The sequence below is a fragment of the Lynx canadensis genome, chromosome D2, assembly GCF_007474595.2.
Source record: "Lynx canadensis isolate LIC74 chromosome D2, mLynCan4.pri.v2, whole genome shotgun sequence".
Lineage (NCBI taxonomy): Eukaryota > Metazoa > Chordata > Mammalia > Carnivora > Felidae > Lynx > Lynx canadensis.
Window position 1 is genome coordinate 76,791,438 of NC_044313.2, and position 144,179 is coordinate 76,935,616.

At 36.0% G+C, this 144,179-nt stretch overlaps 1 pseudogene; it reads right to left on the reverse strand.

Moving 5' to 3' along the window:
• Positions 1 to 7,834: 7,834 nt before the first annotated feature.
• On the reverse strand, positions 7,835 to 108,258 carry LOC115526941 (annotated as a pseudogene).
• Between the last annotated feature and the right edge of the window lie 35,921 nt (positions 108,259 to 144,179).

The window sequence follows — 144,179 nt, forward strand, 5'->3', positions numbered from 1 at the left end:
TCTTCAGAGTCACTGCATTTTAATATATATTCGCATGTTAATTATTTTACAGTATGCCACAATCAATCAATACAAGCATAATTTTTACTTTATTTATTATTAAATCTAAATGTTCTTAGATAGAGAAATGCACATAAGTGGCTACAAATGTTGACCATAATTATAATGATTATAATGTTATAGGCATCTGGGTGGCTCAGTCATATCTTTAAATTCAATTAAACATCATCCAATATTTTAAGCAGATCGTGCTTTCTTATTGTTTTTTATTATTATAAATGTACTCACAAGAAGACATCAAGTCCTTTATAATTTCAGAAGCATTCACGTTTTACTTCTTCCTTACCATTTTTGTTGCCTTTTGTTTCTTTTTACTGTATGATTACTGAGGCTAGGACTTCCAGTATTATATTCATTAAAAGTGGTGAAACAGATATCCTTGTTCTGTTCCTGATCTTAGAGGAAAAACTCTTGTTTTTTACCATTATGATGTTAGCTGTGGGTTTTTCATATATTTTCATATTCTTTATTATGTGGAGGTATATTCCCTCTAAACCTACTTTGTTGGGGGGGGGATTATCATGAATGGATGTTCTCTGTTATATATTTTCTTTGCATCTGTGGAAGTCATCATATGGTTTTTATTCTTCCTCTTATCGTGATGTATCGTATTGATTTGTGACTATTGCACAACCCTTGCCTCCTTGCAATATATCCCACCTGACCAATATGAATGATTTTTTAAATGTGTTGTTTGATTTTGTTTGCTAACATTTTGTTGAGGATTTTTGTCTTTAGGTTCATCAGAGATATTTTCTTTTTTTGTGGTGTCTTTATCTGGTTTTGGTATCAGGGTAATGCTGGCCTCATAGAATGAATTTGTAAGTTTCCCTTCCTCTTCTAGTTTTTGTAATAGTTTGAGAAGAGTAAGTATTAACTCTTCTTTAAAATGTTTGGGGGGCTCCTGGGTGGCTCAGTCAGTTGAGCATCCGACTTCGGCTCAGGTCATGATCTCGCGGTCCGTGAGTTCAAGCCCCGCATCGGGCTCTGTGCTGACAGCTCAGAGCCTGGAGCCTGTTTCAGATTCTGTGTCTCCCTCTCTCTCTGCCCCTTCCCTGCTCATGCTCTGTCTCTCTCTCCCTTTGTCAAAAATAAACATAAAAGATTTTTTTTTTAATAAAATGTTTGGTAGAAGTCACTTGTCAGCTGTCTGGTCCTGGACTTTTGTTTTCTTGCGGGTTTTTTGATCACTGATTCAATTTCCTTGTTGGTAATCTGTCTATTTAAATTTTTTTCTTCCTGATTCGGTTTTGGGATGTATGTGTTTCTAGAAATTTATCCATTTCTTCTGGTTTGTTGGCATATAATTTTTCATAATATTCTCTTATAATCCTTTGTACTTCTTTCCTTTTTTAAAAGATTTTTTAAAGTTTCTTTTCATTTATTTTTGAGAGAGAGAAAGAGCACAGCGGGGAAGGGGTAGGGAGAGAGAATTAGTATAATTTATTTTTAATGTATTGTAGTATTCGCTGATGAACTTGGTGCTTTTTATTTTGGAAGGTTTAATCATTGTTTAAATTTCTTCTGTTTTTATTAAATTTTTTTTAATGTTTATTTATTTTTGAGAGAGAGAGAAAGAGAGAGAGAGAGAGCACAAGAAGGGGAGGGGCAGAGAAAGGAAGACACAGAATCTGAAGCAGGCTCCAGGCTCTGAGCTGTCAGCACAGAGCCCAACACAGGGCTCAAAACTACAGACCCGTGAGATCATGACCTGAGCCAAAGTCGGGTGCTTAACTGAGCCACCCAGGTGCTTCAATCCTTTGTATTTCTGAGGTCTCAGTTGTAATTTCTCCTCTTTTATTTCTGATTTTATTAATTTGAATACTCTTCTTTTTCTTTCTTTCTGATGTGTCTGGCTAAAGGTTTGTCAATTTTGTTGATCTTTTCAAAGAAACAGCTCCTGCTTTTATTGATCTGTTTTTTGTTTTTTTTTTATTCTCGATTTCATTTTCTGCTCTAATCTTTATCATTTCCTTCCTTCTAGTTGCTTTGGGTTTTGTTTGTTTTAGTTTTTCTAGCTGTTTTAGGTGTAAATTTAGGTTGTTTACTTGAGATTTTTCTTGCTTCTTGATATAAGCCTATATTGCTATAACCTTCCTTCTTAGGACAGCTTTTAATACATCCCACAGATTTTGAACCATTGTGTTTTCATTTTCATTTGTCTCCGTGCATTTTTTGATTTCCTCTTTGGTTCCCTGGTTGATTCATTCATTGTTTAATAGCATCTTATTTAACCTCTACGTATGTGTGTTCTTTCCAGATTTTTTCTTGTGATTGATTTCTAGTTTCATACCATTGAGGTCAGAAAAGATGCATAATATGATTCCAATCTTTTTGAATTTGTTGAGACTTGTTTTGTGGCTTAACAGTGGTCTATTCTGAAGAATGTTCCAAGTGCACTTGAAAAGAGTGTGTATTATGTTGGTTTGGGATGGAATATTCTGAATATGTCTATTAGCTCCACCTGGATCAGTGTCTGTTTCCTTGTTAATTTTTTGTGTGGATGATCTATTCCTTGTTGTAAGTGAGGTGATAAAGTCCCCTCTTATTATGGTTTTACTGTTAATTCCTTCCTTTATGTGTGTTAATAGTTGCTTTATGTATTTAGGTGCTCCTTTGCTGAGTGCATAAATATTTACAATTGTTGTATCTTCTTGTTGGATTGTTCCATTTATCATTAGGTAGTGTCTCTTCTTTGTCTGTTTGTCCCTCTTTGTCTCTCAGTTGTAGCCTTTGTTTTAAAGTCTATTTTGTCTGGTATTAGCATTGCTACCCCAGGTTTATTTTCACTTCCATTTGCATGATAAATATTCTTGTTTTTTTGTTTTTTTGTTTTTTTGTTTTTTTTTTGCCCCGTCTGTTCACTTTTGATCTGAATGTGACTTTAGGTCTGCAATGAGTCTCTTGAAGGCAATATATAGATGGGCCTTGTTTTTTTAATCCACTCTATGTCTTTTGATTGGAGCATTTAGTCCATTTACATTCAAAGCAATTATTGACAGGTATATATGCTTTGCTATTTTGTTACTTGTTTTACAGTTGTTCTTGTTCTATTCTGTTCCTTCTTTCTCTTGTTTTATTCCCGTGTAGTTTGATGGCTTTCCTTAGTGGTATGCTTCGATTCCTTCCTCTTTATTTTTTGCATATCTATTCTGGTTTTATTTTATCTGTGGTTACCATTAGGTTAGTATATAACATCCTATGCACACAGCAGTCTACTTAGGATGATGGTCACTTAAGTTTGAACCCATTCTCAATGCACTAAATTTTTACTCCTCCCCCCTACATTTCATGTATCTCATGTCATGGTTTACAACCTCTTATTTTGTGAATACCTTGACATACAAGATAATATTTTTCCCTTTCACTTATAACTCGTGATCTTTTCAGAGATTCCCCACCAGCTTTGTACTTATAAACATTCTCAAATGGAATGCAGCAAATAGAATGTTCACTTGTTCTTGTGAAAGGGTGTTATGACTGGAATTACTGTAACCAGGAACTGCTATTCTAAAATATTCCAAAAGCTCACTCTATTCATGGATCTAAAATAAATATTGAGGATTTGCTCTTTGTGTGGTACTCTGTCTGGCAATATGCAGAATAAAATAATGAGCATTAAGATTTTTACCTTTACCACCCAAAGGTAGAAAATTATACCCAACTAGTAACAGCACAATGTAGAACGTGGTTAAGTTATAAGTAGTGAAAATTAGAAATTCTAGCACAAACAAAATGTGATTAAGCAAGGGAAAAATAATCAATTCTTAACATGAATGAGACATAGAACAATTCACTTAATACTAAAACCCTTCCATGCATACTTTGATACCTTTCAGATTTATAAGGCTATTAAATGTCTTGTAATAATGTACGTTTATCATACTAAATTTCAATTATAATTATGCCACATAAATACAAGACTAAGCTTTGGGATTAATTTTGATTTTTTATTTACTTATCAATTGTGTGAACTGTTGCAGGTGAATCATTTTAAAGGTTAATTTTTAAAGACTGAAAAATGTAGACTATGTATGTTATAGTGATGTTGTGAGAATTAAAATAAATAATGCCTATAAATCCCTCATCACACTGTCTGGGCCAGACTAACCACTCAGGAAATTATATATTGTTATTATTATTCCTGTTACGAGTGATAATTAAACATAATGAGATTTCAGACTACAGAAGTTTGGAGAAAAGAGAGTTTGCCTGCATAGCTCAAAGCACAAGAATGCGAATTTTTTATTAACATTGATTATATACGACTATACATTGCTGACACATTTTAATTCCCAAGAAGGAAGTAACTTTTATATGCTTCATAAAATACATGATTAGTCTTTTGAAATATGTTCATATTTTCTGTCACTTCCTATTTTGAAATATTGGCAGGCTGACTTTATTTTTAGTTTTGAACCTCAAAATAGCAATATATTTTCAAAATATACAGTTTCCAGAAACAACTTAGCTTTATACACGTACACTTGATAATTACCCAGAACCATGTAAATTATATTGTCTGGCTCGGCCAATGCCAATGAGAGGGTCTTATTTAAGGGATAACAACTTTCCCTCCCCTCACTTCATTCGCCACCAACCAGGAGTCTCTAGATGGGCGATTTGGCAAGCTGACTTTAAATTTACCTCTCAGGGCACCTGGGTAGCTCAGTCGGTTAGGCGTCTGATTTTGGCTCAGGTCATGATCTCATGGTTCATGAGTTCAAGCCCAGCGTGGGACCCTGTGCTCACAGCTCAGAGCCTGGAGCCTGCTTCCGATTCTCTCTCCTCCTCTCTTTGCCCCTCCCCCGCTCGTGTGCTGGCTCCCTCTCTCAAAAATAAGTTAACATTAAAATAAGAATAATAATAAATAAATTTACCTCTCCTATATATTCTCAGACCTTTCCTCACCTCTTCATGGATGTTTCTATCTCATATTGGGGAAAAGAAACTATCATATTCTTCCGTTTTATGTTCTGCCTTTATTAACAATGCTACTCAGTATCATTGAGAGACACTATTTTTCCAAAACTGGCAAAGTTAATTAATTAGTGGTCAGGTAAAATTAATGATAGCTCTATACAGCTCTTCCTCACAGCCCTTCTTTTTTTCCCCTGAAAGACTGCAGTGAGCTAAAAAATGGTGGTTTTAAATATTCAGTCTTAATTTTTCAGATTTCTGCCGAAGAAGAAGTGTGTTTCTGAAGGTAATAAACAAATATTACATGGAATATATGTAATCTGCATATAAAGCATCCTGTCTTTCCAAGACAAGGAAAATAAGAGACAGCACGGAAGGAGGGGCAGGGAGAATGGAGAGTGGCTATTGATCACCTGATCTTAACCTGGCATTTTTCCCGAAACCAAAACCAAAGTCAGGTTATTATTTAATTCACTGCCACAAATCTAAGGCATGATCCATTCTTCCTATAATTAGGCTTTCCTTACAGAATGCTTTATACCACAGCTGTAACTGACAGAAATTTATTTAAAGGAGAATTGAGTTAATATTTTAGGGAAGGAGATTAAGTATTCTTTTCTTTCATCTGAAAGGTTTGCCTTTCGGATCTATCAAGGGTGGAGGAATATTTGTCTTTAATTACCCCTGCAGAATGGTTAAAGTCACAAATTCATTTCTGTCTTGTTCTTGTTTTGTTTGTTTGTTTTGGTTTTTTTTTTTTTTTTTTTTGTCGTTGTTTTTGTTTGGTTTGATTTGGTTTAATTCTTTTTCTTTATCCCCTTTTAAAGATGCATGAAGTTGTTCTGGAGGCATTTCAAGCCTTGGATGCAATCAAATCCATCCAGGAAACTGACTTTACCTACTATGTTACACCCTTTTGCTACATCAAAAAGGCTGCCTAGTATGATAGCTGAGAAAAATGCCTTGTTCATAAAATAGTCACAGTGAAAATTTTACAATCACCTTATTTCAAGGGTAAGAATAAAAAGAGTAGTTTTCTTTCCATATACTATGATTTCTGTTCTCACAATACCTAAAAAAAGTAAAACCCACTGTTATTAGATTTTTGGTATAATGTATTATAGACTGCAGTGAATGTTATTTTTAGAAACTGTTCAATAACTGTTGTCTTCTAACAATGACAAATCATTAATGTGGACAAGGATATTCTTCTCCCTTTTGTTATTTTCCTATAACCGTTCAAAAGAGCCCTTTCATTTCCCACTGGTGAGTGAAAAGTTTCTTAAAGAAATGTCATATCGTCCCTCCCTTCTGTGGTCAAAAATATTTTTTTCTCATTAATGATGTTTTCACAGCATGCTTATTAAAGTCAGAATGTAAATCAAGTAAAATGAGAATGCATTAATTCAGTTAATCTCAGATAAGTGTGAATGAATAATTTAAAAGTCTAAATGATGGTATACATTTGAAATATATATTCTTTTACTCCCCAATTTAAAAATATTTAGTGAGCACATGTTACTGACTAATCTTGTAAAAGTCAAGGGGTCATAGCTAGGAATTAGACATAGCTCAGACTTGAAGTGGCTGACAGCCTTAGAAGGTGAGTCCAATATGAAAATCACTCAAAGTGTTACAGGTGTTATGATTGGGAATATCTAGAGTGTGCTATATTAATGAAGGGAATGGAGACCAGGAAAAATCTATGCCCCAAAGGGGACAAAAACACTTGTAAAAGCCACACCCCAGAAACACAGTCCCACTAAAGCCTGATTTAATCAAAAGCTGATAGGACACTCCATTCCCCACCATGCTGCTGGTGCTCAACAACCCTCCCATATAGAAATAGCAAATTAAAGTTGAATGATATACAAGGTACAAACTCTCTCTCTGGAGCAATAAAAGTGGAATCCACAAAGTCAAGAAGAGAAAAACTAAAGCAAGGACACTGGCAGATATTGAAGTCTGTGGCACCCATAGCTGCACTAAACTCAGCCAAACTCCTCCTAGCCAGATTATTATCAAAACTCACATTAAAGGTCTTGTTACCTGATTACCTCTGTTGGTTTATCTTTTATTAAACATTATTTTTTAGAGAAGTTTAAGGTTCATAGCAAAATTGAGCAGGTAAGACAGAGATTTCCCATGTTTACCCCTTGTCACCACACATGTAGAGCGGCTCCCATTAGTAACATTCTTTAATACAGTGACACATTTGTTATAATCAATAAATCTGCACTGACACATCAGAATCACCCGAAGTCCATAATTTAAGTTACAATTTACTCTTTGCCATCTACATTTTATGGATTTGGATAAAGGTATAATGACATGTATCCATCATAATGGCATCATGCAGAATAGTTTTACTGCCCTAAAAATCTTATATTCTCCATCTATTCATTCCTCCTTCCTCCCTCATTCCTGGTAGCCATTGAGCTTTCTATTGTCTCTATGGTTTTGCCTTTTCCAGAATACCATTTAGTTGGAATCACACAGTATGTAGCCTTTTCAGATTGGATTATTCCATTTATTAATGTTCATTTAGGGTTTCTCCATGTCTTTTCATGACTTGATAGCTCATTTGTTTTTAGTGCTGACTAATATTTCATTGGATAAATCAGAGTTTACTTGCCCATTCATCTGCTGAAGGGCATCTACATTTCTTCCGAGTTTTGGCAATTATAATTAAAGCTGCTATAAACATCCATGTGCAGACTTTATCATGGATACAAACTTTCATCTCCTTTGTGTAAATACGAAGTAAGTATTGGATCATCTGGTAACAGTATGTGTGGTTGTGTGAGAAACTGCCAAACTGTCTTCCAAGTTGGTTTATCATTTTGCATTCCCATCAGCGATGAAGTCGCACCACATCCTCTAAAAGGATCTTGAGTAGCCACAGTATCACACTAGCAGTGAGCACACCCAGCTCCCAGATCTTGGTTTCTATCACCATCCTGCAATTAAAAAAAAAAAAAAAATTAATGATCCTTAAGAAAGGATTTCTTGACTCTATGGTTGGGACAGGCATTACATAGGATAAGCTTGGAACATCTGTGCCAATAAAAAAAAAAACAGGAAAGTGTCCATAAAACAACATGATGTGATATATCAAAAAGACACAGAAACCAACCTAAAAAGGCTTCCAAAGACCAAGGCTGGAAAAACTGGAGCAAAAAATAAATAAATAAATAAACAAATAAATAAATAAATAAATAACATACTACTAGATTATAAGACAACATGACTGTGCCTTGACTGATATATTTTCTAAAAATTGAGAAGCAACAAACCAATAGGAATACAGAGAAAGATATAAACAAACAGGAAAAAGAAACACAAATGATGCTTAAACATATGAACATATGTTCACCTTATTCATAGTAAGGCAAATGCAAATTGCAATTAATGCAATTAATTGCTATCATTGGTTACAATTCTTCATTTAACATATTGGTAAACATTTGAAAATTTGAAAATACATACAGTGGTTGAAGCTGTGGATAAACAGTATTCTTATGGTTATGTAACAACCAATGCAAAATGCAACAACTTCCTTGGAAGGGAGTTTGGCATTTTCTAGAGAATTATTTAAGAATTTATCCTTTGATCAAGAAATCCCGCTTCTGGCAATCCATTCCAGCATTACTCTGGCACAAATATAAAATGATTAATGAACAAATATATTCTCTTAAACACTGCTGGTAACAGCAAAAGTCTTGAAATAACCCATGTTGCCCATAGGGAAGTGGTTGAATAGACATGACACATCCATGTAATATATTGTTATGCAGCTACCTAAAGGAATACTGCAACACATTGTTTCCACCATATATCATCAAACAAAGCAAAATAATATTCAGAAGACTGCCTATATTTTTCTAGTGTGAAAAATAAGCTGTACATAAATATGTGTTTATACATTTATGTTGTCTTAAAGGAAAAATGAAGAGAAACCAAAAACTATGCAAAATGCTTACATATATAGGATGAAGGATAAAAGAGAGATAGGAGAATCTTTTTGAATGCAATTTGTATACGTTTTATTCTAAACCATACCATCATTTTTCATAACAAAGACATAATTACACTATCCCTCCCCTATCTGCTGGACATATCCCATGTTCCAAAGACACCCACTGGATGCCTGAAACCACTTATCTTGTATTTTCTTGCCCTCAGACCTAGGAGTAGCCATTTCTGCAATTAATCCTAGTTTTTCTAAGAATAGCATTTAGAAATCAAGATCTGGACTCTGGATATGTTTGTTGCTGCTAGATGTCAAAGCCTTTAGGTGCTCTCACGAGAGAGATAGAAAATATATAAACTATTGCATCTACTTATTATATTTGTATGTATATATGTATATATATTATCCAATTGTAGAATTGGATACAATGTCTACAATACATTTTAATCTATGCAGAGTAGAGTAACACTATAATCTCCAGAAATGATCAAGACAGAAGAACTTTCCAGATAAACTCCAAGACTTCAAATGTCTTAAGAAAATTAAAAACGCTCAGCATACTTTAATTTGGACCAAAAATAAAATAGTGCTTAGGACCAGTGATTTTAAAAATAGTGCTTAGGACATACATATAAAATCAATTATTTTGATTTATTTCATTTAATTCACATGTTTGCAAATGCTGAATTGCTCAAATATAATAATACTAAAAATGATGTTGTGTGAATAATTTGACTACACTTATGAAATATGTGTATGGGAAATTATGAAATATGTCAAAGGGCTTTGTATATTCACCTCTGAGTTGATGATCGATATTTATGAAATTGTGCTGACTAGACACAGAAATTTATATTCAGAAGTACATACTCAATCAATAGCCAGAGTCACATAAAGCAGAAAAAGCCATTGTCCTTAGTGACACAATCATCAAACATAATTTATTAAAGGCTTTTCTGTGTGAGATGCTGATGAGGTGACCTGAGAGGTGTGCTTTTCAAATGCAAGGATTGCAAATTGAGGTTTGAAGCATTGATTCCCCAGATAAAATATAATGCAGTATGTATGGGACATGAACTAACAAATACTCTTAGGCATAAAATGTTGCTGAATAATTATAGATATACCTGAAATTAAAGAATTAACAATAGGACCTAATTTTTGCCAGGTAAATCTCAGCAATGAGGTGAAATGAACAAATTTGTAGGAAAAAAAAATTACCAAACAGACTCAATACTGATTCAATTTAAAAGTTAGGTGAGCCGAAAAAAGAATAAATGAGCTTCTTTTGTATTTTACTTTATTTTTTAAGTGTATTTATTTATTTCGAGAAAAGAGAGCAGGGCAGGGGTAGAAAGAGAGGGAGACAGAGACTCCCAAGCAGGCTCTGTGCTGTCAGCACAGAGCCTGACACGGATCTCAGTCCCAGGAACCGCGAGATCATGACCTGAGCCAAAACCAATAGTCAGACGTTTCAACTGACTAAGCCACCCAGGCATCCCAAGAATAGTATTTAGAAATGAAGATCTGGACTCTGTGTGTGTTGGTGGCACATGTCACGGCCCATAGGCACTCTCGGGGAAAGATAGAAAATACATATGCTATCCAATGTAGACACACAATCTCTATTTTGTAAATTAGTTTTCACTGTTGCTCACTTATAGCAAATAAGTTGGAAACAAATTTACCAACTAGGGTATAATGTGGAAGTACAGTTATCTTTATCTTCAGCATTATTGTTTCTAGTCAAAGATACAAATTTCCTGAAGTTACTTCTGTTACTTGTTCTTTTTCCACTCTTTCAGTGATCTTATGTCACACATTTATAATACAGTTGGATTCATGTGCCAGTCTGGATTACACCCTGGGATCCTCTGACATCTTATTTTTATTGTTGTTTTTGTTATTGTCATTTTGTATACAGTTAAATTTATCCTTTGTAATGTCGAGTTCTATGGGGTTGACAAATGCATAGGGATGTATCCACAAGCTTCGTATCTTACAGAACAATGTCATCACTAATAATTCCTCCGTGTGGCATGTTAATACTAAGCCCCTACCATATCTCTCACATTCTGGCCATCTGTTTTCCATCTCCACATTTCATCTTTTACAGACTGCTTTATAAATGGAATTACATATAATATAGATTTCTGGGTCTGGGCTTCACTTCTTAATATGTGTTTAAGTTTCATACATGTTCACATGTGAGGAAACATCTTGCTCCGTTTAAAAATTTCTGAGTAGAATTCCAACGTGTGGATGGTCCAGAGTTTATCTGCCCACCCACTGAAGGATATCTGGGTTGTTTCTTGATCTTGATAATGAATAAAGCTGCTATAAACATTCATACACAGATTTTCATAGGAGCATGTTCACTTGGTTAATAACTAGAAGTTTCTTTATTGATTTAGTTGAAAGTCTATGTTTAATATTATTTAAAAAACTGCCAAAGTGCCTTCCAAAATGGCTATGCCCTTTTACATTCTCACCAACAATAAATGATGTGAATAAACTATTGTGTGCTGTGCCTTATCCTTGCAATTATTTGATATTATAACTAACCCCCCATCCAGTCCAATAAGTGCGTAACAGAATCTAATGTGGGTCCTTATTTGTATTTCCCCAATGATAAACATTGAGCATAGTTGAGCATTTTTTCATAAGTGTATTTGGAACCTGCATTATTTATTTTGTGAAGTGTCTATTCATATCTTTTGTCTATTTGTAGTTTTTTTTTATTGCTCACTTTTAAGAGTGCTGTAAATATCCTGGATATTCCCTACACATATTTTGTATTTATTTGGCATGACCAGATGAAAAATGAGGGATAGTTATACAATTAATTATTATACATCCAAAACGGTTTCCTTTCATGAGTCATGTTTCCTCATGCATTTCAAAACATGATTGTTATTTCATAATTAAAACACATCATGGTGTAAAAGAAAAGGAACACTTGGTGAAGCTATGTTAAATGATTTGGACAACTTCAGGAGAAGAATATTTAATACACGCTTGGTGTTTGCCAAAATATTTTTAGTAATAAAGTTGGGTGTTGGATAAGATCTAGAATTCACATAATTCTATATTGACAATCCAATTCTTCGTGTAAACTCAATTTCCTATTTGATTTAATGAGGCTGAGATAATAAAACATGACAAACAGATAACAAGAAGGTAAAGGTAATAGGCTAATCTTATTCCAAAACACTAAAGCAAAAGTCCTTAACAAAACATCAGTAAACATAGTACAGAAACATATGAAAAAAGACAAATATTATAACTAATTTGGCTTATTTCACAAACCAAATCTAGATTTAGTATTCCAGGATTTTTCAATGTAAATTACTAAAGTGAGAAAACAAATTTTAAACATTTACTAATCACATCAATAAGATACACACACACACACACACACACACACACACACTCACACACGAAGAAATTAAGTATCTATGTGAGCTCAAAACTTTTATTTATTTTTGTTTTTATTTAAATTCCAGTTAGTTAACACAGAGTATAATATTAGTTTCGGGTGTATAAGATAGTGATTCAACACTTCATACAACACCTGGTGATCATCACAAGTGCACTCCATAAATCCCCATCACCTATATCACCCATCACCCCACCCACTTCCCTTCTGGTCACCTCAGTTTGTTCTCTACAGTTAAGAGTCTGTTTCTTGGTTCACCTCTTTTCCCCCCCACTTTGCTTGTTTATTTTGTTTCTTAAATTCCACATATGAGTGAAATATTAACAATGTTTGTCTTTCTCTGACTGATTTGTTTCACCTAGCATTATATTCTTTAGCTCCATCCACATCATGGCAAATGGCAAGATCGCATTCTTTTTGATGGTCTATATTCCATTGTGTATATATACCACTTCTTTATCTATTCATCAGTCGATGGACACTTGAGGAGTTTCCATAATTTGGCTATTGTAGATAATGCTGCTATAAACATCAGGGTGTATGTGTCCCTTCAAATTAGTATTTTTGTATTCTTTGGGTAAATACCTAGTAGGGCAATTGCTGGGTTATAGGGTAGTTCTATTTTTAACTTTTTGGGGACACTCCATAGTGTTTTCCAGAGCGGCTGCACCAGTTTGCATTCCCACCAACAGTGCAAGAGGGTTCCCCTTTCTCCACATCCTCACCATCTGTTGTTTCTTACGTTGTTGATTTTAGCCATTCTGACAGTTATGAGGTGATATCCCATAGTGGTTTGATTTCTATTTCCCTGATCAGTGATGTTGAGCACTCTTTCATGTGTCTGTTAGAAATGTATATGTCTTCTTTGGTAAAATGTCTGTTTATATCTTCTGCCCATTTTTTTGACTGGATTATTTGTTCTTTGGGTGTTGAGTTTTGTAAGTTCTTTATATATTTTCGATACTATCCCTTTATCAGACATGTCATTTACAAATATCTTCTCCCATTCCATCGGTTGCCTTTTAGTTTTATTGTTTCCTTCACTGTGCAGAAGCTTTTTATTTTGATGGAAGTCCTCATAATTTATTTTTGCTTTCGTTTCCCTTGCCTCAGGAAACACATCTAGTAAGAAGTTGCTATGGCCAATGTCAAAGGCGTTACTGTGTTCAAGGATTTTAATGGTTGTAAGTCTCACATTTAGTTCTTTGATCCATTTTGAATGTACTTTTGTGTGTGGTGTAAGAAAGTGGTCCAGTTTATTCTTTTGTATGTTGCTGTCCAGTCTTCCCAACACCATTTGTTGAAGAGACATTCATCTTTCCATCAATATTCTTTCCTTCTTTGTCAAATATTAATCGGCTGTATAGTTGTGGGTTCATTTGTGGGTTTTCTATTCTGCTCTGTTGATCTATGTGTCTGTTTTTGTGCTAACACCATACTGTCTTGATCACTACAGCTTTGCAGTATAACTTGAAGTCTGAAATTGTGATGCCTCCAGCTTCGTTTTTCTTTTTCAGGTTGCTTTGGCTATTTGGCAACTTTTGTGGTTCCATACAAATTTTAGGATTGTTTTTTCTAGCTCTGTAAAAAATGCTGTTGGTATTTTGATAGAGATTGCATTAAATATGTAGATTGCTTTCGGTAGCATAGCTATTTTAATAATATTCTTCCAATCCGTAAGCATGGAATGTCTTTCGATTTCTTAGTGCCATCTCCCATCTTTCACCAGCGTTTTATAGTTTTTGGAGTATAGATCTTTCAACTCCTTAATTTGGTTTATTCCTAGGTATCTTATTATTTGGGGCACAATTGTAAGTGGGATTACTTTATTAATTTCTCTTTCTGCTGCTTCATTATTGGTGTATAGAAATGCAACAGCTCAAAACTTTTAGAAACTTCAAAATATATTGGAAAAGAAAACTGTTTTTGGCCTTTTGATAGCCTTTCCTCTACCTTTAGAGAACTCCTTCTTCAAAAGTAACTTAAGGAATTTGTTGGACCAAAATTAAATGAAAGTCTTGATGAATTAGCTAAGTGCTGACAGAGATTGTTTGAGTGATGTCTTATTGATAAGGTGCAGCTACCCAGAAAACAGAAACGAGTAACATGCTGATGTGGGGCTATGTATTTAGCAATGAATAAAAGCTTAAGAGACTACAGATCTTATGCCTTTCCTGAGCTGAGGTGAGGTGGTTGATATCCACTCAGAGCCATCTATGTTAACAATGGGGTCTCTAAGTACAATATTGTTTGGGGACATCGGAAGCTGCACATGTGGATCAAGAATCCTCTGCTATGTTATCACTATACATCCATGTAGTTTCTCTTTACTATTTCTTAAAGCTACATTAAACTTGGTGATGAGTGAAGTCTGTAGCAGCCCATGGATTTGAGTATAAATTTAAATCCACATTTCCTATTCATTCAAGCCATGTGCAAACTGATGAAGGATGTATCCTAAATTTACTAAGAGGTCATCTTCAAAAAATAAAGTAAATGGCATCTTTAATACTGAAAAATGTAAAGCTTTCACATCTGAGTTTAATATTCAAAAAAAAAAAAAAAAGGAGACTACCATTTCTATTCAATATTTAACATTAGGTACTTACCAGTATAATGAAAAGACAAAGAAAAAAAATGTAAAGAATGAAAAGGAAGCATTAATATTGTCATTTTCACAGATAATGGAATCATATATGTAGAACAATTTTTAAACATTTTAAAGTTTATTATTTTTTTTGAGAGGGAGACAGAAGGCAAGCAGGAGAGGAGCAGAGAGAAAGTGAGACACAGAATCTGAAGCAGGTTCCAGGCTCCAAGCTGTCAGCACAGACCCTGATGAGAGGCTCAAACCCATGAACTGTGAGATCATGACCTGAGCTGAAGTCAGACACCTAACTGGCTGAGCCACGCAGGTGCCTCTGTAGAACAATTTTAAAATCTACATGTAGGGGTGCCTGGGTGGCGCAGTCGGTTAAGCGTCCGACTTCAGCCAGGTCACGATCTCGCGTTCCGTGAGTTCGTGCCCCGCGTCAGGCTCTGGGCTGATGGCTCAGAGCCTGGAGCCTGTTTCCGATTCTGTGTCTCCCTCTCTCTCTGCCCCTCGCCCGTTCATGCATTGTCTCTCTCTGTCCCAAAAATAAATAAAAACGTTGAAAAAAATTTTTTTTAAATCTACATGTAAAATATTAAATGTAAAAAATGGGTTTGGTAAGTTTACTGAAACCATATCTATATCCAGAAATAAATGCATTTCTGTTCACCATTAGGATAAATGAGGAAATGAAAAAAAAAAAGCCTTAAATATCATTTGCAGAGGCACCAAATATGAACTAAGTGGGAAGAAGTATAACAGAAACATTAAAAAAATAGTGACAAAACTAAAGTGATTCTAAATAAATAAAACAATACATTGGATGTTTCAATATTGTAGAAATATCGATTTTCCTCAAATTGATCTACAGATTCAGTATGATCCCAATCAAAATCTTAACAATATTTGTAAAAATTTATAAGCTAATTATAAATTTTTGTTATTAAAATTCAAAGGATCAAATTCAGCCTGAACTACTTCAAAGAAAATTTTAGAAGTTGAGGATCTATTTTACCAGCTGTTATGATTTATTGTAAGAGCATTAATTAGTACAGTATGATATTGGTACAAATATAGACAAATCAAACTATAGAACTTAATAGAGAATTCAAAAACACAGCTGCACATATAGACACTAGATTTTAATTTTGAAAACATGACTGTGAAGAACAGTAAGGAATTGACTTACTGTTTAATATTAATAAGTATTTTAATAAATATTTCTGGGTCAATTGGATAACCAGGTGGAAAAAAAAGAAAACCCCACTTTTGGGAAATGTTCCAGATTCAGGATCAGCAATTTTTTTTTTTTTTACAGGGCAAGATAACATATTTTATGCTTTGGAGCCAAGTCACATCCACAGATATTATATAGGTGCTTATATAAGCCACTTATAATGTAACTATTTAAATATGTAAAAAGCATTTTTAGCTCATGAGACATACATACACAAGAATCAGGCATCGGGGCGCCTGGGTGGCGCAGTCAGTTAAGCGTCTGACTTCAGCCAGGTCACGATCTCGCGGTCCGTGAGTTTGAGCCCCGCGTCGGGCTCTGGGCTGATGGCTCAGAGCCTGGAGCCTGTTTCCGATTCTGTGTCTCCCTCTCTCTCTGCCCCTCCCCCGTTCATGCTCTGTCTCTCTCTGTCCCAAAAATAAATAAAAAACGTTGAAAAAAAAATTAAAAAAAAAAAAAAGAATCAGGCATCTGGTTGGATTTGGCTCTTGAGTTTGCTGGCAAGCCAATGAGAAGGACGGACTACCTAGTATAAAAATGGGCAAAGACCTTGAACAGTCACTTCATAAAAGATGATATCTATATGCTCAAAATCAGGAATAATCAGAGAAATGCAAGTTAAGTCAAAATATATTTGATTGCAATGTCACGTGTTGAGGGAGTGGGTGTGGAAAAACTGGAAAGTTTTTGTATGAGCAAAAGTGCAAATTAATACATTTTGAGAAAATGTTTGACATTTGTATTTAACTTGATTGTGTGAACACCAAAATACTTAACAGTTTTACTCCTGGGCATGCATCCAACAAATAAGCATACATATTTGATCCAAAATACATGTACAAGGATGTTTATAGAAACATTGTTTATAATTGGCATGATCTAGAAAAGCTCAAATGTCTCCTTACAATAGAAAGGAAAAATAATTTCTGTGAAGTTCGTCTTTGCTTTTCCTTTGTGTTACGGAGGTTTCCGTATATTATCCTTCTATTACCAGTAGGAATTCCCTGTTTGTTTCTAAAAATAATTAACTTCCTTGTTTCCTTGTTTGTGATATTTTCATTATCTTATCTAGGAATTTTTTAGTATCAGATAACTACAGTAGACATAAATATTGCTTAAGTTTGTCTTTTATTGTATGGGTAGAGATTTGTTTTTCCAACTCACCGCTTTTAGCCAGTATAATGGTAAGGTACAAAAATTATTCCTTGGTTCTCATCATTTACCCTAGATGCACTATCTCTGGGTGGATGACTTATTTTGAAAATATGACTTGGTCAACTCCAGCTGAATGTGTCTAGGTCCTATTTTGAATGCCTTCACAGTATTCATTTCTGGAAAGAGAACTCTGTATTATGAATGTCTACTTCTGACATCACTTAAATGAAGCATATAATATTTTATCACCTAGATACTCATCTCTAAAGTTTCAAGCCTGGTTACATTTTTTTTTTGAAATGTTATAGTAAAATCATTAAGGATGGAAACTGAAGAACTCAACAAACTGATCCTAAACAAAAGGCATTAATGAAAAACATTTCTGGCAGAACTTTACATGGGGGTCAAATTAAGAAAAGTCATAAGAATGCTATCAAAAATTGCCAGTAGGCAGTGATTTCTCTTATAAATAGGTAGCCACTGTCAAGGGTACTCCCCTCCAAATTATTTCCTATGAGTTTAACAAGAAATCATTACAATTTGACAATTGATAAACTTTGATAAATTTTTAAAAAGTTAGCTAACACAAGTAGAATGTATCAGGGATATTAAAAAAATGTACTCTTGGGAGCTCAAATTTTGAAATAAGTATTAGTTGCTAGTTTTTAATATTTTGAAACATGAAAAGTATGAATAGCTAGGGGTGCCTGGGTGTCTCAGTCGATTAAGCCTCTGACTTCGGCTCAGGTCATGATCTCACAGTTCGTGGGTTCGAGTCCCATGTCAGGCTCTGTGCTGATGGCTCAGAGCTTGGAGCCTGCTTAAGATTCTGTGTCTCCCTCTGTCTCTGCCCCTCCCCCATTCATTCTCTCTCTCTCTCTCTCTCTCTCTGTCAAAAATAAGTAAATAAACATTAAAAGTTATTTTTAAAAGTATGAATAGCTAAAACTAAAATTTAAAACTAATTTTATAGACAGACTTTTATGATGTCTGCATGAAGGCTACTTTTGTACTTCAATAATAAGCAGTCAATTGCACGGTTGCCCAAAAGGACTTGTGTGCAAGGTTACAATATAAAAACAGTAAATAATGCTCTACCCTCTTATTCCTATATGCAAATAGAAAATGGGAGGGGGGAGGGGAAGGAACAATTGCAAGAAAATGTTTTTCATTTCCAAGTCACAGACCTCTAAGAATCTGTGACAGATGTTCCTGAGTTTTGGATCACATAGAGGCAGACTAAGAAAAGGGTTAGAGAAGAGGGTGTGTACCTAGCAGTTCATCTTGTAAAACACTATTAACGCAGTAGAGCAATTGAGGTAGGAAAGAGAAGAAAGCCAGAGAAGGCTGTGTTAGTCAAGACAGTCACAACATCTGGGCAACTCGAGTTCAATCCAAGTGACTAGCTCTGGGAGATAGTGTGCACCGTGCTTTGCAATAATCTCAACCGAGGTATGAGAAAACTGATATATCTGCCCACCAAATCCCTGTCTCTCCTTGGTTTAGCGCTGCTTCTGAAAGCATTAAGTTGCTTCCAGGTTGCCCCGTACAGATTCCATATGTCTTTCTGCTGCCAGATAAAAATTCTGCAGCAGTAATCCACATGTGATCTCACTAGGCGGCCTTTGACACGTAGGGATATAGCGGGACCCTGACAGTGTCTGTTTCGATTCATCCGGCACATAACTTGGTACATTCATGTCCCCTGTTAGAGATGTGCTGTCCTTTCTTGTTTTCCAAAGGGAGACATGTAACAACTAAAAATGGTTAATGACAGGGGCGCCCGGGTGGCTCACTGGGTTGAGCATCCGACTCTTGATTTCAGCTCAGGTCAGGATCTCACAGTTAGTGAGTTTGAGCCCCACATCAGACTCTCTGCTTTCAGTGCAGAGCCTCCTTGAGATTCTCTACCTCCCTCTCTCTTTCTGCCCCTCCTCTGCTTGTGCATGTGCGAGCACGTACCCTCTCTCCCTCTTCCTCTTTCTCTCAAAGTAAACTTTAAAAAAATTAAATTCATATTTAAAAAATTAATCACAATAGTAGGATAAGTGGAAGAAGCCAAGTTCCCTACTATTTAAGGTGATCTTGAGAATGTAATTAATATTTATAACTTCCCCCTCTACCAACTATTCCATATCTTATCCTTGGCATATCTTGGTGGTTTAAGTTGCTTATTGAATGGAGTACCCAGATCTTCTTCCCTCGCGGCCTAGATCCCTGGTTATTCTGCTTCATGGGACATGGTAATTGTCATTTCCTGTTTATGTTGTAGAGACACTTTTCTTTGTTTTATGTTTATTTATTTATTTGTTTTGAGAGGGACAGAAAGAGAGAGAGAGAGAAAGCATGAGTGAGGCAGGGGAAGAGAGAGAGGTAGAGAATCCCAAGCAGTCTCCTCACTGTCAGCATGGAGCCCTTCATGGGGCTCTAACTCATTAACTGCTTGATCATGACCTAAGTCAAAATCAAGAGTCCAATGCTCAACTGACCGAGCCACACAGGCGCCCCTAAAGACACTCTTCTTTGCTTTCAATATGTAGAAACAACAGTATGAGGGTAAAGTATAGTAATTCCTTTTTCTCCTGTCTACTGGCAGAGATAGCCTAAAATAACTACATAAGTGGTATAGTTTAGATTTAGCATTTCCCATACTCTAGCCATTGGTAAAGAGTCCCATTTGGAAATAGCAGGACCTATTACAAGTTTGGCAAGAACAACTTCCCCAAGTGTTTCACTGGGAGTTCCGGTGAAAGGGGTCTGTCTTTACTTTCTTCTTTGGATTTAGGACCCATGAAATTTTGGGAATGGTCATTAGTTCAACATACATGTCATACACTGAAGAACAATATCCTAAGCCCTCATGGTGTAATCCCCAAGCTGCTATCTTATCTGAACATTCTGATGTTGTATTCAGTTGACTGCTTTGTAGGAACAACCAGAGAATTCTATGTATATTCATTGTCACACACCTATTCTTCTGAGTCCCTTGGTAAGAGTGACATTAGGCAGGATCCAATGATTAAAAAATAGGACACTTGGGTAAACTGTGCTGGCTGAGGTATTGTAAGTAAAAAAGGAAATCCATACCAAGAATAGATATAAATCTCAAAGATTAATTACTTCCCTGTTCAGAATTAAAATTTTCTAATGAAATCAACTTTCATTCAATTGATTAATCAGACTGCTTAGAGGAAGAGTACCATTTAATGGCTCAACATTGGTCTACGCTGATGACCCTTTATTTTTCACCCTTTATTGTTATAAGTAGATGAGCTATGGGGTCATTGCGCAAGCCCTGGAATGCATAAATGGAAGCCACCTCTGTAGGTATGGTTACATATGCTGGATCAGTCACACTATTGATCTAGCTCTTCAGGTAATTCTCTCTGGTGGCTGCTCTCTGGTGAGCAGCCATATGAGACCCACCCCACAGCGTTATACACATGCCCATTTCCATAGGTAAATCCACATGCCTCTTTCCTTGATTTCTTAGTCACAAATCATTTTATCTTCTTCCTTCCAGTCCCTGATTAAACAAAAAGGTATTGAACACTACCCAGAATTCACGAATATCTTTACCAGAGCCCATTTTTTTTCCTCTACAGCAAGTTGATGAAAATGTATCTCTAGACAGAAGTGCACAGCATGGCATCTGCCTCTATGTGAGGGAGAGCAAGTTGGAATCTAGAGGCTGTTTGTAATCTAATTTTGAAAGATAGCCATCCTATCAAAGTTTCCATGTTCTATTCATTGCATTAACCCCAACTTCAAGGGGATTATATGGGGCTATGAATATCAAAAGGTAGTGGTCAAGTTGCCTACCACAACAAACTTAATCAGAAAAAACAACCTCACCTAAATGGATCTTGAGAGGTTCTGAGGGGCCAACCTATGTTGAAATTCAAGAAATTGCTGGAGAAATTTTGTGATGTTCCCTTTACTATGGCTCTTTGTACAATTAGCTAGAATGATCCAAAGTTGAGGTTTCACAGATGTAGTAAAGATGTAAGGAAAACAGGGGAAGGTCACTGACCAAACAGGCAAAAATATATATGATCAATAAGGACAGAAGAATATGTATTAGAGAAGTATTGTAAAACATTTGTTGACAGAGCAAAAACTTACTACAGGATAATTTTGCTTTCTCTCTCTTTCTTCTTTTCTTTCTTTCTTTCTTTCTTTCTACCTCTTTTCATTTCCCATGGAAGGTGTTTGATTATATATTTTTTATCTTCTTACCTAATAAGGAAATAGAAGATAAACTAATAGACATCTTGTTTTATTTACGTTGAGTTTCATTTGAAATACATAAATATAGAACCTGGTTAAAATGATTACAATAATAGGGGCGCCTGGGTGGCGCAGTCGGTTAAGCGTCCGACTTCAGCCAGGTCACGATCTCGCGGTCCGGGAGTTCGAGCCCCGCGTCGGGCTCTGGGCTGATGGCTCAGAGCCTGGAGCCTGTTTCCGATTCTGTGTCTCCCTCTCTCTCTGTCCCTCGCCCGTTCATGCTCTGTCTCTCTCTGTCCCAAAAATAAATAAACGTTGAAAAAAAAATTAAAAAAAAAATGATTACAATAATAAAACAGACCCCAAAGAGTCTCTATAATTCTTTGCTTAAAAACGTTTCTGTTTTAGACAGTTTAGTATTTACCTATTTAAAAAAAAACACTATAATGATGGATACACGTCATTATACATTTGTACAAACCCACAGAATGCACAACACCAAGAGTGAACGGTAATGTAAACCATGAGCTTTGGATGGTGATGATGTATCAGTGTAGGTTCATCATTTGTAATGAACACACCACTTTGGTGGAAGATGTTGATAATATGGAGACTGAGCATGTGTGGGGACAGGAAACAGGCAGGAAATCTCAGTTTCCTCCTTTCAATTTTGCCATAAACCTTAAACTGCTCTAGAAACTATGATCTTAAAGGAAAAGACTTCATATATAGTGTTTTTGAGATAAGCAAAAAAATTGGCACCATACATAAGCGTATGTTCACAAGTTAAAGACATCATGACTCATGTCATAAATGTTCAAACGGTATAAGTTATTTTGGGCCTCTTTTTATTATTTAAATTCAAGTTAGTTAACATACAGTGTACTCTTGGCTTCAGGAGTAGAACCCAATGATTCATCTCTTACATATGACACCCAGTGCTCATCCTGAAAAATGTCCTCCTTAATGCCCATTTAGCCCATCCCCCCACGTACCACCACCACCCCTCTCCACCAGCAACCCTTAGTTTGTTCTCTGTATTTAAGTGTCTTTTATGGTTTGGCTCCCTCTCTGTTTTTATCTTATTTTTAATTCTCTTCCCCTATATTATGATAACAGCATCTTGCTGGATATAACATAACTCTAGTATTTGATGGTTTACAGACATGGAAATGCTACATGTTCCTGTATGTTGAGTAAATGTTTCTGATTTACTGATATTAATATTTTGCCATAAATCTGAAATTTAGTTCACAGTCTTTCCCCAGAATTAAGTATTATTTTATACACTGTGAGATGGTGAATTTATAAAGGTTTGGTTCAAGTAAAGAATTAAAGCAAGAACTTATTTAAGGAGAAAGATTTATTTGGGGGAGGGAATGTCTTAAAGAATCTCATGGAAAGCTGAAGAAAGGTTGGAAGGTCAAGAGTGACTTGAGAGTCATATGTCAGAACCAGGGTATTAAGGAACCATTGCTTTATCTGTAATTAAGAAAATTTCATGATTGGGCACTTGGGTGGCTCAGTCGGTTAAGCGTCCAACTTTGGCTCAGGTCATGAGTTCGAGCCCTGAATCAGGCTCTGTGCTGACAACTCAGAGCCTGGAGCCTGCTTAGGATTCTGTCTCCCTCTCTCTCTCCTTCTCCCCAGCTCACATTCTGTCTCTCTCCTGAAAAATAAACATTAAAAATTTTTTAATTAAAAAAAAAAGAAAATTTCATGATCAGGAGGCGACTGCAGAAAAACCAAGCATATCCACAACAGTAAATATAATCAGAAATGGCAGAAAAAGCTTACCATACGTAGTGTAGGTTTCTATCAATTCTTCTAAATTATACTTATGTACTGAAGATCCAAGTGTTAGAAGTCACACATGTAGAAATGTGTATATGTAGGAGGTCTAAGAAATGTATCCTGCAGTACAGAAACACATACAGTAGGAGACTGGTGTAAATGATGTGTGCCAATGTGCCACAACCCACAATGGGAAAGTTCCCCATGTTCACTTGTACATTCCAATAACTTGGATGGTAGGGAGGTAAAGGTATGGACCTCAGTTAAATACATATCTTAAGTATCCACCATGCTTTGTGACACTCTGAAAACTATAAATCAAAAACACAAATGCTTTCTTATATGAACAAAGAAGTAAGTGCATTTTGGGGACAGTGAAGTTTAAAAGTTTGCTCTGAGAATCAACAAAATACTCTAGAACTATACTTACAAAACTTGCAAAGAGAATAAACAACACATTAATCATGTTAGCAAATCGTACACAGATGGAAAAGTTTGCAAATGCTAGAGAACCAAGTAAGTTAAGAAAAAGAGATTGAAAGAAATTAGGAATACAGTGAGGAATAAGAAAGTTAAGGATGCACATCGAAAAAACAAAATAATATAATAATTAAATTAATGTTTTTGTGTAAATTGCAGGCAACTTAATTATTGGTAACAATGAAATAATGGAATGAGTGAATCTGCAATTCAGTGAAGTGATATGTCTAGTCTATAGAAAATACACAAAATCTGATACAATTATATTCTATGTAATAATTTAATAAGAATCTTGTACCAATTAAATAATAAGAACAAATGTAATAATAATTTGGTATCCATGCTACTTTGAAAGAAGTTCTGTTTTAGTTTTTGATAATATCAGGCCAGCAATCCTTGAAAAAGTATTTCCCATCTCTCTGTGAAGACAACATGAAGACCACTATCAACTCTAGAAAATGACCAAGACTCATAAGCCCACCAAAAACCTAAAATTTACTAACCTCCCTTGTTCATAATGATAGAAGAGTCTAATAACTGCAAAGAGCTAGATAAGGCATTAAAAATAAAAACAACAACAACAACAACAACAACAACAACAACAATGAAATATACCTTGGCCAATCCATGTTTTCCTAGTGGAACAGAATAATTACACAGGAGGGCAGAAGATATGTCTCTTTGCCTCCACTTCCTGGTCTTCTCTATACCTGTTCAGGGTATGTAAAACCCTACACCAAGGAAACTAGAATTTTTTTTTCCTCTGAGATAATAAATTGTAAGGAAGACAAAATAACAATCACTAATTCCTCTTATATTTGTACATCCCTCAAGGAGGGCAACTCTCAAAAGCCAAAAAAAAAAAAAAAAAAAATGTCAAAGCAAATAAAAAGACTCTAGAGTCCGAAAACTGAAGTGTGCATTACATCACAGTGATGCTAGTTATCTGACCTTAGGCAGGTGAACTAAACTTTATAAGCCTAGGTATATTACTACATAAAATTTGGATATAATAATATCTACCTCAAAGAGTTGTTGTATAGATAGACTTCTCTTCACTTTCCATATACACAATAATTTTCTTTATTATTTTTTTTAATGTTCATTTATTTATTTTGAGAGAAACAGAGAGAAAGCACATGTGCATGTGCATGATCAAGCAGGAGAGGGGCAGAGAGAGAGGGAGAGAGAGAATCCTGAGCAGGCTCCATGTGGTCAGCACAGACCCCAATGTGGGGCTCATTCTCACAAACCGTGAGATCATGGACCTGAGCCTAAATAGAGAGTTGGGGGGTGCCTGGGTGGCGCAGTCGGTTAAGCGTCCGACTTCAGCCAGGTCACGATCTCGCGGTCCGTGAGTTCGAGCCCCGCGTCGGGCTCTGTGCTGATGGCTCAGAGCCTGGAGCCTGTTTCCGATTCTGTGTCTCCCTCTCTCTCTGCCCCTCCCCTGTTCATGCTCTGTCTCTCTCTGTCCCAAAAATAAATAAACGTTGAAAAAAAATTAAAAAAAAATAAATAGAGAGTTGGATGCTTAACCAACTGAGTCACCCAGACATGCCCACAATAATTATATTTTTGTGTCTTTTCCAAGTTATTGTTTTTTACTTATTCTCTTCATTGCCTTATTTCACTAAGACCTCAAGCACCATGATGACTTTTGTGATCCTGATCTCAGAAGGAAAGCCCTCAACTTTCCATCTCTAACTATCATGTGACTTGTAAGTATTCACAACCTTTATTAATTAAGAATGTTATATTCTACTTTTAGTTTTCTGAGGGTACTCTCCATCAACGGGTATTAAATTTTAAGAAATAGGTTTTCCTTCTGAATTTACTGAGATGATTACATGATTTCCCCTCATTTATGTTAATGTAGCAAATCCCATTGTTTGAAAGTCAAATGTTTAGACTCACAGAAGCATAAATAGGACACGACATATACATATTCTGGATTTGATATGCTAATACTTTGTTAATATTTTTGTAGCTGTATTTGTGATTGTTATAACCATGTCGAGTTTTTATTTTAAAGTTATTCTGGCTTAAAAATGATTTGACAGTGGGGCGCCCGGGTGGCGCAGTCGGTTAAGCGTCCGACTTCAGCCAGGTCACGATCTCGCGGTCTGTGAGTTCGAGCCCCGCGTCGGGCTCTGGGCTGATGGCTCGGAGCCTGGAGCCTGTTTCCGATTCTGTGTCTCCCTCTCTCTCTGCCCCTCCCCCGTTCATGCTCTGTCTCTCTCTGTCCCAAAAATAAATAAACGTTGAAAAAAAAAATTAAAAAAAAAAATGATTTGACAGTGGATTCTACCTCCTCTATTCTCTCTAATATCTAAAGATATTTCTGTAAGGTTGATTTATTATCTCTTGCTTACACATTTGACAGAAGGCATAGGCAAGAAAAGAAAAAATGCATACTAGACTCCATTAATATTTTTAAAGAATTTGTTAAAAGATACCATTAGTAGAGTTAAAAGGCAACCCACAGAATGGGGGATCATATAGCTGATAAGGGATTAATGTCCAGAAGACATAGAAAACTCTCGAAATGCAATAACAACAACAAACAACTCAATTTAAAAATGGGTGAAGAACTTGAATAGATATTTCTACAAAGAATATATACAAATGACTGGTAAGCATATGGAATAATGTCCAAATCACTTATTATTATCAGTAATAATGCAAATCAAAACTTCCAATTCCACCTCACATATATTAGGATGGCTACTGTCAAGGGACAAAAAAGACAGGGAAAAAAAAGAAAGGAAAAAAAGAAAGGAAACAAGTGACAAACGTTAGCAAGGATGTGGAGAAATTGAATCACGTTGCACTGTTGGTAGGTATGTGAGATGGCACCACTGTGGGCGAAAACAGTATGACAGGGCCTCAAAAAAATAAAAATAGAATGACAACATGATCTAGCAATTACACTGCTGAGTGTATGCCCAAAAGAAAGGAAAAGAGGGTCTTGAAGAGATGGTTATACACCCATGCTCATAACAGCATTGTTCACTCTAGCTTAAATACGGAAGCAACCTAAGCGTTCATTGGCAGATGAATGGATAAGCAACATATGGTATATTGTCCAGTTCTTCCTTAGAAAGGAAGAATACCCTGACATATGCTACAACATGGATGAAACTTGAGGATGTTATGCTAATCGAAATAAGCCAAACACAAAAAAGACAAATAATATACGATACCCTTTATATGGGGTACTTAGGGTATTCAAACTCATAAAGACAGAAAGTAAAACGGTAGTTGTCAGATGCTGGGGTGGGTGGTAAGAGGAGTTATTTTTTAATGTGTATAACATTTCAAGTTTGCAAGATTAAAAGAATTCTGGGGTTGGATGGTGGTGATGGTAGCACATTATGAATGTATTCAATACCACAGAACTGCACACTTAAGAAGTGTTAAAATGGTAGATTTTATATCTATTTTCTAACAATTAAAAAAGGATTGGAGAAAGCAATACCTACTGAAATATTTAAAAGTTTAAAGAAGGCAATGGGTTAGAAATACTACATATAAAAGTTAATGTCAAGGAAACCAGACAAACACAATAGAGGAAATCAACAAATATCAAATTCATTGATTTACTGCATATTGATAAATGTTAAAGACTGATTAAATTCATAAATAAATATATAGGATCCACAAAGGGTAACAGATTTCCATTATTAGGAATTAAAATGTGTCATCCCATCATCTCAAAGAAATTAAAATCATTGCATCTGTTAATCCAATACATTTGAAAAACTGAATGAAATGGAAAATATTATTTAAAATAATATAGCAAACCAAAAGAAAAAAAGAAAAAAAGAAAAAAAAGGAAAGAAAGAAAGAAGGAAAGGAAAGAAAAAGAAACCACAAACAGAAAGCACAGACAGTCCTATGTCAATAAAGTATAAAGTAATTTGATTCAAAAGTAAAAACCACCAGACAAACAAAACTCTTCAGTGACAAATTCTGTCAAATATGTAAGCAAAGAGATAAATGAACCTTACATAAATATCTTTGGAGAATAGAAAAGGTAGAATCCACTTGCAAATCATTTTTAAGCCAGAGAAAATCTACAATGAAAACTTGACAATGGGGCACCTAGATGGCTTGGTCCATAGAGAATGTGGCTCTTGATCTCAGGGTGGTGAGTTCAAGCTCCATGTTTGGTGTAGAGATTACTTACATAAGTAAACTTGGTTTATTTATTTTTTTGTTTCAAGTTTTTATTTAAATTCAAGTTAGTTCACATATAGTGTATTGGTTTCAGGAGTAGAATTTAATGATTCATTATTTACATATAACACCCGGTGCTCATCACAAGTGCCCTCCTTAATCCCCATCACCCATCTGGCCCATCCCCCACCCACCTCCCTTCCATCAACCCTTAGTTTGTTTTCTATAGTTAAGAGTCTCCAGGGACACCTGGGTGGCTCAGTCAGTTAAGCGTCCAACTTCAGCTCAGGTCATGATCTTGTGGTTCACAAGTTTGAGCCCCATGTCGGGCTCTGTGCTGACAGGTCAGAGCCTGGAGCCTGCTTCAGATTCTGTGTCTTTTACTCTGTCTCCACCTCTCCCCCCTCTTTATGCTCTCTCTCAAAAATAAATTAAAAAAATTTTTTTAAATTAAAAAAAAAAAAAGTCTCCAGGACACCAGGGTGGCTCAGGGTTAAGTGTCCCACTGATTTCAGCTCAGGTCATGATCTCACAATTCATGAGATCTGCACTGACAGTTTGGAGCCTGCTTGAGATTCTTTCTCTCCCTCTCTCTCTGCCCCTCCCCCACTCATGTGCTTGCTCTCTCTCAAAGTGAATAAATAAACTTAAAAAAAAGAGTCTCTCATGGTTTGCTTCTCTGTTTTCATCTTATTTTATTTTTCCTTCCCTTTCCTTATGTTCACCTGTTTCTTAAATTTCACATGAGTGAAATTACATGGTTTTTCTCTTTCTCTGAATGACTTATGTCACTTACCATAAGATACTCTAGTTCCATCCTCATCCTTGCAAATGGCAAGACTTCATTCTTTTTGATGGCTGAGTAATATTCTATTGGCATATTTACTCTAAAAAAAGTTTGACAGTGGATATACCAATAATAGATATGACTACAAAAAAATTATCATTGGGCTTTGTAAATGAATTGCAGTAAATCTGTAGGGAGGTTTGGGTATTGACATCTTAACATATTGTCTTCCCACCCATGAACATCTGATGTATTTTCATTTATTTATGTCTTGTTTAATTTTAGCAATGTTTTGTAGTTCTGACTGTACAAGTCTTTTGCCTCTTAAGTTAGTTCCTAAGTATTTTATTCTTTTTGATGCTGTTTCCTTTTCAGATTGTTCATTAGAGTATAAAAATGCAAGTGATTTTTGTGCATTGATTTTATATCCTGGTACTTTGCAGAGTATATTTATTAGTTCCAAACTGTTTGGAGAATCTTTAGGGTTTTCCACACATAAGATTATATCATCTCTGAACAGAGGTGATTTTATTTTCTCTTTTCCTACTTGAATTCCTTTATTTATTTATTTATTTATTTATTTATTTATTTACTTACTTATTTACTTATTTACTTATTTTTGCCTGACTAGAGCTATATCGCAAAGGAGTAACAAAAGTGAGCATCCATTAATTTTGTTTAAAACTCAAATGTAAGTCTTATTATAGCTCCTTTGTAGTTAGTCTGTCCTTTTCTCTGATTTCTTTTAAGTCTTATTGTTTCTTTTTCTTTGGCTCCAATTATTTTACTATGAGGCAATTAGGTGCAGTTTTCTCTTCGTTTATCCGGGAAGTGTTTGTTGAGTATCGTCAGCCCTTTAATATGTTTCATCAGTTTTAGAAACTTCCCAGCCAATATCATTTCAAATATATTGCTTTGGCCGGTTCTTTCTTTCCTCTCCTTCTGAGACTTCAATTACAAGTAATGAATTTTGTGCACATATTCTATGGCTCCTCTTTCTTTTAAGATTTCTTCATTTTCATTTTCGCCCTTCTTCAGTCTGAACATTTTCTATTGACTTACAGTTTTGAGTTTACTAGTCCTTTCTCATGCTGTGTGTAATATGCCACTAAGCCTACATTCTGAACTTTATGTCTGCGTATTTATTTTTCCATGTATAGGATTTCTGTTTGATTTTTTAAAGCATTTTTTTTTAATTTTTTTTTCAACGTTTATTTATTTTTGGGACAGAGAGAGACAGAGCATGAACGGGGGAGGGGCAGAGAGAGAGGGAGACACAGAATCGGAAACAGGCTCCAGGCTCCGAGCCATCAGCCCAGAGCCTGACGCGGGGCTCGAACTCACGGACCGCGAGATCGTGACCTGGCTGAAGTCGGACGCTTAACCGACTGCGCCACCCAGGCGCCCCTGATTTTTTAAAATATGTCCAAACCTCTGGTGATTTCCTCCAGATTTTCATATGTTTTGGAAGGTATTAATATTATTTTAAAACCCATGCCTAGTAGATATATGATATGGATCATCCCTGTGTTTGATTTTATTCTCTCTCTGTCTTTTGTTTTTGCATTCTCCATCTTTTTTTACCTTTGGTTTTTAATCATTTTGTCCTGTCCTCTGTCATTCTCCTATTTGATTTTTGACTGTATGCATGACACTGACTATAAAGAGAGGTTAAGGATACCATTATCTTATTTAAGTTACTATCCTCACCTAAGAGATTTTAACCAGTAAAATAAGATCACCTTTATTAAATGGGGTTGGGTCATCTGGGTCTAGCTTTCAGGGAGAGCTGCTGTAGTTCTGCTTCACTCTTCCTGTTAGTCCTTAGTCTTGCAACAGAAAGATGGGTAGTTTACTGTGGTTTCTTATCCATGTTAACCCCTTAGCTTCAAGATTTTACTTTAAGTTTCCCTTTTTTTAAGTAATCTCAACCCCCAATATGGGACTCAAACTCATGACACTGACATCAAGAATCACCCTCTTTTCTGACTGAGCCAGCCAGGCACACTTCAAGGTTTTACTTTAACACTTCACTGATACTGCAAAAAAATTAGGAAGAAAGATCAGACAGAAATGAGAGAGGATGGAGGGAAGAAGGAGGATTAAGATGAAAGAAACCAATCTCATTATGAATATTAATGCAAAACTTATGAATTAAACATTACCAAATGTAATTCATTAATACATAAAGGAGTACATTGTTCCTGTAGGATTAATTCCATGTATGCAAACAGAATAAGTAAAGATTAATATTTTCACTATATTAATATTAGAAGAAAAATTATCATTTCCAAACATATACTTTCAATATCTATTCCTGATAAAGTTAATGAATTTAATTAATGTAACAGGAAATATTTATTTAAAGAACGAAAACACTAGTACCATTAAGTCTTATAAAAGATTACAATCAGTCCTATAAAATCAAGAACAAGACAAATATGATCATTATCATCATTATTAAATTAAATTACTTTGGAATAATAGCCAATGCAATCAGCTGAAGTACGAAATTGTTCATTATACGTGAAAGGGAAAATACAATGTTATCTTTTTGTGGTTAAAAAAAATACATGTGACTATATACATAAACAATGCAAGAGTAAAAATAAGCAAATTCAGTAAGGATAAAATTTTAAATTTTAAATTAATAACAACAACATTATTTTAACCAGTGTGATCAATTTTAAAATACAGTGAAATAAATCTCTTTATAAGCATCACAGAACAAAACCAAAGCAACAACAAAGAGTTGCCATGAAAGAAAAAAAACTTGGTGATAAATAAGAATTCAAGATATTATAAATATGTAAATTTGACCATAATTAATCCACAGCTTTTGCATAGTAAATTAATTTGGTATAATGTACAAATTACTGTTAAATTTTATTTCTGTTGAAAGAGAGGAATTGGTAGACAGGAATACTAGGGAGATTTTTTTTTTCCAAAATATATTTTCAGTTTTGTTTGGCATTTTTAAGTATAGATGGCCTTGAATTATTTTTCCTATGCTAAAATATATCAAATAATGAATATACAAGCCTCTCAATTAATTTTCAAATGCAAATTTGTGGCAGAACTTATATATATATTCCCTTTAACTTGGTTACTACACATTTAAAAAGCCTTCTGAGGGGCACCTGGGTGGCTCAGGCGGTTGAACATCAGACTGTTGGTTTCAGCTCAGGTCATGTTCCCAAGGTCGTGTGATCCAACCTCACATAGGGGCTGAGCATTCTCTCTCTCTCTGCCTCTGTCTCTGTCTCTCTCTGTCCCTCTGCCCTCTCTCCTGATCACCCACAGTCTCTCTAGCTCTAAAAAAAATTAATTAAAAAATAAGTTTAAAAAAAGCCTTTTGGTATTATACTATTATGTTCATTCTGATCATGCCTTCAACAGTAAAAGTACTGGAAATTGGGGCGTCTGGGTGGCTCAATCGGTTAAGCGTCCTACTTCGGCTCAGGTCATGATCTCGCGGTTCGTGAGTTCAAGCCCCGCGTCAGGCTCTGTGCTGATGGCTCAGAGCCTGGAGCCTGTTTTGGATTCTGTGTCTCCCTCTCTCTGACCCTCCCCGTTCATGCTCTGTCTCTCTCTGTCTCAAAAATAAATAAACGTTAGGGGCGCCTGGGTGGCGCAGTCGGTTAAGCGTCCGACTTCAGCCAGGTCACGATCTCGCGGTCCGTGAGTTCGAGCCCCGCGTCAGGCTCTGGGCTGATGGCTCTGAGCCTGGAGCCTGTTTCCGATTCTGTGTCTCCCTCTCTCTCTGCCCCTCCCCTGTTCATGCTCTGTCTCTCTCTGTCCCAAAAATAAATAAACGTTGAAAAAAAAAAATAAAATAAATAAACGTTAAAAAAAATTTAAAAAAAAGTACTGGAAATTACCTAGATATATCTCAATATGAATTTCTTTCAAATTAGGATAAAATGTAAACAGATACTGTAAACCTAGTTAGTTTTACAGATAAGGCAGGCTATATTACAATATCCAGGGTATAAACACCATATTTGTATTACATATATTTTTAGGTATGTACTTATAAAATTATTCAAATTACCATAAGAAACATTTAACACTGAAACTTTCTGGGTATTTGAAAAAATAAGCATATGTGAACTGTATATTTTGCCCTTTTGTATTACTTTTTATTTTATCATAAGCAAACATTAAATGTATAAATAATAACAGTAAATGTCCCACTTTTGTCTTTGTTACTAAATTTGGGGTTTGATAGCATGATCCTAGTCACTCACATCTGTTTTTTTCTTTTCCTTTCTTTTCTTTTTTTTTTTTTTTCTTATTAAAGGTGGATTGTGCCTCCATATAAGATATAAATGAAAGGATGTAGCTAACTTTCCCTCTGTTTTTTAAGTTATTATTTAAACATGCTCTAAAATAAGAGCTTCTAAAAGCATTAATTTTTTCAAGGATTTTCTTACTTAATTTTTTGAAGCAGGAGGGATATAGGCAAGAAAATGTTTTGAACAAGTCAATGGAAATAAAGGGTTTCAAAGAGTACCCCAGGTGGCAAAGACACAGCTGCCATTAGTCTGTCGGAAACTATAACTACAACTTTGAAAACAGGATGAGTCATCAGGGGATTGCCTGGAAGAGAAAATTGTAGGATGCTTAATTTAGTAACTCTGATTCACTACATGGAATTAAGTAACAGGGTTGATATGATGAGGCATCCTTAGCTGCTCCCACACCATCCCACAGGTGGTAATTGAAATGTCTATTTGCAATATCTTCCTGAAAGTCCTATTCCCATTCCCCCTTTCCATACCAACTCCCATCACACACCAAAAAATGAAAGGAAAAAGAAAAGAAATAATATCTGAATGGTAGAGAGAATAATGTTACTTTTTGAGGACTTGTTATAGACTTCAGCATAAAAAACACACTTACTCCAAGTAGAAAAATGGGGAGAAAGTTATGATACAAGATACATATATGGAAAAGATATTGAGAGAAAAAACATAGTGTACATATCACTTCTATTAACTGGAAAAAGTGAAATAAACAGGTAACACTGTGTTAATTGTATTTGTGACCTGGAATACTGAGAGAGATATAAATTGATCTTTAGAAGATAAAGACAATGAACTAATAAGTTTTCACCCAATTAAATCAGGTGTTGCACAAGTTGCCATAACAACCCAGCATAGGTTAGACGACACCAGAAATGAACTTGGAAAAACTTGTCTCCAGCTAGTAGTAGGGATTATGTTTTAAGAAAAAAGTATGTTAGTTTAGGACAAAAAGATTGAAAACACAATACATACCTAGCTTCTTTGTATGTTTCTTTGAAAATGGGAATATGCATAGAGATTTAACAGAGTGCAATTGTGGAAATTCTGATAATGTGAATATAAAAACTGTAATCTGGACATATTTTTATTTTATGTAGGTATATTTATCAGTAGCCTAGAATCTTCCTAAGTCTTCTCTTCATTTGCCCATGTCTTCCCTCTCTTGAATGTTCCAACTTACCAACTTAGGTTGTATGTGCTCCAAATGCTGTTCCAACTAAATGACAATTGGTTTTAACTTTTTAATGTGGCTATGGTATATTGTTTCAATTATAAATGTCATTTATTTATGCCATTTATGCCATTATGCCATTATGTCATTTATTTATTCCATACATGCTACATATTAGGCACATACTTTTATGATACTTAGTGTATGTCAATATGTGTATGTAATGTGTTTTACTTACCAGAGTTTGCAATCTTTGATAAAAGAGGATAATGGCTCATAAAGTGCCAAATATTCCCTCCATGTACTACTGTGCTGCTAGAAGACTTATTATAAATGAGGCACTTATCAGTACTTATTAGGGATCAGTGATTATTGAAATATTAACAGACAACGTTTGTTTTGTTTTGTTTTGTTTTGTTTTGTTTTGGGGCTGTTTTGGAATGACCAAGAAATAGTTCCCACCTACAAAGTAAAAAATCAGTAAAGCATAATTTTTCCCTTTAAATAGAAGGTTAAAGAAAATACTCAGCATCTTAAAATAAAGCTATGCAAAATCATAATAAAGAAAAAAGTGAATGGATCCATGTAATTTTTTTAAAAAAAAAAAAAAAAAAAAGAGTGGAGGATTGCGTGGCATAATGCCCTTCCTTTAGATGCAATGGAGAAAAGTCTGACCCTAAATCCAAATAGTTGCCATGAGATTTCTCCTGTTTCCATTTCTTTCCAATTCTCCTTCCAATAGCCACCAGAGAATCTGCCGGAGCAGGCATATCAAGCCAAGGTAACTCAAGAAAGAGAGGAGAAAACATCTGAGAGGGGATAGCAGGTAGAGAGGAATTCTGGGAGCACCCATTTTAATACTTGCCTTATCCAAAAAAAAAAAAATACTTGCCTTATCATGAATTTCTCAAACTCTCTAAACCTTGGGCTATTACTATACTTTGCAAATATATTATATCATATGTACTACTAATTCTTGTTATATTTCCACACTCAAAGACTATACTGAGCATTGTCCATTTTTACAGAAGTCTGTCTATGCAATAATTCTCAACTTTTGGGACTGCATGGAGGCCTGTATTACATAACAAAAACATTTAAACATCTGCCAGAAAAAATATCAATGTACATATTCACAAAATCTTTTCCAGAAGATTCACGGACAATTGAAGTCTGTGTATGAACTACAGTCTAAAAACCAATGATATTCTAAAAGTAAATATGACTTTCTTACATAAGACACCATGGTTATAATTTCTCATTTTTAATTAACACATTTCATTATTATGCTGATTTTGGCTCTCACGTAGATTTTTCAGAAACAAAGAAATCTTGTGTATGTAATACATTTTGTGGCATTTATATTGATAATTTACAATAAGTTAATTCCTATATTCTCCAAGTTTTATTTTTAATATATTTTTATTTGAGTTTCAGTGGGAGTTCAAGTTGAGTTGGAAATACAAAGATAAAGAGTCCAGTCTTTGCCCTAAAGAAATATACAGTCAACTTGGATGGAGTATTGGGTGAGCCTGATGCTAGATGAGGGTATAAACAGATTTAGGATGAAAAGGAAAATATCCAAGTCTGAGAAATATAACCTTACAGTTTATAAGAAAATCAGATTTGGTGTGAGGACTTATAGAATCTTTGTTTTGTTTTGTCTTTGTTTACAAGTCATTTGTTCTTATGGGATTTTGATTTTTTGTTTCCAATGAAAGGAACGCACTAACTTTAGTTTATTAAAAGGAAAAGACAGAATGATCATTTTATGTTTCCATTATGTTAACAACTGGAGCTAATTCAAATAAAAATATATCCCCCCAACATAGTCACCTTTTGAGCCTTAAATGCATGGAATTTAATTGACCTTAAACCTCAGTTGTGGAAGGCTATCATGGTTGTCAACACAGACATACTTTTTAATGGAATGATTTTTACAAAATTGTAAATTCACATGTAAGGAATAACAGTAATAGAGCACATGCACTCTCTCCAGGCTCCCCAATAATAATACCTTGTAAAACTATAGTACAACATCATAGCCAAGATATTGACATTCAAGGTTCAGATGAATTTCATCAAGAAAATCACTCCTCATTTTGTGCTTTTATAGCTACACTCATCACCATGGCAGGTATTAGTAGTATTCCCTGAAATGGATGTACCACAGTTTATTTAACCACTGGCCCATCGAAGGTTGTTTCTGATTTTTGACCATTATGAATAAAGTCACAATGAACATTTTTGCACAGGTTTCTATGAGAACGTAAATGTTAGTTTCTCTGAGAAAATCTTCAAGAGTATACCTGCTGACTCATGATAACTGCATATATACTGTTTCAAGAAACTGCTAGTTTTTTAAAGTGCCTGCACCAATTTTCCTTCTCAACAGCAATGAATGTGTGATAGAGTTTCTCATCCTTTCCAGTATTTGCTGTTGTCATTCTCTTTTTATTTTATCCAGTATGATGAGTTGCGCAGTGATATGTATATATCCTCTTTTGTGAAGTGTCTTTCATGTCTTCTGACTTTTTCCTAATTGATTTCTTTTTCCTGCACAGTTCGGAAGTTCTTTATGTATTCTAGATACAAGTCCTTTGTTGGATATGTGGTTTCTGAATGTTTCCTCCCAGTTGTTAATTGCCTTTTCATCCTCTTCACATGGGCTTTCACAGACTAGTTTTTCATTTAATAAGGCTAAACTTACCAATTTTCCTTTTTATGGATACTTATTTGATATTAGACCTTTTGCCTAAACCTAGATCGTGGATACTTCCTTTTATGGTATGTTTGCAAAAATGGTTTGTTTTATAGTTTCCACATAAATCAGTGATCCATTTTAAGTAAATTTTTGTGTCAAGTATGAATTTAGGTTACATTTTCCTTTGTTTTTGTTGCCTATAGACGCCCACTAGCTCCAGCACCATTGTTGAAAGGTTAACCAACTCCTTTGATTTGCATCGTTGTTTAAAAAGAAATCAGTTGGGCATACATCTGTGGGTTCTTTTTCAGGCTTTTCTGTTCTGTTCCATTGATCTATTCTTTATCCCTCACCAATACCATTGTGTATTGATTGTTGTATGTATATAGAAAATCTTTTGTTTTTTTAATGTTTATCTTTTAGAGTGTGACAGAGTGTGAGGGACACAGAGAGAGGGAGACTCAGGTTCCAGGCTCTGAGCTGTCATCCCAGAGCCGGACGTGGGCTCGAACTCACAAACAGTGAGATCATGACCTGAGTCAAAGTCCGACACTTAACCGACTGAGCTACAGGTGCCCCAAGTATACAGAAGGTCTTAATATTGAGAAGAGTGATTCCTTAAATATTTTTCTTTTTCAAAATTGCTTTACCTCTTCTACAGCTTAGCTATCCATATGAGTTTCAAAACAAGCTTCTCCGTATTTACAAAAATCTGTGCTGGGATTTTGACAAGAAATTTATTAAACCTATATAACAATTTTGAAAGAATTGATCTTTATGGGAGATGTATGGAAGTTGGGTTTTCATATATAGGAGCATGGTATTGCTCTCCATTTATATAGGTCTTTATCGGTCCCATTTGTCAACATGTTATAGCTTTTAACATATAGAGCCGGCATGTATTTTGATAAGGTTATACCTAATACACCATTTTCTTTGGAATTATTGTAAGTTGTATTGTTATTAATTTTACTCTCACTAGTACATTGTTAATATATGCAAATGTAATTGATTTTTGTGTTGATCATATATTTTGTGACCTTGCTGAACTGACTTACCAGTTCTAGGTGAGGTTTGTTTAGGAGTTTATTTTGTTGGCAGATTTCTTGGGATTTTCTCCACATACAATCATGTTATCTAACAATAGGAAGTTTTATTTATTCTTTTTATTCTGTATTGCTTTTACTTCCTTTCCTTACCTTATTGCAGTGGATAGAATTTCCAATACCATGCTGAATAACACTGGTGGTAGTGGACATCTTGGTTTTGTTCCCAGGCTTGAGGGAAAGCACTTCATCTTTCAACACTGAACATAATGTTAGCTATAGATTTTCAGTAGACACCCTTTATTAGGTTAACAAAGTTCGCCTCTATTCCTAGTTTTCCGCGAGTTTTTTTTTTTTAATCATGAACGGATATTGGATTTTGTCAAATGCTTTTACAGCATCAACTGATACCATCACATAATTTTTCTACAATGGCCTGTTGAGGTGGTGGGTTACATAGATTCATTTTCCAGTGTTGTAACAGCTTTACATATTTATAACAAATGCTACTTAGTAATAGTGTATATTTTTTTATGCACTGATATCTAATTCACTATTGTTTTGTTAAGAATTTTTGTCTGTAAGTTTATGAGAGGTATTGTCTTGTCTTTTTTATATATATATATATATATATCAGGGTAGCCACAAAAAATTAGTAAGAAAGTATTCCTTCATTTTCTGTTTTCTGATAAAGATTATTTAATAGTGATGATTGTTCTTTGGATTTTTGGGTATTTACCCATTGAATCTATCTAGGCCTGAAAATTTGTGTTTTGGGTGTTTTATTTATTTATTTATTTATTTATTTATTTATTAAAAATAATTTATTGTCAGATTGGTTTCCGTACAACACCCAGTGCTCATCCCAACAGGTGCCCTCCTCAATGCCCATCACCCACTTTCCCCTCTCTCCCACCCCCCATCAACCCTCAGTTTGTTCTTAGCATTTAAGAGTCTCTTATGGTTTGCCTCCCTCCCTCTCTGTAACTTTCTTTTCCCCCTTCCCCTCCCCCATGGTCCTCTGTTAAGTTTCTCAGGATCCACATGAGTGAAAACATATGGTATCTATCTTTCTTTACCTGACTTATCTCACTTAGCATAATACCCCCCAGTTCCATCTATGTTGCTACAAATGGCCAGATTTCATTCTTTCTCATTGCCAAGTAGTATTCCATTGTATATATAAACCACATCTTCTTTACCCAATCATCAGTTGATGGAAATTTAGGCTCTTTCCATCATTTGGCTATTGTTGAAAGTGCTGTTACAAATATTGGGGTATGAGTCCCCTATGCATCAGCACTCCTGTATCCCTTGGGTAAATTCCTAGGAGTGCTATTGATGGATCATAAGTAGATCTATTTTTAATTTTTTGAGGAGTCTCCATACTGTTTTCCAGAGCGGCTGCACGAGTTTGCATTCCCACCAACAGTGCAAGAGGGTTCCCGTTTCTCCACATCCTCTCCAGCATCCTATAGTCTCCTGATTTGTTAATTTTAGCCACTCTGACCAGCGTGAGGAGGTATCTCAGTGTGGTTTTGATTTGTATTTCCTTGATGAGGAATGATGTTGAGCATCTTTTCATGTGTCTGTTGGCCATCTGGATGTCTTCTTTAGAAAAGTATCTATTCATGTCTTCTGCCAATCTCTTCACTGGATTATTATTTTTTTTTTTTTTGGATGTGGACTTTGGTGAGTTCTTTAGGTTTTGGATACTAGCCCTTTAACCAATATGTCATTTGCAAATATATTTTCTCATTGCATCGGTTGCCTTTTAGTTTTGTTGATTGTTTCCTTTGCAGTGCAGAAGCTTTTTATCTTGATGAGGTCCCAATAGTTCATTTTTGCTTTTAATTTCCTTGGCTTTGGAGATGTGTCCAGTAAGAAATTTCTGCAGCTGAGGTCAGAGAGGTCTTTTCCTGCTTTCTCCTCTAGAGTTTTGATGGTTTCCTGTCTCACATTCAGGTCCTTTATCCATTTTGAGTTTATTTTTGTGAATGGTGTAAGAAAGTGGTCTAGTTTTATTCTTCTGCATGTTGCTCCCAGCAACCATTTGTTCTCCCGGCACCATTTGTTAAAGATACTGTATTTTTTCCATTGGATATATTTTCCTTCTTTTTCAAAGATTAGTTGGCCATACATTTGTGGGTCCAATCTGGGGTCTCTATTCTATTCTGTTGGTCTGTGTGTCTGTTTTTGTGCCAATACCATGCTGTCTTGATGAATACAGCTTTATAGTAGAGGATAAAGTCGGGGATTGTGATGCTACCAGCTTTGGTTTTCTTCTTCGATATTACTTTGGCTATTCGGGGTCTTTTGTGGTTCCATACAAATCTTAGGACTGCTTGTTCTAGCTTTTTTTTTTTTTAAATTTTTTTTTTCTTCAACGTTTTTATTTATTTTTGGGACAGAGAGAGACAGAGCGTGAACGGGGGAGGGACAGAGAGAGGGAGACACAGAATCGGAAACAGGCTCCAGGCTCTGAGCAGTCAGCACAGAGCCCGATGCGGGGCTCGAACTCACGGACCGCGAGATCGTGACCTGGCTGAAGTCGGATGCTTAACCGACTGCGCCACCCAGGCGCCCTGCTTGTTCTAGCTTTGAGAAGAATGCTGATACATTTTGATTGGGATTGCATAGAATGTGTAGATTGCTTTGGGTAGTATTGACATTTTAACAATATTTATTCTTCCGATCCATGAGCAGGGAATGTTTTTCCATTTCTTTGTATTGTCTTCAATTTCCTTCATAAGCTTTCTATAGTTGTCAGCATACAGATCTTTTACATCTTTGGTTAGGTTTATTCCTAGGTATTTCATGATTCTTGGTGCAATTGTGAATGGGATCAGATTCTTTATTTCTCTTTCTGTTGCTTCATTATTGGTGTATAAAAATGCAACCAACTTCTGTACATTGATTTTGTACCCTACAACTTTGCTGAATTCATATATCAGTTCTAGAAGACTTTGGTGGAGTCTGTCGGGTTTTCTATGTAGAGTATCATGCCATCTGCGAATAGTGAAAGTTTGACTTCATCTTTGCCAATTTTGATGCCTTTGATTTCCTTTTGTTGTCTGATTGCTGATGCTAGGAATTCCAACACTATGTTAAACAACAGCAGTGAGAGTGGATATCCCTGTTGTGTTCCTTATCTCAGGGGGAAAGCTCTCAGTTTTTCCCCATTGAGGATGATATTAGCTGTGTGGGCTTTTCTCATAAATGGCTTTTATGATGTTTAAGTATGTTCCTTCTATCCCGACTTTCTTGAGGGTTTTTATTAAGAAAGAATGCTGAATTTTGTCAAATGCTTTTTCTGCATCGATTGACAGGATCATATGGTTCTTATCTCTTCTTTTATTAATGTGACGTATCACATTGATTGATTTGTGAATGTTGAACCAGCCCTGCATCCCAGGAATGAATCCCACTTGATCATGGTGAATAATTCTTTTTATATGCTGTTGAATTCGATTTGCTAGTATCTTATTGAGAATTTTTGCATCCATATTCATCAGGAATATTGGCCTGTAGTTCTCTTTTTTTACTGGGTCTCTGTCTGGTTTAGGAATCAAAGTAATACTGGCTTCATAGAATGAGTCTGGAAGTTTTCCTTCCCTTTCTATTTTTTGGAATAGCTTGAAAAGGATAGGTATCTCTGCTTTAAATGTCTGGTAGAACTCCCCTGGGAAGCCATCTGGTCCTGGACTCTTATTTGTTGGGATATTTTTGATAATTGATTCCATTTCTCCACTAGTTATGGGTCTGTTCAAATTTTCTATTTCTTCCCATTTGAGTTTTGGAATTGTGTGGGAGTTTAGGTATCTGTCTATTTCTTCAAGGTTGTCCAATTTGTTGGCATATAATTTGTCATAGTATTCCCTGATAATTTCTTGTGTTTTTGAGGTATTGGTTATAATAATTCCATTTTCATTCGTGATTTTATCTCTTTGGGTCCTCTCTCTTTTCTTTTTGAGAAGCCTGGCCAGAGGTTTGTCAATTTTGTTTATTTTTTCAAAACAACGACTCTTGGTTTCATTGATCTGCTCTACTGTTTTTTTTGGATTCTAAATAGTTTATTTCTGCTCTGATATTTATTATTTCTCTTCTTATGCTGGGTTTGGGGTCTTTGCTGTTCTGCTTCTAGTTTCTTTAGATGTGCTATTAGATTTTGTAGATGGGATTTTTCTTGTTTTTGAGATAGACCTAGAACACAATGTATTTTCCTCTCAGGACTGCCTTTGCTGCATCACAAAGTGTTTGGATTGTTGTCTTTTCATTGTCATTCGTTTCCATATATTTTTTCATTTCTTCTCTAATTGTCTGGTTGATCCATTGATTCTTTAGTAGGATGTTCTTTAACCTCCATGCTTTTGGAGGTTTTCCAGACTCTTTTCCTGTGGTTGATTTCAAGTTTCATAGCATTGTGATCTGAAAGTGTGCATGGTGTGATCTCAATTCTTTTATATTTATTAAGGGCTGTTTTGTGACCCAGTATGTGATCCATCTTGGAGAATGTTCCATGTGCACTTGAGAAGAAAGTATATTGTGTTGCTTTGGGATGTAGAGTTTTAAATATATCTGTCAAGTCCATCTGATCCAATGCATCACTCAGGGCCATTGTTTCTTAACTGATGATCTGTCTAGATGATCTATCTATTGTTTTAAGTGGAATATTAAGTCCCCTGCAATTATCACACTCTTATCAATAATGTTGGTTATGTTTGTGATTAATTGTTTTATATATTTGGGTGTCTCTGAATTCGGTGCATAGACATTTATAATTGTTAGCTCATCCTGATGGATAGACCCTGTAATTAGTATATAATGCCCTTCTTCATCTCTTGGTACAACCTTTACAATCTAGTTTGTCTGATATAAGTATGGCTACTCCAGCTTTCTTTTGACTTCCAGTAGAATGATAGATAGTTCTCCATCCCCTCACTTTTAATCTGAAGGTGTCCTCAGGTCTAAAATGAGTCTCCTGTAGACAGCAAATAGATGGGTCTTTTTTTTAATCCATTCTGATATCCTGTGTCTTTTGATTGGAGCATTTATTCCATTTACATTCAGTATTATTATTGAAAGATATGTGTTTAGAGTCATTGTGTTATCTGTAGGTTTCATATTTGTAGTGATGTCTCTGGCACTTTGTGGTCTTTGCAACATTTCACTCACAGAATCCCCCTTAGGATCTCTTGTAGGGCTGGTTTAGTGGTGATGAATTCCTTCAGTTTTTGTTTGTTTGGTAAAACCTATCTCTCCTTCTATTATGAATGACAGACTTGCTGGATAAAGGATTCTTAGCTGCATATTTTTCCTGTTCATCACATTGAAGATTACCTTCCATTTCTTTCTGGCCTGAGAAGTTTCAGTTGATAGGTCTGCTACTACCCTTATGTGTCTACCTTTGTATGTTAAGGCCTATTTATCCCTAACTGCTTTCATAACTCTCTTTATCCTTGTATTTTGAAAGTTTCACTATGATATGTTGTGCAGAAGTGTGATTCAAGTTATATCTGAAGGGAGTTCTCTGTGCCTCTTGGATTTCAATGCCTGTTCCCTTCCCCAGATCAGGGAAGTTCTCAGCTATGATTTGTTCAAGTACACCTTCAGCCCCTTTCTGTCTCTCTTCTTCTGGAATTCCTATGATACAGATATTGTTCCACTTGATTGCATCAATTAATTCTCTAATTCTCCCCTCGTACTCCTAGATTCTTTATCTTTCTTTTTCTCAGCTTCCAGTTTTTCCATAATTTTATCTTCTAATTCACCTATTCTCCCCTCTGCCTCTTCAATTATACTGTGGCTGCCTCCATTTTATTTTGTACCTCATTTATAGCTTTTTTTTAATTTATCATGACTTTTTTAATTCCTTGATCTCTGTAGCAGTAGATTTTCTGCTGTCCTCTGTGCGTTTTTTCAAGTCCAGCAATTAATTTTATAACTATTATTCTAAATTCTTGTTCAGTTACATTGTTTAAGTCGGTTTTGATCAATTCGTTAGCTATTGCTACTTCCTGGAATTTCTTGTGAGGAGAATTCTTCCGTTTCATCATTTTGGCTAGTTTTCTGTCCCTTATGCATTTAGAAGCTTGTTGTAGGCTCTGCATCTGTGAGCACTGCTATATTAAGGGAGGAGTCATACACTGTCCAGGGCCTGGCCCTTCAGGAGGTGTTTTTTTGGAGATTGTTTTGGAGATTTGTACTTTCTCTCTGTTGTTGTGACTTTAATTATTTTATTACCCTACTCATAGTGATATTTTGGGCCCTCCACCAGGTGTGCTTTGATTTGTCCCTTGGAGTAGCTCTATCTTTTCCCCAGTTGATCCATTTTCTTCTTGGTTGATTCAGTCTCTTTTCCTCCAAGACTCTGGGGTTCATAGTTTTAGCTTGAGCACTTCTTTGTTTGAGAGACATGAGAGTTATGAATCCCCTTACTTCCCCACCATGTTGGTCCTGTCTTTTGGGAGTTTTAAAATTGCTACTTCAATTATTTTATGTCAATTAGATCTGATTAGAGAGAGAGAGAGAGAGAGAGAGAGAGAGTGTGTGTGTGTGTGTGTGTGTGTTTAGTTCTTCAGTGCCTTTGCTAGTTTTCTTTCTAGTAGAGTTGGCAATCTGAGATTAGGACATTGAAATTACAACCCTAAAATTGTGTGTCTATTTCTTATTTTTGACCTATCCATTTTAAAGGATTATAGGGTCTATTGTTTGGTGCATACATACCAAACAGCACCATAAACACCAACTCTACAGGTAACAAACACAATGGCACTAAATTCATATCTTTCAATAATCACTTAGAATGTAAGTGAACTAAATGCTCCAATCAAAAGATATAGGGTAACAGGATGGATTAAAAAAAAACAAAACAACAAAATCCATGTATACACTGCCTGAAATAACTCATTTTAGAGCTAAAGAGACCTGCAGATTAAAAGTGAGGATATGGAGAACAATCTATCATGCTAATGGATGTCAAAAGAAACCTGGAATAACCATACTCATATCAAACAAAGTACATTTTTAAACAGGAACTGTATCAAGATATGAATAAGGGCATTATATCATAATTAAGGGGTCTATACATCAAGATCTAAATTTTAAGTATTTATGCTCCCAACTTGGTGGCATCCAAGTATATAGATCAATTAATTCCAAACATAAAGAAACTCATTGATAATAATACAATAATAGTAGGGGATTGTAATACACCACTTACAATGGACAGATAACCTAAGCAGAAAATCAACAAAGAAACAATGGCTTTCAATAACACACTGGACCATACCTACTTAACAGATATATTCAGAACATTTTATCCTAAAGCAGCAGCATATACATTCTTTTTGAGTGCACAGGTAACATTCTCCAGAATAGATCACATACTAGGTCACAAATCAGCCCTCAACAGGTACAAAAAACTGAGATCATACCTTACATATTTTAAGACCACAAAACTATGAAACTTGAAGTCAGCCTGAAGAAAAAGTTTGGAAAGCCCTCAAATACATGAAGGTTAAAAAACATCCTATTAAAGAATGAATGGGTTAACCAGGAAACTAAAAATAAATTTAAAAAAATACATTGAAGCAAATGAAAATTAAAATACTACAGTCCAAAACCTTTAGGATACATCAAAGGCAGTCTTAAGAGAGGAGTATATTGCAATTCAGGCCTATATAAAGATTCAAGAAAAGCTCCCAATACACAACCTAATCGTAGGTTAGGAACAGCAATTAAAAGCTAAAGCCTCCAGAAGAAAGGAAATAATAAAGATTAGAGCAGAAATAAATGATTTGGAAATAAATAAACAAAAACACACTAGAAGAGATCAGTGACTTAAAGCTGTTTTTTTACAACATTAACAAAATTGATAACCCCCCTAACCAGATTTTCAAAAGAAAAGAGAGAGGACACAAATAGATAAAATGATAAATGAAAGGAGAAATCACAGCCAACACCACAGAAATGCAAACAATGATAAGAGAATATTATGAAAAATTATATGCCAACAAACAGGGCAATTTGGAATAAATGGACAAGTTCCTAGACGCAAACTACCAAAACTAAAACAGAAAGAAATAGAAAATTAGAAACAGACTCATAACCAGGAAAGAAATTGAATCAGTAATCAAAAACCTCCTAACAAACATGAGTCCTAGGACAGACAGCTTCCCAGGGGAATTCTACCAGACATTTAAAGAGTTAATACCTATCTTCTCAAATATAGTCAAAAAAGTAGAAATAAAAGAAAAACTTTCTAACTCATTGTATGAAGCCAGCATTACCTTGATTACAAACCAAAGACCCCACTAAAAAGGAGAATTATAGGACAATATCCCTGATGAACATGGATGCAAAAATTCTTAGCAACATACTAGCAAATAAAATTCAACACTACATTAAAAGTATCTTCACCATGATCAAGTGGGATTTATACCTGGGCTGCAGGCTTGGTTCAAGATTCACAGATCAATCATCATGATATACCATTAATAAAAGAAAGGATAGGAACCATATGATTCTCTCAATAGATGAAGAAAAAACATTTGAAAAAATACAACATCCAATTTTGATGAAAATCCTCAAGAAAGTATGGATGGATGGAGCATACTTCAACATTAAAAAGGCTATATATGAAAGACCCACAGCTAGTATCTTCCTCAATGGGGAAAAACTGAAAGCCTTTCCTCTATGGTTAGGAACAAGACAAGGATGACCACTCTCACCATTACTATTTAACATAGTACTGGAAGTCTTAACCTCAGCACTCAGACAACAAAAATAAATAAAAACCATCCAAATTGGCAAGGAAAAAGTCAAACTTCCACTATTTGCAGACAACATAATACTCTATGTAGAAAACACAAAAGAATTCACCAAAATTTGCTAGAACTAATACATAAATTCAGCAAAGTCACAAGATATAAAATTAACGTGCAGAACTCTGTTACATTTTTATACACCAATAATGAAGCAGCAGAAAAAGAAATCAAGGAATTGATCCTATTTGCAATTGCACCAAAAATAATAAAGAGGTAACAATAAAGAAATAAAAGATCTATACTTTGAAAAGTATAGAACACTTATGAAAAAAAATTGAAGAGGGCACAAAGAAATAGAAAGGCATTCCATGCTCATGGGTTGGAAGAACAAACATTGTTAAACATTTTCTACCCAAAGCAATCTACACATTTAATGCAACCCCTATCAAAATACCACTAGAATTTTTTGCAGAGCTAGAAATAAACAATTCTACAATTCATATGGAACCTTAAAAGACCCAGAATAGCCACAGCAATGTTAAAGAAACAACTAAAGGCATCGTGATTCCAGATTTCAAGCTATATTACAATATAGCTTGTCATCATCAAGATAGTATGTTACTGGCACAAAAACAGACACATATATCTACGGAACAGAATAGGAAACCCAGGAATGGAACCACAATTGTATGGTTGATTAATCTTCAACAAACCAAGAAGGAATATCCGAAGGAAAAAGTATCCAATGGAAGGTGGTGGGTGGGGGATGGGCTAGTGGTGTTGGGAAAACTGGATGGCAATATGCAGAAGAATGAAACTGGACCTCTTTCTTCCACTAGACACAAAAAGAAATTCAAAATGGATGAAAGACCTAAAGAGTGAAACAGGAAACCATCAAAATCCTAGAGGAGAACACAGGCAGCAACTTCTTTAACCTTGGCCATAGCAACCTCTTACTAGACATGTTGCCAGAGGCAAGGAAACAAAAGCAAACATGAAATATTGAGACTTCATTAAGATAAAAAGCTTCTTCACAGTAAAGGAAACAATCAGCAAAGCTAAAAGACAGCCCTTGGAATGGGAGAAGATATTTGCAAATGACATATTTGAGAAAGGGTTAGTATCCAAAATCTATAAAGAACTTACCAAACTCAACAGTCAAAAAACAAATAACCCAGTTAGGAAATGGGAAGAAGACATGAAAAGAAACTTTTCCAAATAAGCCATCCAGATGGGTAACAGACACATGAAAAGATACTCATCATCAGGGAAATATAAATCAAAAGCACAATGAGATGCCACCTCACACCTGTCAGAATGGCTAAAATTAACAATTCAAGAAACAACAGGTGTTGGTGAGGATGAGGGAAAAAGGGGAATCTTCTTGCACTGTTGGTAGGAATGCCTACTGGTGCAGCCACTCTGGAGAAAAGTATGGCGGTTCCTAAAGAAACTAAAAATAGAACTACCTGGTATCCAGCAATTGCACTATTAGGTATTTACCCAAAAGATACACAAAAGTACATATTGAAAGGGTATACACACCAATGTTTATAGCAACGTTATTGACAATAGCCAAATTATAGAGAGAGCCCAAATGTCCATCAACTGATGAATGGATAAAGATGTGGTATATATATACAATGGAATATACTCAGCCATCCTAAAGAATTAAATCTTGCCCTTAGGCAAGATTGATGTGGATAGAGCTAGAATGTATCATGCTAAGAGAGTGTGTCAACCAGAGAAAGACAAATACATATGTTTTCACTCGTATGTGGAATTTAAGAAACAGAACAGATGAACGTATGAGAAGGGGAGGAAAAAAAGAGAAGAGAGGAAAATAAACCACAAAAGACTTAAAGATAGAGAACAAACTGATGGTTGATGGAGGAGGTGGGTAGGGGATGGGCTAGATGGGTGATGGGTACTAAAGAGGGAACTTTCATGATGAGCACAGGGTGTTGTGTGTAAGGGATGAATCACTGAATTCTACCTGAATTTTCAGGGGAGACGATGCAGTTTTTCTTTTGGTGTTGGCTGGACTAAAACAGGATTGACGAAAGATTTTCTGTTGTTTGGGTCAGGGGAGGTGACTTTTCTTGGAGTTTCATGTCTCTGCCTGTTGGTGGTTTTATGTTGGAGTCTATTGCAACATCCTGTCTGGGATACATGGGAGTCAATAACAAAATCCAGGAAGATCCAATAAAAATACTCAACAAGAAACGTCCCAAGCTCCCATAAGTGTTACAGTTTCTTCTCCCCACCTCTCAGAGGCTCCCTATGCTTTTTTTTTAAACACTTAACAGAGATTTGACATTTATTGTGCAATTTTATCTCCAACAGAACATGTGGCATTCTAGAGGTATATGAGGTCCTAAAATCAAGACTCCAATTAGAACACCTGAAATAATAGGCTCTAGTAAAAAATGTTTCCTATAATTAAAAATATTGAATTTTTGAAAAACTCTCATAACATTTTATGTTCCTAAGTAAATGTGCCTAAAACTTAAAAAACAACTTACCTTTCTGTATAAATTGTTTACCAAATAATCTTGCTCTTCTATATTGTACTATGCATTATAGTTTTATTTACACACCCCTAGTGTGTATTAATTCCACACAGTACAGTCCAATACAAATTATTCATAGAGAATCAACAAGACTCCAACAATAAAAGTAATAGGATCAATGGATTTGTCACAGTTTTTCCACAAGTGTTCATCATAGAAAATAAAGGCAAGTTGGCCCCAGTGTTAGGCTGCTACGTGAAGTTCCAGAGAGGATACACACAAAGGCAGTGCTTCCACTGGGCAGGGGCAGGCTGGACCAGTGACCTTGACAGTTTCAGGACCCATCGCACGGTCTGGCATGCCCCATTCCCCGGAAACACAAGCAACGCTTGCATGACCTGGACAGGCTCTTGAACTTAAACACAGCCAAAGAGATGTTAAGGCCATAAGTACAGGGAAGAATCGACAGATCACTGTATTTATGTGCTGTTTGAGTTGTAAAAGCTAAAGATGTTTTAATTGTGAAAGGTAGAACACGGTAGGGATGGGGCTCCTCCATCTTGACGTACTAGAAGTTTCCAAAACCATAGGTTTTTTTGTTGTTGTTGTTGTTAACTGTACATCGTTTCAGCTTCCCCATTTCCAATATCCCCAGTCCTATTCTTTAGCCTCCCACTGACATGCACATAAATCAACAAATTGACGTACCTCAAATATATTTTAATATTGATGGATATCCATTAAAATATATACTTGCATTTGTGTGTTTGTGTGTGTGTGTTTAAATTTACATGAATGGTAAGTGTTATGTATATCGTTGGATTTTTAGCCTACTCATTGACAATTAATTTTGAAAATATACCCCAAATTTTACAAATGGATGTACTGAAATTATTTTAATGCTGTATCACATAGCACAAGTGAAAAACGTGTTTTATTTGTACATTTAAAAATTGAGTGTTAATATGTCTTCGATTTTTGTCTGATTTGAATAATGCTGTAACAAATATCCTTATAAGTATTCCCTTGAGTATTACTCTGAGTATGTTTCTGGATATAGAAATGAAATTGCTGGGCCGTGGGGCACGTACATATGCAATTTTACAAGATACTGCTAAATTTGACTTCAAAGGAATGCTTATTTATACTCTAGTCGTGTGCTGTTGGCAGACATTTTGGTTCAGCCTTAATTTTAATAATCTAATGGCTGTGTCCTTTTTACATTTGCATTTTTCTGATTTCTAGTGGAGGAAGCAACATCTTATCCACAAATCATTAAGTTTTGTTGGTCTATGTAACCCCTTTTATATATAACTTCCCATTCTCCATTTGATGTGAGAGGCGTTTTTGTTTACTTAGTTACTGGTTTGTAGGGGTTTTTTTTTATTTAAATACCATCTGGGTACATCAATATAGTACATTTCTACTGGCCTATTATCTCCTTTATATACTTGCTTATAATATCTCCTTCCTTAAATGTGTTTGTATTTTCTTTGTAGGTTTTTATTGAAGTACAGTATATTGCATACAAATTGTAAAGTGTGCATATCTTAAGTTTATTTCTCTGTGAACTTTGCCTATGTGTGTAAGCAACATACAGATAAAGGTATAAATGTGAGCAGGCTTCAAATGCCTGGGTGTTTCATCCCAATCATTGCCTTCACCCAGCAGCCCCTATTCTCTGTGAAACACAGTTTAGTTTTACGTGTGTTTGAACATTCCATAACGTGAGTTATGCAGCATGCATTCTTTCTGTCACTAGTTTCACTCTTTACTTTTGAGATTCATGCATGCTTTTTCATACACATGTAGTTCATTATTTTTCCATTATCGTATAGTTTTATTGTACGAATACCCTGTAACTACTATGCATATTACTATTAATTGTTTGTTGAAAGTTTAGTGACTTAATATTGTTTCTACAAATTTCCTTAGGTATACTTTTCCAAAGTGACTTTATCATATACTCTACTATCAGTGTATTAGGGAGAGAGACAGAGAGACTGTGTGTGTGTGTGTGTGTGTGTGTGTGTGTGTGTGTAAATATTCCAAGTGTTCTAAGGTTCTGAGTCGCTACTATATTCTGAAATAAATCCTACCTTGTTAAAGGTATTGTTGTTGTTGTTGTTTTTATAATTTTGTTATATTTGGTTTACTAAGATTTTGTTTAGGATATCTGCATCTTTATTCATGAGAAAGATGGCCCTTTAAATTATTGTCCACTACATTTCTTGCCAGATTTTGATGTCAAGTTAATAACTTCACAAAGTATTTTATTGATCCCCTTTTTTCTAATCTATCTCTACCCCTTGGATGTTGGCAGATTTAACACATAAAATATTCTGGGACAAGTTTATATTTTGAATTATCTTGGTGAGCAATTTTAACTATTAATTCTATTTATTTAATGAATAAGAAATATTACATTTCTCTTTCCCCATATTTTTCTAGAACGTTGTCCATTTTATCTAAGTTTTTAAAATTTAAGGTATGAATCTCTTAGGGAAAAATATTAAATGGAGATATGATAGAGTCTTTAAATTGATGTTCTAGAATAGTAGAGCATTTATTTGCTTAGAGTGGAAATGTGATTATTCATAGACTAATATTGGAATTTATTAATGGATATTTGAATTTTTAATTGTCATTTACCAGTATCATTTCTAAAACACATGGTGTAGTAGCATGTGATTCATAGAGTTTGAATGTTGTGTTTCTGTAAGCTAAATATAAATTGATATTTTATCGAAGTGTGTCAGGGTCTGCAATTAGATCTATGTGGAAAATGAGAGAATTATGCAGATATAAATAAGAGCACTTCAATCTGAATAAAATTACAAAGGCATGCTTGCATTGATAAACCATCATAATTGCCAGAATTTGACATGTCGTGATCGTCTCTTAGCAGGCTGCTATCCCAGAAAGGCATTCTTACAAACGGTAAGGAATGGTTATTTCCTGCACACACACACACACACACACACACACACTTTCCTGCACACACACACACACACACACACACAGTAAAAAAGGCAGAAAGAAAAGTCAATGACCTAAGACATTATTTGACAAAAATGACATTAGAGTGTTGTGATGGAAGTTAAAATTCTGACTATTAAAAATACTGAGTAAGGAAATACTGAAAATGGGAAAATTCTTCCTCAATTAAACAAAGAAAAACCTAGACTATTTGTAACTTTGTGGTTTTTTTTCTCATTTGAAAAATAATTTATGCTAAAAGGTGTTTATTGTCATTTTTTTTTGTTTTTTTAATGTTTATTTTATTTATTCTGAGAGAGGGAGGGAGAGGGAGAGAGAGAGCAATGGAGGAGCAGAAATTGAGTGAGAAAGAAAGAACCCCAAACAGGCTCAGTGCAGAGCCTGATGCAGGGCTTGACCCATGAACTGTGACATCATGGCCTGAGCCAAAATCAAGAGTCAGACTCTCAATCAACTGAGCCACCAAGTCACCCCTGTTTTTGTGTTTTATTATTACTTTAAGTTCTGAAATTCTGTGACTGTGAAATGATATGGAATCCAAAATATTTAAAGATTAAAATATATCTGGGTTTCTATGGGACTTTGTAGAATATTTTGCATTTGTAGAAGAAAGAAATGAGTTTTAATACATAGAATTTCATGAATTAGGATCTAGGGAAACTGGCCAATAAAACGTGGAATATGATAAAACTAGGCTGCATATGTGACAACTACCATGTATCAATTTTAAACTAACTTGTCTGCCACTAATTGGCTCCCTGTTTATATTAAAAAGGTTTAAATTTTTTAACTTAAATTTTAGTTAACATATAGTCAAATATTGGTTTTAGGAGTAGAATGTAGTGATTCATCACTTATGTACAACACCCAGTGCTCATCATAACAAGTGCCCTCCTTAGTACACATCATCCATCTAGCCCATCTCCCACCATCTTTCCTCCATCAATGAAAAGGCTTTAATTTGTAACCTGGAAGCAATACCAGTTAGAAAACATTCTAGAGCATAGCTTAAAATTGCATAATGCTCACTGTTTCCTCAGTGTTCCCAACATCTATCATTCTTCCATTATGTTTCTTGACTGAATTATCAAATGCTCTGTTTTATGGTGTTGCACACCATAAGACACCATAAGCACACTATAGCTGTGAATCCAGCTATGGCCACATACAAAAATGAGCAAAGCCCCACCTCTACCATCCAGATATCCTAGCAAATTTCTTTGATGTTCAAGCTGCCCTATATCATTTCCTAATTTAACTCACCCCAATTTGTAGTCTCTAAGTTTGTTTGAAGTTTTTAAGACACCTGTTTCAGTTACATAGATAACACCCAAACCAAAAAGAAATCAGGTAGAATATGGGAGATTTGCAAACAATCTTAAATGACTTAACATAGCAGACATTTTTAGAATGCACATCAAACACTGCATAATGCATATTCTTTTCAAATGCATGTGGAACAGTCATAAAAATAAACCACATTTTGGGCTGTAAACATAATTAGAAAATATTGAAATCATTCAAGTACTTCCTCTGGCTTTATAGGAGTTAAAAGTAGAAATCAATAATGAAAAATTAACTAGGAAATGCCCAAATATGTGGAAATTAAGGAATAAGCACAAAATAATGTAAGTCTAAGAAGTAGAAAAGAAATTAGATAATATTTTATATTTATATAGCAATGGAAATATGACATAATGGAATTTTTAAGTGAAGCCAAAAGAGCTAGTGAAAGAGAAATTTATACCTACGAAAACACAAAATTAGAAAAATTTAAAGTTTAAAAATCAACCTAAGTTATAAAAATAAAGAAAAACTGTTTTAAAAGTCTGGAAAGAAGAAAAAAAAAGACACGAGTAGAAATCAATGAAATCTAATTTCTACTGCTAGCCATGTTGATAACTTTCATCATAAAGAAATAGAAAACTGGACGCTACACATGAAACAGCAATTTCAGGCATTAGTCTACATGCAGCATTGGACTATGATTACAAAATAAAATGCAAATAAAATGAAGTGATATTTATGATGCAGTTCATTTTCCTGGAAGTATATTTGGGACAGTAGAACAGGGAGACAAAACCAAGGAGAGCATTTTACTATTTCACAGTTGAATAAGGCAGATTGGAGTTTAAGGATGAGGTGTCAATCTGGAATTTATAGGGAATAATTTGAAAGAGGAGAGAAACATCTCCAGAATATACATAAAAGCCTCCTTGTATCCGTTACTAAAGAATTATCTTCAGATATGTTGTGTGGACCCAGCAGGCCAGGTGAAGTACTTCTGAGCAGCTATAAGCTGGAGAATTCCAAGAGTCTTCCAGGCCAGAAAGTGTAGTGAGTTCCAGTAAATCAGAAAGCAGAGACCTCATGAAATGCCCAGGCCATTCATTAAGGGCTCCAGATAGCTCACTCCATAGTAGAAGGGATATAATAGCCCTAGAGTAAAAGCTACTTTACACCTGCCCTAACAGCACTTAAAAACAAAGCTTACATGGGGCGCCTGGGTGGCGCAGTCGGTTAAGCGTCCGACTTCAGCCAGGTCACGATCTCGCGGTCCGTGAGTTCGAGCCCCGCGTCGGGCTCTGGGCTGATGATGGCCCAGAGCCTGGAGCCTGCTTCCGATTCTGTGTCTCCCTCTCTCTTTGCCCCTCCCCCGTTCATGCTCTGTCTCTCTCTGTCCCAAAAATAAATAAACGTTGAAAAAAAAAAACAAAAAAAAAACAAAGCTTACAAATATTGAATTGATTCATAAGTCAATTAATGTCCTACCAAAACAAATTCAATACATAAAAGCACTCAACAAAGTTATAGTTACGATCTTCATCCTCTTATCCAGATTACTAAGCATGAAAGGAAACAGGCACACTTGACCCACAGTCAAGAGAAAAATCAGCCAATAGAAATAGATACAGAGAGGATAGTGTTGATGGACTGGCAAACAACAATTCTGAAAGAATTAGTATATACATAAGGATTTAGGGAAAAAATAATATATTGGAAAGGCAAGTAGGACATTATTAAAAATCCATCACAAAGGAAAAATATTATTTCTCAACTGAAAAACTGTACTTGATAAAATTAATAGCATATTGGACATTGCATAAGAAAAAACAGATGTGTTTGAAGATGTAAAAATGGAAGATATCCAGTTGAATCAAAAAGAGTAAAAAGACTGAAAAAATTAACAGTTATCAGTGATCCTATTTCCAGGCAATTAAACATATGTAAAATTTAAGTCACAATAGGAGTGTTAAAAAAACATACTTGAAATATTAACAATTTTTTTCCAAATTTGATGAAAACTAGAAATCCACAATTCAATGACCAACAAGTGGATGAAATACAAATAAAAACAAATCAAGGTATATTTATAATCAAATTGTGAAAACAACTGAATAGCCAGTGAAAAAAGAAACATAATACATAGAGAAAAAATATATAAGAATAAGACAATATTCTTATAAGAAGCAAAGCAAGTCAGAATATTATGGAACCATAAATGTAAAGTGCTGGAAAAAACACTTGTTACCTCAAAATTCTATATGACAGAATTTATCCTTCAAAAACACAGGAGAAATAACAATATTTCTATTCAAACAAAGGTTTAGAGGAATCAGTAATAGTTCTGAACTATAAGAAATGAAATAAGAATTTCTTAGAGGAAAAGAAAATAATACCAAGAGGAAAAATATCCACAAAAACAAATGAAGAATACTAGAAATAATAAATATTTGAATAAATTAAAATATTTTTTTTCTGATTTATAAAACTCCATAAAGAAGTATTTACTGTTTGAAGAAACATAATATCATGGAAAATATATTGGAGGTTTTAACACATAGCACAAAGAATAGGGAGGGAAGAGTTCAGGTGACAGATTGATATATTGTTATATGTTGTTACATGCATTAGGGAATGATGAAGATACATATTGAGAACCTAAGATAGGAGCCTGGTTCCCTTAAAGGGCCACCTGGTAAATATTTTAGGCTTACAAGCCGTTCTTTCTCTGTTTCGTCTACTCAACTCTGACATTGCAGTGCAAAATCACCTTTGGACAGTGTGTCCATGAATGGATGGGTCTATATTCCATTACAACTTAATTTGAAAACCACATTGCCATCTCAAGACCATAACTGGTGACCTCTGCTGTAAAGTAATGAATAAAAATTCAAACAAAAGTTATAACCAATAAACCGTAGAAGAGATAAAAATAAAATAATAAATTCAATTCAGATACAAAATTCAGCAAAATAGGAAAAACAAATTAAGGAGGACAACAGAAAATAAATGGGAAGCTGATAATTGCAGTATATGTAAATGACCTAAGCACACACACACAAAGGTAGAGATTATCAAAGTAGAGATTATTAACAACCCAATCATATGCTATGTACAAGAAAGTCACTTTAATTATAAAGACAGAAGTTAAAATTGTGGAAGGGTGTCTGGATGGCTCAGTTGTTTAAGCCTCCAACTCTCGATTTCAGTTTAGGTCATGATCTCACAGTCATGAGATTGAACCCCGCATCAGGCTCCGTGTTGGGCATGGAGCCTGCTTAAGATTCTTTCTCTTCCTCTCTGTCTTCCCCTCCCTCCATCAAAATAAATAAGTAAACTTAAAAAGATACTTTTTAAAAAAGTAAAATGATGGAATAAGAAATACCATTAAAAATCATACAAAATCCAGTGTTTATATTAACTTTAGACAAAATAGTCCTTAAACAAATAGTACTGACATGAATATAAATGGCCATTTCCTAATAATAAAGGGATCAATTCATCCTGAAGACAAAAGAATTCTAAACATATATGTATGCACCTAATACCCAACCTTCAAAACACTTGAAACAATAAGAACTAAAAGAAGAACTTGGCAAATTCAAAATTAGATTAGGAAATTTTATTACACTTTACATAGAATTTGAAGGTATAACTTGAATATATAAAGTGAAACTTTTAAAGCTTATGGAAGATTTAGACAATACTTCCAATATCTTACATTTACAGGACACTACACCCAATACACATTAGAATACACATTATTTTCAATGCATATAAGATAGTCACACACAAAAAAGACCATGTGCTGGGCAATAACACAAGTCTCCATAACTCTAAAAAAAATTAAATCACAAATAGCGTGCTCTCTAACTAAGAAATTGTTAATTAGAGGCACCCAGGTGTCTCAGCTGGTTAAGCATCCGACTTTGGCCCAGGTCATGATCTCATGGTTCCTGAGTTCAGGCCCCGCCTCAGGCTCTGTGCTGAGAGCTTGGAGCCTGGAGCCTGATTCTGATTCTGTGTTTCCCTCTCTCTGCCCCTCCCCCCCACACTTGCACTCTGTCTGTCTCTCTCTCAAAAATAAATAAACAGCAAAAAAAAAATTGAAAAACAAACAGTTAATTAAAATCAATAATAGAAAAGAAACTAAAAATTGTTCAAATATCTGGAGATAGAGAATGCACATCTCGGAGCACCTGAGTGGCTCAGTACGTTGAGCACCCAACTCTTGGTTTCTGCTCAGATCATGATCTCATGTTCGTGAGTCTGAGTCCTGCATCTGGCTCCTTGCTCACAGCACAGAGTCTGCTTGAGATTCTCTCTCTCCCCCCTCTCTCAGGCCCTCCCCTTCTTGCTATCACTCTCTCAATATAAATAACTACAAACTTAAGAAAAAAAAGAAGAATGAGCATCTAAATAGTCTATGGTCAAAGAACAAGTCACAATTATAATAAAATAATTGGAATTAAAATTAAAAATAGCCAACATACCCAAATCCATGATGTCTTAGACTCTGGGTCTAAAGTTCTTTCTTGTCTAGCAAGAAAGCGAGACACATGATTATTAAATGCAAGAGATGGCTAATGTCCGGGAAAAGACAAGAGCCCTGAATAAGGGTCCTCGCCCCGTTTTTATTAGGATCAGAAGGCTCACAAACGTGGTGATGGACGTGCACAAGGAGACAATGAAACTGTGACCATTAACTCAAGGATGTAGGGAAAGGGGTCTTGAAGAAATTTGGAGTTAGGGGTTTGGGTTAATACAAAACAAAATCCTGGCACCTGGCAGCCAGGCAGAAGGTTGTTTACAGCATTCATGAGACACCACCTCTGTTGATCTTAGCTAGCCTAGGGGGTGAGACAGGTCGAGCAAGTAGCCTCAGCATAAACAAGGCACCTCTTATTTTGCTAATCAGCTCCCCTCTGGGCAGCTACATCTGCTGCACAGAGGTCTATACCCCTTTTTACCTGTTTACCTAACTTGGTCCTTCCTTCCTGTGAAAGCAGCTTCCTGCTATAGTACTAAATTGGGGGGCACTTTTGCCCTGAATACCTAATCTTGTTTACCTCATATACCTTTGTATTGGGGGCCTTTGCCCCTCCTCTCTATTATGGGGAACTTTGCCCCCCCACTCTATTCTGGGGGCCTTACCCCCCCCTTCCCTATCCTTATTTGCCTAATCTTGTTTACCTAAACTTGGGTGGGAGATCCAAAGGCTTTGTAATTCTTTATGCCTTGTTAACCCATCAGTGCAGGCTCAGGAAATTCCTAAGCTTACTCCCTACACCATGAGATAAAGCAGAACTTAGGGGAAATTTTGTAATTTTAAATTTTATATTTGACTAGAAAAAAATATCTAAAATCAATAATCTAAGTTTCTACCATAAAGAAGTAGAAAAAGTAGTAAAAATCAAACACAAAATAAGAAAGGAAATGCTAGAGATAAGAGGAGAATTAAATAAAATAGGAAATGGATGAAAATAGAGAAAACTAATAAAACCAAAAGATATTTTCCTAAAGATTAGTAAAATTGCTCCTTCATGAACAAAGAAGGAAGTCACAAACTGCCTAATATTAGAAATGAAAGACAGGATATATCTGTAGATGTTATAGATATTAAACGAATAGTAAGGAAATATTATAAATATCTTAATGACAATAATTTTAGTAAGTTAGATGAAATGGACTAATTGGAAAACAGAAAGCACAAAAACTGATTAAGACGAAATAAAAATAAAAATTTGAATAGCTTTCTATAAAATAAATTATATATAAATTTATGCATAAATTTTATATAAATGTATATAATGAATATATTGTATGTAACATATCGAAATGTATATAATGAAATGAATATTGTCAACACTTCCTTAAAAAATTTTAGCAAATCGAGTTCACCACTATATTCAGAGATATTATGTTGTGATCAAGTTGGGTTATTCCCAGAAATGAAAGTTTAACATTAGACAACCAGATTCACTGGCATTCAGAATATTGACAAAATAAGAGGGAAAAACAAAACCAACAGATATGTGAACAAAAACAAAGACCATTCCAGATGAAACTCTCAGGAAATTAGAAAGTGAAGGAAACTGTTTCAACCTTATCAAGAGCTTCTATAAAATACAACTAATATCACATTTAATGATGAAACATTGAAAACTATCTAAGAACCTTATGAGTTCAAATATCACTTCTAGTTGCAGAAGACATGATCATGTAATAAAAGTCCAAAAGCAGCTACTGCAGCTAACAAATGAATTGATCAAGGTTGTAGGATATAAGAAAATTAGACAAAAATCAATGTAGTTCTATATACTAGAAATTAACAATTGAAAATTAAATTAATACAACAATAACATTTATAATTGCATTTTATTTTTATTGAGAGAGAGAGAGAGAGAGAGAGCAGGGGATGGGCAGAGAGAGAGGAAAGAGAGAATCCCAAGCAGGTTCCACACTGTCAGTGCAGAACCCAATGTGGGGCTCGAACCCATGAAGTGTAAGATCATGACCTGACCTGAAACCAAGAGTCAGATGCTTAACCAACTGAGCCACCCAGGCACCCCTGGAACTGCATTTTAAAAAGAAATATTTAGAAATAAATTTAATGAAATTTCAAGGACTGTATCTTCTGAAAGACAAAAGGCCTTATAAAATGGAAGGTGAGGCTCATAAATCTTCTCTTAAACAGGGTTTCGAATAATCTTAAGGCTTTTAGGTTTTTAGGGAGCCCAACGTAGAGAAATAATTATTTTAATGAGATAAGAGGAATGCTTTGCAAATTATTTTATGAGGTCACCATTACCTTTTTTCTGCACGGAGTATATTTTCTGCATGCCTTTTGTCTAATGGAGTATATTTCCTTCGAGTTCTATAATGGTCTTAAGATTTTTAAATTAATGATGCCAACTTGGACTGAAACAACAATGTCAACACAAAATGAAAAGAGGCTTTAGAACCTTAAAGCACTTACTTGCAAACATGCATTTCTTCTTTTGTAAAATAAAGAATGACTCGGAATACCATACTAACAGCCAAGCTGCCAGAGCTCAGAGCTATGAGCCTTAATCAAGAAATGGCCAAGGTGTGCTTGATTTCAAAACTGCTCTGGACCAGTGGCTGCTGTTTGTAGCCCACTCCTCCGTCTCACATTCCTTTTGAAAAGATGTGTCTTTTGTCATTTTTCTGTGTCCCACCATTTTATGTTTGATAACTTCTACACTTAGTTCACAAGTTTTAAATTGGGAAGACCTGTACTCAAAGGTCTGTGTCTGATGCACCACAGTCAAGGTGCCTCATCTGCGCATGAACATGATGCAGATGACGAGAGCCTTAACTTTTCGACGATGCCATAAATGACAGGATGACCTGGGGGGTATTTTGTATATGGGAGGGATGTGAATAGTTGTGGCTAGAGAACCCTTTATTTTCCAAAGATGGCCATCTTATGAGTAAGTCTATCTGAGCTGGAATTGGCATATGATGTTGACCTTACAGGTGTAGCAGAAAACATGGAAGGGTATTCAGGTGCGGACATTACCAACTTGTGTGGGTATACACACTTTTTAAAACGCAGCATTGACAGTGCTGCTCTAGTAGTGTTTATAAGTCACTTCATCTTGAAACAGATATCACCCTTATGACTGCCTTAATCAGTCGAGTGCAGTAAATGTGATACTATAGGACTTTAGGTTACAAAAATGCCATGCACCTCAACTTTTCTAGGGATCTCCATTCTTCGAACAGAGCAGCTTCATGTAAGAAAGCCAAACAGCAAAATTAAAAGATATCCTGTTGGTGTTTTGTCAGCCCCACAGGGGTCCCTGCTGAGAGCCAGCAATTATCATCAGATATGTGAAGTGAACAGATTCCATGTGATTCTCGTCCTCAGCTGTCACGTCATGTTAGCCTCCAATTTGCCCAGGATGTTGCCATGTAGCAAAAGGAAAAAAAAAAGTTGTCCATACTGAGTTTATCCAACAGATTCATTACCAAACTAATAACTGCATTTACGTTAAGCCACTATGTTTAAGGTAGTTTAAGTACACAGCAATTAATAAGTAGAACATATAGACAATAATTGATAGGAGCAATTCTTATACCAAGTGAATTGAGAAGATACACTTATTGTGTTAAACAGTGATTCTGAAGAGTACATTTTAAAATTTGTATTGGCGGGGCGCCTGGGTGGCGCAGTCGGTTGGGCGTCCGACTTCAGCCAGGTCACGATCTCGCGGTGCGTGGGTTCGAGCCCCGCGTCAGGCTCTGGGCTGATGGCTCAGAGCCTGGAGCCTGTTTCCGATTCTGTGTCTCCCTCTCTCTCTGTCCCTCCCCCGTTCATGCTCTGTCTCTCTCTGTCTCAAAAATAAATAAACGTTAAAAAAAATTAAAAAAAAAATAAACATTAAAAAAAATACTTTAGGGGCGCCTGGGTGGCGCAGTCGGTTAAGTGTCCGACTTCAGCCAGGTCACGATCTCGCGGTCCGTGAGTTCGAGCCCCGCGTGGGGCTCTGGGCTGATGGCTCAGAGCCTGGAGCCTGTTTCCAATTCTCTGTCTCCCTCTCTCTCTGCCCCTCCCCCGTTCATGCTCTGTCTCTCTCTGTCCCAAAAATAAATAAACGTTGAAAAAAAATTTAAAAAAAATAAAATTTATATTGGCTGTGTAATACAGTAGTTACACCCTGCACTTAAAAATCACATGAAGCATCCCGTAAGGCCTGTCTAAATAGCGAGACTTCTATGTGGGAACTCAATTTCTCCTGAACACATTGACACTTCAAGACTCATCCTTTTATAATGCAATCATCAAAACCACTCTTCCTTTCAATTCACTGAAAATTATTCACTTAATCGCTTATAGGTGAATAAAGTTTCCTCACAAAGTTAAAAATAAAACTATCCATGATCCAGCAATTGCAACACTGGCTATTACCCAAACAATACGAAAACACTAATTCAAAGGAATACGTGCACCCTTATGTTTATAGCAGCATAATTTACAATAGCCAAGATATGGAAGCAGCTCAAATGTCCATCAGCTGTTGATTGGATAAAGAAGATATGCTATATACATACAATGGTATATTATGCAGCCATTAAAAAGAATGAAATCTTGTCATTGGCTATTACATGGATGGAGCTAGGGAGTACAATGCTAAGTGAAATAGGTCGGTCAGAGAAAGACAGATACCATATGATTTCACTGATATATGGATTTTAAGGGAAAAAAAATAAGCCAAGGGGGAAAGAAAGAGAGAGACAAACCAAGATACAGACTCTAACTATAGAGAACAAATTGATGGTTACCAGAGGACAGGTGGGTGGGGGCATGGGTTAGATAGGTGATAGGGACCAAGGAGTATACTTCTCTTGATGAGCACTGGGTGATGCATGGAATAATTGAATCACTATATCTTACACTTGAAACATGTTAACTAACTAGGAGTGAAATAAAAACTTAAAAAACCAAGTGTCAGCCACATGGGAGTTTCAGGCTCCAGAATTTCCTTTTCATATAACCAACTAGGAAACTAAACAAATATTAAAAAAAATACATTGGAAAACAGGAAGTAGACAACTGTGACTGCTGAGAGAAGGAAAACAAATTGCAGGAGCCTATGATCACCTTGGCTTTCTATTCAGATGAAAATAACTGTATTATGGGGGAAAAGAACAGCAGAGCCTGACAGTTTCAGTAAGTTGAGGAGGCAGAGATATGATTCAGGAATACTAACGCAGCTACACAGGGCAGGGTAAAGTACAGAAAAGAATGATCTGTGGACAGAAAGAGATCCAGAAATTTTCACAGGAATCCCATTTTGTCTTTCCTTAAGTATTAGACTCCTCAAGCATAGGATGAACCTCCATGAGGCCAAGCAGTGAAAAATTATTACTCAGATTCTGTAAACTAGTGCTAGAGGGCATTCAAGTTCATACCAGCCAGAGAGGAGACTCCTCAGTGAACACGTAGGAGAGACAGAAGCATAAAAGCGTGACTTGAACCAAAGAAAAATGAGTCAATAAAAATAGACCCAGGCACGTCAAAGATGATGGATGAGAAGAGAAATGGAAATGCACTTTATTTATTTATTTGTTTTTTTAATGTTCATTTATTTATTTTGAGAGAGAGAAAGCATGAGCAGGGGAAGGGCAGGGAGAGAGGGAGAGACAGAATCCCAAGTAGGCTCTGTGCTGATACAGGGCTCAGTCTCACCAACTGTGAGATCATGACCTGAGCCAAAATGAAGAGTCAGACACTTTAGAGACAACCACCCAGGTGCTCCTGGCAGTGCACTTATGGTAGAACAATACAATATCAGAAACAAAATAATAAACTTCATCAAATCAATAACATACAAATGCAAAAAAAGAACAATGACTTGAAGTCTTAGAAATAGTAGTTTTTAAAACTGAAACAGAGAGAAAAACTGAAAATAGAGGTACAGCCCCTGAGTAACATGGGAGACACTAGCAAGTGGCAAAATAACACAATTCTCGTATTAGAAGAGAAAGGCTGAAAAACATTTAAAGAAATAATGGTTGGACATTTTCCCAAAACCTAATTGAGAAGCTCAACTAACTCCAGGCAAGATAAAGAGGCATACAAAAAAAATCAGAACACATTACATCATAACAAATACACACACACACACACACACACACACAGCCTCTGAACTTAGAATTCTATATCCAGCAAAAAAGCTCATGCAAGAATGAAAGAAAAGCAATAACTTCTTTTTTCAAACCAATAAAAAAGGAGAATTGGTGGCCTTCAAACTTGCATTATAATAAATGTTAAAAATAGTTCTTCACACGTATCTACACAAAGGAAAGAGAAGCACTAGGAATATTAAATGTATGAGAGTCATTTTCCTCATTTTAAACAGGTACTTAACAGAGCTAAGTCAAAAATAATGGTGTAGCGGGGTTTACAACCTGAAGGACCAAAATGCACGACAATAATACCACAAGGGACAGAAAGAGGAAATGGAAAGAGTATTGTGGTAAGATGTTCATATTAGACATGAAGGTTATAACATTGTCTAAAGGGAGACTGTGCTAAACTAAAGGTGCATACTGCAAACCTAGAGAAACCATCAAGAAAATAATAAAACCAAAATTATAGCAAATAAGCCAATAGTGGCAAAAAAAAACCTCATGCACGTATTATCAATTCAAATGAATGCAAGACAAAAGGAAATAAATGACAAAGAACAGATTTAAGGGGAAAAAAATAATCACAGGATGGTAGATTTCAACAGAAACATATTGATAATCACAATAACTTAAAAGTTCTAAAAATGAAATAAAAGGTTACAAATAGACTGGATGGGAAAAAAAAAGATCCAACTATATGCTATTTACAAGCAACTTACTTTCTCAACTTATATATAAATTTATTTATTTATTTGTTTGTTTGTTTTTAACGTGTGTTCATTTTTTAAGAGAGAGAAAGAGAGACAGAGCACAAGTGGGAGAGGGGCAGAGAGAGAGGGAGGTACAGAATCCGAAGCAGGCTCCAGGCTCTGACCTGTCAGCACAGAACCCAATAGGGGAGGTTGGGGGTGCAGGGTGGTGGGTGGGCTTAAACCCATGAACTGTGAGATCATGACCCGAGCTAAAGTCGATGCTTAACTGACTGAGCCACCCAGAAACCCCTCAATTTATATATAAATTTAAATAGTATGGAAGAAGATGTACTAAGAAAATGATAATCATAAGAAAGTTGCAGTGGATGTATTAGTACCAATCAATGTAAATTCAGAATAATGAATACTATTAGAATACAATAGAACATTTCCAAACAATATAGGATAAATTCATAAGAAGACATTAAAATTTTAAATGTGAATACTCCTAACAACTGAGTTTTAAAAAATCATAGGGCAAAAACAGACAAACCTAATAGGACAAATAGATCAATATATAAATATATATGGATACTCCACCATTTATTTCTAACTAATTAGAACAATTAGACTGAAAGTCAATAAAGATATAGAAGACTCAAAATCCACCATCAACCAACTTTTCTAATTGCCACACTTGACCAGACAACAGAATATATAACTTTATTTTCATGTACATATAGAAAATTCATCAAGGTAGACCATATATTATGTCAGAAAATATACACTCAATAAACTTAAAAGAATGGAAATCATTCAGAGCAACTCACTGATTCTAAGAGAAATAAGTTGGAAATCAATTGCAGAAAGGTTTTTTGGAAAAATCCATTGATAAGTTCAGATTTAGAAAATTCACTTCTTTTTAAAAATTTTTTTAAACTTTATTTATTTTTGAGAGAGACAGACAGTGTGAGCAGGGGAGAAACAGAGAGAGAGACACACACACAGAATCCGAAGCAGACTCCAGGCTCTGAGCTGTGAGCACAGAGCCTTATGTGGCACTTGAACTCACAAACCGCAAGTTCATGACCTGAGCCAAAACTGGATGCTTAACCGACTGAGCTACCCAGGAGCTCCTTCAGTTCTAAATAACCCATGGGTCAAAGAAGAATCACTATTGTATTAGAAAATGTAAGACCTAAAAGGTAATGAAAACACAACATATCAAAACTTGTGGGATACAGCAAAAAAAAAAAAAAAAAAGTGTTTAGAGGGAAATTTGTGGCATCATGTTTGTTTACTAGAAAAGAATAAATGTCTCAAATTAGTGATCAAGTTTCCACTTTAAGAACTAGAAATAGGAGGGAAAATTAAATCTAGAATAAGAATGAGAAAGCAAAATGGTCGAGATCAGAGGAGAACCCCCCCAACACACACATAAAATAGAAAATCAGTAAACAGTAGGGAAAACCAATAAATTAGTATAAAACTTTAAATAGTGATGTATCTAATAACTTGTGGCAAAGAGCTGATCTATTTTTGTCTTGGCCAGTGGAAGTGTGGAATAGGTGATAAAAATATTCTGTATTTGATTGTGATAGCAGTTACATGGGTAAATTAATTGTAAAAGCTCATTAATATACACTTAAAATGGTTACTTTTACTGTAAATTATCTCAGGAAAGTTTTTTTAATTGTTTAAATTAAGATATGAACAAAAATATCCAAGCACAAATTATTTTCCTTAGTTTTGTGTTAAATCTGCACTTTCAAACTTCTGAATTCTCTAAAAAAATACAATTTGCACAATAAGTAACTGTATAAAAAGTGGATATTTGATAAATAAGAATGCCATGTAGAAACAGAACTTAATATTTAAAAAGATTTTCTTGCACCACTTTATATGTCAAATACATGGGAATATGACTGATTTTTGTTCTTAAATATTGTGTTGAGTTTTAGGAAAAATCCCTCTATTTTCATATTAAAGGTATTAATAGTTATTATCATTTCAATAACAGAAGACATGGGGAGTAATTAGCAAACAGCATCCAAGTTTTTTAATTGGGCTCTTGTATCTAATCCACGCTTAACGATTCAGTTATTTCGGTGAATGTATTTTATGTCTAAAACCCTTTTCTATGTATCTAGATTTAAAAAAGCCAAATCTTGCCTCTGGGAAGTTCACACTTTCACACAGGAAATAAATGAATAATTGTAATCATACAATCAAATTGACAAAATAAAATAAAAATCCAGGAAAATAGTATGAGGTGCAGAAGGCTTCAAGATGATAGAGATCTTTTGTGGGAATTGGAAATGACTGCTTATGAGAGGACTTTCTTTGAAGCATGAAGGATATATAGGATTTGGAAATCAGAGGCACAGGAGTTACGAAATGTGTGCTTTCAAATACAGTAGCCATGAGACATACGTGACTACTTACATTTAATTGTAATGAATAAAATTAACATTTCAATGCCTTGGTCACATTGGTCATTTCCGACTTGGCCACCATCTTTTCAGCTCAGATTATAGAACATTTCCATCCTTGCAGAAAATTGTATCGGAGAGCTCTTTCTAAACATAGGCACCGTCTCATCCCAAGTGCTAACGCAGCAAAGAGCAAGGTGTATTTGCGAAGCAGCAAAGATTCCGTGTTGCCCTAGAGACACATTTTAGAAGATAGGAATAAATCTTTGGATAAGTTAAAGGACTTATTTCTCATTCTTTAAATTCCACAAGGAAGTATTGAGAGTTTAAAGCAAAAATAATATCAGTAAAAATGATTTGTGAGTTTTGCAACATACACGGAAATAAAATACTGGAGAACAATGCCAAAAATGTTTGATAAAAACAGTGCAAAGAATGGAGTGGGTAACATACGGGCATAAGACCGTTACATTATACTTTGGTATGATGTTCCATGAAGGTAGACTATAATAAATTAAAGATGCATATTGAAAATCTTAGCTAGGGCTCGGCAGACTTGCTTTTAATGAGCGGGACTGCAAGTATTTTAGGCTAGCAGGCCATCCATTATGTACTACTCTGACACCGTAGTATAAAAGCAGCCTTAGATAATTACATAGATAATAAGCAAATAAATGGATGTAGCTATGTTTCACTAAAAGTGTTTATGGGATGCTTGGGTGGTTCAGTCGAGTAAGCAGCCAACTCGATTTTGGCTCAGGTCATGCTCCCAGGATCATGGGATCCAGCCCCATGTGGGTCTCAGTGCTGAGTGTGGAGCCTGCTTGGGATTCTCTCCGTCTCTCTCTGCCCTGCCCTCCACTAAAAAAAGAAAATAAAGTGTTTCACGTGAGTGCATAGGAAGACAAACAAATACCCTTTTCTTAAAATTTTTTAACATTTATTTATTTTTGAGAGACAGTATGAGACAGAGCATGAGTGGGTGAGGGGCAAAGAGAGAGGGGGAATGCAGAATCTGACACAGTCTCCAGGCTCTGAGCTGTCAGCACAGAGCTTGATCCAAGGCTCGAACCCACAGACCAGGAGATCATGACGTGAGCCAAAGTCAGACCCTTAACAGACTGAGCCACCCAGGTGTCCCGAGGACAAACAAATAGTCTTAAAAAATTGAGACATTTTCCTGAAACTTCCATGAACAATATCTTAGAGTCATTCTAGCCATTCTATCTGACAAATACTCCCCAGGCATATTTCTGGACTGAAAAGTTTGGCTATTCCTTTGTTCCTCTTTTACCTTGGTTATAAAAATCCTGTGGTGTTATTGTCAGAAACCAGAAACCAGGCTATTTCTTTTAATAAGCAAAATGTGACAAAAGGCAACAAAACATCATTGTATATCTTCAAAATTAGACAGTGGTCCCCCCTTGACCATGGGGGTACGTTCCAAAACGCCCAGTGGATGCCTGAAACTTCAGATAGTACCAAGCTGAACATATACTATGTTTTTTTTTCCCCACACATACATACCTATAATTAGGCACAGTAAGAGATTATTAGTAACAACTAATAATACAGTAGGACAAGTGTAACGATCTACTGTGATAAAAGTTATATAAACCCCTCTCTTGCTCAAACTGTCTTATTGTCTTGTGCTCATCCTTTCTCATCTGGTGATGATGTGAGATGATAAAATGCCTACATGATAAGATGACGTGAGGTGAATGATGTAGTGTTAGTCTACGACTGACCTTCTGACCATAGGTGAGGAGGAACATCACCTCCTTCTAGACTACAATTGACTACAGGTAACTGAAACCACAGAAAGCCACACTACAGGTAAGGGGGTATTACTGAATATGTAAATATATACATAAACATATTAATGTGTTTACATAAATATATACAGAAACATATACATATAAATATGCATAATATGTTTATATTAAATACATATGTACATATATCAAACTATATAATACATACAAATGTATGATATATTTAATAGATATTTGACTTTGGAATATCTGTGTTTCCATAAACAATGCAGTTCTGAACTTCTGACCGTTGGTAAAGAAGCAGCATAGTTGGTTAATAATGTTTCCCTGAAAGTGTTGCCTATTAAAAACACTTTCTCTAATTTTGAAGCCACTGGCTCGGCTACAGTAGGAGAAATTAAGAGCCACAGCATATCTGACTGGTTCTTAAAGACCATGACCTCCATAAATAAAAGCCACTGCCTAGGAAACAGAAGCAAAGTATTGAAGTATGACTATCGTGGACCAAAGAGGGTAAGACAGGAATTCAATACACTGGTTTAATTACCAACGTCTACACCAATTATTCCCCTCTGAGTCAACTCTGCCTCATTTCCTCCTGTCTACTGTGATTTTTCAGTGACATTACCTTGGGAATAGATGACACAGTGGAGGTGGTGTAGATGGTGCTGGAGATTATGGAAGAGAGTAAGCTGGATAGTGGGTCTAGGAAATACAGGTCGCTGCACTGGTGAGAGCGCTTATTCGCAGAAATGGAATCCATTCTTTAGCAGAGAGAGATTAATTAGGACAAAGAGAAAAGGGGCTGAAAAAAAGATTCCAACCTCAAGAAAGGATTAAAACCACCACACAACACGGATTCCAAAGAAGCTGATTTTTTCTACCCACACTTAGGAGACTGTCAATCGGGAAGGCACTGATTTTGCAAGCCACCTGCCAAACCTAAAACAATGCTGCCTTGGCCGGCCATGATCCACGCCAAGAAAAAAAATGGAAGCCACATGCTGTGATCTTCCAGTAGCTCAGTTTCAAATTATAGACTTGGGTTTATGCATCCCCAAAACAAATCTGGGCCCCTGGCCACAAGAGAATCGTTAGAAATCCTAATTGCAGTTTTTAGCTTTAAACTTTGGTGTTGAAAAGAAATCCTAGAAAGTGCTTGAACTCAATGTTTAATGAAGCAATTTAAAGACCTTGGAAGCTTCACCAAGGAACTCAACAATAAAAGTTAAGTTTGCAACAATTTTAGGGTCCATTTGTATATTTGTTCAGGCAGATTGCAGTAGCATAAAAAGGAAGTCGTTCCACAAAATGGAAGCTATTTTTAGATTATGTAATAGACATAGGAAGCTAAGTTTGCAACAGATATTAAGGATTACAGGGGCGCCTGGGTGGCGCAGTCGGTTAAGCGTCCGACTTCAGCCAGGTCACGATCTCGCGGTCCGTGAGTTCGAGCCCCACGTCGGGCTCTGGGCTGATGGCTCAGAGCCTGGAGCCTGTTTCCGATTCTGTGTCTCCCTCTCTCTCTGCCCCTCCCCCGTTCATGCTCTGTCTCTCTCTGTCCCAAAAATAAATAAACGTTGAAAAAAAAAATTAAAAAAAAAAAAAAAGGATTATGTGTGCATTAATTCTGGTAAAGACCTAAACGCGTTGGTCTATAAACAATAGCTCAATATAATAGTAGATTTTTTATTATAACATTAGGATTCTTCCAGATTTACAGGAGCTTAGCTATTTTCCATATGTGTGTCCTCCAGTCCCTCGTGTGTTATTTCCATCTCAGCCCAAGTGAAGAGAAAGAGATGGAGAAGCATGTGTTGGAAAGATTTGTGGAACAGACCTAGGAGGTGCAGAGCGGTTTTGCTTCCAAAGTATTGCTTCAAAGTCACTGATATGGCTACATTAAGTGCAAGGGAGAACAGTACATTTGGCTGGGCTATGTGTGCAGAAAAAACAAAGAAACAGGTTTTGAGAAAGCTAACAATATCTTCCAAAATATAAAGGAATTGTGCAGTTGGCCATTTCAAGGAGAGTTAGAGTGGACAGCATAAAGGTTGCAGTGAAACCAAGGGGAGGCTTGAAAAACATAATTAGTGGGAAACATATGACAGTAAATAAATTTAGCTGAACCCACCAAAGACTAGGGCTTAAAATGGGCAGTATCATCAGCTAGAATTACAAAGCACTTAAAAGTTCTCAGGTAAAAAATAAATCAGGCACATTTTCTTTCTAATTGCTGGGTTTTACTTCATCTTATAGCAGAAAGAAGAATTTTTCAATACAATTGTCATAACTGCCTGACAAAAATATTGTGGATATGATCCTACTTTCGGTATGTCTAAAACCACTTTAGTAGCATTGCATTTTTATGCCTTTAAAAGGTTTTGTTGACTACCTCTTATATGATTCAAACTATATGGCATTCTGGAAAAGGCAAAATAATGGAGATAGTAAAAAGATCAGTGGTTGGGGGAAGGGTGGGGCAGGCAGGGGCAGGAAAGGATGAATAGGCAGAACACAGAGGATTTTGAAGGCAGTGAAAATACTCTGTATCATACTATAGTAGATGGATACATGTCATTATATATTTGCAACGTCTTATTTACACTATGGACTTTGAGTTATAGGCTATGTATGACTGGGGCAGGTGATATATGGAAAATTTCTCTACCTCCTCCTAGTATTTCTGTGATGCTAAAACTGCTCTAATAAAATCCTTTAAAGAAATAAAAACTCTAAGAAGCACGGGAAAAATAAAAGTTGATTATATCTACCCCAGGGCATTCTTGTACAGTAATACATTAAATGTAGATTGGGGTATACTTTTGAAAAGTAAAACTCTGCAGTAATTGTCTAAGATAATCCCACTACAAAAATTTCATTTTATAGAACATATCTATATAAGCATAAAAGATAACAAGGGATTTTATTACATCATTGTTGATAAGAAAAACTGTAAACAACCTAAAATGTCCATCAAGAAGACATTAGCTCAAAAGATTATGGTAATAATGCAAAGGAATTCTATGCCATAATAATAATTATATAACAAAAAGTAGATCTATGTGAGCTAGTGTGGAAAGACAGAGAATAGTGTATGCACATCGTTCCTTTACGTATCTGTCTTTGGTGTTCTGGAGAAATGTATCAAACTATATGCATGGAAACTACAGAAACAGTAAAAATATCAGTGGTTGCAGGGGTCAGGGGATAGGCAGGGGTGAATCGATGGAGCACAGAGGATTTGAGGGGCAGTGAAAATCCTCTATGATATAATGATGTATGATAGCATATGATATCACAATGACATAATGATGCATGCCATTATATATTTGTCCACACTCATAGAATGTACACCAAGAGCCAGCTGTAATGTAAACTATGACTGTGTGATGATGATGTATCTATGTAGGTTCACTGTAACAAAACGTACCACTATCGTAGGGGATACTGATAATGGGGAAAGTCGCCCACGTAAGGAGGAGAGGATTTGTGAGAAATTTTTGAACTTTCTCTTCAGTGTTGTCCTGACAAACTGCTCCAAAAAATGAAGTCTTATTAAAAAATAAGCATGTGCTACTTCTATTAAAAATTAAAATGTTAACTGAAAAACAGATTTTGTTGTATTCACCTATAAAATTATGGAGCTGTCTTGTGATTGCCTTGAGAGATATTCTTTAAAACACTGTTTTTTTTCTTATTTTCTAATGGAAATTGCTAAATACAAATGAACTCTCTCTCCTTTCATTGCCACATCTGGTGAGCTATATTTTCACGGGAAAACGTATTTTCATAGAATTATGTAAATTATCCCATTGTGATTTTTAAAATTTCCTCTTTAAGTTTATTCCTGTTTTTCCTTTGTGTTTATTTCTATCTCAGAACTTCTTACTGTACATTTTCAACTACTGAGGGTGTCATTTTGCTAGTGATTTATTACTTTTACTGCTTTTTTTTAAGAACTAAGTATTCATTTATTCCATTCTAGAGTTATTCTGTGTTTAAGTTTACTACATTTTCCTTTCATTTTTATTAATTTCATTTTGGTATCATTAGCTTTATTTTTTTGTTTTCCTTTACTTTTTTAGTGCAATTCTTAATTTATTAATTTTCATGTTTCTTTTTTTTATTTTTTATTTAAAAAAATTTTTTTAACGTTTTTATTTATTTTTGAGACAGAGAGAGACAGAGCATGAACGGGGGAGGGGCAGAGAGAGAGAGGGAGACACAGAATCGGAAGCAGGCTCCAGGCTCTGAGCCATCAGCCCAGAGCCCGAGGTGGGGCTCGAACTCGTGGACCATGAGATTGTGACCTGAGTCGAAGTCGGACACTTAACCGACTGAGCCACCCAGGCGCCCCTAATTTTCATGTTTCTTATTATTTCTCGCTGTGACTTTTATTTCAGGTACTGTTATAGCCGTGCCCCATAGGTTTTTCTATGTAGTATTTTCAATATCCTTTGTTCCTTAAAATTTTTTTTAAATTAAAAAAATTATGTTTTTATTTTACTTTTGAGAGAAAGAGAGAGAGAGAGAGAGAGACAGCATGAACAGGGCAGGGGCAGAGAGAGAGGGAGACACAGAATCTGAAGCAGGTTCTAGGCTCTGAGCTGTCAGAGGGGCTTGAACCCAGGAACCGTGAGATCATGTCCTAAGCTGAAGTCGATTGCTTAACTGACTGAGCGTCCTAGGCACCCCATTAAAATTTTTTTTAATTAAAAAACATATTGAAGAGAGAAATACAAATCTATGTTTTAATTGTCTAAGTTGAAGAATGCTTTCGTTTTCTATTATTTTACTTCCGCCATGGTCAGAGAATGTCGTTACATTATACTCTTGGAATTTATTAAGGTTTGTTTTTGACTTGATATGTTAGTTTATATAAATATTCCTTGGAATGTTGAAGCAAAGTCTTGTTTTCTCTTATCAGAATAAGATGTTCTGTATAAATCCATTACACTGCATTTTTTTTTGCTTTGGATCTTCAATAGTCTCATTTTTTTTTTCTATGCTTGATTTAATTTGACCCCAGAGAAATTAAGAAAACTTAAAACCTTGTGTTATTACTATCAGTTTTTTCTTGCATCTCCTATGATGTGTTTAAAAACACTGCTGCTAATTTGAATAGATATTCCTCTTTCAAAATTTTTTAATGTTTATTTTTAAGAAAGAGAGAGTGTGTGTGAGCGGGGAGGGGCAAAGAGAGAGGGAGACACAGAATCTGAAACAGGCTCCAGGCTCTGAGCTCTCAGCACAGAGCCCAAGGCGGGGCTCAAACTCATGAACCCCAAGATCATGACCTGAGCCAAAGTTGGGCACTTAACCAAAAGAGCCACCCAGGTGCCCCCTTTTTTTAAAAAAGTTTTTAAAAGTTCTTGAATCAAATGTTTGGTGCTAGCAAATAACCATTTTAGATATTTTGGTGTGAATAGTCTAGTAACTCATTCTTTACTTATGTTTCATTTACATATTTCCTTTGTATATTGCCTCATTTACCATTGCTCAGCTTACAATTTTAGATTTTTTGATCATTTTGTTTTATTGTGTCTACCAAGGAATTGGGTTTTGCTCTTGGACCTAATCTGAGAGTCTTCATATTTTAATTGGTCAGTGCTATGGACTAGATGGTGTGTGCTCCCAATCCCCGTTCATATGTTGAAGCCTTAACCCCCAAGGTGATGGTATTAGCAGGTAGAGGCTTTAGAAGGTAATTTAGTTGAAGTCAACAGGGTGGAGCCTCCAAATCGAATTAGTTCTTCTTAGACAAAGAAACACCAGAACTTTCTCTTTCCTCTCTGTGAAGATACAAGTGGAAGTTGGTGACCTGCAAGCCAGGAAGAGAGCTCTCACCAGGAACCTGACCAGTTAGCATCTTGATCTTGGACTTCCCAGCCTCCAAACTGTGAGAAATAACCATCTCTTTACTTAGATATTTACTAATCAATCTATAGTATTTTGTTACAGCAGCTTGAACAGACTAAGACAGTAAGTTAACACTATTTAGTTTTATTTACTGATATGACAAATCTGTTTGCTCTTAGTTCTGTCATACTTCTTTATATTATGTTTTCAAGTGTATAAGTGTATATGTGTAGGGGTGTCTGAGTGGCTCAGTCGGTTGAGCATCCAACTTTAGCTCAGATCATGATCTCATGGTTCTTGAGTTCGAGCCCTGCACAGGCTCTGTGCTGACAACCCAGAGCCTGGAGCCTGCTTCAGATTCTGTGTCTCCCTCTTTCTCTGTCCCTCTCTTGCCCACGCTCTGTCTCTTTCTTCTCTCAAAAATGAATAAACATTAAAAAAAATAAGTGTATATTTGTGCATGCATGTGTGTATACATGCATCAAAATGTACTTAATCTTATTAAGTATCGAATTTGTAAAAGGAGAGACTAAATGGAAAATATTTTATATTTTGATGCATTACACACACATGCATGTATGCATATACACTTATAAACTTAAAAACATAATATAAAGTGGTATGACAGAATTAACACTATCATTGTTCTAGTGATAATTTATATGCAGATATATTTACATTTATTTCATTATTTCTCTCTTTTTTTAGCTTACATCCTTACATCATTAGCTTTTCCCCTTTCAATACTTTTATTTCCCTACATTTTTTAGGAAGACAGTACCTTATCTTCAAGGTTTAGCTTTTTATTCTTAATGATGCTTACTACTGGATGTGTGAGTTTTAAATATCATTAAACATTTCTCCTTGCGCCAATGAACAAGATTGTTATGCTCTCTACTGATTCTGTCACTGTCAGACTGTATAACATTTATTTTTTAATTGAAACTTAAGTTCCTTTATGTATCTTACACTTCCACAGATCAGTAGAACTAGTGAAAAGTAAAAGTCAATAAAATTAGACATGCTCTGTGCCCACTTAATCTCTCGGAGCCTCAGTTTTCTTAGTAGTCTGGTGGAGCACTGAGCAACTTTAACATGTTGACGTGAGAATTAATGAGGCTTCTGGGGAAGAAAATGGTCCAACATTTAGCAAACTAAACAAATCTTAGTGCCTTCTTTATTCTAAATTACTGACTAAAAGCCCTAGTGGCACAGATTTACTTTACAATGACTTACTGCTTAATTGCATACATTTTGGCAAATAAACAAAAGTGACTGAATGTGTACTTATTCAAATTTGTGATGCAATATGGCAAAGTCCAATATCTTCCTATCAATAATATTCGTGTTTGTCATAACATAGCATATAGGTTAGCACATTTTAGATATATGAAATTTTTTTTAAAAAACCCAGTTACGGGGCGCCTGGGTGGCGCAGTCGGTTGAGCGTCCGACTTCAGCCAGGTCACGATCTCGCGGTCCGTGAGTTCGAGCCCCGCGTCGGGCTCTGGGCTGATGGCTCGGAGCCTGGAGCCTGTTTCCAGTTCTGTGTCTCCCTCTCTCTCTGCCCCTCCCCCGTTCATGCTCTGTCTCTCTCTGTCCCAAAAATAAATAAACGTTGAAAAAAAAAATTTAAAAAAAAAAAAACAAAAACCCAGTTACATGAGAAAATATTTGAGGGAAATTTCAGAGTTATATGTCCTAAGGTAATCATTAAGTTAACATACATGCTATCACACTATTTCCCCTATATTATTAACTACTCTACTATGCAATCTATCGTTTACTAAATTCAATTCTGATTTGTTGAAGTCAAATATAGTTCAAACTTTTCTCGATCTATTTTGCTACTCCTGGATTAGCTTTTATTCTAATTCAAATTTTTGTATATCCTTAAAGTGAAAGTAAGAGCCTTTTTCTGTCTTTTAAATTTTTTTTTTTTTTTATTTTGAGAGAGAGGAGAGAGCGTGAGCAGGGTAGGGGCAGAGAGAGAGAGAGAGAGAGAGAGAGAGAGAGAACCCAAAGCAGGCTCCCTGCTTTCAGTGCAGTGCCCAATGCGGGGCTTGATCTCACAAAAGGAGATCATAACCTGAGCCGAAATCAAGCATCCAATGCTTAACTGATGGAGCCACCCAGGCCTTTTTTCAATATCAGGTTGAAGGATCACTACATGAAAATTAACTCAGAATTCTATGGACAATATTATGAAGTCCTCCTTGGTAGGTCACATTATTATTCTCTTTCAATACAAAGCTTATGCAGTGGACCCCTGGGTGGGTCAATGGTTTAAGCGCCCAACTTAGGTTCAGGTCATGATCTCACGGTTTGTGAGTTCAAACCCCACATTGACTCTCTGCTGTCAACGCATATCCCGCTTTGGATCCTGGGTCTCCCTCTCTCTCTGCCCCTCGCATCCTCTATCTCTTTTTCAAAAATAAATTAACATTTTTTAAAAAAAGCAGCTTATGCAGCACTGCCTGTACCCATGTTGTCTGTGTTGCTTCCCTGTAGCAAGAAAACATTTCTATTCCATTGTCTTGTCCTGTGACTTATTTGGGCCAATAGATATGTTCCTGTAAGATGCAGTATATCAATTCAGAGCAGGAAGGGACTTCTTCCACTTACACTATGCCTTTCTCTTTTCCCTCTGCCATGACAAAAACATGGCCCAAATATGGGCTCTTCCTGAAGCTTGGGACCCCGAATGGAAGGACGGTACATGGTAGTTGATACACCAGCACCCATGTGTAATGTGAACAAGAAATAAAGATTTGTTAAAATCCCTGAGATGGATCAGAAAGCCTGATACGGTTCCTACGAACATAGTTTCAGCGGTCTGTGCAGTGCTAAAATGTCTTCTGTCTGGTAACTGAGTGTGAGTCCTTGTAACAAAACTAAACTGGGGATTTGTTACCTCTTTCTGTGTTTCCCTCAAGTCACACGTTGAGAAACTCGGCTATTTTCAATTTCTAATTATTTCTGTGGTAAGAATAACAGCAAAGATAATTGGTAAGTTTTGAGGTCCAAATTTCATTGCTGGCTTGCACTCGAGTAGACTGTTTCAAACAAGTGTAACTTTGAAGAAGTAATCTTGGTAGGTCTGTACACATCTTTTTTTATTAGACTGCACTTCTTTGTAGTTCTCTGCTAATGAGAACAATCTTGTCCTAGGAGAAATAATTCAATCAGGAAAAAGTACATCATGTTCTGCATATACTTGAATTGGATGCTATTTTCCCGATGCAAAACTGTTTTCTCTTTCCCGATGCACAACTCTTTCTCCCAAGAGGAAGAGAGAGAGGGAGAGGGAGAGGGAGAGGGAGAGGGAGAGGGAGAGGGAGAGGGAGAGGGAGATCATTATCTTTAGCTTATTTCAAATCATCTACGTTTTCAGACAAATAAAAGAGCATCTATCTCCTTGCTTCATATCAAGGTGTAAGCGGTTGAATTGTATCCCCAATTGTAGTCAAAATCCAAATTCTGAACTGCTAACTCTGATACCTCCAAATGTAAACTTATTTGGAAATAGGGTTGTTGCAGGTGTCATTGGTTAAGATGAAGTCACACTGAAGAACGATGTGCCCATAATCCTACATGATGGCGGTTCTTATAAAAATGGGTAAATTTGGACACAGGAAAATGCCATACAAAGATTATAGTCATGGTGTCACAAGCCAAGAAACTACCAGAAGCTAGTAGAGAGGACTGGCGTGGATCTCTCTGCGGAAACTAATACATAGGGCCACCAAATCTTCCGTCACCCAGGAAAGATGTATTTACGCTCTGCAAATAAAATATTTTAGTGAGACTTCAAATTACTAGATTACATTTTTCACTCACAATACCAAATTTATGAGTTCAAAATTCATCTAAATATATAGATTATTTTAATATTTTATAATCGTTCTCTGTGTGACGATGCATTCATCATAATATATTCAACGGTTGTCATACATATATTGTTTTTTCTTAAGTAATGTAATTTCTCTCAAATATTCTTCTGTGAAGGCACTTTATTTCTAACTTGGAAAGTACGTGTCATAGCCAATAAAATGTGCTACGCTGTTGCTTCACAATTGTTATCCTTTTCCCCTCAGATGAACTGTATTTTCATTGTATCCCTTTGCAAAATTGTATTAAAAATCTCTCATCTTCTATGAGAATCCAAAGTGTTGAAAGTCACCAATTATGAATAGAAATAATCGTCTGTTGCATGCAAAATGATACCTAAACATTCAAGATAGTCCTAAAAGCAAAAAGAAAAGCATAGCATTTCTGAGATTTAATTAAAATTTGTATAATCTGATAGTTTATATGTAATCGTACATTATAGAAAGAAAACTGTTCTAGTCCACAAATGGCACTTACTATATCATTAATGTTTGTTGTTTGGTTCTGTGTTGCCTGATTATATGATGCTTTTAGCTGTGTGGGAAGGCAATGAATATTAAACACATTAACAGAACATTTTGTGGTTTCATGATGCAGAACTACAGGTTGAGGCAAAAATTAAGGCTTCTTTTTATCTAAAACAATAGTTGTAATAAGTTATTTTCACCAGAAATGCTAATTCCTTATATTGAAGCCAAGTGTCAAAGGAGATCAGCAAAGTACTGCTCCCATTTAACCAGGGCCCCAGTCTGATGGGTCAGAGAGATGGATGAAAAGACACCAGGAAAAGTGTGTCTGGATAGGCTAGGTCACAAGAGGAAAGACTCGGTCAGTGTCTTCTACCATAGCAATGCCAAGCCTGTATTGCTTCTTAAGGCTAAGCGCTTTTCTTGGTTTCTTCAAATTCCATGCCTGAGTAAGTACAGTTTCCTTAGTTACTAGCATTATGCACATGTTCTGGCATGAAAAAAGCCGTCGATACTGTCTCCCAAACAAGCCACTGTGGCAAGAATGATTGAACTCCCACATTAGAATCTTCCCCTTGGCTACTAGACAGTCCTAGAGTTAATTTAAATATCAAAGTCCTGATTAAATAATTAGAAGTGTTCCTCTCACTCAAGATAAAAATCAGTTGTTTTCATTAAAAGATAAAATGTTCCGGGGCGCCTGGGTGGCTCAGTCAGTTAAGCCTCCGACTTCAGCTCAGGTCATGATCTCACGGTCCGTGGGTTCGAGCCCCGCGTCGGGCTCTGGGCTGATGGCTCGGAGCCTGGAGCCTGCTTCCGATTCTGTGATTCTGTGTCTCCCTCTCTCTCTGCCCCTCCCCCATTCATGCTTTGTCTCTCTCTGTCTCAAAAATAAATAAACGTTAAAAAAAAAAAGATAAAATGTTCCTCCTAAATCTGACTACACTAAAAGTGGAGACCCAAATTCAGAGAAAGAGTTTACAGTCTTTTCCCTTTATTTTGTCACCTTGAACTTCTCCCACCTACTCTCAATTTGCGGGACAGTTTCTGATCCCTTTGGAGTCTGGTTAAGTTTAGATGTGGGGATTTTGAGCGGTGAGGAAATAAGGCAAGCGTTTCTTGAATGTGTATTTTCCTAAAAAGCCAGGCAGATGTTCAAGCTCCCTTCCTCAGGCAGCACTTTTCAAGTTCTTCATGAATTTCATCCCTGGAGATTTCTTTCCTGCATTGGCTTGAGTGGACACGTATCTATTCAAAATTGTAATATCTCATATAATCACTAGCTACACCACATTCTTCTCTGGATTTTTGCTGATGGATTCTTTCTGTCCTTGTTGGACACCTTACAAGAGAAGATCTGGCATGACCCCATGTTGTTTTTCTCCCCCATGTGGCCCACACCTACTCATAAATGTACAGTTTCCTTGCCTCAATATAAACTCTGAATCTGGAGAAGATTCTAAATGCAGATACTTCTGACCTTGTACCCTGTGCTATTTTAGCTCTACCAGGGTGAACTGATCACTACTTCTTGTGTCTTTAGGGGTACACAAATTTTAAGATCTTGGAGCCATGTTGTTGATGGCATGAGGTGAAGTAGGTAGTAATCTTTCTTTCTTTCTTTCTTTCTTTCTTTCTTTCTTTCGGCTCCACACCCAATGTGGGGTTCTTACGCACAACCCTGAGTCCAAGAGTCAAACGCTCCACCCACTGACCCACCAGACACCCCCCACTACCATATGTTCTTACAGACTTAGTTTGGCAAATACACTTTCAAAAAACCACTTCCAAATTTCCTCCATCTCTTTCCATTCTAACTTATTTTTATATCCTTTATCACGCTGAGGAGTCCAAGGGTCATGGAATCAGTTTCTAAAAATTTCCCTTGTAATTTCTGCATGCGGCACACTCTCTCAAACTCAATTTGGGAATGAATAGCTATCACATTGACATTTCAGTTGAAACCAATGCAGGAAGAGTCTTGCCTTAAAACCATTTTATGTGAATAGAAAATGATGACGAACTTCATTTCCAAACTAAGATACTGTCAGCATTTTAAATTTGAATTTTGATCCACCAATTTTAGTTAGAAAATATCTACAAGCATCCACATAAGAAAATCTTCCCAAATTACATATCCAGGATTTATCAAACTAATTTAAAAAAATATTTGGACTGAGAAGCAATTTATTTTTATTTAACCATATGCAGCTTAAAAACTTATCAAAACTACCAAGCTTTGCGTGAGCATAGTATTTCATACCAAAAACATATGCATCTTGTGAGAGCCTTATAGTATTGAGCCTCTGTCTTTCAAGCAAATCAAGGTGTCATACGGAAACCAAGACATATGGAAACATAATAGTTATATTTAATATTTTTTCTGATGAAAAGATCTGATTATATATTATCACTTACCTATAATAGTCCCTTAGGAGAAAGTTATAAGAAAATGGAGAAAAGGTTATCACCACTAATTTAGCTACCAGTATGTTATTTTGGTATATTTAGGTCCCATATCTTCTCAAGGTATGTCAAAGAGTTGAAACCATCCCATATATTTAAATATGTTTCATTTTATATCTTCATTAAAAAATTACTTAATTAAAAGTCCTTTATTTCTATGCAGTCTTCCTAAGCATCAACTGGAAAATCTGTGCATTATCCATCACACTATCAGTGGCCACTATTTCCCTATTTCTTAATTTGATCATATTTCATCTTTTTAAAAATCTTAACTATTATTATTATAAGCATTTTTCCATGTTGGCTTATTTTGTTAAAGTAAATTTTCAGCCCGACTACTCACTTGACTTGGAAGTTTACCCTGGGAAATTTACTTCATTGTTCAGATTTTGAGTATATTTCATGCTCTACTAATTTTATCTTATGTGAACACAATAGAAAGTAAGAATTATTATTAAAAATTAATTTGGTGTCAGATTCCGTATTCTGATCTAAATTGCTTGTCAGATACCAGTATGGCAAATATCTCTCATTCTGACTTATCCTTTGTTCTTTTCATGTCTCTTCATTAATAGATGTTTTTAATTTTTTAAAAAAAATTCATGTTTATTTAGTTTTGAGAGAGAGAGATAAAGAGAGAGACAGAGACAGAGTGCAAGCAAGGGAGGAGCAGAGAGAGAGATAGGGAGACACAGGACCTGAAGCAGGTTCCAGGCTCTGAGCCATTAGCATAGAGCCCGATGCAGGGTTTGAACCCACAAACCGTGAGATCATGACCTGAGCTGAAGTCAGACACTTAACTGACTGAGACACCCAGGTGCCCCTAGATGTTTTTAATATTGATGTTGTTCAATTTGTTAGTCTTTTTTATGATCAATACTTTATATCCAATTGATCTATCATTTGTTGTGGGGAAAACATATTTTAATAATATATGTCTACCATCTCCAACCCAGATGTGTAAAAAATCACATATATATGTATATATATAATAAAAAATTCAATCCTTCAGGAAAACATTGACTGGAAATGGAACCATAAACATCCGATTTTGAGAAATTCCTGGAAGTAGTAAAAGAGATCAATATAGAAGCAAAGGTTAAGATCAAAGCTACAGAAAAGTGTAGGAATAAGTATATGCAAGAGAAGACTGTACAGAGGTAAAATATAGAGCAACCAAAGCCCAGAGGAGGTACGATTTGTGGAAATCTCCAACAGATATATCCCAGGATAGCTAGACTGTTCCATTCCTCTTCTTTCTCTCCCAGAGGACTAAGGATTTGGACACAGGAATCAGAGGCTCATCAAGTAATTACAAATTCCATACAGAGAGAGAAACACTATGTCCAGAATATATATCATCTGCTGAAACATATCCAGCTCCCTTCCTCCAGTAACTTGAGACCGTAGAGGAATATGGCTAAGGGACTGGGCCTAGGCACATGCTCAAACAGTACACTTCATATGCAAAGATAATCAGAGTTCTTCAAACAAAAATTAAAATCTGAGAAAATAATATAGCTAAATTAAATTAAGCTATTAAAATAATATAGCTAAATTAAATTAAGTACAATTGTATATGCTGAGAAGAATTTTATATAATTGTATACGTAATACACTTACATAGAAACAATTGCATGTTATGCAATAGGACCAATCAGAACCAACTAGAGATCTTGGAAATTTAAAATCAAATTCTAATAAACAAAGCAAACAAAACTTCGGTAAATAAAAAGGGAGATATGCATAAAAAGTGAATAAAACAAGGGGTTAACACTAAAAAATAGAATATAGAAAGTATAAGACAAAAGTTAAGACAGAAAATAGATCAAAAGGGTCCTATTTCTTTTGCAAGGAGTTCTAGAGTGTGGGGGAAAGAGAACGAATCAAACACAGGAAGAATGGAAAACAGAAGGAAAGGGGGATGGAGGGAGAGAGAGAGAGAGGAAGGAAAAAACAGAGCTTTCCTAAGAGCAGAATTGACATGAATCTTCAGTCTGTAATAGGCTCACCAAGTGCTGAGGGGGATGAATGAAAACAAAATATAATAATAATAATAATAATAATAATAATGGCTAGCCACATCCTGGAATGATTCTGAACTCCAAGTTAAAAGAAAATCCCAAACACTTTGAATTTGACCAAATAAGAAAGATAATGAATTTTCATTGTATTTCTCATTAGTAACAGATGGTTCCAGAAGAAAAAAACCTAGCAATATTTTTAAGTTCTAAAGGAATATCCCATATTCTGTTAAACAACTGCTCAAGTACAGTGGGGAAAAAGAAGTTGAAAAGGTAATGACTCTATCAACAAATCTGAAATCGTTAAATACTTTTCATTAAAAAAATACACGTGCCAGTAAAACGAAGTGTTCTTACACCTACTACAATAGACAAAATGACAGCACCAAATGCTGGTGACGCTGTGGAGGGAAGAACTCTTGTTCACCGCAGTGGGAATTCAAAATGGTAGTAATTTTAGAATGGCTTGGTGGTTTTTCACAAACTAAACATATTTCTACCCAATCATCCAGCCCGGCACTTGTTGGTATTTACCCAAAGGAGTTGAAAACTTCTATCTGGAGGAAGTCCTCCACTTTTGATGTCTCATATGATGAGATTGGGCCCACTTGGATAATCCACAACAATCTTGTTTTAAGGTCCATTACCTTAATTGCATTGGCACAATCGCTTTGGCCATGTAATTTAACACATTCACAGGTTCAGGAGATTAAGATGTGGGCGTCTTTAGGGGGGCATTATTCTGCCTACTATAGTCTACCCTCAGGCCTGTAAGCTCCATATGCATCCTACACAAAAAGTATATTCACTTCACCTAAAAATCTCATTTAAATAGAAATATCATTAATTCAAAATCCTAAAGACTCAACAGCGAAACCATTGAAATCAGGTGTGGATGAGTAATTTTTAGGATGCCTTATTCTATCTACTGCTTTCTTCACTCATGAATCTTACAATTTAGGTGAGAAAACAGACAATTGGCCAGTAGTTCTAAAAAAACAAGTATGTTAAGAAAGATAAATACCATTTTATATGGAAGCATAAATTAGAAGAGTGTAATATAGTGTTGGGAGACATAGAAAACTAAGTAAATTTATTTCCGGTATCTGAGACCTAAAAGAACAGTAGATATAGCTAAGTGAAGTGGCCTGTATAAGATTAATAGATGGGGGGAAAGATAGAGCTGTAGGGAATCCATGAGGAAGGTTGTTTTAGGTAAACCAGGTAAGAGTGAACACTAACGTGGGGTGCCTAGGTGGTTCAGTCAGTTAAGCCTCCGACTTCAGCTCAGGTCATGATCTCACAGCTTGTGAGTTTGGGCTCTGTGCTGACAGTTGGGAGCCTGAAGCCTGCCTCAGATTCTGTGTTTCCCTCTCTTTTTGGTCCTCTCATGCTTGCACTCTGTCTCTCTCAAAAATAAATACATTAAAAAAGAAAAAAAAGTGGGCACTAACATGTGTTAGCCTAAGTAGGAATGTAGAACAGTAGATATTTAAAATTTGGAACTATATGTAGAAACTACATATCATTAATTGATTACAGCTAGTCTGTAGGATGCTGGAGCTAGTCTAAGGATGAGTGAGGGGAGCTAGTCTAAGGATGAGTGAGCATCAACAAGGACCTCCAAGTTCCCCTTTATAAGCAGCAGGTGACAGAAGTACAAGTTTCAGGGGAAGGGTTCCAGATATGATGACATCCATTTGGGGAATTTTTAAGATATGAGGCAGGCAAGTGGTTAAATAGGTCTGTAGTGGGGCGCCTGGGTGGCTCAGTCGGTTGGGCGTCTGACTTCAGCTCAGGTCATGATCTCGCGGTCCGTGAGTTTGAGCCCCGCGTCGGGCTCTGTGCTGACAGCTCAGAGCCTGGAGCCTGCTTTGGATTCTGTGTCTCCCTCTCTCTCTGACCCTCCCCCATTCATGCTCTGTCTCTTTCTGTCTCAAAAATAAATAAAAACGTAAAAAATATATATGTATAAAATAAATAGGTCTGTAGCTGGCTTGCAAGAGGGATCCTGGTTGGAGTTTTTGGGGGGGATTAATCATCAGTGGCAATTAAAAACGCAAGGTGTGCCTGGGTGGCTCAGTCGGTTGAGCATACAATTTCAGCTCAGGTCACGATCTCGTGATTCATGAGTTCGAGCCCTGTGTCGAGCTCTGTGCTGACAGCTCAGAGCCTGGAGCCTGCTTCGGATTCTGTGGCTCCCTCTCTGTCCCTCACCTGCTCACACATTGTCTCTCTCTTAAAAATAAATAAACATTAAAAAAAATATTTAAATACCAGAAGATACATAAAACAAACACAAAAGGAAATAGCAATGATTTCAATGACCCTGAAAGAGTCTTTAGAATAAAAAGAAAGAGGAAAGCAAAGGACAAGCATTCAAGGAACACCAATATTATAGAGATACTAAAGGAGATAAGAAAAGTAACAAGAATGACTAGGAAAATGTAGTAGGATGAAAAACAGAGCTTGAAATTAACACAGAATTTGGGTTGGCATGAAACAAAATGCTTTCTAACTAGGGGCCCAACATGTGGAATCTGCTATTACTGAACTAACAGTGGACATGAGGGTGTGTCAGGAGTTGAAACAAGCATGGATATTAAATAAGGAAGAGTTCAGGTTGCAGAGTTTGTATTTGACGGTAAATAATTAGGCAAAATATAGGTCCTTACAGACAAACTGATCCAGTGAAAATTAATGTTTATTATTTAGATCAATTCGACAGGTAATAACAAATGCCCGGGTTTATGGAAGTGTCGACAGGACTGTTCATGTTTTCCTTTCCATGCTTTTCCAACAAAAATAATATCGTTAATTTGTTACATCAGTGGATGTCATTACATATAAAAGACAGTCTCAATCTTAAGGGTCTTCAATCTCATAAGTACAGTGATTGTTCAATCAGTAAATTTTCTGATGATTGATTCTCCTCATAAGCAAATCCAGTACTGAACATAAAGATAATCTGAAAGGTTTTATAGGGGATAATTAGTGAAGTTTCCTGTAAGTAAAATGAATTTATGGGATCTCACTCAGTGGAAATCTGGGTTTCCTTTGCCATTGCATCTTCTGAGAGCAGGACAACAGATCTTCAAACAACAGCAATAATGATGAGTTCTGTTAACTGGTTTCTGCCAAGCCTTGCTTTATTTGAAAATTCTTCCTGATTACATAAAGTTCTTCACAGGATGAGCCATCTGGCAATTTCTCCAAGTGTCTCACTGGGTCGATGGCGGAAAATAAGAACAGAGCCAATTCTCAGGGAACACAAAGGAAGCATGTCTAGATTGCCATGGCAGATTCTACATCAATGCCAAGTATCTCTGCATAGATGCCAGGTAGGATATTACCACTGAAATTTGATTTAACTATCGAGGGACATCTGACACCGAGCTTACTAATTACGCCTTTGCTAATTGAAATTTTCAAATCGCCATCATCTGCATAATTAAACATCTCAACCATACATTGCTTTGCAAAAAAACCAAAATATTGATATTGATATATGCATCGTTAAATTAGTAGTAAACCTATTTTAGGAAATAAAAACATAGGGCAATTAATTTTGTCAACCTAATGCAGGTTTAAATGAGCATAACATTAGGGCCATATAAGAACAGATAAAAAATGATAATTTGTTTCCAAACAAGAAAGCTACTTCATTTTAGATGGATTTTTACCAAAAAAAAAAAAAGATAATGAAATGAAAATATGACTTTTTAAAAGTTCAAAAGGAATAAAATTTATACTTCATCCCAATGCCCAAAATCTCCTAATGATAAATAGAAATAATTCATTTTTATCTCCAATTAAAATGGTTAATTAAGTTTTAGTAGCTATATTTTGTTTTGTTTTGTTTTGCATGTCTGGGAATTTGATTCACTCTTCATTCAGCATGTATTTATTAAAGCCTAGTATGGATCAGGTGTTAGGGAACTGCTAGAAATAAACAGAATAACAAAACAGATTCCAATTCTAGGAACTGTCAGAAACCAACATGGAACCAGAGCGATAGATAAAGTTTTCACAAGTATTAGACGTTTTCCATATGTGGAGGAAAATACATTTATATTAGAGTTCTCGTCCATGTTAATTAGATATGTCTCTTAATAGGCAAACTTCATTAGATTTGACAAAATCCTTGGTTTCTTCGCTGTTGAGTTTCTTGAATATATGTATTCTGCCACACACACATTCTTCCACACCCAGAGATCTTGGAGACTAGCTGTTGTACCATAAAGTTTATGCTTAATTAATGATTCTTCAATAAATATTCATAAATGAAAATAGTTTTTTTAGATAAATTACCTGTTTCACTTATTAATTTTGTACAATAATATGTTCCCATTTGATGATACCATTGGGAGAGTTAAGAGTAATAATACTGACTGAACTTCAAAATCCAGTTTGCTCATTACTATCACGGGTACTTTCTATTTCTCCTCCCCGGCCATCTTTAGGGGGCAGTGAAGGGGACCCTTGTGATCCCAGTTGGTTGCCACAGTTCTAGAAATTATACTAACATATGCCAAATTGAGAGTCAATGAACTATGTATCATATTGTTTCACTTTAGGAGTAAGTAAACTTTTCCAGAAGCCTCTCCTTTGATTTACCTTATGTCTCATTAGTTAGGATTTTGTACTATCCACAACCTTAAGTCACTCACAATGGGGCTTGGGTTTACCTCAGTGACCTGAATTCTTAGATTTATAATTTGGGATGATATGGATGTTTGAGATTCAATCATTCTGACTCATTCAGAGTTATATTTTAATCATTTTGTTTCATTCAGAGATATGAAGGCTAAGAATTTTCGTGACAAGACATTCATTCTAACAGAGAGCGGGTGTGCACGAACTTGGCAGAATGTTCATGTTTAAACATCTGAGGATATAGTTTGCATTTGGATAGCACATAGCACATATTATTTGGAAGAACCCTGTAGCCCAGTTTTCCCAAAACAGAGGAAGCTTAAAAAAAAAAAAAAAAAAGATCCAAACACCAGTGTCTTTAAGATCCTGATTTTGGGGCTGACAAAATTGAGGGAACGTGGATTAAAGTATCATAAGGTTTTGACCAGCAGTATTTTTCATGTTGACATTTTTGAAACCTATTGGCCAATGAAAGATAAATTTTGCATCAGAAACAGCAGAGATCCATGTGAACACTTCTGATAAGAAAAGAGAAAAAAAAAACCATATTGTATATATTGGTATATGTGAACTTATAGAGTACTGACTGCACAGTTTAGATCCAGACAAAGCCAGAAAAATTATTAACTATTTTATCAATAATATACTGTAGCTCTCATTTTTGGCCTGTAAAATATGAGCTTTAAAGGATAATTAGTGAAGCAGTGTTTTAGGGAACGGCAACGAATTTGGTTTTGGAAATATGGCATTGTGTCATTTAGATATTTAATTGTTTAATCATTTAATATAATAAAGACATAAAATGACTGATTCATGATATTTCATTGCCTCGCAGTTATTTTAAAAGTGCATATTCTAGGTAACATGAGTGCAAATATTTTTTTCAGTATATGAAAGAAATTATTCTAAACTCAGACACAACACACACACACACACACACACACACACACACAAACTTAATGTTTACTGTATAGTGTATCAAAGATAATGTTTCTTCCTAGTGTTTCACAAATTCTATTTCACTCATTTTCAAGATGGAATCTCTTACTTGATGTTACGTCTAACTCAGCTTATTGTATTTCATATGACTCAAACCATTGTTAATAATTTTATATACTTGGCTTTTTTCATTTTTTAAATGCACAGGTACAACTATTGATTTCAGAATCACAATTTCTTACTATAACAGGAATTTAATTTCATCGCTTTAAAAAATTTTTTTTAATATTTATTCATTTTTGAGAGACAGAGCGTGAGTGAGGGAGGTGCAGAGAGAGAGGGAGACACAGAATCTGAAGCAGGCGCCAGTCTCCCAGCTGTCAGCACAGAGCCTGTCATGGGGCTCAAACTCACAGACCCTCACAGACTGCAAGATCATGACCTGAGTTGAAGTCACATGCTTAACCGACTGAGCCACCCAGGCTCCCCTAATTTCATCTAACTCACTAAGTCTTTGGTTGGTTGCCATAAATTTGTTTATGGAACAATTCACTTTATCTGACTCCCTGAAACCAGCTTAGTTACTTGGGAATTAATTCATGATGTTTCTCTATATTCTTATTTCTTCTTCTTCCTCACATGCAACCTCTAAGGGGCTGGATTCCATTGGCCATGGTTGAGGAATTAAAAATGAGAAAATAAAGGGAGACTGTTTCTAATTAATAATACCCTGGTTGTTATCCTTCATTCCCCTCTTGTCTCTCTTAAATTCTATTATTCCAACCATTACCCAAACAGCCCTACACCTGCATGGGATTGCAGTCACACCTCTCCCCCAACTCTCTCCAAAGTTCCTACCAAAGCTTGATATTCTCCTAGTTGTCTATCTTGTTTTTCTCACCTCCGCACAGAGCTCAAGAGTCCAGCCTTTGGGTGATTCTTCAAAGTTCCCAAGCACATCATCACCTGGAAGCTTTATGAACTTGCTATTGGCCCCTCTGTCACCCAACAGTCATATGACTCTTCACTCCTTTTATTCACGTTTCTATCCAGCTGCCTTCTCCTCAGAACTCCCTCGACTCTGTATAGTAGCCACGCCTACCATTATGGTCCTTCTTAATCTGTATCATCATTTGCCTAGCATTTAATTGTTATTACACTGTGAAGTTATTAACCTGTTTACTTTTCTGTTTCCTACTAGAATATGTTCTACGAGGTTGGAATTATTATGTATCTAGTACACAGCTGTATCTCTAGCAAATGAAACAATATCCGACGTAGAAAATACATCTGGTGTGGTGTGTGTGTGTGTGTGTGTATATATATATATATATATATATATATATATATATATATATTGGAGTATTACTCGGCAATCAAAAAGAATGAAATCTTGCCATTTGCAACTACGTGGATGGAACTAGAGGGCATTATGCTAAGCAAAATTAGTCAGTCAGAGAAAGACAAATATCATATGACTTCACTTATATGAGAACTTTAAGATACAAAACAGATAGACATAAGGGAAGGGAAGCAAAAATAATATAAAAACAGGGAGGGTGAGAAAACAGAAGAGACTCTTAAATATGGAGAACAAACAGAGGGTTGCTGCAGGGGTTGTGGGAGGGGGGATGGGCTAAATGGGTAAGGGGCATTAAGAAATCTACTCCTGAAATCATTGTTGCACTATATGATAACTAACTTGGATGTAAATTAAAAATAAACAAACAAATGAACAACAACAAAAAAACAGCCTCATCTTAAACTCAAAAAAAAAAAAAAAGAAAGAAAAGAAAAAGAAAATACATCTGAGAATATATGGTGAAGTAAAAAGGACATACACTCTGTTCTGGGAGTTAAAAAATGGCTAGTGGGGACAAGAGGTATTGCGTTGCTCTGCTAAGCCTGCCATAAGAAAATCCTACCCATCGGGGCACTTAAACAGAAATCAACTTTTCCAGAGTTCTGGAGGCTAGAAGTTCAAGACCAAGGTACTAGAAAATTCATTTTCCAGTGAGGACTCTCTTCCTGACTTGCAGGCAGCTCCCTTCTGGCTATGTTCTCACATGGTCTTTGTGTATGCAGAGACAGAGCTCTTAGGAGTCCTTGCCTCTTCACATCAGTCTTAAGGCATTAGGACCCCATCCTTATGATGTCATTTAACTGTACCTTCTTAAAGCACTATCTCCACATATAGTTGCGTTGGGGGGGGGTTAGACTCCCAGTGTATGAATTCTGGGGGAAACACAATTCAGCCCTTAAAAGGTAACAGACAAGATTATTTTATTTCATACTAGAAAGTTTGAATGTTACCTCATGTATTTCTCTATTATTCATATCACTGTGTTTACTAGATCAAGTTATTAACCTACTTGATTTCTTCGACACCAAGTCTGTTTTCCCTGTTTTCCTTTGTTATTTTTTTTTCTTTTATTGCATGGCTCAGATAACTTTTCTTTTTTTTTATTTTTTTTAATTTTTTTTTTTTCAAATTTTATTTATTTTTGGGACAGAGAGAGACAGAGCATGAACGGGGGAGGGGCAGAGAGAGAGGGAGACACAGAATCGGAAACAGGCTCCAGGCTCTGGGCCATCAGCCCAGAGCCCGACACGGGGCTCGAACTCACGGACCGCGAGATCGTGACCTGGCTGAAGTCGGACGCTTAACCAACTGCGCCACCCAGGCGCCCCTCAGATAACTTTTCTAATACTAAATATAAGACATGAAATATTCTGGTATCTTTAAGGAAGGTCATGTGAGTTATAAATCATGCATATATGAAATGTGGGCCTTAATTCCTTTGGAAAGATCGTGTTCTTTTTCCTATTTACCATTTTTATGGTCAAATATGACAGATGAAGTGTTTGATCTGGATGGAAACCATTTGAAATTCAAAACTAAAATGAAAGATAAAAGAGTGTACCACCTTTCAGTTATGAGATGAATAAAGTCTGAGGATCTAATGTGCAACACAGACACTATCATTGGCAACGCTGTGTTGTATAATTGAAATCTGCTAAGAGAGTTGAACTTGAATATTCCTAAAAAAAAAAAAAAAAAGGAAACAAGTGAAGTGACAGATGTGTTAATTAACTTGATGGGGGGGATCTTTTCACAGCATATGCATGTATCAAATCATCATGTTGTACATTTTAAATAACTTACACTTGTATTTGTCAATTATACCTCAACAAAGCTGGGGACAAATTTTAAAAGCCTAACAAGAAAACTAGGGGCATCTGGATGGCTCAGTCAGTTGAACATCTGACTTTAGCTCAGGTCATGATCTCATGGTTCATGAGTTCAAGCCCCACCACCAGGCTTGAAATCTACTCTTTTTAAGCACAGAGCTTGCTCCAGATCCCCTGTCCTCCTCTCTCTGCCCCTCCCCTGCTTGGGTTCTCTCAAAAATAAATAAAACATTTAAATACATACATACATACATACATACCTAACAAGAAAACTGAAAGAGAATATAATTTGGCATGATTGGAACTGTGCCACGTGGATACACTGAAGAGAAATATTAAGTAACTCAGTGATGACTTATAAGTTGTTCTCAACTCTATCAGATTTAATGCTCCTCAAGCTAGAAGAAAATGCATGCAGAATAAAACTCTATCTATCTAATTTTAAGAAAATCATTAGAACGCCCAAATTATTGCGTAAAGGAGAAAAGAAAAATAACTTATGAAAAAGATTGGGCAGCTCAGTTGGTTAAGTGCCTGAGTCTTTTTTTTTTTTTTAACATTTATTCATCTTTGAGAGACAGAGCATGAGTGGGGGAGGAACAGAGAGAGAGGGAGACCCAGAACCTGAAGCAGGCTCGAGGCTCTGAGCTGTCAGCACAGAGCCCAATGCAGGACCCGAACTCACTGACTGCGAGATCATAACCTGAGCCAAAGTCGGACGCTTAACTGACTAAGCCACCCAGGCGCCCCTAAGTGTCTGCCTCTTGATTTCGGCTCAGATCATGATCTCATAGTTTGTGGGATGGAGCCCCACATTGGGCTCTGTGCCGACAGTGTGGAGTCTCCTTGGGATTCTCTCTCCCTCTCGTTCTCTGTCCCTCCCCCCTCTCTCTTTCTGTCTCTCTCAAAATAAATAAGTAAACATGAAAAAAATTAAAACAAAACAAGGATTGGGATTTCAATATGGAAATGCTAGACAAGAAATTATAATGAGGATCACAGATGCTTGCACTTATAGTGTATCACTCACTGTAAATGCAACAACTCTAAATGCATTATTACATAGACATGCTTATTCGAGAATCAACATTAAATTATATTTCCACATGGTGAATACTTCTCAGTAAAGTTCTAATGAAATGACTTACACTTTTCTCTCAATTTGCATGGTGTTTGCATTCTTGGGCAGCTCAGAGTGCATTAAACAATGCACAAAGTTTTTCTGTTTATGTGTAAAAGAGTTATTTCTAAGCTCAGATAATCATAAAGATGTGTCTCCCCTATCTGATATTCTAAACTCAAGAAAGTCACAGGGTGAAATTTAATTGCACAGAATTATCACAGGCACTGGGGGAAAGCATCATACCTGGCCCACATTCACTGAACGTCAGTAGCACTCCTTAATCATCTTTACAACCTAAAATGCCCTCAGATATTTGCAAAATGTGTGCTATAAAAGATGGAATTGCCATCCCTCTCAATCCCAGCAATTGAAAATTACTAAAACGAAGTCACTAACATATCCAAATGAATGCTTTTCTTGTAGACTCTGTCTTTTGACACCTCCATTTCTAACTGTCCTGATTAATTTGTCATCCTAATTCTTAAATGCATTTCTTCACTCATTTAATAAACATTTATTAAGCACCAAATACCCTATTAGTCCATAAGAATACAAAAAAGGGCTCCCCAAAACCAAAGCTAAAAACAATCCAAAGAAAAAACTAGTTCTGTTAATGAGGGTTACAATCTATTAGAGACTCTTGGCCTATAATTTTAATTAAAAGCTCCCAAAACAAGAGTTATTCAACCCGGTTCCCACGGTTTTTACCCATGTTTCTGTTCTTTGACCCCTATCCTCAAACTCACCAAACCCTCACCGACCAAATAAACTCAAAGTAACAGTAACAACAATGCAATCTATTTTTAGTGGCTACTTTTGTAAGTAGATCAGCCCATTGAATAAAAGGACAAGTTTTTAAGTGAGTTATATCGAGGTTAAATTTCCACACAATAAAATTCACTCTTTTAAAGCATACAGTTCCATGAATGTGGACAAATACATAGTCAGGGAGCTACCAAAACAACCAGAATATTTACTAAGCACCTTAAATTCTCTCATGGCACTTGGCAATCAATGTCCTCCAAAAACCGGCTGTCGGTAACCACTAATTCATTTTCTATTGTTATAATTTTGACTATTCCAGAAATGTATAGACATGGAATAATACATAAGGTAGCATTTTGCTTTTGGTTTCTTGCATTTTGCGTTAGGCATTTGAGATTCATTCATTCTGATGCATTTATCAGTAGTTTGTTCATTTTTTTATTTCAAGTAGTATCTCATCTTACACCCAGGAATGACGTTTTTAGAGAGTACGGTAAGTGCACGTCTACCTTCCTAAGAAACTGCTGGCAAATTTTACAAAGCAGCTATGCAGTTTTGCACTCCCACTAATAATTTATGCAGTACCCCATTGCTCCACAATCTTGCCAGGATATGGTCTTGTTAGTCTTTCTAATTTTTGCCATTCTACTATGTATTATCATAATTTTGTGATTTTAATTTGCATTTTCCTGATGACTAATAATGTTAAAATATTTTCTTATGCTTATTGGCCATTTTCTGCCTTAGTGAAACATCTGGTCAAATCCTTTCCTCATTTTTTAAATGGGTTGTTTGTCTCTTATTTTTGAGTTACAAGGGTTCTTTATATATTTTGGACATAAGTATATTATAAAATACATGTTTGCAAATATTTTCTCCCCGTAGGTGGCCTGCCTGTTCATTTTCTTGATAGCATCTTTCAAAAAACAGAATCATTTAATTTTGATTATCAAGCCCAATTTATCGTTTTTTCTTTTATGATTTGTGTGTGTGTCCTAATTAAGACATACTTGTTAATGCCAAGATCCCAGAAAAATACTTTTATGTGTTCTTCCATAAGAATTGTAGTTTTAAATCTTTCACTTACGTTTATTGTCCATTTCAAGTTAATTTTTACACAGTAGATGTAATAGTATATGTAATTATTATTATTATTATTATTATTATTACTATTGTTATTAGCATATAGACCTCCAGTGAGTCTAGCAATTGTTGAAAAGATTCATCCTGGCTCAATTGATTCACCTCTTTATTTTTTTTTAATTTTTTTAAGTTTTTTTAGGGAGAGAGAGTGTGCAAGCGGGGAAGAGAGGCAGAGAGAGAGGGAGAGAGAATCGTAAGCAGGCTCCACACTCAATGTGGAGCATGACCTGGGGCTCCATCTCATAATGGTGAGATCATGACCTGAGCTGAAATCAAGAGTCAGATGCTCAACCCACTGAGCCATCCAGGCACCCCTGATTCACCTCTTTATAACAACAAATGGACCATATAGATATGAAGTTTACACCAGGACTATTTATTCTGTTACTGACCTATATAGCTACCCTTTCCCCAGAAGGAATTTTGATTATAGCTTTGCATTATTTATATAATTAAACACATTAAGTATATACTAATTATATAATTTTTGAAAAATATTTTGACCAAAGTCCTTTGCATTTACATATACATTTTAATAAGTTTTGTGTGTGTGTAAATATATATACACACACACATATATATATACATATATATACACATATATATACATATATATATACACACATATATATACATATATATACACACACATATATATATATATATACATATATATATAGTGAGTTGCATTGATTTTCAATTTTTTTTTTTCAACGTTTATTTATTTTTGGGACAGAGAGAGACAGAGCATGAACAGGGGAGGGGCAGAGAGAGAGGGAGACACAGAATCGGAAACAGGCTCCAGGCTCTGAGCCATCAGCCCAGAGCCTGACGCGGGGCTCGAACTCACGGACCACGAGATCGTGACCTGGCTGAAGTCGGACGCTTAACCAACTGCGCCACCCAGGCGCCCCGATTTTCAAATATTAAAATATTGATTTCCAGAAAAACTCCACTGGGTGATAATTTAAAAATTTTTGAGAAGACTGCCTAGTTGATATTGGTTTGTAGGTTCCTTTCCTTTTGATATCTTCGTCTGGTTTGAGTACTGAGATAATGCTGGCCCCATAAAATGAGATGAGAAGTTTCCCTGTTCCTCAAATTTCTCCTTAGATTGTATAGAATTGCTATTATTTCTTCCTTAAGTATTGGTGACTGCCAATAAAGCCATCTGAATCTGACCCTAGAATTTTCTTTGTGGAGATAGAACTAGGATGTAGGCATCAGTTCAGAGAACTTATTTCTTCAAGACTGGTATTTGTGAATACTTTGTTAGCTTAGGTACCTTTAGAAACTTATCTATATAAGTTGTCAATTTTATTGGCATAAAGTTTTGCCTATTTTTTATTATACATGTAATGTGCATGGGATCTGTAGTGAGGTTTGCCTTTCCCTTCTTTGTTCTTTATGTTATACTTTGTGTCTTGTGTTTTTCTATCAGTCTGGCTAAAGCTTTATCAATTATATTGATCGTTTCAAAGAACCAAGTTTTGGTTTCATTGATTTACCTGTTCTTTATTCCCTTGACTTTCTTGAAAGCTACATTAACATTGTATTCATTTTCCTCCAGTTATTTTTCAGATTATTTTTTAGTGTTTCCATAATCAAAAGTACTCCAAGTTGGATTTTTGGAAGGTGGGGATTAACCATAACTTCATGAGAGAAATATCTTTCCCCAGAGGAATCGTTTGTGTACTTGTTTATTCCCATCAGTAGGAAATTTTTTTCATAATTAAATCATTTGCTATTATGATTTATCCAGATATTGCAAAAAGAGACTGTGTCTTCTCTACATGCTTAGTAGTTCCTTAGAGATTTCCTTTGCTTTGACTCTTGATTGTAATTACACATTCTTTAAATAATTTTTAAAGAAGAGTACAAAATTGAGATGTTTCCTGAGCCCTTATATATATATGGGAATGCCATTTTAGATCTCAGCCTTTCCCAGCCTTTCAATGTCTCTGGCTTTTAAGGTTGATGAACAACTGCATTCTGCAATCACATTAATATTGAACCTCTTATCTGTAAGCCTGTTATTTCTATATGAATGATTTTTGCATTTGTGTCCTAGAGTTCTGAAAAATGTCATCGATAGGTATTCCAAAAAAGACAGGTGGGTCCTACAGTCAAGTATTTTGGGGATATACTGAGTTACATATGCAACATGCGCAGAGTGAACCTTCAAAGCTTACGTGGCAGTTCTCAAACATACTTAACAACAGAGCCCTTTTGAGTTCGTGGAATCATGAGTTTGGGCTCTTTGTTACTACTGTGTGCCAGCATCTTCCTGTAATAGCACTCACCTGTAGTCTGTTGAAAGAAAACATTCCTTCTGAACCATGGAGGCTGGTACCCTGAACATCTGGTAAGAGTAAGAGTTAATCACCATGCACAAAGCGATTGAATCACAGCTTCCAGGCACTATGTGCAATGTGTGAGATAAGCTTTATTCTGTTTCCCTGAGGATGTCTGGGGTCGACCTCATGAAAGACTGGATCCAGAGTGGCATAAAATACCTGAACTGGCATACTGGCTGCATCACAAACCTTTTTAAACTCACAAAGATGAGACACCATATTTGGGGGCAGTGGCTGCCCAGTTTGAGAATGTCTGGCAAATTGGGTAACCACTTTATCGTCACTTGAAAAATCACCAGCACAGAAAGAACCTCAGCAAAATCAGTAGGACATCGGTCTCACTGCAATATTGGATACTGAGTGTATTCCAGCATAGAAGATCTGGTATGTCCCATTTCCTGGGGGAGATTTTCTATCATTCCAGGAGTTAATAAAGTCAGTGAACTCCTTGAGGAATGGGAAAGATTCAGCTTAAGAACTGCAGCTGGAGTTAACAATCTCCATCTTCTTTCGATCTGCCTCCACAGATTGTAAAATGACAATCCTAACGTGGTTTGTCTCTTTGCAGGAAATGCACCCTAGCAATACTTTGGATTCGTGAACCTCAGCCACTCTTCTAACGTTTTGACACCACATCTCATTTCACAGGCGGCGCTGCAGACATCCTTAACAATTAGTTAAATAAAATATTCAGACCTTCCTCCATCCACGTTTTAAAGGAGAAACACGGTCAGTATAAACTGGGCTCAATATTACCTCTCCGCATGAATCATACCACGGTACCAGGGGGTCCCAAGGCATGCATTCAGAATTTCGAAGATTTCGTTTCGTTTTTATTCCTCATGTCACCTAAAAATCTTTTATAGTTCTATCAGAAAATTTGTGAGATAGTTTCTCAAGGAATTGCATGCCAGTCTGATTTTTAGGTACTGTTCTTTGGGGTGCCCTGTGAGGAATATAAAATATCCCGCTAAATTTGTCTTAAGTTCTTTGCTGCTGAGTAACTTTTCTGAACATTTCAATTAGCCGGCATTGGGACAAAGAAAAAATTGTCTAAGCAGCTTCTTGCACGTGGTGCTTCTGCATGTAGACTATCAACTATTACAGGACCTCAATCAAGTAAAAAGTTATGGCAAATGTGTTCTGATAAGGTATGATTATCAAGGGCACCTGGGTGGCTCAGCTGGTCAAATGCCTAACCCTTGATTTTGGCTCAGGTCATGATCCCAGAGGCGTGAGATCAAGCCCAAGCAGAGCATGGGGCCTGCTTAAGATTCTCTGTCTCCTCTGTCTCAGACCCTCCCTTGCGCCCTCTCTCTCTCTCTCCCCCTTCTGCCCCTCTCTCCAGTTGCACACATTCATGCCCACACGCACACACACCCACACGCACACACACCCACACACACTCTCTCTGTCTCTCTTAAAATATATATAATAAAGGAAAGAATTCCTTATCAGTCTTGGAAAAATTGTTCCCCATAAAAAAATGCTTTACTCAAAAGATTTTAACAAGATCTGCTCTTCGATGCTTTTCTTTGTCTAGATGGATTTCATTGGTTTCAAAGTCAAACATAAACAGTTCAACTGCTCACTTGGTTTCTGGATTAAAGGAATCCATAAGCTTTTTAATCAGTGAGGAATTTTCACAAACTTTGATTTATTAACTTTTCGATTGTGGTGCCAATACATCTTCAAGGTTTATCTGCTTTGAATGAGCAATTTTCACAAAATCGGCCCCTCTGCCTGAGGCATCCTGAAGTGCATCCGCGGAGAGTGGTGTGGGACCCCGGCAATGTAGGATATGCAAGCTCGGCCAGCAATCCTTTCTGAGGGATTTTTCCTGTGCAATTTGAAATTCTTCTGAGGTACTGAGCTCAGGAACTCCAAATGGACCTCTGGGTGCTCGGTGAACAAGTGCAGCCAGTCGCCCTGAGGCTTGACATTGAAGACCGTGCCCGACAGGGAATAGCTGGTGCTGACTCGGGTGGCTGGGATCCTGGCTGAGGCTCCCAAGCCTTCGGTAGCTCAGCAGTGTCTAGAACAGACCCTTCCCCAGCTGCAAGGCCTCCGGCCTCAGCGCTGCAGCTCCTGCCTGGATTCCCTTGACTTTTGCTTTCCATGTGTTTTTCAATGTTTATTTGTTTGTTTAGAGGAAGAGAGAGGGCACATGCGAGGCAGGAGGATGGGCAGAGATAAAGGGGGAGAGAGAATGCCCCTCCACACTCAGTGAGGAGCTCAAATCAAGAGTCACAATCTCCACCGACTGAGCCACCCAGGCTCCCCTGCTCTTTATTTTCTTCTTCCTGCTAGCTTTGGTTTAAATCGGCTATGCTTTGGTAACTTCTTGAAGTTAGCAAACCTTGAAGTCAGGTTGAGACCTTTCTTCTATTCTAAGATGAACATCCCTTTAAATTTCCATCTGAGCACTTCTGTAGCTACACTCCACAACACTCAGTTTTCAGTTTTCATTCATGTCAGAATTTCTTTTAATTTCTCTGGACTTTTCTTCTCTGACCCCTTGGTTATTTTAAGGCACGCTATTTAATTTCCAAATATGTTGGTATTTTCTAAATATGTTATTGATCCTGTTGTGATCAGAAAACACACTTTGTTGGATTAAACTTTTGTTTAACATTTTGATTTATTTTCTGAGAGACAGAGAGAAACAGAGCATGAGCGAGGGAAGGGTAGAGAGGGAGACACAGAATCTGAAACAGACTCAAGGCTCAGAGCTGTCAGCACAGAGCCTGACGTGGGGCTCGAACCCACAAACCACAAGATCATGACCTGAACTGAAGTTGACCACTTAACCAACTGTGACACCCAGGCACCCTGTCACACTTTGTTGGATTTTAAAGTGATTGAGATTTTTGTTCTGATTCAGAATATGGTCTATTCACGAATTTTCTATGTGCAGTTTCAAAGAATGTGTTTCTGCTTCTTTGAAAGTAACGATAAAATTGTCAGACTTCTAGCACTACTGACAAAGAAATAAGGAGTAAAGAAACAAATTACCAATATCAGCAGTGAAACAGGATGTCACCATAGATCCTGCAAACACCCAAAGGATGACAAGATTATGCTGAGAACAACTGTACACACATATATTCTACAATTTACATAAAATGGACCAATTCCTTAAAAAACATAACCTACCACAACTCACCAAATATGAAATAGATCATTTGCATAGCCCTATGACTATTCAGAAAAATGAATTCATAGCTTAAGAGCTCTTCAAAAAAAATAGTAATCTGCAGGCCCAGATAGTTTCACTGAAGTTCTACCTAGCCATTAAAGAAGAATGAACACCAATTCTACACAATCCCTTTCAGAAGAGGATAAAGGAAGGAGTACTTTCCAATTCATTTTATAAAGCTAGTGCTACATCGATTCCAAACTCAAAGGCAATACGAGAGAGAGAGGGAAAGAAAGAAAGAAAGAAAGAATGAAAGAAAGAAAGAAAGAAAGAAAGAAAGAAAGAAAGAGTAGGGGAGGGGAGAAGGGAGGGGAGGAGAGGGAAGGGAAAAGAAAACTACAAAAATACCCCTTGTGATAACAGATGCAAATCTTTAACAAAGTATTATCAAATGGAATACGGAAATATAAAAAAAGAATCATAAACCCGAATAAGTTGGATTCATTTCAGAGAATCAATGCTTGATCAATATTTGTTAATCAAACAATGAGATCCACCATTGTTAACAGTCTGTCTGAATTAGAGAAAACAGGTTCATACCAATTGGTGGAGTAAAAGCATTTGACAAAATTTAATAGTCATTCGTGATAAAAACTCCCAGATAAAAAGGAATAGAGGGGACTTCTTCAATTAGAAAAATAGAATCTACTCTCTCTCTCCCTTGCTCTCTACCCCTCTCCTACTCATGCTCATTCTCTCTCTCAAAATAAATAAATAAATATTTTTTTAAAAAAAGAAAGGATAAATAGAATCTGTGAAAACCCTGTAGCCCACATTCTATTTAATGATGGAAGTTGGAGTACTTTCTGTCTAGGATCTAGCACAAGGTAAGGATGTCTGCTCTCAGCACTGTATCCAACCTAACACTGGAAGATGTAGCCAATGAAATAAGGCAAGACCAAAAAAAGAAAGAAACAAACAAAAGGCATGCATACCAGAAAAGAAGAAACAAAACTGTACTTTTGGGAGGAGACATAATTAGCTATGTATAAAAATCTAAGGAATGTATTAAAAAAGGAAAACCTCCTAAAACTAATGATACCAAAATTAAAATGGTAAGACTGTGATGGTTAATTTTTTTTTTATTTAAAAAAATTGTTTTTTAACGTTTATTTATTTTTTGAGACAGAGCATGAACACGGGAGGGTCAGAGAGAGAGGGAGACACAGAATCTGAAACAGGCTCCAGGCTCTGAGCTGTCAGCACAGAGCCCGACACGGGGCTCGAACTCACGGACCGTGAGATCATGACCTGAGCCGAAGTCGGTCGCTTCACCGACTGAGCCACCCAGGCGCCCCTGTGATGGTTACTTTTATGTGCCAATTTCACTAGGCTAAGGAATGCCCACATAGTTGGTAAAACAGTATTTCTGGGCGCATCTGGGAAGGTGTTTCAGGAAGACACAAGCATTTGAATCAGTCGACTGATTCAGTGTGGGTGGGCATCATCCAACTCCTTGAGGATCTGTACAAAGCAAAAAGATGAGGGCATTCTCTCACTCTTCTTTTTTTTTTTTTAAATTTTTTTTTCAACGTTTTTTTTTATTTATTTTTGGGACAGAGAGAGACAGAGCATGAACGGGGGAGGGGCAGAGAGAGAGGGAGACACAGAATCGGAAACAGGCTCCAGGCTCCGAGCCATCAGCCCAGAGCCTGACGCGGGGCTCGAACTCACGGACCGCGAGATCGTGACCTGGCTGAAGTCGGACGCTTAACCGACTGCGCCACCCAGGCGCCCCCTCTCACTCTTCTTGATCTGAGACGTCCACCCTCTCCTGCCCTGAGACAAGAGTTCCTGCTTCTCCAGCCTCCAGACTCAGGACTCACACTGAACTACACCACGGGTGTTCCTGGTTCCTCAACTTGCCAACCACAGATGGCAGACTGTGAGACTTGTCAGCCTCCACAACTGCATGAGCCTCTCTCTCAATGTATAGTTGGATATAGATACAGATACAGATACAGGTATAGATATAGATAGTATAGATAGATATAGATATCCTGTATATATAGTTGATGATATAGATGATATAGATATAAATATAGATATAGATGATATAGATATAGATAGTGGTATAGAGTTATATAGAGTTACATAGTTATATAAAGTTATATCATTTTATATATAAAATATAAGAGGCTATTAATATACACAATATGGATTACTCTCCAGGGAATTCTGATGAGTGGAAACAAAATCCAAACCGGAAGAATTATGTAGTGTATGATAATAGCCTTGAAATGCCAAAATTTTAGAAATGCATGACAGATTACTGGTTTCCAGGGGATAAAAAGTAGAGGTGGAAGAGAGGTGAGCTGTAACTATGGAGGGGAATGTAATAATAATGAGCTCACCTTGTGGTGATGCAATGCTCTGTACCTTGGCTATCTGAGTGCAATATTCTGGTAAAGACCTTTTCCATTAGATGGATACAGTGTTACCATTAGGTCATACTGGGTAACTTGTCTGTCTATGGGATCTCTCCATCTTGTATCATACAACTGCGTGTGAATGTACAACTACCTGAAAATAACTTTCAAAACAGTGTAATTTAAAAAGTATTAAAGTTCAGGAAACAGGCTTTCCCAAACTGATAGTATCATTCATTATACACAAAACAGATTTTATGAAAAACAATTTGACACTGTATTGCAAATGTGTTTTAAGTCTCCCTACCTTTTTACTCAAGCATCTCTTTCTAAGGCTTTGACACTATATATAATCACATTATATTCTGTTTAAAGTTTCCATTATTAAAATTAAATGAGTTGATGAGATTTTTGTGCACAAAAAGGAAACTTACCTAAATGCCCGAATATAGAATGATGGCAAAATAAACTATGTTGTTTACATAGAATAAATGCAACCATATATTTGGATGGTGCAAACAATGAGTAGAGAGAGCAAACTATAAGACTATGCTATATGTAATTTTAATTCTGTATTGATAATAGCCAAGTGTGTACTTATTAATATTTCATCTAAATATACTAACAAAGATTGTTTGCTTCATCAAACTTTAGTCAGGCCTAAATTTTCTCCTAGACCCATGTGTGCACAGCTGAAAATCCAGTTTTAGCAAGAATCCTGCTAAGTCAGTTTAATCAGAACTCAGTATCTGATCACTCTAGAAATCTGATCAGATTTTTCATCCTCCACCACCTGTAGGTGATGTCTGATCACCCTGGCCTGTGGCCTGCAAAGAATCCAGCGAGGTTGACTTAGCCAGAATGCCTTTTACACCTGATATTTCCTCTTAGTAATTTTCATTCACTGCCCCCACCCTGATCCTTGGCCATTAATTCCCACATACTCATGCTTTTTAGGTGTTGAGCCCAGTATCTGTCCTGCACTGTGAAATCCATTCTAGTGGGACCTACATCTATCCTAACTGTCCCAAATAAAGTTTGCCTTAACCATCTTTAACAAACGTCACTGATTATTTTTTTCCTTTAACAGTATTTATACCAAAACAAAAGTAATAGTTATGTCTAGAAAAGAAACTAAGGGCTTTTTTTTATAATGTTTTTCTTTATATATTCCTTGTATTTTCCTGATTTTCTACAATTAACATGTTAATTTCATAATCAGAAAAATAATCCTCTAAATTGAAGTTAATACTCTAAGACAAAAAAAAAGATTGATTCTACCTTTTACAAATAGATTATGAATTTCATGCAGGCCAAATTGACAGCTAGTGTTATTTTCGTTCTCTATAACCTTGTTGATTTCTTCTTCACTTGTTCCATCAATTACTGAGAGAATGGTGAAGTCTTCAACCATAGGTTGGATTCTTTTTTAATTTTTTAATGTTTATTTTTGTGAGAGAGAGAGAGACCACAAGTGGAGAAGGGGCAGAAAGAGAGGGAAACCTATTATTTGAAGCAGACTTCAGGCTCTGAGCTATCAGCACAGAGCCTGACATGGGGCTCAAACTCACAAGCCATGATATCATGACCTGAGCCAAAGTCGGACACTTAACCGACTGAGCCACCCAGGCACCCTGAACTTCTTGTTTTATTTCTCATTTTAGTTCCATCAAGTTTTGCTGAGGTTTGTTTTTTTTTTAATGAGGCTTCATGCCCAGCATGGAGCACAATGCAGGATTTGAACTTAGGACCCATGAGATCAAGATCTGAGCTGAGATCAAGACTCAAAGGCTTTTACCAACTGAACTACCCAGGTGCCCTGCAGGTTTTGCTAGAATCTTGAAGCTGTGTTGTTAGATTCAAAATCATTTAGGGTTGTCTTGTCTCCCCACTGAGTTGACTCTTGGCTCTGGAGTCTTCATTATTGGAAATTAGCATACCTACCCCAACTTTCTTTTGTTAAGTGTTTGTCTACCTAATCTTTACCTTTAACTTACCTATGTTTTTATATTTAATGGGAGTTTCTCATAGACAGCATGTAACTTGGTCTTGTTTTTTAATTCAATGTAACAGCTTCTACTTTTTTAGTGGGAGTATTTAGATCATTTTGTTTAGCCTAGCTTAATGCAATGATGCATATGGTTAAATTCATCTTTCTATTTCTCCCATGTGTTCTTTGATTTTCTCTCTTTATGTCCCTTTCTGTGGACTATTTTGACTATTTCTGACTATTTCTTTTATTTCATTTTACCTCCCCTGCTTGCTTATAAGTTAACTTCTTTATTTTATTTTTGTATATTTCCTAACTTTCCCTCCAGAACCTTGAAAGCATTACTCATGGTTATTTTACCATCCTTTTTATTTTTTTTTAATTTTTTAATGTTTTATTTATTTTTGACAAGAGAGAGATAGAGCATGAGCGGGGGGAGGGGCAGAGACAGAGGGAGATACAGAATCTGAAGCAGGCTCCAGGCTCTGAGCTGTCAGCACAGAGCCAGACGCAGGGCTCAAACTCACGGACCGCGAGATCATGACCTGAGCCGAAGTCGGACGCATAACTGACTGAGCCACCCAGGCGCCCCTTTACCATCCTTTTTTGATAGTCACCACTTATCTGGGCCATACCTTACAGGCACATAATATATTCTTGTATCTTATAAGCACACGTCCTCCTGTCTCAGCACAACATTACTCTGGGTTTAATCAATCTCATAAGTAGGTGAGCTGGATTCGGGTTTAGTTGTTGCTTTTGTTGTTTCCAGTGACCTCAGATTCCACCAATGTAGTATTGCCTCAACCTTCAAACCCTTCCCTGACTTCCAAACAGGGTAAAATTCCAGAAACTGCCTGGCTTAGAGATCTCTGATCGCTCTGTCTTCCACCTTCCTCAACTTTTAACCTACTCTCTTTCGATTTTGTAGTCAGGATAAGCTCTCCAATGTCTTCAGAGGCTGTTTTTGCTTTTCAATTCTAGTACTGTTCACAACTGGCAATTATATGTTCATTTCTCGCCTAATTTATTATTTTTACTCCCTTACTGAATTATAATTTCCATGAGTGCTTAGCACAGTCTGACATATTGTGTGTTCCCAGTAAATATATTTTTAAAAATAACAAATGAACTATAACAAGAAGAAAGCACACCAATTAAATTAAGACTAGATGTTAATTAGGAGCATAATGGAATTACCTAGACCATGTGTGCAATGTTGAGTAATTTCAGGCTTACAATTTTATTTTACATAGTGACTCTCTACTTTAAAATATTATTATATTTGATTCATTTTCTTAAAGTATGCTAAGACCATCAGAATTAAATAGATTTTGCTACAAAAGTGGCCTGTTCTATTTAGAGAAGTGCAATTACTTTGATTTAAAATAGTGGCTGATGGTCTCTGGGTCTGCGTACAAATTCAGTAATCTAAATGTGTAAATAGAAGCATGTGGGGTTTATAAAAGTTATCTTGAAACTTGTGCCACACTTAACCACTTTTTTGACACTGTAGTTGCAAAAACCAAAAAAAAATTAATAAGGTAAGAATTTCGACCACTATGATCTTCTCCCAAAATCTTACATATATATTTTTTTCTTTTACATCATCCCCTGACATTTAGCTTATGAACACAGCCTGTTCACCTTAGAGACAAATAAGAAAATTATAATCTAACTGTAAGGTGCCAGACAATGGAATTTTGGTATTTGGATAGCACACTAAAAGAGTGATTTTTAAATTCCTTTTTAAGACCAAAAGATTACAGAATATTTACCAAGTAAGCATGCAATTATTAAGAGGCCTCACTATGCTACAAAATGTAAGGTGGAATTATGGACTCATAATGATTATTTGCGGGTGGAGGGACACAAACCTTCAGTCTATAGGAATGTCCAAGCTAAGTGTCCTATTCTAGATCAGAGTATTTCTAGATCACATCATTGCTCCCAACACAGGTACACATTAGATTTTTGAGAAAGGGGAAGGAGGAGGAGGTGGAGCCATAAGACTGACTCACTCTTAGTATCATGCACTTTGTCAACTGTAGGCAAAGACCTTACATAGTAAGAGAATTCCTGCTTCACAAGCTGGAGGCTACCAAATTACGAAACTGGGAACTGGCTTAGAAGACACGAGGTGGTCCATAATAAAACAGACTATTCCTCCTCTTGCTAGAACATTAAAATAAGTCCACAGATCAAGGGTTGGAGATACAGCTGGTGCCCCCGATGGTTGTAACAAATGACTCATTTTTCATATCATTGTTTCTGATCCTTATGATTCTGAACTATGGCAGTCTAAGACATGGGTTCCTAGGGCCAAGAAACCTCAACCAGGGAACATAATGTTTTTGAAGTATTGGAGTCTGACACTACCACTTCATTCTGGAAGGTGAATCGTGGTTTTGACTGAAATTGTTGACCCTAATATCAATAGGAAATTTTTGAAATCCTAGCTGCAGTGATACCAGAAGCAGTAGAGATGCGTTGAAGACACATCTGGGTTGTCTGCACAGCTTCCTTCCTTTCTGACGATTACGATTACCGGTCTTCTGCATGCTTCCATTTCCAAGAATACTGTGGGAGCACCATAGGCGTTCGACACCATGACCACAGGTGAGTGGACCGCGCATAGGAACAAGATCAACACAGGGACACCCAAGGCCTTTGTGAGGTCAAGACCGCATAGCAAACTCAGAATCTGGTCCATGCAGCATTCTGTGAAGACAGATGCAATAAAAGTGCTTATTCAGCTCAGAAATAATCTAAGCCACTTCCTGGACCAGCAGCAAGATCAAAATTTTGAAGAAAGAACAGACATATTTTGCCCATGAAATGTCAAGATCTAATGTCAAGCAATAGTAATTAAGACACTATGGTATTTGCACAGGGGGACAAAGAGACCAATGAAACCGAGAGAGGACGCCCATACGAACCACCCCTATATGGAGCCCTGATACGTGACGTAAGTGGCTGTACAGAATAGCACTGAAATGAGGAACTCATCAATAACTGGTTGTAAGCAATTAGCTGTTCCTCTATTTTTAATTAATTATTATTAATTAAAAATTAATTAATTAATTATTCCTACAATAGGAAATAGGAAATCAATTTAGAATAAGTGTATAAATGAAAGCAAGTTTTACAACTTTTAAGAGAAAATGTCAGAGAACATGTCATTAGCCTTGGGTGGGTAAGATGTATGCAGGTACAAAATGTATAAACCATAAAAGTAAAGTTCAATAAATCTGATTATATTAAAATGCAAAACTTAGATTCACAGAAAGATACCATAAGGAGAGTTAAAAGACAAGCAATGGAAAAAAGCAATAATGTTGAAAACATAAATAAGAGAGCACATTAAGGATTTGAATAAATAAATAGATGCATTATTATTGAAAATAAAGAAAAATAACTCACTAGAGGAACAGGCCATTTCACAGAAAAAGAAACTAAGTGGCTAATACCAGGTGGAAAGATGCTCAAACTTTCTAACATTCAGGGAAATGCAGAAGAAAATAAAATCCCATTTCACACCAATGAGATATGTGTAATTTTAAAAGTCTGACAATATCAATAATTATTGAGAGCATAAACAGGAACTCCTAAAATGGCATCCTCGAGCAAGGCTGAAGATGTGACTGTCCTACAACCTGGGGGAGGGGAAGAAACACATAAGTATCATGAGACCAACTGTGGGACATGATCCACTGATACAGATGCTAAGTCAGTTTATAAATCCTTGGGAATAGCAAATGAGACTATGTAACAGATTTCATTTTAAGTACTTATTTGCATTTTTCATTAAAACTGTCTGTCAGAGATATAGAACTTCCTTAAAGTTGCCCAAAAGAAAGATTTGCCTCATGTCTTTCATTAGCATTGAAAGAAAAAGACATCGTATGCTTGGGGACTCAGCTTGCTGCAGACTATAAAGGAAAAAAAAAAAAAAAAAAGCAAATTTTCCAAAAGGACAGGTAGTGACAGTCCCTCCAAAGGATGAGATTTTAAAATCTGTCTACTCTGAGGAATGTTCCTGCTCTTCAGTGTGAGATCGTACATTGCACAAATTTTGGGAAATGAGTAATTTCAGGATGACTCTAATAGTCCTGGTCCAGTTACTCAACACCTTGATGACATTGGTAAGTTTGAACCTTCCTCTCTAAGTCAACATTCTCTGTTTTCCTAGCCTTCCTGCTCCTGAAATGGTTGTGCCTTACCTTTCTTAGCAATCTCGCCTATTGCATGGTTCCAACTCTTACTCTTATATGGGTGACCATAAAATTTGTTATCCTATATAGAATGCCACTCTTCACTTTCTTTTTTTTTAATTTTTTAAAGGTTTTTAAATTTTATTTTATTTTTTTAATATATGAAATTTATTGTCAAATTGGTTTCCATACAACACCCAGTGCTCATCCCAACAGGTGCCCTCCTCAATACCCATCACCCACCCTCTCCTGCCTCCCATCCCCCATCAGCCCTCAGTTTGTTCTAGTTTTTAAGAGTCTCTTATGCTTTGGCTCTCTCCCACTCTAACCTTTTTTAATTTTTTTTATGTTTATTTATTTTTGAGACAGAGAGAGACAGAGCATGAACGGGGGAGGGTCAGAGAGGGAGGGAGACACAGAATCTGAAGCAGGCTCCAGGCTCTGAGCTGTCGGCACAGAGCCCGACGTGGGGCTTGAACTCACAGACTGTGAGATCACGACCTGAGCCGAAGTCGGAGGCTCAACCGACTGAGCCACCCAGGCGCCCCATCACTCTTCACTTTCAAATCCACATTCCCAACTGTTGGACATCTCCATCTGTAGGTCTGCCTCAGGTCTGTCCAGTAGAACTTCTAAGATGATGAAAATGTTCTCTGTGCTTGCCAGTAGCATAACCACTAGTCACATATGGGTATGTGGCTATAGCAACTGAAGGACTAATTTTTTTAAATTTTATTTTGATTTAATTAAAGTTTAAATAACCACATGTGGCTACTGTATTGGACAGCCTATGTGCACCCAACAGCGCAAAGCTACCCTATAATATTTCATTTGCCAAGAATTAATTTCTCCCATTCTTTGGACCGTCTCCGACATTGATGGGACGTTTGGGTAGCTTTGTCATTTTTTTCCCAGAAAAATGCTCACCTGACCTCTTTATTGTCAAATAGTGTAAACTAAGGGGCACTGGCTGGCTCAGTGGGTTAAGCGTCTGACTTTGGCTCAGGTCATGATCTCACGGTTCGTGGGTTCGAGCCCCGTGTCAGGCTCTGTGCTGCTGACAGCTCAGAGCCTGGAGACTGCTTCAGATTTTGTGTCTCCCTCTCGCTCTCCCCCACTCGCACTCTCTCTCTTAAAAATAAACATTAAAAAATTTTTTTAAAAAAATAGTGTAAACTAAGAATTGACAGGTACGCTTTTTAGCAATCAGCACTCAATATTTTGGTTTTTTAAAAAAATGTATGTTATAACATTGTAGTACTTACTACATCAAACATATTTTGCTTTGCCTCAAGCTATAGGACTATATCACATTACTTTTTTCCTCTTTTATAAGCATCTTAACTTAGATGCCAACAAGCTCTTTGAATCCAACTGTCAAAGGAAAAATTGAATCAACATATCCAAAGGTAAAATGAAGTCTACACTACGTTGAAAGTGAGCACATGATTTTCTTGATGTGTGCTTAATTTTCTCTGCAGGTAGATGATAGAGTAGAAACTTACAAAAATCAATTAGCTATTGTTTGTGAATGGATAATTATAGACTGATTGCCTTGAACTTGTTCATGCAAGAGAAAATTAAAAGAAAAACATGTTGCTCCATTTTAAAACAAAATGTCAGGATGAAAAGCTGACTGAGAGGAAAATTGGGCCACATTGAGTGGTTACTCTTCATGAATATATATGAAGCACTATTCTTACTGTTAGTTTGCATAATGAATAACTTGTCAATTTTTTAAATTTTAAATAGAAATTTCTTACAGTTTAACAACACACAGAACATTAACAGCATTAAGTTGCTTTACTAATACTGTCACAAATAATGTTAACATTTTCACATTATGGTGAGATAATGTTCCCAAGATCACTTCTCTGACATCACTTGGATCAAAGTCAGAAGTAAGAATTTTGCCACATCAATATAATGATATAGTTAGATATTTAAAAAAACAAACTGGCTCTCTGCAGTCAAGTGATGTAGATGGGACATATTCATTTCTTTCCCTTTTCATCAGATTTCTTTAGACCTGCTATGACGCAGAGCCAAAAACGCACTTCGTCATGGCATAGTGCCCGATCTTCAACTTAATATATGTAAAAAGCACATCATGAAAAAAATATAGCTCAATAGCAATATATGATTTTTAATAGGCTATAACTCACATCTAAACCCCAACATTCCAACACATTCACCACCCCCCAAAAAATAAGGTAAACCTGCGAATGAAAAGACTAAGCGCTCAACATACATAGATTTTTCTCTTTCCTTCCATTCTTATGATAGGAACTACTTCATAACAACATGTGTCATCTAAAAAGTTAGTAAAATTCTCAATAGAGAATTTGACATTAAATCAGGATAACTACAGTATCAGATATTGAAATAGGAAATAAACAGATGTGAGAGAAATAAATTATTACTTCATATCTTCTTTATCACCTCAATGATCTATGAGTTTTCCCTCAGTTGATCATTTCACAAGCAAGAGTGTTTGTAAATGGATAGTGGAAGCCTAATGGCATACTATTATTTCCTACTAAAATACTAAAATTGGCTAAAAATATAAAAATAAGGAAAAGCAAGCATGAATATTAAAAACTAAGGCACAGAGCAACCAAAATACAATAACTTTCAAGAAATTCTATGGGATACTGTGCAGATGGAAACAAATACAGAAATTTGCTAAGAGGAGCAAGGCCTTGGGAAAAACAATTTATGTTCTATAAATGAGCTCTCTGTATGTTTTATTATTAAAGTGATACTATATTCTTCAAATAAATTGGGAAAATTAATATGTAAAGTCTTACATTGCCTGAAAAATTATTATGCTACCTACATAGCATGTTATTTGGAACTTAACTAAATTATCTTTTTCTAAAATTATCTGTATCTAGTACATTTTGGCTGGAATTAACACCTGTTTGGCATGTATTTATTAGACTATCCAGATAGTCTATTTTCAATTGATTTTTTGTAGACTGTTTTTGGGTGGTAGCAGTTTAGCAAAATTGAGAGAAAGATACAGTGATTTCCCACATGCCCTCACCCCCACACATGTACAGCCTTTCCCATTGTCAGCATCCCACCAGACTGGAGCATGTATTATAACTGGTGAACCTATGTTGGCCCATGATAATTACCAAAGGCTGTAGTTTATCTTAAAATCCACTCTTGGTTTTTACATTCTATGGGTTCAGACAAATGTATAATGACATGAATCCAGCATTACTGTATTCTAAGAGTTTTTCACTGCCCTATAAATCCTCTGTGCTCCACCTATTCATTCCTACCCCCACCAACGCCTGAAAACCTGTCATCGTTTTTACAGTCTTCATTAGTTTTGCCTTTAATAGCTGGAAACATATGGAATGTAGCTTTCTCAGATTGGCATCTTTCACTTAGTAGTATGCACTTAAGCTTCCTCCATGTCCTTCCATGGCTTGTGAATTCAATTATTTTTAGCAGTGGACAATATTCTAATGTCTGGAGGCACCAAAGTTCATTTATCTTTTCACCTACCAAAAAACCTCTTGGTTGCTTCCAAGTTTTGGCATTTATGAATAAAGCTTTGATACGCAACTGTGTGTAGGTATTTTTATGGACATAAGGTTTCAGCTCCTTGGAAAAAATACCAAGTAACATGATTGCAGAGTCATATGGTATGAGTAGTCTAGTTTTATAAGAAAACATCAAACTACCTTCCAAAGTAGCTGTATGATTTTCCATTTCCACCAGTAACGAATGAGGGTTCCTATTGCCCCATATCCTCCCCAGCATTTTGTGTTGTCAATGTTCTAGACTTTCATCATTCTAAGAAGTGTATAATGGTTTCTCATTGTTGTTTTAATTTCTGTTTTCCTGATGACACATAACGTGGAGCATCATTTCATACATGTATTTGCCATCTGTATATACTCTTCAGTGAGGAGTCTGTTCATGTCTTTGGTCCATTCTTGGTCCATTGTTTACCTTATTACTATTGAGTTTTAAGTAAGAGTTTGTTATATATTTTAGAAAAAATTCCTTTATCGGATGTGTCCTTACAAATACTTTCTCTTAGTCTGTGGTTTGTTCTCTTTTGACGTTATCTTTAACAGAGCTGAGGTTTCTTATCTTAATTGTGTCCAGCTTGTCGATTCTGCATGGATCATACCTTTTGTGTTGTACCTAAAAAGACATCACCATAGCCAAGGTCATCTAGATTTTCTCCTATGTTGTATTCTTGGGAGTTTTATAGTTTTGTATTTTACGATTAGGTTTATGATTCATTTTGAATTAGTTTTTATGAAATATAAGGTCTGTATCTATATTAAGTATTTTTCATGTGAATGTTAAATTGTCCCTGTACCATTTGTTGAAAAAGACTACCTTTTCTTCCTTGTACTGGCTTTGCTCCCTTGACATAATCGGTTGACTATATTTATACGGCCTACTTGTGGACTCTTTCTTCTATTCCACTGGTATAATTGTATATTCTTTCACCAATCCCACACTGTATTGATTACGGCAGCTTTATAGTAAGTTTTGAAGTCAGGTAGTGTTAGTTCTCTAACTGCTGTTCAAAAGTGTGTTGGCTGTTCTGGGTCTTCTGCATATAAACTTTAGAATTGATCCATTGATATCCTCAAAATAACTCACTGGGATTTTGCTTGAGATTGTATGAATATACAGATCAACTGGGGAGGAGCTCACTTGTTGACAATATTGAATCTTCCTATCCATAGACATGGGATGTTTCTCTATTTTTAGTTATTCTTTGATTTCATTCATAACAGTTTTATAGTTTTCCTCATAAATATCCTATATGTTGTTACATATATAATTAAGTACTTCATTTTGGGGGTGCAAATGTAAATGTTATTATGCTTTATTTTTTTTTAACTTTTAAGAGTTTATTTTTGAGACAGAGCATCTGAGGGAGGGGCAGAGATAGGGAGACACAGATTCCAAAGCAGGCTCCAGGCTCTGAGCTGTCAATGCAGAGCCCGTTGCGGAGCTCCAACTCACGAACCATGAGATCATGACCTGAGCTGAAGTCACTTAACTGACTGAGCCACCCAGGCAACCCAAAGTTATTATGCTTTAATTTCAAGTCACACTTATTCATTCAAGTATATAGAAAAGTATATGTGTATATGTGTATATATACATATATATGTGTGTGTGTATATGTGTGTATATATGTGTGTGTATGTATAATTATATATTCAGTGATATAGAAAAACAACTGACTTATGTGTATTAACCATGTATCTGGAAACCTTGCTATAATTGATTATTAGTTCCGGAGTTGGTGTTTTTTGGCCAGTTCTTTCACATTTTCTACAGATGATCATGTCATCTGCAAACAAAGACAGTTTTATGTCGTCATTCCCTATCTTTATGCTTTTTACTTCCTTTTCATCTCTTATTGCATTAGTTAGAACCCCCAGTACAATGTTGAAAAGTAGTGTAAAGGGACATCTTTGTCTTGTACTTGATCTCAGTTGAAAAGCTTAGAATTTCTCATCATTAAGTATGATGTTAGCTATAGCTAACACAGATATAGCTCTAAATAGAGATTATTAGCTCTTTATAGAGATTATTTATCACGTTGGACAAGTTTCCTTCTCTTTCTAGTTTACTGATAGTTTTTATCATGAATGGGTATGGGATTTTCTAATGCTTTTTCTGCATCTATTGATATGATCATGTTACTTTTCCTTTCCCTTTTTGATTACATTAACCGATATTTGAATGTAGAACCAATGTTGCATACCTAGAATAAAGCTAAAAGTGGTATATAATTCTTCTACATTGTTGGATTCAATTTGCTAACACTTTACTGAGAATTTTTGCATCTATGTGAAAGAGCAATATTAGTTTTTAGTTTATTTTCTTGTGATGTCTTTGGTTTTGATATTAGGGTAATATTCATCTCATACACTGAGTAGAGAAGTACTCCCTCTGCCTATATCCTCTGAAAAAGATTGTAGAGAATTGGTATAATTTATTTTTTAATGTTATGTGGAGTTCACCAGTTAACTTGGTGCCTTTTGTTTTGGAAGGGTTAATCATTGTTTGAATTTCTTTAATAAACATAGGTCTACTCAGATTTTCTATTTGTATGAGTTTTGACAAATTGTGCATGTGTTGGGTTTTTTTTTTTGTTTTTGTTGTTTTTGTTTTTGTTTTTGTTTTTTGAGAGAGAGAGAGGGCACACAGGAAGGGCAGAGAGAGAGAGAGAGAGAGAGAGAGAGAGAAGCAGGACTCACCCAAAGAGGAGCTCGAGCTCACCCAATGTGGGCCTTGAACTCATGAACTGTGAGATCATGACTGGAGCCAAAGTCAGATGCTTAACCAACCGAGCCACCCAGGAGCCCCAGCAAATTATGTTTTCCAATTAATTGGTCCATTTCATCATTTTGTCAAATTTGTGGGCATAGAGTTTTCATAATATTCCTTTGCAATCCTTGTAATGTCCATGGAATCTTTAATAATTCATTTATGATATTGGTAACTTTTGCCCTTTTTTTCTTAAGCTAGCTAAAGGTTTATTGATTTATGCTGATCTTTTCAAAAAACCAAACTGTGGTTTCATTGATTTCCTTTTCAATTTACTATTTCCAATTTCATTGATTTCTGTTCTTACTCTTATTATTTTCTTCTCTTTCTTTTTTTCCTTTTATGCCCCAAGTTTTAATTTAAATTCTGGTAAGTTAACATACAGTGTAATATTAGTTTCTGGTGTAGGATTTAGTGATTCATCCCTTATATACAAGACCCAGTGTTCATCACAAAATGTGCCTTCCTTAATACTCATCACCCATTTGGCCCATCCCCCTTCCCACCTCTCCTCCAGCAACTTTCAGTGTGCTCTCTCTAGTTAAGAGTCTTTTATGGTTTCCCTCTCTCTTTTTTCCCCTGTGCTCATCTGTTATGTTTCTTAAATTCCACATACGAGTGAAATCATGTGGTATTAAATTTGTTCTTTTTCTAGCTTCTTAAGGTGCAAAATTAGACTATTGATTTTGGATCTTTCTCCTTTTCTAATGTATGTGTTTAATGCTATAAGTATCTGTTTAAGCACTGTTTATGCTACATACTACAAACTTTGGTATGCTGTATTTGCATTTTCATTAAGTTCAGGATCTTTTTTTTAATTTCTCTTTAGATTCTTTCTTAGATATGAGTGTTATTTAAAAGCGTGTTTTTTAATCTCCATTTATTTTGGGATTTTCCAGTTATGTTTCTGTTATTTCTGGTTTAGTACCATTGTGTCTGAGATCAGACATTGCATGTTTTTTAATTATTCTTTGTTAAGGTGTGTTTTATGGTCCAAAATGTGGTATATCTTGGTGAATATCCCATATATTTGGATATTGCTGTTTGGGGATAATATAGTCAACAGATGGCATTTAGATCCAGTTGATTGGAGGTAGTGGTGAGTTCAACTATGTCCTTAACTGTTTTTTCTGCCTGCCAGATCTGTCCATATCTGATATAGCATTATTGAAATCTCCAATTGCAGTCATATAGTGTCATATAGGATTTCATATGAAATCTATATCATATAGTTTCATATAGATTTTACATCATATAGTTTCATATCCCATTATTAGACATATATATATAAAGCATTGTTATGTCTTCTTGGAGAATTGACCCTTTTATCATTGTATGTCTCTCTTATCTGTCTTGAGTAATTTTCCTGGCTTTGAATTCTGCTCTCTACGGAAGTAATATAGCTACTCCTACTTTCTTTTGATTAGTGTAAGTATGACATATTTTTCTCCATTCACTATTAATCTATATGTGTCATTATATACAAAGTGGGTTTCTTGTACATAACATCTAGGTGAGTCTTATTTTCTAATCCACTACAAATCCATTACAATCTTTGTATTTTAATTGGTGCACTTAAATGATTGGTATTCAAAGTGATTATTGGCATATTGAGATCAATATCTACCATTATTTATTACTGTTCTCTATTTGTTAGTCTCGTTTTATGTTCCCATCTTTGTCTTCCACAATTTGACTTCTTTCTTGTCATTTTATTTTATTTTTATTTTTTTTTAATATTTATTTATTTTTGAGAGACAGAGTGAGACAAAGTGAGACTGGGGGAGGGGCAGAGAGAGAGGGAGACACAGGATCGGAAACAGGCTCCAGGCTCTGAGCTGTCAGCACAGAGCCTGATGCAGGGCTCAAACCCACAGACTGCGAGATCATGACCTGAGCCGAAGTCAGACGCTCAACCAACTGAGCCACCCAGGCGCCCCTCTTTCTTGTCATTTTAACTGAGTATTTTGTATGATTACATTTTCTCTCTTTTCTTTATTATTATTATTATTATTATTATTATTATTATTATTTTGCCTTTTTTTAGTGGTGACCTAAATTTGCAATATACATTACCACTAATCCAAGTCCACTTTCTTTCTTTTTTTTTTTTTAATTTTTTTTTTCAACGTTTATTTATTTTTGGGACAGAGAGACAGAGCATGAACAGGGGAGGGTCAGAGAGAGAGGGACACACAGAATCGGAAACAGGCTCCAGGCTCTGAGCCATCAGCCCAGAGCCTGACGCGGGGCTCGAACTCACGGATCGCGAGATCGCGACCTGGCTGAAGTCTGACGCTTAACCGACTGCACCACCCAGGCGCCCCCCAAGTCCACTTTCAAATAACACTGTAGCAGTTCATGGATAGTTTGAGCACTTTATAATAACAAAATAATCCTAATTCCTTCCCCCTCATCACTGCATTATTCCTATCATTTGTTTCATTTATATACAAGCATCATAAGCATACACACACACAGATACACACACACACACACACACACACACACACACACACATAAAAGAATACATAATTAAATGCATTGTCACTGTTACTATTCTGAACAAACTGGTATTTGTTACATCAATTAAGAGTATGTAAAATAAAATTTTTATTTTACCTTCAAATATTTCTTCTTCAATGTTCTTCCTTTCATCATGTAGATCCAAGTTTGTTTTTTTTTTGTTTTTTTTTTTTTTTACTTACATCATTTCCTTCTCTCAAGAAAACTTCCTTTAACAACAAGGTCTACTTTGCAAAGTAGGTATACTGACAACAAATTTCCTCAATTTTTGTTTCAGACAGTCATTATTTCTACGTCACTTCTGAAAAATACTTTTATAGGGTACCAAAATCGAGGTTCATGGTTTTCTTTTCCTCTCAACACTATATATTTCACTCCACTCTCATTTCTCATCTTGCTTGCATGGTTTCTGAAAAGAAGTCAATGTAATTCGTATTTTTGTTCTTGTATAAGTAAGGCGGTTTTTCTCCCTCTGGTTTTTTCCAGACTTGTTCTTTTTCTTTGATTTCCTGCGGTTTGGAAATGATATTCCAAGGTGTGGTTTGTTGTTGTTGCTGCATTTAGCCTGCTTGGTGTTCTCTGAGCTTCTTGAATCTGTGGTTTAGTGTCAGACTTTATTTTACAGAAAATCTCAGTCATTATTGTTTCAAATATTATTTGTTTGTTTCCTTCTTTGCTGTTTGGTTATTTCCATTATGTGTTTGCTACATCCTTTGCAGTTGTCTTGCATTTCCTGGCTATCCAGCGGTTTTTTTCTCTTTGTTCTCTTTGGTTTTTGATTTTCAAGGATCCTGTTGACATGTTCTTAAGCTGAGTCCTTCCTCCACTGGGTCCAGTCTACTAATAAGCATAGTAAAGACACTCTTCATTTCTGTTACAAAGGTGTTGATCACTAGCATTTTTTGTTGTTGTTTCTTAAGATTTCCATCTCTCAGCTTACATTCCTCATCTCTTTTTCCATTTTTTCTACCTTATCCCTTAGACCCCTGAGTCCAGTCATCATAGTTGCCTTAAAATTCCCTGTCTGATAATTCCAGTACTCTTCTCATGTCTGGTTCTGATGATTGCTTTGTCTCTTCAAACTGTGGTTTTTACCTTCCAGTTTGCCTTGTAATTTTTTCTTGACAGCCAGGCATGTTGTACCACATAAATAGAACTACTATAAATATAACTACTGTCATGTGGTGATAAGCTCTGTGGAGAGAGGAAGTGTTCTATTGTCCTATTATGCTGTCTCAGTCTTTTAGTGAATCTAGGTCTCTGCATGGCAAACTTCACAGGTATTTCTCAGTTTTTATTTCTCTCCCTCTTTAGGAGGGATAAGATGGCTAACACAGATTGAAGTTGGGTATTTCTCTTCTCCCAGGTCAAATAGGCTAAAGCCCTAGTTAACCAGACTCTCCTAGTTAAGAAGAATAGAGTTCTCTGGTATATTTTGAAATGGTTCTTTTCTTCCTTCTTCCCCATTGGAAGCATTAGGAGATTTTTTTCCCAATATTCACCTTGAGAATATGGTTGTGCTCCTGAACGTGAATCTCACAATACTGTAGGCACTCCGACAAGGTATCCTTGGAGTTTTAACTCTCAGACTTGTGCACACTGAACTTCCAATAAATTTTCAACTGCAGTTCAGATTTTCCTATCCTGGTACTTGTTCTTGTGGTAGTTTCCGCTCATAAGTCTCTGTCCTGTAAAAGACATGACTCCCTGTATTTGTCTATTTATCTCTCCAATCTTGGGTTCAGTGGCCTACCCTCTGTACTTATGTCTCCTATGGGTCCAAGAAGAGTTGTCAACTGTTCTATTTTGTTACTTTTTGGTAGCACAGACTGTCAGCTTCTAAGCATCTTACATGTGGAACCAGAAAACAATTTTATTTCTTCTTATTAAATTGCTTTTTCCAGGAAAAATAATTACTTCCTCAAGAAAAAAGGTGTTTTTATTCATAGAATTATCATGTTAAGCAAAATGTATCTTATTATGACTCTTCATTGTGTGTATTTGAGTGTCCATGTGTCTTTATTTTTGCTATATCTTGACAGAGTTTCTACTATAATTGTTCTTTTTAGGAACTACAGTATGGTGTTTTGATTTATACATTTTTATTTGTTTTCCAATTACTTAATGACTAGAGTTATATGGAATGTATGTATATATATTTAGCTTCACCCAGAACAAAACCCCTTTGTAATGGGTGGCTGTTGCCAAAGTATAAATATGCATTCACCTTTGGGGCTGTCAATCAGTAAGTATACTTCCATTGTCTCTGTCCCAGCCTTTGTGTTATATTTGGCATTCATATTACATCTACAAGTGCTATAATCCTTGCAATTCATCGTTATTGTATTATTCAAGATCATTTCACTTGCAAATGATGTAAACCCAAATTAAACTAAGTTGAACAAAAACTAAAAGGAAGGAGGAATATATTGTCTTCTGTACTAAAATGATAAGAGTAGCCAGAGGGTGGATCTAGCTGCATCCAGAATCTCACATGCATACTCTCAGAATATTCTCTCTTCAACTCTCATTTCTATTCTCTGAATTTCCCCATGCACATGGACTTACGACCAAGAAATGTGGCTATATATATCTTTATGCTCCAGAACTGAAAGAGATCTTTTCCTGTTCTGTGTGTAATAATAAAATCTTGTAAAACATATGAAATGCCTGATTTAAAGATACATATCCATTTGTGCACCAATAATTTTAGCCAGATGGATACAGGTGTGCTGCTCACAATAGTCATGAATCTATAGAGACGGGGGGAAAAATTAAAACTATATTTATTCTCAGATAATATGATCCTATCTGTAGAAAATTTGAAGAAACCTATAAAAAGGCTACTAAAACTAGTAAGTAACTTTTGTAAGTTTGCAGAATACAAGGTCAATATACAAAACCAGTTGGTTTTCTATGCACTAGAAAAGGAAATAAAAAATTAAAATTTAAAACATACCATTTAAATAGCTTCAAAAAGTACAAAATAATTACAGCTATATTTGTCTGGAGGTACACAAGATCTTTATACTGAGAGCTACAAGCATTGCACAAAGAGATTAAAGAAGAACAAAATAAGTAGAGAGATCTATCCCTTCATGGATCCAGAAATTCAATATTGTTAAGCTGTCTATTCTTACACAAACTGAACTACAAATTTAATGCAATGATGGTCAAAATCCCAGATTGCTTTTGGTAGAAATAAATAAGCTTATTTTAAAATTAGTATGGAAATTCAAAAGACCTAAAATAGCAAAAACAAATTGGAATAAGAAAATAAAATTTAGAACACATCACTACTTACTTCAAGAAGTATTTTAAAGTTACTATAATCAGCAAGTATAGAATTAGCATAAAAATGCATACATAGATAAATGGTACCAGAGTCCAGAAATGGATGCATTCAAATTATCTGAGTTTTGACAGAGGTCCCAAGGAATTAAATGGAGAAAGGATAGTTTTTGATAAACTGTGCTGTAGTTATTGGATATTCATACGCCACAAAGAAAATGATAACCCTTGGCTCTCACTTTTAACCATATACAAAAATTATTGCCAAAAGACCTAAATGTAGTTGTTGAACCTATAAAACTTCTGAATGAAAATATGGAGGAGAGCCTGGGTGGCTCAGCTGGTTAAGCGTCTGACTTTGGATCTCAGCTCAGGTCATGAACTCACAGTTTTGGAGTTCAAGCACCACATCAGCCTCGGTACTGATGGAGTAGAGCCTGCCTGGGATTTTGTCTCTCCCTGTCTTTCTGCCCCTCCCCTATGCTCTCTCTCTCTCTCTCTCTCTCTCTCTCTCAAAATAAATAAATAAACTTAAAAAAAAAAAAAAAAACTATGGGAGAAAATCCAAGTGACTCCGGGGTTTCATAAACATTTATTAAATAGGGTGCTGCAACAGTTACCCCTTGTAAAAGACAATGATTGATAAACTGTACTTCTTCAGAATGAAAACAAATAATCTTTAGAACATAATTACACATAAGAAAGAGCAATCCACAAATAAGGAGATAACTATTTATTTATATAATGTCTATTTAGTTATTCTGAGAGAGAGAGAGAGAGAGAGAGAGAGAGAAAGAAAGAAAGAAAGAGAGACAGAGGGAGAGAGGGAGTGAGAGAAGGAGTTGGGGAAGGAGAGACTCCCAAGTAGGCTTCACTATCAACAGAGAGCCCAACACGGGGGCTCAGTATACCAAATGTGATATCATGACTTGAGCCAAAATCAAGCGTCGATGCTTAACTGACTGAGTCACCCAGGCACCCCAGGAAGATGACATTTAAAAACTGTAATTTGGCAAAGGACTTGTATCCAGAATATATATATATATATATATATATATATATATATATGTATACATATATATATATATATATATATACATATATATATATATATATATATATATATATATATATATACATATATATTTTTTTTAAACCTCTTACATAACAAGCCAATATTACAAAACAATTTTTAGGAATGCCTGGATGGCTCAGTCAGTTAAGCATCCACCTCTTGGTTTCAGCTAAGGTCATGATCTCATGGTTTGTGGGTTTGAGTCCTACATCAGGATCTGCACTGACAGCACAGAGCCTGCTTGGGATCCTCTCTCTCTCTCCCTCCTTGCCCCTCCCCCACTCACACTCTCACTCTCCCTCTCAAAAATAAACTTTAAATATATGTATATTTAAAAATAATATAACAAACTGATTTTTAAATTGATAAAAGATTTGAAAGACGCTTTCAAAATTTAAATATACTGGTAGCAAATACATGAAAATATCTTTATGATTAGTTACAGAGAAATTTAAATTAAAATGACAATGAGACACCACTACATGTCCACTAGAATGGCAAAATTTGAAAGAATGAAGATTTAAACAATCGAAAATAAATTAATGCAATCCACTATATCAACAAACTAAAGAAAAATCACATTTAGACCCATAGGAGGCATAATGGCTGAAAACGTGCCAAGATTTTGGTAGACACCAATCCCCAATATTTTGATGGCAAGAGATTGCAATGGCACTAAAAATATCCATCCAAAGCCATGTACAAGAAGCCATGTACAAGAAGAAAGACCAGTGTGTATAGAAGGCAATGATAAAGGAGAGAATGATAGAAAACTGAATCAGAGAGTCTGAAAAGTCAGCTGGTTCATGTGGGGCCTCACTAGCCATGGTAATGATTTTTAATTTTATCCGAGTGAAGTGAGTAGCCATTGGAAATTACTGAGTATGAGAGTGACCTTATCTGGCACAGGGAAGAGTTAACTTGTCCAAGAATGATCTCCTGCAGGCTTGCCTCCCTGAAAAGGAGCCCACTTCTTAGAGGACTCCCTGGAGACCAGCTACAGCCTGGTGATTAAAAACAATAATAACAATAAAATAATTAACAGCAAGACTTGACTCAAAACACCCTCCTCTTCTCTCCAACCAGTAGTGCTGAGGTAGCAAATCATGTCATTACACAGTTGCAGCTATAAGCCTGCATCACTGGTCTTTCATCACTCTGGAAGTTGGGCTTCTGCACCTGTAAGCTGGAGCAATAAGGCTAGAGCCAAGGATTTTCCCTGCCATCTAACTACTGGATCTCAGTCCCTGGTCAAGCCACTGGAAGCACTTCCATTAAAAGACTCAGGGCCAACATCTCTCTTCCTACATCTTATGCCCATCCACATTAGATTTCAAAGCACTTATTATAATGCACTGGACAGCAAGGAACCCACACTCTTGCTGTTGCTCTTGGCTCAAGGAGTTTTTCCCAGTAAGAGCTGCTTGTAATTATCTTTTGTTTGCTAGACACTGGCTTAATTAAAAGAAAAAAAACCCACTCCTGTTGCTATGTTAAGAATAGACTGTATGGCAGCAAGAACATAATTAGTGATATAAATTTGGAACCTGTTCCAAAAATCCAAGTGGGAGATGATTATGTAAGAAAATTTGTCAGATGCTAGGTTTATGTTGAAGCAGAACCAAGGATTTCTTGATTGACTGAATGTATGGCTTGGAAGAAAGAGGTAAGTTTTGACTCTAAGGTAAAAACACCAATAATCTTGGATAATTTAGGAAAAGGAGGGATTAGGACTACAATAGAGCCTCCCTGACTCAAGATAGCCAATAGAACCAACCCCTTAATTCAGCAACAGCTTTTGACAAGTACTCTATTTCATCAAATGCCAAGGTCTTCCACATATTAAACGTGTCAAAAATGCTCACCATCTCTCAGAATGTTAACAATGGTGATTATCATAGAGACTCCATAATTAAGAAATCTAAGCTATACATGTAGGCAGAGTTCATATTTGCAGAAGCCCCAGCAATATTGAATAATGCACAAAGGAGTTTCTGTATCAAAAAAAGAAGCATACACTTGCCTGTAATATTCTCTTCTTTTCGTCTTCACGAGTATTCCTCCTAAGGGCTGTTTATACTAAATATGCTACTTCCTTTCTTCCCATTTCCCTTGAAGCTTTTTGAAGATGTGTATCAATGCTTGACATTCTCGTCAAAGGAACCAACTTCTCTGAGAAATGCAAAAGCCATTTTTAAATATGCCAAACACATTTTCCTTGGACGAATGCATAATGGGATAGATTATATTTTACTTAATATAATTTTAAATTTTATTTTGCAGATCAATATAATGGGTAAAGCTAGGGGTAGAGGTTCCCTAAGGCTTAGAGTCTAGCGTAAGTTACAACAGAAATGGCTAAAAGATCTTTATCTGTCTTTACGATAGGTATGATTTTTAAAAAGAGGAAAGAGCTAAAGAGCCTTTCTAGAGCAAGTTTAGAAACCATGTTTCAGTAACTTGAGTTTGTTGTTAACAAAAGACACTGGGAATAACTGAGTAACATATGAGATACTGAGAAAGAGGGAAAGAGGATTTGAGACACTGTGTTCTTTATTGTGTTCTTTATGTTCTTAGAAACTATTGGAAAGATTTAGAATTGCTTGGTAATTATTTTTGATGCCATTCTGGTATGTCTTTGAGTGCTACATTGTACCAAGGTAGAGCCACAACATAGTCCCAAGATTTATTCAGTTTACAGATGAATGAATGGAAATTCTTTGAGATCATATCTATGATTCTAGTCTTGAAATTTTTGAAATCAATTTTGACAATGCAGTCAGACTGGTACTTTTTCAGCACAACCCTAGCCAAGTTAATTCTCTGCTTAAAAATCTTGGGTGGTTTCATTTTTTGAATAAAATCCTTACCACCACTCATGATATCATTATCTAGTCCCTACTTATCTCTTCTGCTTTTCTCTTGATACAGCCCCATTTCCAGCATCTCTTTCTGTCTCTCTCACAATTAAACTGAGGTGGTTTTTTTCTGCACCTTCGAAAGCATTTTAAAAACATTCTCTTTAGTTTCTAATAATGTATATACTATGTTCTTTAATCATTCAATTTTAAACATCCTCATCCTACTCACTTCTCCCTACCAAATCTGGCTCCTACTTACCCTTTACAATTCAATTTACATTAGACTTATTCCATCTCATTGACCAACCCCTTACACAGACCTTGTTACGTGTTTAGACGTCTCTACACCATGTTCTGATAGGGTAAAATAATCTTAACAGAGCAATGATTATGCCAATCATTCCTTCTTTAAACTGGTAGTGCATTGAATATATTTTATTATGTATGTTATGTTATAATTATAATTATATTAATATTATAATCTCAGAACCTAGCCTCGTGATATGGTCTGAATATTTGTGACCTCCCAAAATTCATGTGTTGTAATCTTAATGTCCAATGTGGTAGTACTAGGAGATGGGACTTTTGGGAGGTGCTTAGTTCATGAGGATTGAGTCCTCATAAATGGTATTAGTGCGCTTAGAAGAGACACACCACAAAGCTCCCTAGTTCCTTCCACCATATGAGGATATAGCAATGTCAGCAGTCTGTAACCCAGAAGATGGTTTTCACAAGACCATGACCATGCTGGAACACTGATCTTTGGCTTCTAATTTCTAGAACTGTGATAAATAAATTTCTGTTGTTAATAAGCCACCCAGTCTGTGGCATTTTGCTATAGCAATCTGAATGGACGAAGGTACCCAATGATGTCTTAATAACCATTTAATAAATATCTGTTTAACAAGGACATGATACAATGTTTCAAATTTACAACATTTACTATAAAAATACAAAAATAAGGGGCGCCTGGGTGGCTCAGTCGGTTAAGCGGCCAACTTTGGCTCAGGTCACGATCTCGCACTCTGTGAGTTCGAGCCCCGCGTCGGGCTCTGTGCTGACAGCTCAGAGCCTGGAGCCTGTTTCAGATTCTGTGTCTCCCTCTCTCTCTGACCCTCCCCCGTTCATGCTCTGTCTCTCCCTGTCTCAAAAATAAATAAACGTTAAAAAAAAATTTTTTTTAAAAAATACAAAAATAAAATGCCAATTATTTTTGCAATTCATGTATTTATTTCTGACTTAATATCCAAAAAAAGTCAAGATGACTGCCACTGTAAACTATAAACAACAAGTATATACGGAGAAAAGAAAAAAGGAAGAAGAAATTCTTAAAGTCAGTAACTATGTTGAAAATTTACATATATGTACTATATGTTTTCCCATCATACCTAGACTAATATGGAAATGATTTCCATTTGATGGAAAAAGTTGAGAACACTATATGTAGTAAAAATGTAAAGGCAGCATCAACTCAAAGTGACTCTTTTTTTTATTGGAAAAGTTTGTTAATATATTCTGTGTGAGTCTTTTCTTGATTCTTAACTCACTAAAGCTTGTACTTTATCTTCTCTCCAATGATATGGTATTTGACTCAGTGTAAAGACTTGTGATCATTTATTTGATTGCAACCATCTGCTCCCTAAAAGTCATTTATCTCTCTCAGGATTTGGAATGATATCTACAGATTCCTAGGGTGCCCTCGTTCTTTTCCCTTGAGGGAAATTACTTTGTCTTGATTGCCTGTTTCTTTTTTATTCTCTCCTGAGTTTTGTCCTAAATCAACCCTGTCCGTGGGGAGTTCAAAGGCAGCAATTATAAAGCTTGAGTCTAGGAATTACCAGTGACTGCCTATCAGAGAAAATGAATGTGTGTGTTCAAGTGCCCCTTGGGACTTTTCATGACTTTCATGCCTTCAAATTTCCATGCAAAAGCAATAGCATACAGAAAAGTCAAAACGCTTATTATAATATGGTTTTCTCTAGATAAAATACTGAGATGATAAGAAGAAATATGAGAATTTACCTTAATGGGCAGATAGTGTGTGCCCAGGACTATGCAAGGTAATTTTCTTTTTAATCTACTGAATTCTCAAAACAAATCAATGAGTTAGACATTCCTTTAGCTATTTTTAAAGTAAGAAAATTGAGAATAACTGATTTGCCTAAGGAGTTCCACTTAACTAGTGGCAGAGCTGAATTCAAACACAGGTCTGAAAAACTTCAAAATGTGATCTTTCATAAGAAGCACTTTACTTCATATAAGCATATAATAGCATTAGTATACTTTAAACTTGGTCTTTTTTTAAGTTTTTTTATTTACTTGGAGAGAGAGAGAGAGGAAGAGAGTTGCATGGGCAGGGGAGGGGCAGAGAGAGAGAGAGGGAGAGAGTTGCATGGGCAGGGGAGGGGCAGAGAGAGAGAGAGGGAGAGAGTTGCATGGGCAGGGGAGGGGCAGAGAGAGAGAGAGGGAGAGAGTTGCATGGGCAGGGGAGGGGCAGAGAGAGAGAGAGGGAGAGAGTTGCATGGGCAGGGGAGGGGCAGAGAGAGAGAGAGGGAGAGAGAGAGGAAGAGAGTTGCATGGGCAGGGGAGGGGCAGAGAGAGAGAGAGAGGGAGAGAGTTGCATGGGCAGGGGAGGGGCAGAGAGAGAGAGAGGGAGAGAGAGAATCCCAAGCAGGCTCCCCACTGTCAGGACAGGGGCCAATTTGGGGCTTGATCCCACGAACCATGAGATCATGATCTGAGCTGAAAACAAAAGTTGGGTGTTTGACTGACTGAGACACCCAGGGGCCCCTAAACTTTGTCTTTAAAGTTCTCTTTCAAGCCTAAATGTCCATCAACTGACGAATGTATAAAGAAATTGTGGTTTATATACACAATGGAGTACTACAGGGCAATGAGAAAGAATGAAATATGGCCCTTTGTAGCAACGTGGATGGAACTGGAGAGTGTGATGCTAAGTGAAATAAGCCATTCAGAGAAAGACAGATACCATATGGTTTCACTCTTATGTGGAGCCTGAGAAAGTTAAACCCATGGGGGAAGGGAAGGAAAAAAAAAAAGAGGTTAAAGTGGGAGAGAGCCAAAGCATAAGAGACTCTTAAAAACTGAGAACAAACTGAGGGTTGATGGGGGGTGGGAGGGAGGGGAGGGTGGGTGATGGGTATTGAGGAGGGCACCTTTTGGGATGAGCACTGGGTGTTGTATGGAAACCAATTTGACAATAAATTTCATATATTGAAAAAAAAATAAAGTTCTCTTTCAAGTTGGTAATTTATAAATTTTATGAATGTCAGAGTATATATGAGGAGAGTGCTAGATATGGCTCTGTATTGCAAGGTGTTGGGAAGGCAGCACATGAACCAGTGTAAAATATTTAATTAAAAAGATGTAATGAGGGGCACCTGGGTGGCTCAGTCAGTTAAACATCAGACTCTTGATCTCAGATCAGGTCTTGATTTCAGGCCCTGCATTGGGCCCATGGTGGTCATGGAGCCTCCTTGGGGGGAAAAAAAGATATAATGAAAATCTAAAGACACAAACCTTTTCCTTTTGTTTGTTTGTTTGTTTGTTTGTTTGTTTGTTTTTAAGGCTGGAGGGTAATTCCATCCAGTTACTTCTTGCTAGCACTAGAATTCATTATAAGCATTGAAATCAAGCAGTAATTTCTTCCAGCTTCCTTCATCTTTTAAAAATGGTTTGGCTCCTCTCTGTCATTAATATTTCTATATTCTCTTGTAATAGACCTAGTAATTTCTAGAAGATTCCTGATAGAATTATAGATGGAATGAATTGTTTGTAAATTATAAATCAATTTGGAATTAAATTACATTTTGACAATATTGATCCTTCCAATTTGTAAACACAATAAATCTCATCATTTGTTTAGTTTTCCTTTTATATCTGTCAACAATTTTCAGAGGTTGTGAAGAAGTCTTGCACACCTCTTACCTTTAAGTATTCTATTTTTTTGAGCACCATCATGTCTTAATTTTCATATTACACATTTTTTCTATCCAGCACCCGAAACAATAAATGATTTTTTTCATATTATTATAGAATTTGGTCATTTTTGAGTATTTGAAATTACGATATTAGTAACTAAATGTTATTTGAATATCATTGACATATAATACTCTACATTTCATTCCTTCAACAAACCATGAGCCAGTCCTGTAAGATGTTGTTTTCATCTGCTCAGTTTAGAACAGAGGAATAAAAAACATGGTAGGCATCGTTTACTGAACACATAAAATATATTTGATGGTTATGTCTTAAGGTTGTGCTCCTACAAGTTTATTTAATTCATTTAACAGTGACAGAAGTTTTATAGAATTCTTAGCATTTTCTCTGTAGACAACTATGCAATCTACTTTCTTCTCACAGTGACGAGGACAACCAGTATAAGATTGAATAAAAATGTGAGAACAGGCATCCTGGCTTTATCCTCAGTCTTAAAGGAAAGTTGCTAACATTTTTATAGGACACACAGTGTCCTACAACATTAATTAACTTTTATTTTTATTAATGACTGTTAGATTTTGGTTTGGGGTTTATGCTGGTTTCATGAAACTAACTATAAATAAAGCACTCCCTATTTCTAGAGTTTGCAAGTTTGTTCATAAGGGTTACAGTAAAAAAATATTTCATATAATTCACCAGGGAAGCCATGTGCATGTGGGATTGGAGCTACCAGGGTGGGAATTTGGATGATAAGCCCATTTCTCTAATAGATACAGAACTATTCAAATTTTGTATCCAAACTTTTTAAATTATAGCTTTTAAGAAATTTATCCATTTCATATAAGTGTCACATGTGTAGCAACAAAAATCACTTTCTATCCTTTGAATGTCATTAGGATCTGTGGTAATAACATCCCTCTCATCCTTGATATTGATGATAAATATTTCCTTCATTTAAAAAAAAAATTAATGTTTATTTTTGAGAGAGAGAGAGAGAGAAACAGAGTGTGGGCCGGGGAGGAAGAGAGAGAGAGGGAGACAGAGAATCTGAAGCAGGCTCCAGGCTCTGAGCTGTCAGCACAGTGTCTGATGCAGGGCTTGAATTCACAAACCGTGAGATCATGACCTGAGCTGAAGTGGGAAGCTTAACTGACTGAGCCACCCAGGTGCCCCTCCTTCGTTTTTCTTAATCTATCTAAGGATCTATAAATTTTGCTTAACTTCGAGAACCAAGTGTTTCCTAGTTTTATTTTCTCTTGTTGCATATTTACTATTCTGTTAATTTTTGTTCTCATCTTTATTGATTCCTTTCTTCTGTTTATTTTTTTTAGTATAGTTGACAGACAATGTTACATTCGTTTCAGGTATACAACTTGGTAATCTGACAAGTTTATACGTTATGCTGTGCTCACCACAAGTATGGTTTACCTTCTGTCCCATTACGTCGCTATTACAATATCATTGACAATATTGATTAAGCTCTACTTTTTACTCCTGTGATTTATTCTGTAACTGGAGGCCTGTATCTCCCTCTCCCCTTCGATCATTTTTCCCATCCCCCCATACTCATCTTCACTCTGGCAACCATCATTTTGATCTCCATATTTATAGTTCTGATTCTGCTTTTTGTTGCTTCTTTTTTTTTAAGATTCCATTTATGAGTGAAATCATATAATGTTTGTCTTTCTCAGCCTGATTTATTTCACCTAGCATAACACCGACTAGGTCCATCCATGTTGTCTCAAACGGCACAATCTCATCTTTTTTATGGCTGAGTAAAATCTCATTTATGTATCAATCATAGTTTATGTATCCACTCATCTATTGATGGATACTTAGGTTACTTCCATTTCCTTACTTCTTTTGGGTTGAGTTTGGCCCTTTATTTCTAACTTTCCAAAGTGGAACTTATATCACTAATTTTAGACCTTCACTGTTATTATTTATTATTATGCTATTATTATTTTCTAATTAAAGTATTTAAAATGTAAATTTCCCTCAATAAACCGTTTTAGTGGCATTCATGAATTTTATTAGACTATATTTACAATTTCATACATTTTGAAATATTTTCTAATTTGCTTATGATTTCTTCTTTATACAATGGATTGTGGAGGAGTATATCATTTAATTCCCACATATTTTTTTATTTTCCTAGATATCTCATTATTATTACTTTCTAATTTATTTCTCCTCTAATTAGAAAATGCATTGTGTATAACTTCAAAAGCACTAAGAGTATTTCAACCGTTTTTATGACTAACATGATCCTTCTGGTGAATGTTTCATTTTACTTGAATGTGTGTTTTAACAAGTTCGCAATAACTTTCTACAATGTCAGTGCGGTCAAATGCGTTATAGTTGTTCATTCTCTCTCTCTCTCTCTCTCTCTCTTCTCTGTGTACTCATTCTATCAATCACTTAGTAGGGTTGAAATCTTCAAGTCTTTGTGGCTCTGTCTACTTCTCTTAATTCCATCAGGTTTTGACTCATGCATTTTGTGGCTTCCCCAATAGATGCATACATTTTTAGGATTATTAACTCCTTGAGGAAGTAACCTTCTTTCATTATAAAATGTCTTTCACTGTCCAGTGTAATAAAACCTTTTTTTCTGATGTCTATTTGTTTTCATACTAAGATAGTCATTCTAACTCTTATGATATGGTATATCTTCATTCACACTTTAATATTCAAATGTTTAAATGATAAAACCTTTTTTATTTCCCCACATATGTATTTTTCCATTGTTCCATTTTCATACTTTTCTACAGATCCAAGTTTACATTTGATATCTTGCTTTTCAGCCTGCAAATGGCCTTTAGCATGTGTTCTTTTTAAAATTTTTTTAATGTTTATTTATTTTTGAGAAAGAGAGAGAGACAGAGCATGAGCTGGGAAGGGGCAGAGAGAGAGGGAGCCACAGAATTGGGAGAAGGCTCCAGGCTCTGAGCTGTCAGCACAGAGCCTGATGCAGGACTTGAACTCACGAACCATGAGATCATGACCTGAGCTGAAGTTGGACGCTTAACCGACTGAGCCACCCAGGCACCCCAATTTTATTTTTTTAATGTTTATTTATTTTTGAGAGAGAGAGAGAGAGAAAGAGCACAAGTGGAGGAGGGGCAGACAGTGAGAGGGAGACACAGAATCTGAAGCTGGCTCTGGGCTCTGAGCTGTCAGTACAGAGCCCAAAGCAGGGCTCGAACTCACCAGCTGTGAGATCATGACCTGAGCTGAAGTCAGACGCTCAACCAACTGAGCCACCCAGGCGCCCCTAGCATGTGTTCTATTACATGCCAGCTACCAATCAATTTTGTTGGAAAAGTCTGTTCGATCTTTATTTTTGAAATATTATTTTGTTAGGCATAGATTTTAGATGCCCTCCATTTTCCTCTTTAAGCACATTAAGTATGTTATTCAATTTGCTTTCAGCTAATATTTTTCCTGAGAATGGTTGTCATTATTTTTCCCCATATGTAATATCACCCCTAACACATGCTTTTAAAATTTCCTCTTTATCAGTGTTTTTCTACAGTTTGGTTATGATGGCTTGCTATAGATTTTATTAAACATGAAAATTTGCCAACCTTTTTCTCAAACTGTTTTTTTCTAGATCTGTTTCTAATGACTAATTTTTCCTGATTGTGGAACATACTTTCCTCTCTGGTAAAACTGGATTCTTGCTCAGAATATCGATTCTTAGATTATTAAGCATATGAATTTTATCACCTTTCTCTAAAGACTATTTAGTTTTGTGCCCTGAGGAAGTCAATTTACTTGCATATCAGCGTAGTCATTTTAAGGCTTGCTTGACCCTATTCCTAAGGCACCTCCTTCTTCAGTCCCTCATGACTCTCTCCAGTATCATCAATCGGTCTCCGCTCTGATGAACTAAGGCTCAAACTATGCATGCTTTGCTGGTTTTGCAGTTTACGGCAACCTGTAGTTACTTACCTCATCTCGTATCTAATTTTTACCTTTCGTATGTGCCATGATGATTCAGGAAAACATTCGGTGGGTACCGGGGGTGCTTCCCTGCCTATCTTTCTTCGTTCTGATTCTCTGCCTCTCAAATCTGTATCTCCTAAATCCCTAATCCTTAATAGCTGTATCTTCAGCTCGATGTATATACATATATATATATATATATATATATATATATATATATATATACTCTTTTGATTCCCCAGCCCTATTCTGACAAATGCCTACAGGCAGAAAGTCTGTACTAGCTTCAGGCTCATGTGTTTCTTTCCCTTTCTTAGAGTTTACAGCCCTAAACTGCCTATTTTCCGAAGTCAAAAAGTGTCAACACAGGTTATTCCAATATGGACAGAAGTGAAAATCTACAGAAACGCTTAACAAAACAAAACAAAACTTGGCAGTCCATCAGAACCTACCAAAGTTATAATTCATGGACTCTCAAATAAGGTTCTTGAATTACATTCACCACAAAAAAATGTGCATATTTAAAGCTTTTACGAATATGTATGTTTTCTAATATATATACAATGTTTTCTAATATATAATCATCTTACAAAATGAGCTTCACTTTTATCTAAGTACTGCAAAAGACCTAATGTAACATTCATTTTGATTGGCCGTCCATCAAATGTAGGCTTATCGTAGCTGTTGAGGAGATCCTTCAAAGTTCATACACTACGAAATGTTTAATTCAAATTGTTAAAGTACAGCATAATTATGTCTAATTTTATAATGAGAAATAAAGAGCGTTTTTCTTATGGCATGGTATAGTATTTATTTGTCTAATTTTATCATGAGAAATAAAGTGTATTTTTCTAATGGCATGGTATAGTATTTATTTTCATATGGCAGTGTATTGTGGAGAAAATGTATTGATTCACAGAAATATTAAAGCAGATTGTTTTCTTTGCTATTCTCAAATTATACATTTATTTAAATTACAAACTTTGTAAATGTTTTTCATATAATTTAGATAGTTTTTCTCAGAAATTTTCATATGATTACTATAAATTAAAATACACGCATATTAAGTTGTTTCTTTTTGCCAGAATTGTTCAAAATTCCAAACTAGGTCTGTATCTCAAATATTGAGAGAATCTGACCGTAGAGTTCCTTTCAATTTAAAAACATTCTCTCTTGGGGCGCCTGGGTGGCTCAGTTTGTTGAGTGTCCAACATCAACTCAGGTCATGATCTCGTGGTTCATGAGTTCAAGCCCCACGTCAGGTTCTGTGCTGACAGCTCAGAGCCTGGAACCTGTTTCAGATTCTGTGTCTCCCTCTTTCTCCCCTGCTCATACTCTGTTTCTCTGTCTCTCAAAAATGAATAAACATTAACAATTTTTTTAAATATAAAATAAAATAAAAATAAAAATGTTCTCTGTACAATAAGAGAAGGGAAGGGGAAAACGGCATAAATTTTTAAATGTTCTTCAGAGAAAGCTCTGAAATCATGCATTTTTTTTCATTTTCAAAGGGTGAACTGTATTGCCATGTACTCTCAACTAATAAATGTGTTTGGTTATACAAGATACACCCCAGGAAAACAATTTGATTTTCTCTCAGTTCCTGACATTGTTATGTTTTTGAGATCCATAGATGAAATTCCTAACATCCCTTTCTCTATAACACATTGTACAGAAACACACACACACACACACACACACACACACACACAGATATGCTTTAGTTTATGTCTTAATGATTTCCTGGAGCACTGTACATCAAATTACACCAGTTTATCTAAGGGGAGAGAAAATAATAATGCATCATTAATTAGTTATTTTTCCCCTTTGCATTAGTCCTACTAGAGACTAATGATTCATCTTATTCAGTGGTGCCTCTTTTATACTAAGATATTATAAACCTCAAAGTATGTCTGTAATTAAATCCTTAATATTACGAAAAGTCTTGGTTAGTCAATGCTTCCAATACTGTAAATATTTCTGTATTTCAAATGTGTGGATAATCTCAGCAGAATTTTAGTCAATGACAAAGAAGATGCTTGGTAAATCTAGCCATGGCATAGTAATTACGAAGCAGCTGAAATCCCAAATTTCTTGGCAATTTTCAAGAATACGCTTGTTCAAAGGATGATTTTAGTAGAAACCAAAGAATATGTCCTCTGATTTTATTTTAACGTGGTGTACTCATGACATTTTATTTCATCAACGGTGACACCACATTCCCAAAATGTGTTGCTGAATGCTCTTAAGACATTATGATAGCCAGGGATGGAATTGAAATTCCTGGGAAATGTGACAGCTTTAGTTTCTTTCAAGATCAAATTTTCAGTGTCACTACAATGTGGGATATAATCTTCCAAATGAAGAGTCACATCTGGCAGCACTAATAACCTTTAGAGTTAAACATATAAATAAAAATAAATGTTATTTTAAATTCTATGTATATTCTTTATTCTTTACCTCTTCCAGAATACATTTCCATAGCCGCACAGCAGTTATTCACTAGTTTTCTACATAAGTTTTGGGATCAGAAGCTAACCTAGAATAATAGTAAGTTTGAGGTACAGAAACTTACAGCTCCGTGGGGTACTGGTGAGAACCCATATATTAGTCTGAAATGTAGTAATTAACCCACTCTTAGATAAGATATTATATATGCAGCTGGATACATGTAAAGACGTGAGCCAAATGTTAAGATACATTGAGATTATGCTTTTCTGTTTCAGAAGACCAGACAGATTCCTATACAAACGGAATCTACTGTCTGGTTTAGCCCAACACATAAAGTATTTCAGGGTGAATACTGCAGAACAATGTCCACTATATATCTTGCTTGATTTACTGTGCTTGTTAAAAGAACAGTTTACGACTATTGGAGTAGCATTAAAATCTCCAAGGCCTTAGGAAATCACTATATGTGATGCTCTCAACCCCTTACTCCCAAATAGGCTGCGCACACCCATAAAGGTCTTTCCAATACACTTTTGAAGTATTAAAGTTGATACATGACATCCTGAAGAATGTGCACACGTGTGTGATCGCACGCCTGTGCATGAGAGGGAGCGATGTGAGGGAGTAATGTGTGATAATAAGAGAGATCCCACCTGATTTACCACAAGAACATTATAGAGGGGGGTTAGAGAATGATGGTTTCAACTCTGACACATAAAACATTTGACTTGTGTCACTCTTATCCTTATAGAAAGGAAAAGCTGCACTAAAACTCAGTGAGTTTTCTTGAACCCAGCAGATAACTCAAGACAGGGAAGTCAGCCATCCCCGAATCTGAACAAATAACTGCGAATTAGAGTCACAGCAGTGATCTGCTTACTGGGAGCAGAAGCCACAAGAACACTGAACAGGTAGGAACATTTAAATGTGATTTTGGGGGCGCCTGGGTGGCGCAGTCGGTTAAGCGTCCGACTTCAGCCAGGTCACGATCTCGCGGTCCGTGAGTTCGAGCCCCGCGTCGGGCTCTGGGCTGATGGCTCGGAGCCTGGAGCCTGTTTCCGATTCTGTGTCTCCCTCTCTCTCTGCCCCTCCCCCATTCATGCTCTGTCTCTCTCTGTCCCAAAAATAAATAAACATTGACAAAAAAAAAAAAAATTTAAATGTGATTTTGGATATTGTTAGAGTCTGAGTAATACTGGTACAAGAGAGAAACTCCTGGGGGCCAGTCTTAGGGGTTCCCCGCAAGTTTGTGGATTTGGCCTCAAGGAACTCAGTGGGTTCTCACAGTGAAGATTCTGAAAGATAACATCATGGCTCCGTCCGTAGGAGGAGAAAATTAACCATTTGAAGTACAACCAGAACATTCCTCAAAACAGACGCCTATACTCCAAAGAAGGAGACTTTATCAGGGTCTTAATATACCTTGAAGGTTATTTACTTGACTTAGGTCCCCACCTGCCTTTCTGTCTAACCTTAGAAGACAGTGGTTTGCCACCAGACTTGTGAGCCAAACTGCATACTAAAAATATCTATGAAACTACAGTATCTTTATCAGATCGTTAACTGTTAACATTTCTAAAACCTGCACATTTACAGAGAATTACAAATAGAGAAACCCAATGTTATTCATTTTAGCCTTAGTAAAATGCTTTATTTTCTACATCCTTTTAAGTTTATTTATTTTGAGAGACAGAGAGAGCAGAAGAGGGGCAGAGAGAGAGGGAGAGAGACAATCCCAGGCAGGCTCTGTGCTATCAGCACAGAGCCCGATATGGGTCTCGAACTCACAAACTGTGAGATCGTTAGCTGAGCTGAAACCAAGAGTCAGACACTTCACCGACTGAGGCACCCAAGTGTCCCCCTAATAAAATGCTTTTAAAATGAAATAATACTGCTTTTAAAATGAAATAAATGAAGGATATATATATATATATATATATATATACTGGACATTTATTTTATATTGATTGCATGTTGAAATAATGATATTGTGGATATATTGTGTTGAATAAAATTATAACATTAAAATTAATATCACCCCTTTTTAAATATAGTAGAATACTGAATAATACATTTGTAGCTCTCATTAGATTTCTTTTGGACAGCTGGTCCAGAAGGAAAAAACACAGAACTCCTGATCAGCCACACTTTCATGAGTAAGATAGTAAGGGCTCATCTGATGACTTACAATAAAATGCGATAAATCCACTCAAAATGTTTTTTAGCTTAATGACATCATTTCACTGATTTTTTTTCAACAAACTGCATTTTTCTCTGAGTTTTGGCATTGAGAAGACACAAGTCAGAAAACACCATTGTGAATTTGTCAGAATTTTAATTCTGAAGCAGCCAGCATCCATGAGTGTTGTCTGGAATAATAATTTTTTGAATTTTCAGCTTTGGCTACACCAATAGATAATGATCATTAAATGTAAAAGACTGAAACATTTATCAAATTTAGTACAGCTGGTAATTTCCATTTCATTAAAATTTATACGTGTTTTCATTTATAAAGTTTCTTCAGCTATCTGGGATCCATGAAACCTTTCAAAGTTCACAGATGAATATCATGAACTCAGTGAAATTTTATGGAACACTTTGTGGACTTGTTCCTTTTTCTAGACTGGAGAGAAGAGTCACAGACTTCATCAGTTTGCTGAATGGCTCCATGATACAAACAATTTAATGTCCTACTTTAGAACTAGGTTAATTTCTTTCTAGTACTGTGACTTCTTTTTGGTTGAGATAAAGACTGGCATAAATTTCTTCAATTTAGTTGCTACTAATACATTTTTTTGAGTTGTTGAGTTTTAAGAAATTCACTGGACGTATTGAGAGACAGTAAACCCCAGGAATGGAGGTTGAGGAAGTACATTTTAATCTGAAAATGATAGCAATTTTATATGGTTTAAATCATTATTTGACACATCCTATATATCTGCTCTCTGTAGTAGAATCATTAATGCCTTCATGAAGAGTAGTCCATATAAAAGGAAACCTCATGCACTGTGTTGGGAATGTAGATTGGTGCAGCCACTGTGGAGAAAGCATGGAGTTTCCTCAAAAAATGAAAAATAGAACTACCTTATGATCCAATAATTGTACTAGTAGGTATTTACCCAAAGAATACAAAAATACTGATTTGAAAGAATATTTCTACTCCTATGTTTGTTGTAGCTTTATTTATAATAGCCAATTTACGGGAGCAGCCCAAGTGTCCATTGTTTGATGAATGGATAAAGAAGAGGTGAAGGGCGCCTGGGTGCTCAGTCGGTTGAGCGTCTGACTTCGTCTCAGGACATGATCTCACAGTTCATGGGTTCGAGCCCCACATCAGGCTCTGCGCTTGCTCAGAGCCTGGAGCCTGCTTCAGATTCTGTGTCTCCTTCTCTCTCTCTGCCCCTCCCCTGCTCACGCTTTGTCTCACTCTGTTTCTCAAAAATAAATGTAAAAAAATATTAAAAAATAAAAGAAAAAGAAGAGGTGATATATATATATATACATATACATATATATATACACATATATACACATATACATATATATACATATACATATACATATACACATATGTGTATATATGTGTATATATATATGTATATGTATATATATATATTTACATATTATGCAGCCATAAAGAATGAAATCTTGCCATTGCAATGGATGGAGCTAGAGAGTATAATGCTAAGTGAAATTAGTCAGAGAAAGACAAATACCATATGATTTCAGCCATATGTGGAATTTAAGAAACAAAACAAAGGAATGAGAGAGACAGAGACAGAGAGAAACCCAGAACAGATTCTTAACTATAGAGCACAAACTGATAATTACCAGAGGGGAGGTGGGTGGGGGGAATGGGTGAGATAGGTGAAGGGGATTAAGAGGACATTTATCATGGCGAGCACTGAGTTGTGTATAGAGTTGTTGAATCACTACATTGTACACTTGAAACTAATAGAACACTGTATGTTAACTGTATAGGAATTAGAATTTAAAAACTTAATAAAAAAGAGTAGCTGATGTCTAAGTTGTCAAAATTTACTTAAATTAATTTTTTATGAGGGCAATCATCAAATGTTATCCAAAAGAAACTTCCTTTTTGGTGTTCTCAGACACCATTAACTTCATAAGCACACAAACTAATATACAGAAAAATACCCCTTAGGCTTTATAAAAATAAAAACCATCAACTCTCCACCCTGCCACTGCACGCTTTAGCATATGGAACAGTGATGTTCCTATCACGGGAGCCAGCTTTGCTTTAAAGAACACTAAATTTCCTAAATTTGCCTGCAAACTCACCATAGTCTCAAGATGCAACGCTTAAACACATAAAGGCACAAAGTCTTCAAAAAGCTGAACCATTTTTTTTTTAAAATAAAAGCTTGCGGTTTTATTTGCTCTTATATCTCTGCCAACATAATAAAACAGTCAATGATCAGCCCAGCAATTTCAAAAATTTGAACCTCAAATATATGTGTACTGGTAAGTAATAGATCATTGAGTTTCTGAAGTATTCTCACAATGCAACAATAACTCAAATTATAGCAGGGTTGGAAGCAAGCAGCCACTGACTACACAAGATATAATATACGTAATGCAAGGAATCACCTGAATCTTGTGGCGCCAATGACCAATCCGGGCTAGAGTAGAGCCCTGAAGACTCATGGCCAGGAGGGGTCACTTACATACTGCATCACCTGTAGATCAGGGGAGTCCAGAAGAGAGGCCAGAGGTTGGGCTAGGGAATGGGGTGGACACCGGAAGACTCAGAACAGTGCACATGTCCTCTACCTTACATACGTTTTTGATATCTAGCAATCTGTACAGGAAAGCCATACACCTTGACTATAAACCACAAATTGACATTATTTCAGTAGCTCAAAGGCTATTTTCATAATGATACTAATATGTTGTATGTTTGCTGTAGTGCCATTCTCTTACGAGGGTGAAGTGGAGTTTCCAGAGGCTGCATGAAGTATGATGTATAGATAAAGTACATGAAGTATGAAAAATGAATTCAGGAGCAAATTTAAAAATCCAGCCAGACACTCAAGCCATTTGCAACAATGCAAACCAGTGCCATTCTTCTAACCATTTTTGTTTCTTTTTTTTACCAAAATATAATTATTTTATTTATTTACTTATTTATTTATTTATTTATTGAGAAAGAGAGTGCAAGTGGGAGAGGGGTAACGGGAGAGGGAGGGAGAGAATTTCAAGCAGACTCTACACTCACTGGGGATCCTGACTCTGGGCTCGTTCTCACAATAGTAAGATCAGGACCTGAGCCAAAATCAAGAGTCAGATATTTAACTGAGCCACCTAGGAGCCCCTCAAAAATACAATGATTTTAAACCAAAATATGTTACTTAAGTTAACATGGAATGTTTATTACTACTATTTTAAATGAATTAATAAATGCTTAAAATTTTTCTTAGTTTTAACTTCTAATGGTAAATATTAATAGAATAACCCAAGTGAACAAAAGGTCTTTGAGGTGTTCAGTAACTTTAAAAAGTATAACGAGTTCATAAGTCAAAACTTTTGAGAATCATTGTCCTACCTTAACACATTAAAATAGAAATATATAATCTTCTCAAATGATACCTAAAATACATCTTGTAAAGAAATTCAACATTTTTCTAATAAAGAAATAAGCAGGGGGTATTCTTAATATTAATTATCACAGATTCCTTGAAGATATACTCAGATATGCAAAGAAAAGTTTCCATCAGATTGAATAGTCTTAACATTTATACTTCCAAATCTAGAATAATTTGGTCTTTTCAGGTGTAATTGCCATCTTTCCATTGTATCTACTATGCAATGGATATAGTATCCAAGGTTCAGCTTCCTACTGGTTGCTGAATTCGAAAGTCTTTTTGGCGATGGTCTCTCCTGAGATAAATGCTTTCAAAATACCGCTCTCCCTTCTCTCCAAAGAGTGTCTGGTTATGAAGATGTCCACTCTATCTCTATGGATCCATATGGTGTCTTACAAATTCTCTTTCTGCTGCAATTTCATCTGGCCTGTTATCCGGGTTGGCAACTCCCAAATGTGGCAAATTCTACTGGAAATTTTGAAAGGTTATATTGTGATACAGCGACCAAGTCCATGTCCTAGCCATTTTCTCATGCTTTCTGAGTTTTCTCTCTGATTAGGTTTCTGCGTGTCCACAGGCCATTCTCGGACCTTGTGCATTTTATCACTAGAGTAAGCAGAAACGTGTGGATTCTTTCACACTGTGGGTAAGCCATGTATATCCAGGAATTCCTCTCAGACTTTGGGATGAGACCCCATGCCACCCTCACCTTTGCCCCACCATGCCCACTCCATGCTGGAAACTATACTGGGTCAACGTCTTGAGAAGCAGAACACTGGAAACAATATTCTTCAACATTTATTTAGGTGTTTCTAAAGCAGCACTTTCTCATTGATGATCACTTCCAAGGAGTTGGTAGAGGAAATCAAAACCTAGTGTACTGGGGCGCCTGGATGGCTCAGTCGGTTAAGCGTCTAACTCTTGGTTTCAGCTCAGGTCATGATCTCATGGTTCATGGGTTCAAGCCCCCCATTGGGCTTCATGCTGACAGTGCAGAGCCTGTTTGGGATTCTCTCTCTCTCTCCTTCTCTCTCTCTGCCCCTCCCCTACTTGCTCTGTCTCTCAAAATAAATAAATACAACTTAAAAAGAGAACTAGTACACTAATCACTCCCTTTCACACTAATCACTAGTACACTACTATTGTCTGCCTTATACACTCACCATCTCTTGATTCCAGAAAGACAAATATTACTCCCCTTTCAGTTTTATGGGGACCACCCAGACTCCCCCTTGTGTTATCTTGATTCCATTTTCCATGATAAGCTCTCATACTAATAAGAGAAGGCAAATCAGAACTCGTTTCAAAAATTATATATACATATATACTATTTTTATATATTTTATATAATTTGGGAGGCATATCTTCAAAATCTATAGCAGACATTATACCAAATAATAAAATGTTAGAAACATTTATATAAATGTCAAGGAAAAAAAACATGAATGCTGAATATCATCTTTAATATTCAATATTTGCCAGCAGTTTCTATATAATAGTCTAAGACATAAAAATAAGAGATATATAAATATTAGAATGAAAGAGACATAACATATATTTATGCTGATGTTATTATTGTTGGTTTGGAATAACCAAGAGAAGTGTCTGTCACATTGGTAAATATGTTAGAACTTTCAATAAGGTGGTCTGCTATAAAATAAATACAAGAAAATCAGTAGCTTTAGCATGCTTTAAAAAGCAAGTGAATTAAAATAAAACTCACAACAGCAATTAAACACACACCAACGGTACAAGTGAAAATACTTTTGTTCCCTCTTTTATTTTGCCGATCCCTCCCATTTCTCAGAAACTACAGTTAACAAGATAGAGAAGAAAAACAGGTAAAGAGAGAAGCTAGAAGTCAAAGAGCAGATATTTGCTGATCAAATTATCCCTTCCTGACTACCTACCTGGGGATAGTAGATAGACTTAAAATTGATTTCAAAGCTTCCATTATATAATGGTGTCATATAGTTTAATTTGTGAAATGAAATGTTTTAATTTATAGTGGGAAGACATGACGTGGTTACAAAATCCTGACACCATCATAGTTCCATCTTGGGCAATGGAGGAAAAAAAAATTCTACAGAGTATATTTTAAAAAGACATAGAAGACAAAACTAAGATGCTTTGTGATTTCATCCACGAGTAAGGCTAGTTTAACTTACTGGTTATATTAATTAAAAAGGTAAATGTCTTTCAATATCTGACTTTATGAAGTCACAAAATAAATTATGTACAATGTATTTTACATTAAGTAAGTTATCAAAACA